Source organism: Hemicordylus capensis, chromosome 3 (genome assembly GCF_027244095.1).
Source record: "Hemicordylus capensis ecotype Gifberg chromosome 3, rHemCap1.1.pri, whole genome shotgun sequence".
NCBI lineage: Eukaryota > Metazoa > Chordata > Lepidosauria > Squamata > Cordylidae > Hemicordylus > Hemicordylus capensis.
The window spans coordinates 294,173,617-294,317,795 of NC_069659.1; the positions used below are offsets into that span (position 1 = coordinate 294,173,617).

The 144,179-nt window shown below is 43.3% G+C and overlaps 3 protein-coding genes and 2 long non-coding RNA genes across 6 annotated transcripts; 3 read left to right on the forward strand and 2 right to left on the reverse strand.

Moving 5' to 3' along the window:
- The first annotated feature begins 14,532 nt into the window (after window positions 1–14,532).
- Window positions 14,533–34,734, forward strand: PTTG1IP (PTTG1 interacting protein). Its single transcript, XM_053307189.1, has 7 exons — window positions 14,533–14,667; window positions 19,174–19,226; window positions 25,739–25,847; window positions 27,276–27,381; window positions 30,632–30,697; window positions 31,069–31,115; window positions 32,645–34,734. The coding sequence occupies exons 1-7, from the start codon at window positions 14,562–14,564 to the stop codon at window positions 32,689–32,691; spliced, it is 534 nt and encodes a 177-aa protein (XP_053163164.1). The 5' UTR covers window positions 14,533–14,561; the 3' UTR covers window positions 32,692–34,734.
- LOC128349902 (uncharacterized) lies at window positions 24,277–44,039 on the reverse strand. The gene is made up of 3 exons (XR_008319060.1): window positions 43,933–44,039; window positions 25,663–25,839; window positions 24,277–24,467 (listed from the first exon to the last, which is right to left on the reverse strand). It is a non-coding gene; the product is annotated as an uncharacterized LOC128349902 (long non-coding RNA).
- Window positions 44,040–44,065: 26 nt separating this feature from the next.
- On the forward strand, window positions 44,066–54,712 carry LOC128349901 (small ubiquitin-related modifier 3). The gene is made up of 4 exons (XM_053307191.1): window positions 44,066–44,237; window positions 47,359–47,487; window positions 48,356–48,427; window positions 52,840–54,712. Exons 1-4 carry the CDS (start codon window positions 44,217–44,219, stop codon window positions 52,900–52,902), a joined length of 285 nt encoding a protein of 94 aa, XP_053163166.1. The 5' UTR covers window positions 44,066–44,216; the 3' UTR covers window positions 52,903–54,712.
- Window positions 54,713–57,251: 2,539 nt separating this feature from the next.
- Window positions 57,252–97,492, forward strand: UBE2G2 (ubiquitin conjugating enzyme E2 G2). 2 transcript variants are annotated; one of them, XM_053311058.1, is made up of 6 exons: window positions 57,252–57,412; window positions 67,750–67,785; window positions 67,875–67,920; window positions 89,709–89,827; window positions 93,819–93,959; window positions 95,303–97,492. In XM_053311058.1, exons 1-6 carry the CDS (start codon window positions 57,370–57,372, stop codon window positions 95,413–95,415), a joined length of 498 nt encoding a protein of 165 aa, XP_053167033.1. In that variant the 5' UTR covers window positions 57,252–57,369; the 3' UTR covers window positions 95,416–97,492. The 2 variants fall into 2 exon arrangements, with proteins under 2 accessions (XP_053167033.1, XP_053167034.1); XM_053311059.1 differs by lacking the exons at window positions 57,252–57,412; window positions 67,750–67,785; window positions 67,875–67,920 and adding an exon at window positions 72,370–72,388.
- Window positions 97,493–135,224: 37,732 nt separating this feature from the next.
- LOC128350933 (uncharacterized) lies at window positions 135,225–140,975 on the reverse strand. Its single transcript, XR_008319516.1, has 3 exons — window positions 140,873–140,975; window positions 137,038–137,223; window positions 135,225–136,170 (listed from the first exon to the last, which is right to left on the reverse strand). It is a non-coding gene; the product is annotated as an uncharacterized LOC128350933 (long non-coding RNA).
- Between the last annotated feature and the right edge of the window lie 3,204 nt (window positions 140,976–144,179).

Consider the following 144,179-nt stretch of genomic DNA (forward strand, 5'->3'; position numbering starts at 1 on the left):
CCAGTTGTTGAGGTGGAGGAGACTGTGGAGTTGGAAGAGCAGGTAGAGGGCGGTGAGGACCGTGCGGCTGGCAGCGATGCAGCCAGGTTCTCCCTCCCTCTGGGGCCCCTTCCCCCTATCCTTTCGCCGCTCAGTGGGGCCCCCCCTCGTGAAGCCCGACACTCTGGTGGGGAGCGGTCTGGCGAGGTGGTGGAGGAGAGGCCTGCCTCTCCGATGCCAGTTGAGCCGGGCCCTTCCTCCGCTGTGGAGGGCGGAAGGGGCGGGTTGGGTGGCAGCAATGGGCAGGCAGCGGCGGCCGCCCCCCCCCCCCTAGGACTGCAGCCACCCTGCGAGAAACGGCCTAGGACGGCGCCCAGGGCGCAGGAGGCCAAGGGCAGTGGTGCATGGGTGCATTTTGAGGTCCCTCAAGATGACCCATTCCACGCCCGCTGTGTCCACTGCAGGATGCTTGTCAGCCGTGGAAGGGACCCTGCGCACCTGGGTACGACGCCTATGTGGAGACACCTAGAGCGTCACCACCCAGGTCTCAGGGGACAGGCTGGCAGCGCTAGTGCGCCTTGTGCATCTGCCACTAGGGCGGGCAGCGGCAGTGTGCCAGCCAGCAGGCAGGCTACACTGCCCGTCCAGCGGTGGACGCAGTCCTCGGGCAGCCAGCGTATTGTTCGCGTGGACCATCATCACCTCACCCGCCTCATAGGGGAGATGATTTCCACCGATGACCAGCCGTTTCAGGTGGTCGAGAACAACGGCTTCCGCCGGATTCTCCAATACCTGGCTCCCGAATACGTCATCCCCTCAAGGACGACGTTCAGCCGGAACGTGGTCCCCTCCCTGTACCGCCGGTGCAGGGAGCTCGTGTCGGCCGAGCTGCGTGCAGCTCCGGCCGGGACAAGCGTGCATTTCACGACTGACCTCTGGACCAGTGTCAGTGGGATGCACGCTTCTTTCCTGGCCCTCACTGCCCACTGGTGGGGACCGGAGAGTGAGGGGACCTCCGCGGGCGATGCTTCCGGGTCCGGCGCGGCTCCCGCTGCACTACGGCACAGGTGGGCCGTCCTGCACGTGGAGACGATGGACACGAGGCACACCGCGGAGGAGGTGGCGGCCGTACTCGACCGCCAGATAGAGGAGTGGATTGGTGGGTGTCCACACCTCTCCCGCGGCTTCATTGTCACCGACAATGGAGCCAACGTTACCGCCGCTGTCGAGACAGTCATGGACTGTGTGAACATACGGTGTATGGCACACACGCTCCATCTGACCGTCAGGGACGCCCTTGGCCCTGCTGTTGCTGCCACGGCCATGCTTGTGGATAAGTCCCGCAAGCTGGCCGCCCACTTCCACCGCAGCGAGAAGTCCAGGAGACTGCTTCGCCAGAAGCAGGATGACCTTGGCCTTCCTCGCCATCTCATCCCTACGGATGTGGAGACGCGGTGGAACTCCACCTTCCTCCTGTTCCAGCGCCTGTTGGAGCAGGAGAGAGCCCTTGTCGCCCTGGCGAGGGACGAGTCCTTGGATGTCTGCGACTTCTCGAACGCAGAGTGGAAGCAGATGTCCGAGGCGGTGTCGGCACTCGAGCCCTTCCAGCTTGCCACGAAGGGCTTGTGTGGCGACACCACTCCCTTGAGCCAGGCGCTGCCCACAGCTGTTGGTCTCGAGAAGCTGATGGGTGGACTCCATATCTCTCTGACCACGCCAGAGGGTCGTGCTCTGGCTGGGAGGCTGAGGTCTGGGGTTGACAAGCGGCTCATTGATGTGCTGGGAGACAGGGAGGAGTATGTCCTCGCTTGTCTCTGTCACCCAGCCCTCAAGGGCAATGCCGTGAGTGCCGACGACTTGCCCAGGTGGAAGGGCATCCTGGTCGAGAAGGTTAGGGAGGAGGAGGCCGCTAGGGCCCGCAGAGACCAGGGTGTTGGTAGTGGTGCGGGGGCAGCCCTCGTGGCCCAACCCGCACCCAGCAGCAGCATGGGCGGCCAGCCAGCGTCAGCTTCCCCTTCCCCTCCCTCTTCCCAGTCCAGCAGCGCGGCATCCCAGGCGGCGCCATCGCAGCAGCCATTTGCTACCGACTCGAGATCCGCCCAGTGGTTTCAGCGGTTCTGCTATGGCGCCATGCCTGGTATGCGGGAGGCTCGACCTGCCAGGCCCCCCTCCAGTGCTGAGCAATGCGTTGCGCAGTACTTGGAGGAGCCTGTGGAGGGAGACGGCGTGGACTGCGCACAGTTCTGGGCGAGCCGCCGCCAAGTCTGGCCGGACCTGGCGGTGGTGGCTGTGCGCCTCCTCTCCTGCCCCCCAACCAGTGTCCAGAGCGAGCGGGTGTTTTCACGTGCCGGGGACGTGGTGACACCCTCTCGCTCCCGCTTGGACCCTGGTCTGGTGGAGCAGCTGGTCTTCCTTAAGGTGAACCTCCCCCTGTTGGACTACCCCAAGCTGCAGTTTGAGACGGGCGAGTGATTACCTTGGGTTGCCCCATGGTTGGTCACCTGCCTGGCTCGACCTCTGTGCTTATCCCTGCCCTTCCACCTCTAGCTGAGCTGATGTGACAGATGCTGAGCCATGCCAGCCAGTCGCAGCGTGTAGTGTGCCCACACAGAGATGCAGTTGTAGTAGTAGTTGTAGTGCTGCGACTGGCCAGATGTTTACAATGCCCACACCCACCTAAAAAGAAACCCAATGCTGACCAGCACAGGCCCTTTATCTATCCACCTGTCAGCATTTGGGGACCTGGCGTGGGCACGGCACACCCCCCCAAAGTAGCACAGCCCACGGAGTACTAGACTTAGCGGCAGCGGCGGGTATACGTTCTAAAATGCAGTGTAGATATGTAAATACTGTATGTAAATAAACATGTAAATAATTTTTTCTTTAAAAACCCCATGTCAAAATCAAGCCTCAAAATTATGCAAAAGAAAGAAAAAAAGGTGACAGAGGGAGAACAAAATGATGAATGCCAAATGAATTGATTTTATTGAAAATGTTGCCAGAAATCATGTGTGGGGGGCTTGGTTTACATGGAGAAAATGACTGGGTGATTTTTTCAAATGAAACGAATGAATTATTATCATCTTATGTTCATCTTGATTGTGGTCACTGTTGATGTTGGCTGATGGCAAAAAACCCAAAACCATCAGAATAGCAATGAACTGGCTGCCAACACAACATATTGATTGATAACTGTGCAGGGGGGGAATTGGGTCTGTGTGTGTGTGTGTGTGGTGCAGGCTCAGTCTGTCTCTTCCTGTTGTGTGTCTGTCTGTCTGTCTGTCTGTCTGTCTGTGTGAATGGATGCCTAGCACTGTCTCTGTGTGTGGATGCTTTCTGTGTGTAGTGTGTGTCAGTCTACATTTTTTTTCCTCCCCCCCAACTCCCTCCCCCCCATGCCTCCCTCCATCCTTCCCCTCTCATCCTCTCCCCTTCCTCTTCACCACCTTCCATCCTCCCTCCCTTCCAGCCCACCACCGCCTCACCTGCCCCCAACCCCGGTCTGGCAGATGATGAGAGTCTGGTCTCTCCCACCGAAGCACACACGTGAGCACGTGTGTGCACAAATATGTGGCTGACCAACTCTGAGCCGGACCCTCCCCCCTTCAATCCCCTCTACATCCCTCTCCCCCTCCCCTTTCCTCCCCCCTGCCTCCCTGCCTCCCTCCCTGCCTCCCTCCCCCCTCCTAGCTAGCAGCGCACACATACACACACAAAACACCTGTGGTGGCAATCACCACCAGCACACATGCACTCACACTGGTGCCACCACCTCTGCCTTGGGCCTCTGTGTCCTTGAGCAGATATGTGGTGGTGGACCAGAGAAGCATTTCTTTCCAGCAAGGCAAAAGGCCTCACTGCACACACACACACACACACACACACACACACACACACACACACGAAGAGGTGAAAAGACGAGAAGAGGCAACTTCTAGAACCAGCAGCAGCAGGTGAGTGTCGTGTAATTGTGTTGCTTCCCAAGGCCACTGCCCATGCTCAATGCTCAGTCTGCTGAAACTAAAGAACTAGCTACAATCATCCTTCCTCACACGCAGCTCAGCTGCACAGCACACTGACTAACTAGACACTACAGCTGGTGGTAGAAAAAACAGAAGTCTAGATTCTAGAAGATGTCCTGGTGGATTTTAAACTTTCAAATCTGTGCTAGGATTGCCTTTCCTCCTCCTCCTCCTCCTGCCTGTAATTGTGCCCTCTACCCTTGCAGTTGCGCCGTCGTGATGGGTTGGTGATGTTCGTGCGCCGTCTACTTAGCTCTCTCCTCCTCATGTTGGCTGGGCTTGCCAGGCACTGGCTGGCAGCAGCTGTTGGCTGTGTGCTAGGCTCAGGCTGTGGCGCGCGTGACTGGACTGGGAATGTTATTGTAGCGGCAACACTGGTTGTGGTGGTAGCAGTAGTAGCTGTTGTTGTTGCTGGGCTGGTGGCTGCTGGCCTGTGCTGACTCTGCGCACTTGGTCTGGTCTGGTCTGGTCATTGGGATGCAGATGTAGGGTGTGTGTGCATCATCCATGCGGAGCATCAGAGCAGAGCAGAGCAGGTTGGCTGGCTTCTGTCTGTCGGGCCTAGTCAGTGGCAGGCACTGAGTGAGGCAGTGGTTTCTTTGGGCATCACGTCACCCATCATGCAGAGCGGCAGGTCTGCTGCTCTGCTGCTCCGCCTCCTGCTTCTTCTCTGTGTGTGCTGCTCTTGTGCTTAGTGTGCTGCTCCGCTGCTGCTGCTGTGCTGGCAGGCAGCACAGCAGTGGCCTTTTTGTTAGATCAGAGAGTGGGTGTTGTCTCTCTGAGTGTCCTCCTCTTACTTGCTTGGATAGGAGTGGTGGTAGTAGGTAGGCATTAAGATGGACTGACTAGGTGTTACGTGTTAGGGCGCCCAGAGAGAGGGGCCAAAAAGATGGGGTGGCAATTGTTGGGTTGCTCCTAGTATTATTGGTGAATTTCTGAAGAAAAAATTTTTTTCCATTGGCTAGAATGGGGGTTCGGGGCTGCCCCAGACCCGCCTCTGTGGGGTGGCAGCACCGCCAAAGTGGGTCCAGGGCCATGGCAAAAATGCCCTCAGTCCCTCCCAGCAATCCCCGTAGAGATAGGAGTGATGGTTCTGTTGTTTTTCTGAGGTGTTCTGAGTGAGTGTGGATTCTGTGATAGCAAATGAGAGTGGATTCATGGTGTCTCATTGGAAATCTCATAAGCTATCATAGAATCTACACTCAGAATACCTCAGAAAAACAACAGAACCATCACTCCTATCTCTACGGGGATTGCTGGGAGGGACTTAGGGCATTTTTGCCATGGCCCCGGACCCACTTTGGGGGTGCTGCCACCCCACAGAGGTGGGTCTGGGGCAGCCCCAAACCCCCATTCTAGCCAATGGAAAAAAATTTTTTCTTCAGAAATTCACCAATAATACTAGGAGCCACCAATTGCCTTGGGATTTTTGGGGTGGAGGACACCCATGGGTGGCTACCACCCACCCCAGCTTTTTTGCCCCTAAGGGCTCCACATTGTGAGTTATGGGCAAAAATTTATTTTTTGAAAAAAATTTGTAAAAAATCAGAGGAAGGTCCAATCGACTTGAAATTTGGGTGGCAGGTAGAACACAATGTCCCCTTCAAAACCAGCCACTTTTTGTGATCCGGACCGGCGGGGTGGTCTGGCAAAACCAAAACCGAACCACCCCGGTCCGGTCCGGACCCGGTTCGGACCCGAACCGAACCGGGAGAACCGGTTTTATGCACATCCCTAGCTGTAGGAACACATAGGGACAACTCAACGGCAAAGATTGTGATGATGTCATCCATCCCAATTATTTATTGTATGTTTTTAACTTTTGTACACCGCCTTGGGGTTGTTTTTAATGAAAGGCGGTATAGAAATTCAACAATAAATAACTAAATTGAAGATTGTGGATGCTTAAACCTTTGAGGTACAAGTGTGCTAACCTGAGGACTGTCTAACTGATTTGAACCAAATTTGGAACAGCTGTAGTGAGTGACACACAGAGCACCAGGGGCATAACTATAATAGGGCAAGGGGAGACAGTTGTCTGGGGGCCCATTGCCTTGGGCCCCACCTGAGGCAAGTCACATGACTGACTCTCCCAGCTGCACACCCACCTGGGCTTCCTTCAGTTGTATTCATCCTCTGAAATTGATGTGTGTTAAGACCTGGAGCTACCAGAACAGCATGTCTTTCTCTATACCATTAAATGACTTGCATCGTCCACAATTTACAAAACCTTTTAAAAAATAATTTAGGATAATGTTATATTGTTTTGTTATGGCACATAGGTGTGTGTGTGTGTGTGTGTGTGTGTGTGTGTAATATATGTATGCTTTTTGTTACCACTATTCAGTCTCATTTAAGATTTCTTTACTTCATGAGCTTCGCTTCGTGGGGGGGGGGACTATTTTAAAATCTTATCTCCTGGCCCACTCCAACCTTGCTACTCTCCTGAGGGACACCTCAATGGTGCAGTTTGTAATGATGACATCCATCCTGATGCAAGATGGTGGACCCATGTACATTTGAGGCACATTTGATCTAACTTGTGGACCTTGATTTGCACCAGATTTATTCCAGATGTAGAGACAGTGAAAGGAAAGTAGGTGGACTAGTTCTTACTAGAACAACTTGTTAGTGTTTCCTATTGATGCTTATGGGGAAATTATCTGATGAGGTCCATGTTCAGTTCTTGCATTCACAGCTGTTGCACCACTACTGATTGCTACTCAATTCTTTAAAGTCAGCTCCAGGGGTGTAGCTATAATTGAGTGGGGGGCACAGCAGCTCCATACCTCCCTATCTTCTTCATTATCTTCCTCACTCCAAGGGGCTGCCAGAGAGAGGAGTGAACACAGGCCTCCTCTCCTCTAGCTACAGTACCTGACCAGCTCCCTTCCTGACTCCTTTTATCTGCTATTTGTTTTGGGTTTTGTTTGTTTTTGCTTTCAACTCAATTGTTGTTGTTTTTTTAAATTGTCGTAAGCTGCCTTGGGCATTCCAGTTTGGCAGAGGTACATTCTATGTATGCTTGTGCATTAAAATATTTATATTCTGCTTTTCTGTATCAAAATTAGACAATACCTTCTGCATTCTATCTTAAGCCGATTACAAACTCCAGGTTGGAGCTTTTCATCACACCTTGTAACATCTTTTTCTCTTCCCTTCTCTTTTCTTTGTTTAACATCCACCCTGAAGAAGAGTTGTAGTGAACTTATAAGTTTTACTTGCTATTTCTTGACATTTCTAGAAATAGTGAGCACATTGTAAGGATCTAGGTCCTAATACTGTAAAATGCTGTCACTGCTGTAAGGAAACGCCCCCCGCCCCGCGCCACACACACACACACACACACACACACACACACACACACACACACACTGGATCAATAGGGTTGTGTGCAAGTTTTTCACACCCAGCTTTTAGTTTGCATCTTCTCCAGAATGGAAGTATGAGTTCACATATCGGCCAAATTTACCTCAAAGTCCCTGTGAGCTATCAGGGGACACTTCACTCACAATTCAGGTTTTTCACCGTGCTTTAGAGTGTAGCACAATTTATATCTGGGTTAAAAAATCCACTTTTTGCATCATTTGGGGGGGGGGCAACCTCGACCTCTCCGTAAAGCCTCACAGAAAACCCACAGTAAAGCCTGCTGTCTGGGAAAGCTCCTACTGTTTTTACAACACAGTAGTTCAACTAAAGCCAACCAAGCATGGGTTTTCAAGTAGCTAAAGCTGGCCAGCATGGACTTTCAAGCAGAAAACAGCTGCTTAGACAGCACTGGTAGGATCGAGTGGTGTGCTGCCTGCACAAGCAAGTGGAATGAAAAATATATTTCTTCCCTTCACTTTTCAGGACCAAAATGAATATCACACATGAGTGGGAATGCATTTTTTTGGTCATTGTTATAATTGTCATTTGTCATCTGGCTTGCATGTGCACAGTGGAGTTAATTATACATCTAGAGTGCTCCACTTAAAACAGATGTGCAGGAGAGAGTGCATCATTTCTCATGCAGTAATTTATTACATAGGGATGCATGACCTATTCCTTAGGCATTTGTAAGAAGATTGTGATGGGGGTCTGGATCTTGAAGGAGAGTGTCAGCAGTAATGTGGATAAAGGTGATCCAGTTGACATAGTATTCTTTTATTTTATTTTTACATTTATATCCCCCTCTTCCTCCAAGAAGCCTAGAGTGATATACATGGTTATGTTTATCCTCACAACAACCCTGTGAGGTAGGTTAGGCTGAGAGAGAAGTGACTGCCCCCAGAATCATCCAGTGAGTTTCATGGCTGAGTGAGGATTTGAACTCGGGTCTCTCTGGTCCTAGTCCAACACTCTAACCACTACACCAAACTGGCTTCCAAAACACTTCTGACAAAGTTCCCCACTGAAGGCTCTTGAGTAACCTTAGCAGTCATGGGATAAGGGGACAGGTTCATGTGTGGGCTGGTAACTGGTTGAAGGACAGGAAAGAGAGGGTAGGAATATATGGACAGTCTTCACAATGGAGGGAAGTAAGAAGTGGGGAAGTAAGAAGTGGGCAACAAAGTGGCAAATGCGGTTCAGTGTAAGCAAGTATAATGTATATTGGGGCAAAAAAAACCCCAACTTCACATATACACTGATGGAGTCTGATCTGTCAGTGACTGACCAGAAAAGAGATCATGGCGTTGTGGTGGACATTAGAGATGTGCACGGAACCGCGGAGCTGCGGTCCGGCACTGGGGTGGGGGTTCCTTTACGGTCAGGGAGAGGGTGTACTTACCCCTCCTGCCACTTTTCCCTCACCGGTGCACCTTTTTTTGTTAGCATTTGGTGTGGCAGGATACCTCCCTGCCGCCCCTTCCCCCTCTCGGCTGCAAAAGGCTTCCTGAAGGGAGGCATCCTGCCGCCCCAAATGCTAACAAAAAAGGCGCGCCGGTGGGGGGGAAAGCGGCGGGAGGGTTAAGTACACCCTCCCCCGCCCTTAAAGGAAATCCCCCTGTGCACCGTTTGAACTGCGAACCGCCCCATGCTCAAACTGGTCTGGAGGCCTGTAGAATGGCCTCCGGACCAGTCCGTGCACATCACTAGTGGACATCTCGTTGAAAGTGTCGACTCAATGCGTGGCAACTGTGAAAAAGGCAAATTCTGTGCTAGGGATCATTAGGAAAGGGGAATGCTAATATTATAATACCCTTATATAAATCTATGGTGTGGCCACATTTGGAGTAGTGCGTACGGTCCTGGTCACTGTATATTAAGGGCACTGTAGAACTGGAAATGGTACAGAAGAGGGCAATCAAGATGATCAGGGGCCTGGAACACCTTCCTTATGAGGCAAGGCCAGGGGTGTAGCTATAGTTAAGTGGAAGGATTCAAAGAACCTGGGGGGCCCAGCTTCTGAGGGCCCTCCAGCTCCATCCCTCCTTATTTTCTTCATTATCTCCCCTACCCCTTAGCTACACCCCTGAGCAAGGCATCTGGGGCTTTTTCATTTGAGAAAGAGGCAACTATGGGGAGATGTGATAGAAGTGTATAAAATTATGCATGGAGTAGAGATAGTGGAGAGAGATAAATTTTGCTCCCTCTCAAGTCTCAACACTAGAACTATGTCTCATCCCATGAAACTGAAGTCCAGGAAATTTAAGACCAAGAAAAGGAAGTACTTTTTCACACAGTGCATAATTAATCTATGGAATTCTCTGCCACGGGATGTGGTGATGGCCACTAGCTTGGATGGCTTTAAAAGGGGCTTATACACATTCATGGAGGACAGTGGCTACTAGTTGGGTGGCTGTGGGCTGGTGGCAACCCTACTAGCTGCTAGCCACACTTCCCACCTCAAAGAGCCCTTCCTTGCCTTAAGACTTCATCTCTTAGCTGGTCACTGCCCATATTAAGAACATAAGAACAGCCCTGCTGGATCAGGCCCAAGGCCCATCTAGTCCAGCATCCTGTTTCACACAGTGGCCCACCAGATGCCACTGGAAGCCTACAGCAGGAGTTGAGGGCATGCCCTCTCTCCTGATGTTACTCCCCTGCAACTGGTACTCAGAGGCATCCTGCCTCTGAGGCTGGAGGTGGCCTTTAGCCCTCCGACTAGTAGCCATTGATAGACCTCTCCTACATGAAGTTATCCTTGCCCCTCTTAAAGCCATCCAGGTTGTTGGCTGTCACCACATCTTGTGGCAGAGAATTCCACAAGTTGATAATGCATTGTGTGAAAAAGTACTTCCACTTGCTGGTCCTAAATTTCCCGGCAATCAATTTCATGGGATGACCCCTGGTTCTAGTGTTATGTGAGAGGGAGGATTTCTCTCTATCCAGTTTCTCCACAACATGCATGATTTTATAGACCCCTATCATGTCTCCCCGCAGTCATCTTTTTTTCTAAATTAAATAGCCCTAGGTGTTGTAGTCTTGCCTCATAAGAAACGTGCTCTAAGCCCCTGATCATCTTGGTTGCCCTCTTCTGCACCTTTTCCAGTTCTACAATGTCCTTTTTTAGATGTGGTGACCAGAATAGTTCACAGTACACCAGGTGTGGCCGCAACATAGTTTTGTATGAACGCATTATAATATTAGCAGTTTTATTTTCAATCCACTTCCTAATGATCCCTAGCATGGAAGTGGCCTTTTTCACAGCTGCCGCACATTGAGTTGACACTTTCAACGAGCTATCCACCATGACCCCAAAATCCCTCTCTTGATCAGTCATCCCTTTTTGAAAATTGGTGTTACATTGGCTACTTTCCTGTCCTCCGGTACAGAGCCTGATTGCAGGAATAAGTTATATTTAGCAAGAAGGTAGGCAATTCCACATTTGAGTTCTTTGACTCTTGGATGGATGCTGTCTGGCCCTGGCAATTTGCTAGTTTTCACTTTTTCCAGACAGTTTAGAACAGGCACCCGCAAACTGCGGCCCTCTAGATGTTGCTGAACTACAACTCCCAGCATCCCTAGACACAATTTTTTGTGGCTGGGTATGCTGGGAGTTGTAGTTCAGCAACATCTGGAGGGCTGCAGTTTGGGGATGCCTGGTTTAGAACATCATCTCTTGTCACTGCTATCTGACTCAGTTCTCTAGCCTCCATCCCTGAAAAGCCTGTTTCAGGAACAGGTATATGCTCAGTATCCTGCTGTGAAGACAGACGCAAAGAACTCATTTAGCTTCTCTGCAACCTCCATATCCTCCTTAATAATCCCTTTCACTACCTCATTAACCAATAGTCGTAATGCCTCCCTGGCAGGTTTTCTGCATCTGATGTATTTAAAGAAGTTTTTGTTATTCCCCTTGATGCTTTTAGCTAAATGTTCCTCAAACTCTCTTTTTGCCTCTCTTGACAATCCTTGGATTTCTTTTGCCAGAGTTTGTGTTCCTTTCTATTCTCCTCATTTGGGCAGGCCTTCCAATTTCGGAAGGAAGTCTTCTTCCTTTTTATGGCTTCCTTGACAGTACCTGTTAGCCATGCTGGCATCCTCCTGGACTTAGTGGTATCTTTCCTCCTTTTGGGTATACAATTTTACTGAGCTTCTAGTATTGTGATTTTGAGTGAACTCCATGCACTCTGGAGCGAAGTGACTCTCCTGATTTTCCCTTTCAGCTTTCTTTTCACCATATTCCTCATTTTGGAGAAGTTTCCTCTTCTGAAATTCAAAATGTCTGTGTTAGACTTCCTTGTTGATTCTCACCCCGCATGTAAGCTGAATTTGATGGCACTATGGTCACTGTTCCCTAAAGGGTTACTGACATCACGCACCAGGTCCTGGGTGCCACTCAGGATTAAGTCCAAGATCGCCTTCTCTCTGGTTGGTTCCAAGACCAACTGTTCTAGGGCACAGTCATTCAGCATATCTAGAAATTTGACCTCTTTGTCATGACCTGACTGTGAATTTACCCAGTTTATGTGTGGGTAATTGAAGTCACCCATTATTACTGCCCTGCCTCTCCTTGACGCCTCCCTGACTTCCTCCTGCAACTCCCAGTCACTGTCAGCGTTTTGATCCGGAGGGTGATAGTAGTGGTGTGCACGGAACCGCCACACTGCGGTCCGGCACTGGGGGGGGTAGCTTTAAGAGCGGCGGGAGGGTTTACTTACCCCTCCCGCCGCTTTCCCGCTCTGGCGCCATAATATTCAGAGTAATTGGGGTGGCAGGATACCTCCCTGCCACCCCTTCGCCACTGCTGCTCTGCAAACTTCCCAGTAGTCCTTTGCTTCACATCTCTGACGTGCGCGTGCGTGCAGAGGACGCGCGCGTGCAAAGGACGCGTTGCAGCGCGTGCAAACTTCCCAGTAGTCCTTTGCTTCACGTCTCTGACGTGCGCGCGCGTGCAAAGGACTACTGGGAAGTTTGCAGAGCAGCAGCGGGGAAGGGGTGGCAGGGAGGTATCCTGCCGCCCCAATTACTCTGAACATTATGGCGCCAGAGCGGGAAAGCGGCGGGAGGGGTAAGTAAACCCTCCCGCCGCTCTTAAAGCTACCCCCACCCCCAAACCGAACCACCAAGGTCCGGACTGGTCCGGAGGCCTTTACAATGGCCTCCGGACCAGTCCGGGCCCATCCCTAGGCAATAGCACATCCCCAGTACCACATTTCTTTTCAGGCCCTGTATTGTCACCCACAGGGTCTCTGTGGAGGACTCCGGTCCACCTAGGTTTTCTAGCTTGTTAGATTCTATCCCTTACAGTGCTACTCCACCTCCAAGGTGCCCCTCCCTGTCCTTTCTTTAGAGTTTATATCCAGGGATAACAGTGTCCCACTGGTCCTCATTGTTCCACCATGTTTCTATTATGCCCATTATACAGGGGCGTAACTATAATAGGGCAAGGGGAGACAGTTGTCTGGGGGCCCACTGCCTTGGGCCCCCCTCTCCGAGGCAAGTCATATGACTGACTCCCCCAGCCGCACACCCGCCCAGGCTTCCTTCAGTTGTATTCATCCTCCAAAATTGATGTGAGTGTTAATTTTACTATGCTTTTCGTGACCACTATTCAGCCTCATTTAAGATTTCTTTACTTCATGAGCTGAGCTTCAGTGGGGGGTCCCATTTTAAAATCTTGTCTCTAGGCCCACTCCAACCTTGCTACGCCCCTGCCATTATATCTATTTGTGTGTTAGCAACCAAGCACTCCAGCTCACCCAGCTTGGCTTGGAGGCTTCTGGCATTGGCATATAAGCACTTATATGCTGAATCTCTTCCCTGGTGTCTGCTATCTTTCTTTGGACTCTTTGACCAGCTGGCACAGCCTTCTATCTGCTCTTTATAGATAGGCTCTTAGGCAGAGGTTCTGCTCTGTCCTGTTTTATCTGAATCCTCTGCACCCTCACACTTTAAGGGATGGCATTTGCCGAACCGGATACTGCCCAGCTCCCGTCAGCTATTCCCCAGGTGTCATTTTAAAAGCTGCTCTGCAACCTTTTTGATTGTAAGCGCCAGCAGTCTGGTTCCATCTTGGTTCAAGTGCAGCCTGTCCCTTTTGTGCAGGCCTTGCTTGCCCCAAAATGTGTCCCAGTGCCTAACAAATCTAAGCCCCTCCTCCCGGCACCAACGTCTCATCCACGCATTGAAACCCCTCAGCTCTGCCTGTTTCACTGTACTTGCCATTGGAACAGGTAGCAGTTTTGATAATGCTATCTTGGGGGTCCTGGACCGCTACCTAAATTTGGCTTACAGGACCTCCCGACTACATTTTCCCACATCGTTGGTGCCGACGTGCACCCTGACAGTATGAGATAATGCCATTCAACATCTTCCTATATCACTGCTGCCCAATATACGTGTCATATCAGTGGCGATTTGAACCAGCAACTTTTTGCTTGTTAGGTAAGTCATTTCCCCCTGGCCATTAGGTGGTTCATGCTGCCCATATTATTCAACCGCAAAAAGTCCTATCATTCTTTAATCCAGTTTCTCTCCATATTTTCTCCAACCCAAAGGCCACTCTAAGAGGGCCTTCAGAAATAAGGTCTGTAGTTCCAAGACCCACAAAATCATTGCAGAAACAGATCTTAAGCGATGTCCTCCGTGTGATCTTACCCTACCGTTTCCTTAACAATAAAGCCTTCTTGTGTCCCATTGGAATTTGAATGCTTATGTGACTAAACCTTGTGGAATCACACGATCACATTGACTGGGTCAAAGAATTACTTCAGTCATAGACGACTGCTAGAGGAAGTAGCACAAAGGCTGCATTAATGATTTTAATTGCAGGAGTTCCCTTCCCTTCCTCCTCAAAAAAACAAGTGGCGAAAAGGCACCCGGAGTGTGTTGACGTAGGGGGCGCCAGAGGGCAGCGGTGGCCAGGAGAAGCAATTGGCGCGACGGAAAGTCCTTCGTTTACAAACACTCACCCAGTGGTGGTGGTTGCCTTTGCCGCCGCCTCTTTGCGAGAGTGCTCGCCTCCTGCTGGGCCGTTTCTCGCGAGCGCCCTTTGAGCCCGCCCAGTGCGTGCTCTCGTCAGTAGTACATAGTGCGCGGGCGGAGGGCGTTTCCTGTTGTGGGGACTGGAGGCGGCCGCGGAGCTGAGGAAAGGCGGTGGTGGTCTCGCTGTCAGTCAGTGTCCGCTCAGCCATGGGTCCCGCTCGAGTGCTCTGGCGGCTCGGCTCTCTGCTGCTGTTCCTCCTGGCTTTAGACAATGCCCTGGGAGCTCCCACGTCCACGCCTGGGGAGCAAGGAGGTAAGGCTCCCTCTGGGCTGGGGGCGCGGACCTGGCGGCGGCGGCCATGGGACGCTTTGGGAGGAGTGCCTACTGTGGGACCTGGTTCTTGGCTCCATTATTGCTTCTCTTCCGTCCCGTCTCTCGCCTCCCCACGCCCTGGTTGCACTGGTAGTCCTTGTTCAGATCTCGAGGGCTGGCCTTAATGTTCCTTCTCCGGCTTGGAAAAGTGGCCCTAGTTGGGAAAAGGACTAGCGAGAGCCACCCTCGCTAAAGCAGGATTGCCCATCCTCTTCGATGGACTTGATTTTATTTTACATTTTATGTCCCTCTCCGAGGAGCCCAGAGCGGTGTACTACATACTCGAGTTTCTCCTCACAACAACCCTGTGAAGTAGGCTAGGCTGAGAGAGAAGTGACTGGCCCAGAGTCACCCAGCTAGTATCATGGCTGAATGGGGATTTGAACTCGGGTCTCCCCGGTCCTTGTCCAGTGCAACAGCCACTACTACATCCCTCCTCTCCAAGGAACTGGCGTCAATCCCTAGGAGGCCAGAGAAAGCAATCCTGGAGACTAACTGTTTTGATGTTGTAAAAGCTGTTGGGGATACAAAACCTCTCCAAGGCAAAAAGCTTCAGCAAGCGCTGGCAACCTGACGCAGTTGTGTCACGAGCTTGGTGCTTCAGTCGCACAAACCAGTCGTAGTTTGCAGGACTTTAAATATTTGTGTAATCGGAATCACTGTGACTTCCTGTGTGCACCCCCCACCCCTTTTCAGGGTTGATAAAATCAAGTAATCGGGTCAGTAACTGACGAAAAGGTGTCCCTGATCAATCGGACAGCAGGTTCTCCTTTGAAAGGCATTGCTTTTATGATAAAATATTTATCAAAAGTACAGATTGCAAGCACCATCTGAAGAGACATTTCCCTTTTTCTCTCTTCAAAAGGAATATCTCTTTTGAATATAATGTACATTGTCATAGAAGCTGTAAGCTGAAAACAAAGTGTGTTTCTCGCTTCTGGTTTTTACCGAAATGTAAGCTTTTTAAAAAAAATTGTTTAATAAGACAATACATAAACTGAATAGTAAAACTGATACATAATGACATTCATTAACCATCCTTCCAGATATGTAAATAATTAGATGGAGAATGACTAAAATTATCTTGATTTGTGAACAGAATAAAATCTGACCATATCATGAAAAAATCATTAGAATTAGTTTGACCTGCTCGAAGACGAATAATATGGGTCAATTTTTCAGATATGGCAATATGCTACATAGACTGATACCAAGATGTCAGAGACACGGTTTTATACTTCCAGTATTGTGCAATGGATAATCTAGCCGCAGTTAACATAAAAACTATAAGATCCTTAGACAATAATGCCATACCTAAATGTAAGCTGAATTGATAGGTTCATTGATAAATGTGGAGGATCAATCAATACAGTTTTTTTTAAAACTGAGGATAGCGTTAAACAAAAAGCCCTAATGGGTGTAATAGCTTGAGAAAGTGCTGAGATTTGTCCCTGAGAACAGGGATTTGTGTCCCTGTTAACCTGAATTCCTTAAGTTGAAATTATAAAATTGGCTTTATATGGCTAAGGAGACTAGGTTCCTTCATCTCTGAGGGGTTGGACATGTGTTTAGTGAGCAAATATTTATGCGATTGTATAAAGCAACAAAGGTCTCCTAATACAAAAGGTGTATTTTCAAGGTCATGTGATGCAAATTAGTTGCTCCTTGGGCACTCTTTCTATCCTTAAATAGCTCTGCTGCTATTTAACTTCTATATTAACTTTCTTGTCTCCCATTTAGATAATCTAGAGACTATCATCCACCATAATTAGCAAACTTCTTGCTATACTTCTGTATGCAGATGGTGCTGTCATTTTCTCACAAACTCCAATAGGTCTAAAGAAGAGCTTTGCACTCTCTTGCTACCTATTGTGAAGAACAACTTTTAGAAATTAATTATAACAAAACAAAGATCCTGGTGTTTGTGAAGAGACCAAAGATTCGGAACTGGTCACTAAATGGGCACAGATTAGAACAAGTTAAGTATTTCAAATACCTTGGCATAATATTCCAGTTTTCAGGCCGAGCGGGTGTACACAGAGAATATGCAAGGCAGAATGCACACAAGAGTACATACACAAGCAGTTCAATCTTTCCATTGCTCCAGAGGTGCCCAATTTATCCCTGCCACAATGAAACTCTTTTTGGCTAAAGTACGAACACAGCTCCTGTATGGAGATCAATTTGGCATGTACTCTTAACTTCTCTAAGGTAGAAGCCATGCAATCTAAGTTCCTGAGGAACACTTTTCAGGTACCCTGGTGCGTGCCCAGTGCTGTCCTTCGTCTGGAAGCAGGATTGCTTAAAGTACAGGCCAGAGCAAAGAATAATATCTTCAAATTCTGGCTGAAGCTGGTTTTCCACCCTGCAGGTTTAACTCCACTTTGCTAAAGGATATCTATCACTCCAGGTGGAAAAGAGAGCTGGAGGAAGGGCTGCATCATTATGGTTTCTCTCCTTTTGCATTGATAACCCTGGAGTATGAAAATGCGAGGGTCAAACTCAGACAAAGGCTGTATTATATGGAGCGTCAAATTGATCAGGGCTTTATTCCTGTTGGTATCCATTTGGGCAACCAAGTTCTGAGTTTCAACCCTACCAGATACCTAAACCAGATAACCGTGCCAACATATTGCAGAGCTCTGACATAGGCACGATACAATGCCTTGCAATCAGCAGTCCTGGAAGGGAGATTCATTAAGAATAATTGTTAATTGATCTTTATGCTTAACTATGTGCTTAACTACTGTACCACAAACCTGTAGGGTTTTTTTTGTTGGGCTTCTGTTTGTAAATTGTGCTGGTCCATGATCATAATGAAGGAATTGAATGGAATGGAAAATCCTTAAATAGATGTACTGTTGGTGGGTTTAAAGAGTGCTAATGATTGAAGTAGGAATTCCATTCTATGGAGAGACTGCAAATCTGGATTTGGTTGCTGTAGTTGAGTCTGAACTAATGAATGTGTGGGCATAGGTGTGATCTCAGGATAACTTGGCTGTTATTAGGCTATGGAAATTCATGATAATGACATGGACAGCAATAGTGATGTGAATCCTTTTATTTATTGATAGACATTGCAGTTCATTTATTCATATGAACTTCACTCTTGTCAGTGGGGTCAGGGTACTTCATTGCTGTATTCACTTCAGTCATCTGCAGTAACTGGTTCAGCTAAACTGAACATAAGCATGTTCCTTCTTCCTTTGACCCCAGTATGTCCTGGGTTGGCATTTCTGACTAAAGGGTCTGTCTTCTCTGTCATGGCAAGACACTGCAAGCATTGAAGCTAATATAATACATTGACTGCCCAATTTTGAATTACTTACTTGTATGAAGCTGAACTAAGTCTTAAATCTTATGTAATATGCTTAGAATTGTGTAATACTTGTTTGGAACTTGGGTCAGTAAAGTTGATATCTAAATTTGAATTCATTAATCACCTGCAGGATTGTAAACTTAAATTGAAACTTGTGATCTTATCTACATGCAGGGCAGGGAGCTAACACAGCATAGCAGGTGCTCAGTATTACGCAAGTAAAGTCTGTTGATAATGGTACAGGAAGCCGTGTTCCCTCTAAGGCGTGTGCTCATGTTATTTGATGTCCTCCCAGTTAACTTTAGATCTCGCTCTCGTTTAATGAGGAAGGTCACTCTGAATGCATGTATGCACACACTGCCTTGATACTGCCACCCAGAACAAAACTCATTCCACACACAGATGAGAAAAATTAGAGGGAACACTGACAGAAAGATGACCCTAGTTTTAGTTGCTTCCTCCTGAGGGTAGTTGTCATATCTTAGTCATATTTTCCAGTGTATTAAAAATGGTGGTTGCAGACTATGAGAACAGATTTAGGGCATTTGTTAATCCTGTAGTGTACAGTTGTGGTTTTGATGTACAAATTAATCCAAAAGCTCCTTTCAGACATGTGGCTTAGTGCTCCACACATTCAGTGAATTTGAGGGTGGTGTTGCAGTGGCAGGCTCTGCTCTGGAAAGGCAGAGTTCCTGATTGTACAGAGAGCTGCAGGTATATACATAGGTATATACATAGGCACACTAGTTATATGATGGAAAGTTCATATGGGGAGGGTGGACCCAGCCAGGTATATGTTCCAGAACATTTACATAAGGCTAAGTATTCTAATGGTGCAGCGGGGAAGTAAGTTGCCCAGGGAACAAACGATTGCTGGTTCGAATCCCCGCTGATATGTTTCCCAGACTGTGGAAAATGCCTGTATTGGGCAGCAGCAATATAGGAAGATGCTGAAAGGCACCTCATACTGCGCGGGAGATGGCAATGGTAAACCCCTCCTGTATCCTACCAAAGAAAACCACATGGCTCTGTGGTCGCCAGGAGTCTACACCGACCCGATGGCACAATTCTACTGTACTGATAATTATAAACTAACATTCTTTTTTCTCTCTGCCCTCTCACAATAGGCTGTCAACAATACACAAATAAAACTTGTGAGGAATGCCTGAAAAATGTCACAGTAAGTAGCATATAATTGCTAAATAACATATTCTCTAAATTAGAATGCTGTATAAGCCTACTCCTTGCTGTGATCTTAAAAGGTCAGCCCAACCTAGAACTGTAATCTGTACCTTGGGGTCCTATATAAGCCTGCTGCTTGCTCTGATCTTAAAAGGTCAGCCCAACAATTAGAATTGTTCAAATATTCGAAGGTGCTCCCATGGGCCTAGCAAGCGTAGACATGCACATTCCGTGCAATACAAGGAACTGTGAAATACTCTCTGCATGTGCAAAGAGAACACCTGTATAGGATTGTTCTTAATGTTGCCTTGAATTGAGAAGGTTCTGCCAGTGTAAAATTTTAGCATGTGTAGTAAAGTCGTGTGTGTGTGTGTACGCACACAGGAAGCTCTTGGATTAGAGCTAGCTGGAAATGACATCCCTTTCAGTGAACTTCCTTTTGTCTATGTGTGGCATTAGGGGTGATAGTATGGCAGGCACATACCCTATTTTTATTTTTATGAGGAATAGCTTGTATCATTCTGTAGCATCATTTCAAGGGGGGACTATAATTACATGACAAATATTGAGGGGAGTTGAAGAAACTTTCTGGGATCTTGATGTGACCTTGTAGCATCTTATTGCCGAAACTCTCTGAATAGGAAAACAGAATTCTTACAGTTTAGAAGGCTCTAAAGAGGTGGTCACAGGTTGCTTTTCACTGTTGGATTACTTGATGGTAGCTTTCATAGCAGTTTTAAGTCAAAGGATTGTCCTGTGATTTCTCCAGCCTCTTTCTAGATCACTTGTACTAATTTCAAACACATGATCACAGGATATTGGGTTAATAAATATACATTCCTTATTGTATTTATATACACTAGGCTCTTGGTGCTGCCATGCTTAGGCATTCCCACCAACGATGAGAGACAAAGTAAAATGGTAGAAAACTGAAGCAAGCAAGCACAAAAAGCAACAGGATTCTTTCAAGTGGTGGGAAAGAAGAATTGGATGCATGGCATGGGATGGGGAAGCTTACCTGCCACTGTGTATATGGTATGGAGAACTGATTGTCAAGGAGGGGAAAGCAGCTCGTTGGAAAACAGATGTGTTGGGGTGGTGTCAGTGGGGGGAAAGGTGTGTGGGGGTGGTGATAGCGAAAAGGAAAGTAACTCATGGAATGGATTGTGCATGTGAGCAGCTTGAAGGAAGGAGTGCTTGAAATGAAAGCTTATCAAAAAGGAATGGTCTACTTGTGTGAAGTTCATGGGATAGGGAATAAATCAAACTAGAAAGTACAATGAAAAACTACTTGTCAATGGGATTTAGCAGGTGGGGGTTGCTTTCGGTTTGTAACTGGTGTAATCTTACTGCAGATATTTTCATGTATTTTGAAGACTTCTTAAAACTAACAAGATAGCTATTATCTAAAACTTTGTGTGTTCTTGTTAGGAGGGGGAGGTTTTATATGGAAAACAAGGAGATGTTTGATTTTCTTAAGCCATATGTTGTACAGTTTTTTGTTGATGACAAAACCACCCCTGACTGACTATGGGGCTTGTAACTGGCGAATCTTAGAGTGAGCAGTTCGTTACAGAATAAATTTGTCCAAAGCTTCGGTCTTGGAAATGACTGACAAGAGTTGGAGTCAAATACAATCAGGTTTATTGAGGGTTTTTAGGGGTAAAGAAAGGAAATCTTGATTAATAAGCAATATAATATTAACACTAACTAGGCTAATAATATCAATAATAATACTAAACTGAAGCTCATGAAGAGGCATTTTAGCTTGAGATCTGAATTAAGTCCTCTCAAGGCTGACCAGAGAAACGGTCTTAGAGAACAGCTTTAGACTTTAAAAAGGGGCCAGGAGGAAGCAGAAAAGTTTAGAGCAGATGTCTTGTTAGAATACCTGGATCCTCTCCGATAGTGTGTCGGACACTTGCTGCTTTGCCGGTGCTGAGGGACCTCTCTCTCTCTTCCTCCAGGGACAAGCACGAGAGTTGGATGCAAAAGCAGGAACCTGGGTGACATGTGGGTCAATGAGTCTAAATGAGGCCTAATCTCAGGGGGCCAGTCTCTCGAGGCAGCCAAGCTGCTGCACAGACTGGGCCTGGAGACAGCACCAATCTGGAGGCAAAAAGCAGGACGGGCATGAGGGCCAAGGCACAGCAGAATAGTATAGCTGGTGCCCAGACACATGCACATGAAGTGGGTGAATTCAGAGAAGACACACACAGCTTGATTGTGTCCCTGATACAAATGGGCAACCTCTTGCCCTGGGGCTAAATGCTGACCACACCTTTCTGCTGAAAAGGGTGACATCCGTGATGAACAAAAATACATTTTGTTCTTTTCAGTCCTTGGTGGGTGTGCTCTAAGGCACAATGGAATGAAAAAGGTTTGAGAACCCTGTATGGGATAGACTAAGTGGGTGTGTTGGAGCTTTTTTTCATGGGTCAGGAAGATCTGGATTGGTGATTGGAATGTTTCTGACTTAAGAGCGCTCCTCCTGAGCCAATAATTAATGCTTCTGTTCAAGAGATGAGCCTGTTACACCTTGTCTGTTCCTACCTGAGAAGTTGATAAGCTCAAAGGCTAATGATTCCCCAATATATAGGGGAGTTCTTGGCTATTCCTGTTAGAAGAATAGCTCTTAATTAACTCGTGTCTACTTCGGCATCCTCATCTGTGCTGGGATCAGAGGGGAGAGCACGAGGAATAGTCTTTCAATCACAGGTTAGGCTCGACCTGTCCTCATGCTGCCTGCTAAGCAACATACCCTTGTGAATTAACTCATGTAAGCCAATGGTGAGCCCACGATTCTGAGAGTTCAGAGAGATCAAAATGGAAATTACAAGCCTGTAGTTCCAAATAATGTATAGGGGTGCTGCTGGGAGTCCCTGAATAGGCTATACTCTTAACATTTTCTAAAAGCTTATTTAATACCTATCTCATTTATTTGATTTATATACCACCCTTCCTAAAGTGGCTCAGGGTGGTTTACACTAAATATCTTGTAGGTATAGTATAAGAATAACAGAATGTAAAGAAACAGCAACCCTTCATTAGCAGGGAATTTGCTATTTCTGCAACTGCTGACATGGTATCTACTATGATGTGTGAATCAATTCAGAGCATCCTACTTTGTAGTGAAACCATCGGCAGATTGCTGATATTTTTTGGAATCTGCAGCTTTTTGAAAACTGAAAGGTGTGACTGGGTTCAAGTGGAAGTAGCAAACAGCAGTGCCAAGGATGCCCATTTTGCAGTTCATGCTTTATGGAGCAAAAGACAAGTTCGCAGACCAGCCTCACATTTTTAAAAAAAGATACATGTAAAATAGAAGCCTCACAGGCACCTTTATGTCTGAAAATTGCAGTGGGTGAACTATATAGATCTCGGCACTAATGGAGATATTGTGTCAGGCCAATACAAAGAAGGTCAAGCTCTGATAAGGAGAACAGTCCCTCACGTAATTGACACTGCATGATGCATTGAGACAGGCCTGGAGAAAATTGAACCTTTTGCTATACATCATTCTTCAAGTAGCTATATAGCTTGTTGGCTCTGAAAGCTAAACTTGTGAAGACCATATATTTGTTGAATGAAGAAATGGGAGATTTAAAATACAGTGATTGCTATGAATCAAGGGAGATACTAAGAGGTCTTGTTTACATGCTGAGAAATGGAGCTACATCAATTTCTGATCAATGAAACACATACCAGTACTCCTTCATTAACTGATGAAGGCTTTCTAGTGAAGTGTGTGTGTATGTGTGTGGGATGACTTTATTTAAATCTAAACTTGCAATTTTGAAATCCCTATTTCCTCAATGAGTATACATGCTAACTGGTTACCATATCATAGCATAGCTACACAATCTAGAAATCAAACACTTCTGATCATGTAGCCCCTTGAATGCATAACTGTATCTGCTTGGAGAACAAGGCTACTTTTTGGTGCTTTCCATACACTTGCAAGGATACTAAGTAAGATCGCTTACTTGGAGAAAAATGTTTGTTCCAGGATCCAATCCCATACACGTTTACTTGGAAGTAAGTGTCCAGAACCTTGCATAATCAGGAACTTGTAGTTATTGGGCAACATAATGCTTCTCTATGAAATGATGAAGAATAAATGCCCATGCTGTTTGGTTAGTCATAAATGCTCAGAATTTGAGAACTGGATATACTGCAAAATTCATGGACCTGAAAGTTATAAAATACTTTAGCAGTATAGGATTGCACACAGGACCTCTTCTTGGTGAGGTATAGGATGCCATCTCCTGAATTCCAGTGTCGAACTTAGTGGGCTTCCTATTAGGACCAACAATAATAAGTAACAATAACCTTTTGTCACTTCATTGTGCTTGGCTTCATAGGATACCTTTTTAACATATAAAAGCAGCCTTTTATTTGATGCTTGAGGAGTGAATTGGTTTTAAGGGATATGTAAACTTAGCCCTTAGTGTTTGGGATTTAATTTTAAATTTAGTTTTTTAAAAGGTACTATGATACCTTAAAGTAGGCATTCCCAACCTTTCAGCCCCAACTGTTGCTCCCATTATCCTAAGCCAGAATGACAGATGCCATTTTGGCTGAGGATACGAGTTGTAGTCCAACAGCTGGGGAATGCCTCCCTTAAACTATATTTAAATATGGAACTTCTTTAAGACTCTCTCAGTTCTGCTTGTCTCAGTGCTGAAACCGGAATAAACTCAACATTTCTCTACAGGAAGCAGATATGCCACGTTCTTGCACCAAGTGACAGTTAATAATTTTGTGTTTTAAAATAGTGGCAATACGAATCCCCCCCCCCTTAAATTAGCAGTGCAGGTCCCTGTGCTGATCTGGAAATGCATTCAGAATTTACTGTCTCTGAAGTCATTTTCAGAATATTTTCTTGATATGAACATTGTCATGACTAGAAAACTTTTCAGTAAAAAAATACTAAAAGGCATTTTTAGTACCACTAAAGAATTCACCAATGTCTTCTCATCTTCTCTGAAACTTAAATTTCAGTGTTTTTGCTTTAACTTGAGATCAGCATAGAAGAATTAAGTATGTTTCAGAAAGCAGTGAGCATTTAATACTTTGCTACTTGTCTTTGAGAGACTGGATACAACCACCGAGAACCCAAAACAAATGTTGAAGTTGGTGATGATTTTCAGCATGCAGAATCATCTTGAAAAGCTGTGTAGGATTTTTTTCTTCTAGCTGATGGTGATGTATTGCTTGGAGTCTTTCCATTAAAAACCTATTAAGTTGAGAGAGTGTTGGTGGGGGAAAGAGGAGCGGAGCTTGAGCACGGTCAAGAACCTGAGTGAGGTTAACTTTTCCTATGGGTTAGGGATATTTGAGATTAAAAACAAATGAGTGACTATAAAATCTGCCAAACTGTACTACTTTTAACTTCACTGGGGTTTGTGCAGGGATGCTGTGCAAGTCAATCTTATTGTGTAGCAAAATATTGCTTTACAATATTATAGAAAATCTAAGATCCACAAAATACAATATGACATTGTATAAAACTTCCCTATTTTGATCACCTCCATCGTCTAGCAATTCATTGCTCAGGATCAGAGGTACACCTATGTAATTTTGGAGCCTGGACTTAAAGGCCTTTGGAGGCCCCCCTCCCCAGCAAATTAAGCATCATCATGCTCGGCCAGGTGACCACACCGCCCAGGACAGACTAAAGAGGATTTGGAGGCCCAGGACTTTGGCCCCAAAGTCCAGGGGTAAGAGCACCTTTGCTCAGGATTTGAAAACAAATCTTGGCTGCACCCACAGCAAAGAAGACTCATTTGAGAGTAGCGAGCTTGTCATTGTATCTGAGCAAGTAAGTCTAACCATGCAGTTGCACTAAGAAGCTCTGAATGTTAATGATACTAATGTAGCCAAACTGATACAAGATGGATACAACCGTCTTAAACTAGCACAGAAGCACTATTGGTATTGGCTCATTTCTATTTCCTTGGCCTTCTCTGTAACTTTTAGAAGTATAAAAGACATCAAGCAGAAACCTGTCTTTCCAAAGATGCTGTTCTAAATATGAATACGAGTGCTTTAACTCAAAGTCCCTTTGAGTTAATTAGGGAAATCTTCTTAGAAGCCAAGGAAGTTTTATATTAAGGCATTTTGAACAAATTACTGAAGTACTTGATGAAAAACTTAGCTAAAAATAAGCAAGTTTAAGTATGGCTGGGGAACTCAGCTCCTCTGCAGGCAGGTGGGATTTGGGAACACAAACTGCTGCATCTCCTGCTTCAGTGGTATGGCTCAGCTAATGAAGCTTTCATATGTTGGGAGCTTGTTGACCCTTTAGCAAAGGCTGACACACTGAGTACTCCTACCACAATTCTTGACAATGGCTTCAAATCAAATAGATTGTTATCAGTATTGCCTCTACACAATATAGGCATTTAGTGTGTGCTTTTTGCTCAGTTTACCTTTATGCCTTTTAGCTGGGAGGTGTGTGTTTCTTTGCAGTAGCTTGCAGTACTTATCTCCTCTTCTTCCTTCTAGTGCTTATGGTGCAGCAGCAGCAAGAAATGCATGGAATATCCAGTTCGGAATATCCTCCCTCCTAGGTCTCTCTGCGAGTTGAGTTCTGCACGCTGGGGTGTCTGTTGGGGTGAGTGACAAGTATTATGTTGTACTCTCCTCCTGGGAAGCCACCTAATGGCGCAACGGGGAAATAACTTGACTAGCAAGCCAGAGGTTGCCAGTTCGAATCATCACTGGTATGTTTCCCAGACTATGGGAAACACCTATATCGGGCAGCAGCAATATAGGAAGATGCTGAAAGGCATCACTTCATACTGCTTGGGAGATGGCAATGGTAAGCCCCTCCTGTATTCTACCAAAGACAACCACAGGGCTCTGTGGTTGCCAGAAGTCAACACTGACTCAACAGCACACTTTACTTTGCTCTCTTCCTAAACATTTCCTGGCTCTCTTACTGGATGCATTAAATGCATCTTTCCCTTAAGCTTATATAATCCCTCAAGCTTATATAATGTATAGAAGGGTAATGAATCTGTGTCAGTATCTTGTAGTTTCTTCTCAATTCATAAACTAGGATGGCTTAATCACTACAAGATGGTGGCAAGCAGTGTTTCCTCTAATTTTTTTCCCCATCTGTGTGCAGAATTAGTTTTGTTCTTGGCATCATTATCAAGGCAGTGCGTGTACACATGCCTTCAGAGTGGGGCTTTCCTGATTCAACCTGAGCAGGGTCTAAAATTAACTGAGCGGACATCAAAAAATGTGTGAGCGCATGCATGTGTGCATGCCTTAGAGGGAACACCGGTGGCAAGTAAAGAGTTCCTCTCCTTTCTATAAGCAATAAACTCTTATGTGGTGATTGTCGTACATGAAGAAAATGGGAATTTTAATAGTAAATCAGACCTCTGCAAAAGGTCTGACTTACTATTTTTTAACAAAACCTACAAAGAACACAATAAAAGCTGTTCCAACAAGATCCTGTGGGCCATACAGAAATGCTCAGAAGATTTTGCTAGATTCCAAAGTTACAGCACTCTTTCAACAGTAGCTAGTCAGGCTGGTGGTGGTACAAGTTTCCTTTCAATAGTGCTGATGGCCAGCCCTGGCTGTCCCTAGCTTCTGTTAATGAGAGGGTATGTGGCTTCTAAACATTGAGGTTCTGCATATGGCTTTTGAGGTTAATAGCCATTGATTGTAAATGTGTAGAGAATGAATCTGCTATTCTTAAGGCTACTTTTACTAGGCCCATCACTAAGACAGTGACACATGCCTCAAGAGCTACTGGCTGACTTGAATGAAGCAGAGTTCTAACTCTGTATGGTGCAACTTGATAAACTTGCAGAATGTCTCCTGTAAAGATTCTGGTGTTTTGGTGTATTCTACATTGTTGCTGGTAGCCGAAGGCCTGCACAACTCAAAAGTAAAAAAATATAGATACTCTTGAAATAAATGCCTTGAAATGATGTTTGGACTGCAAATCTTTGAAAGGTATGGATATGTGGGTTTCAGTTTTTTGTGAAGGACTCATCTACTATGTGTGCTTCTCTTTTTTCAGTGAATTTTGAAGCTCTAATTATTACCATGTCTGTGGTGGGAGGAAGTATCCTTATTGCTTTGTGTATTTGCTGCTATTGCTGTTGCAGGAAGAAAAAGAGCAGAAAGCAAGTATCCAAACAAGTTTGTGTTATACCCAATTTTGTTGATCTTGTCAAGTTATGACATGCATAACTCTGTTGTTCAAGAGTCCCTAACTGAGCTGATGGACCTGCTTGCAGGGTTGGCATTGGAGGAGTCCAGATCGTTGGTGTTGGGGGACTTCAATGTTCACTAGGGGACTGGGTTATAAGGAGTGTCTCAGTAATGCATTGTGACCATGACAACTATGGTCTCTGCACCGACACATGTTGCTGGTCACACGCTCCACTTAGTATTTTCTCTGATCAGGGTGGTGTTCCATGGGTAGAGATTCCTGTTTCCCCATTGACATGAACAGACCACCATCTCGTTAAGGTAGAATTTGCAACCACAACCCACCTCTGTATGGATGAAGGACACATTAGGTTGGTCTGTCCAAGCAGCCTTGGAAGGGTTTCAACTTAGCTTTGCCAATTTATTCTGCTGATGCTCTGGTGCAAACTTGGAATAACAAGCTCACTAGGGCAGTAGACACAATCACTCCTAAGCATCCTCTCCGACTTGCTTCAAAACTAGCCCTGTGGTATTTGGAAGAATTACAGGAGCTAAAGTGGTGAGGCAGACTACTAGAGTGCAAATGGAGAGAAACTACTCAAAACTGACAGGTTACAACATAGAGCACATCTGAAGATCTGTTCTGGCAATACGCATGGCAAAGAAACATTTCTTTTCTGCTCGCATTGCATCCACAAGTTCATGTCCAGTGGAGTTGTCTAGAGTTTTGAGATGGCTAATAGGAGCCCCTCTCCTTTGAATCCATATTTAGAAGCATCGGTTACCCAATGTGATGCTTTCTAACTCTTTCACAGACTAAATTTCTCATATTTGGGCTGAACTGGATTCTACAATTAGGGCAGAGCTTGTTATGGAGGTATCCAGCAATTCCTCTTATACAGTTGAACTGGATCACTATCGGTTTGACTCCTGAGGATGTGGATAAGCTGATTTTGGACTGTGCAGCCTATCACCTGCTCTCTTGATGGTTGCCCAACTTCTTATTTTATCTAACAATAAGATTGTCAGAGAGGGTCTGGTAAACATCGTAAATGCTGCTCTGAGGGAGGGTAGGATGCCTCCTTGTCTTAAGGAGGCTACCATTAGACCATACTTGAAAAAGAGCATACCATTAGACCATACTTGAAAAAGACCATACACTGGACCCCCAAGAGTTAGGCAAATATAGGCCATTCTCTAATCTCCCATGGTTGGGCAAGGTGATTGAGAGGGTGATGGCCACTTGGCTCCAGACAGTCCTGGAGGAAATAGATTATCTAGACCAGGGCTGCTCAATTTCAGCCCTCCCGCAGATGTTGGCCTGCAACTCTCATAATCCTGGCCACTGTGGCTGGGAATTATGGGAGTTTTAGTCCAAAAACAGCTGGGGGGAGGGGATCAAAGTTCAGCAGGCCTGATTTAGATTCATTTCAAACCGGCTTTTCAGCAGGCTATGGGGTTGAGATTGCTTGGTCAGCCTGATGGATGATCTCCAATTAGGTATTGACAGTGTGACTCTGCTGGTCCTTTTGGAGCTCTCAGTGGCTTTCATAACCATCAACCATGGTATCCTTCTGAGTCGCCTGAGGGAGGTGGGATTAGGTGGCATTGTTATACAGTGGTTTTGTTCTTACCTCTCAGGTAGATTCTAGATGGTGTCACTTGAAGACTGTTGCTCTGCATAGCGGGAGTTAATGTGTGGAGTTCAACAAGGCTCCATACTGCCTCCAGTGCTCTTTAACATCTACATGAAACTGCTGGAAGAGATCATCAGATTTGATGCAGGGTGTTATCCATATGTCTTTAACACCCGAATCAATTTCTCCCTATCAACTTCATCAGGAAATAGCATAACATCCAGAAATGCTTATTTGGAGGTAGTAATGGGCTGGATGAGGGTTAGTAAACTGGAGTTGAATCCAAATAAGACTGAGGTACTGATTGGGGGGGGGGGGCACAAGACCCGAGAGATGGTTTAGATCTGCCTGTTCTTGATGCGGTTACACTCCCCCTGAAAGATCAGGTACAAAGCTTGGGAGTGCGCCTTGATTCAAAACTTTCTAGTTGCTCAGGCTGAGGCAGTTTGCCAGGAGCACTTTTTATCAGCTTCAGCTGATACATTGGCTGCACCCACTTCTGGAGGCAAATGACCTTAAAATGGTAGTATATATGCTAGTGACCTCCAGGCTTGACAACTGAAATACACTCTACATGGGGCTGCCTTTGTACATAGTTTGGAAACTACAAGTGGTACAGAATGCAGCAGTCAGGTTGGTCTCTGGGACAGCATGAAGGGACCATATAACCAATTCTGTAAGAATTGCATTGGCTGCTGATATGTTTCTGAGGGAAAATACAAAGTGCTGGTCATTACCTATAAAGCCCTGAATGGTCCAGGGTATTAGACTTTTTTGTTAGGAAATCTGCCACCTATTCAGTAGGAATGTGCCCAAATAATTTCAGCACATCTTTGAGGAGGTGCCGAAATGATTTGGCTCCCTGTAGTCAAAATGTTTCAGTGCAGGGTTCCTTTAAAAGGAGGCAGGTAGGTCATACCTGCCCCTCCTGGAACCCTCCATCTCTCCATCACAGTACAATTCTCAGAAAAGCATCCCTGTGAAAGTGGCCCGATTAACACCATTTGCATGCAAGAGATGCTGGGGGAAGCATCCTGTCACCGTGGCGGGGCGGTTTAAACGAGTCAGTGGCACGGGCTGCCACTTTCATGGGGATGCTTTTTTGAGAACAGCAGCACAGGGTGACAGAGGCTTCCAGGAGGTGCATGTATGGCCTGCCTTATCTTAAGGGAACCCCTCACCACCCTTGGGATGATACTGAAGCAAATCGGTGCACATCCCTACTATTAAGATCATCTGGGGAGGTTCGGTTATGGTTGCCCTTGGCTCTTTTGGAGGCAAATCAGGGCCGGGCCTTCTCTGTGGCTGCCCCAGAGCTTGGGAATGCACTCCTTGTCAAGAGCTTTTCCATCTCTTTGCTTTTTGCTCTTAAAAAGACCCTTAAGACACACTTGTTTCCCAGGCTTTGATTAAAATTAACTTTAAACTGTTTTTTATCCTGTGAAATTATTTTAATTGTTTCACTCTGTGAATTGTTTTTATTCTGTGAAAGGATGTTTAATTGTGTGTTGTTTATATTGTAATTTGGATTAAGAACACTTCCTAGATATGTGTATAACTATTTATCCTAATTTTATTTGGGCAGGCCAGATAAGGAAGATGAAAAAGCTGCAAGACAGAGGGAGGAAAGAAGAGTAAAGCAGGAAGAGAGGTGAGTTGCTGTCAACTTGTGGGTGCCAGACAGGCCTGCTCTCCCAGTCCTTAAGAGGCCAGTTAGGACCATGTTTCCCAAAAATCTCTGGAACAGCAGGCAGACAGCATTTCAGTCGTCCTTTATGCATTATCTCTTCATTGTGATTTTGAGTGCTGCTGCTGGTTTTTGTTTAATGGATTTTAATGGATGAAACCATTGTAAGCTGCCTTGAAGGTCCTGGTGAAGTGAAAGACACAATGTCATCTGAAGTCAAGTAGTTGAAAGTGAAATTGTTAGTAGCATTAATTTTCCTTCTACATAGAAATGTATGCAGTGACTTTTTTTGTATGGGTTCAAACATCATTTGACATACTTCATATTTCTTGCAGGAGAGCAGAGATGAAGTCTAGGCATGATGAAATCCGAAAAAAATACGGTAACTTATCAGCTACTGATTGAATGTATAAACAACTTGATCTTATTTTGCTGAATACCAGCTTATTACAGAGAACAGGAGTTGCCATATTACCTACTCTTGTCTCTTAGTCTTCAGCTAAAGTTGGGGAGGGGGAGCTTCCTCGAACACTATTTCTGAAGTATTGTCTTCTAATTCAATTTGTAGGTAAGCTCTCATCAAAGGGCTATTGCTGGAATGCGTTGTCTTGTTTCTTACTCCTCTGCACTTTGATACCCAGCACTAAAGTACATAAGCCCTCAATTGATCTTCTAAAAAATGCATATACTTACTATGGAGACCTGCGGGGGAAAGCAGTTTTAATAAATGGAGCTGATTCCATAAGTGGATTAAGTCTGTAATGGTTAGCTCTCGAACTGGTTTAAAATTTTCCAGTAAAAATTCTGAATACTGTCCCTAATAGTGCACATCTTTAATTACACCATTGAAATCTTGGCCTTGGCAATTCTCTGTGATTATCTTCATTATGTTCAAAGTGGTAAATGAGTGCTTAGTGTTTTGGGAAACCAACATTCAAAAGGCACTCTATTCTACATCTTGCAGTGAGGGTACTCCAGCTCATAGGATCCATGTTCTCCAAACGTCCTCTAACTGGAATTTTGCTTCAACAAGAACTTGGTGCTAGCTTGCCAGTGGTTGGAGAGAGGCACCTTTTAATGTGTTGATTCTCTTTATTTAGCGAAGGAGAGTAATTGGCCCTATCTACCCTCAGCACAGTACCTCTAGTGACTGTTGCTGGTGTCTTATCTTAGGTTTCTTTTAGAATTTGAGCCCTTTGGAGACAGGGATCCATCTTATCTATATATATAAATTTCTCTTGGGTGTGCCTTGGAATGTGCGTCCCAGCACCCAGCTAATTGGCTGGGCGGCGGACGTGCCTGATTGGCTGAGGCGCACCGGTTGCCACCGCAGAGGCAAGTGGTGGCGGCGAGCATGGCCCAGACACGGAGGCAAGGCCCAGGAGGGGGGAAAGAAAGTGGGGGGGGGGCAGAAGTGGCAGTGGGGAGGAGAGGCGGCTGGGCCCGGAATCGGAGACTGGGGCAGAAGTAACCGCCAGCCTCAAAGAGCGCACAGATGCTCTGTGCAGGGTCAGCTAGTTTGTTTATTATTTCTCTGTGTAAACCGCCCTAAGCCATTTTTTGAAGGGCAGTATAGAAATCGAATGAATAAATTTCACATGCTGCTATAACATCTTTTAAAAATCTGCCCCAAGGCACCTTATGTGAAAGATGTTGCCTTGTGACCCAGTATCGCATGCTGTAGAATAACTGCTTGCATAGCAAAGCCATTAAGAAATGTAGATTAATCTTTCCTGGAGACTTCGTTAAGAGTACTGATTAGGGGGAGAAAAAACTGCTTCAGTGTTTTGGTTTAATATTGTTAACCTCTTTCCAATTCTCCTTTCTACTTTGTGGGTATTTGGGGTGAGGGGTTCAAATATCTTTTTTTGATCTCTGTATTCTGACCTGTGTGTGTGTCTTCATTTCTAGGTTTGTTTAAAGAAGAGAACCCGTATGCCAAATTTGAAAACAACTAAGATTTCTTTTGGAATGCCAAAATAAGTTTGGGCAATGCTGTCTGTAGAATGTGCAGTACAGCTGTTAAGAGATCATGTATTTATTTTAGATGCCTTACTTAAATGGAGGAAAGTCCTCATACAAAGACAAAGCTAACTGTAACTGCAGTGAGCTGTTAACAAACAATGAGATGAATGAATAAGCCAAACATACCTCGGAAAATCTGGATAGCCTTGCAGGTTTCTGTTCTGCAGGCATAACTATGCTAATACAGTATCTCGCCTGTATTATATACCCTTGTTAGCCAAGTCTTGAACAAACTCCTTCATGGGGAGAAATGATGGGCATGCTTACAGTCCTTTCTGTGATCACAAAATTTAGCTGTTGATCTAAGAGTAGGAGTGGGCTATGTGTGTAGGGTAGGGATGTGCACGGAACTGTTGGCAATGGGTTCGGCGGGGGGGTTTACCTTTAAGGAGCAGAGAGGGTGCTCTTCCCCGCCCCCCACCGCACCGTGTGTGTGTGTGCACACATGTGGCATGTGCACTTGCACTGGGCACTTCTGTTCCAATGTGCACCAGGGCAGCAAGAAGATACACTGCCTCCCTGTAGGACCGTTTTTAAGCACGGCGCTGGTAGGCGAGGGGAGGGGGAGTAAGAGCACTCTCCCTGCTCCTTAAAGGTACCCCCCCATCAAACCGGCCGAACCACCGTTCCTTCAAACCAATTCGGAGATCCGTAACAGAGTCTTCAAACTGGTTCGTGCATGTCCCTAGTGTAGGGTTCTAGTTGACTATCTGGTAATATTAGCTAGATAGGTCAAAAGGAACATGAGCCTTAATTGTGCCACTAAAGTGCCTAAATTATTTTGTTTGCAGCACAGATCTTTTTAAATTGGGATTGTGAGGGTTTGCACTTTTATAGATTAATACTCTTCTCAAATTTGAATTGTGCTAAATATCTCTCCTTGCTCTGTTCTTGTGCCTTTTTAATAGCTTTGTAACTGCAGAAGTAGTGAGAATGCTATGTTGGCAGTAGTATATGGATTTTATATCTGTGCTCATTAAATTGCCTGTATCTAGAGTTTTAAAGGCTTAGTTATATTTAAGTACTCTGAAAGCCCAGTTGAACTACTTCTTGCTTTAACAAGCACTGCTTCTAATAAGATATTACCAAGTCCCAATTATATCTGAAGCAATGTATAATCTCGGAAAGAATGTACCTAGTAACCAATGACTCTGAAGAATGAAAAGGTGGTTTTCTGAAGTAAAGAACCACAATGAAGCCTTGAGGTAAACCTCTGGTGCCCAGAGTAAGGCCAGTCTCACTTGATGCAATAGCCTGTCTTTCAGGCTGTTCTACATCTGAATCTATGTACTGGCATCTGAAATGATTTTTAAAACAAGGCAGATCAAACCATACATAAGGAACAGTTTGGCTAATGTTTGTCAACCCAAAGAGTGGATTGAAAAAGCCACCCCGAAGAAATAAGGAGGGGAATGTTCTCAAAAAACATCTGAAAAGAAACATTGTTTTCTAAGATACTTACTAAACACAGCATCTGCCTGGGAAGCAAACTAAATGTGTGAAACACTAGGTCATCTGCATGGAATGTAAAGGTGAGAAATGTGACATGGTGATTACACTATTGGTTTCCTATTCATAACACTTTCTTTTCTACTTTCCCCTATAGTTTAAAAGCATTGGATAGCAGATAGTTTACATGTGACACATGCCCATGTAACTTTTCAGAAAAAATCTGGTGCAATTAATTTGATTAGACTTTAGAATGTTATCTTAACATCTGTACAGGTGTCAAAAGTGACACAAAATGCATGCAACTCATTTAAGCTAATAGTGTATATACTCCTCTGCTGAGAGCTCACTGTGATCTTGTATAAAGCTCTGCCAAGCTCTCAAGATTCCTGCCTAAATTGTGTAGTACTGGTAATACATTCCACAAATATCAGATGTTGTATCATGAGAAGCTTTCATACGGTGTTCTGTTGTATTGTTGAAATTGAACGAATTCTTAGCTAAAAAAATAAACAGATTTAAGAAATCTTGTCTTGTCAATATTCTTTGAGAACATAAAATCAGAAATTTGATTTAAGACTCGGAAAGTCATTTGCGTGACTAGCTTGTAGCCTTGCGCTCAAGTAATTCTTGAATGCAACTAGAGACATGCATAGGATTGCACTGTTACATAAGTAAATGAATAACACATACTTTGAGAAGAATACGATTTAAGTTAATGATAAAATGAGGGATCTATAGTATATCATTTTCATGTTCATCTGCTGTAGCCTGTTTCTTGTAGCTTAAGTAAGGATTTCTTAACGTTGGGCCCCCAAATGTTGTTGGACTCAAATTCCCATCATCCTCAGGCACAAAGGCTATGTCTGGGGATGATGGGAGTTGTAGCCCAACAACATCTGGGGGCCCAACGTTAAGAAACCCTGGCTTAAGTTATTTTCTACAAGTAGAGTGTAGAAAGCCCACTTACGTGGTGCAGAACAGGGAAATACTTGATTAACTAGGAGAAGGTTGCTGGTTTGAATCCCCACTGGTATGTTTCCCAGACTATGGGAAACACCTATATCGGGCAGCAGCGATATAGGAAGATGCTGAAAGGCATCTCATACTGCACAGGAGATGGCAATGGTAAATCCACTCCAGTATTCTGCCAAAGAAAACCACATGGCTTTGTGGGTGCCAGGAGTCGAACTTGACTTGATGGCACACTTTACCTCTACTCTAGAGTGTAGAAGCCAGCAGGGGCGTATCTAGGGTGGGGCAGGCAGGGCACGTGCCCCGGGCACCCCTTAAAGGGGGCGCCATTTCTTAAAATTAAAATTTTTTTTTAAATGGCCACCAAAAGCAAAATGGCCACTGGACATTCTCAAATGGCCTCTGTGAGGCCCTAGACTATGCCAGGCCTTGCAGAGGCCATTTGAGCAAGCATGGCGGCCATTTTGTTTTCAGCGGCCATTAAAAAAAAATTATTTAAAAAAATAACCGCTGCACATGCTCAAATGGTGCCTGTGGGGCCCTAGAGGCCAGTGGGAGGAGGGGGGAACTTTGCAGACCCCCCCCCCACAGCAGACCCCCCAAAGGGGCTACTGGTAATTTTTTTTAAAATATATAATATAGGTCACTGTACACATATTCAAATTGGCACTATGTACAGAGAGTCAGGGCATGTAAATACTGCGCTGAACTTTATGAGCTAAGATTGTATTCATTTGCTCTTACTTTCCTTCTTGTGATAAGTGAGTTAAATATGATGTCTTAATAATATGGCTATTAATGGTGAGTTTGTCTTTGAATCAGTGTGAAATCCTTAGTATTAAGGCCCACTGGGAGTTTCTTGCTCTTTCTCTCATTTGAACTGTCTTTCTGAAATACTAGAATATATTCCAAGCAGTGACACAGTTTACTCTGCATATCGTTTAATTATTTTCAGCGTATCTGGGAAAAGTCAAATTCTCGATTTATTTTTAAAACTTATGTAATCGTGATGCTACAATGTATAGCAGAGAATTAGACAGGCACTTCTATTTAGTTTTTCCAAGTATACCTCCGCATAATACTTAGGTATTTCATGAGCCCCAGCATACTGTAATTTGTAGTTTTCCAGCATTTTTTGGTCTGGCTATGTCCACTGCTAAATAGTTTTTGAAATATTAAAAGACTAACGAGTTTGACTTGTATTTTTGAGCTGATATTATGGTAAAGTTATCTGAAAGATGGGTGTCAGATGTTTGGACAGGGAGCACAATTTCAGTGCTTGCCCTAGGTGCTATTTTCCTTAGATATGCCTCTGGAAGCCAGCAAAGTGCAGTGGGTGAGGAAATATATAGATTATACTCTGAGTTACTTGAGTGAGCCATTACAATCAGTAGTGGAAAGCAATTATTGCCATGTTAAAGTGGAAATGTTCAGCATTCATACTCTTAAGGGGGCCATTTGTTTCTCCAGAAAATGATTCAGAGGCCCAAAGTGATCTCGCAATTCCTTCACGGGTCCATGAGCTCTATATTAGGGATGTGCACGGAACTGGCGGGGGCTGGCTCAAAGGTGGAGGGGGATATCTTTAAGGCCGGGGGAGGGTGCTTTCCTCCCACCTGCTGCTGCACTTTAAAAGGGTCCAGCAGGGTGGCAGCATACCTCCCTGCCACCCCATTCCCTTGAAGGACCGGAAGTGACAGGAAGTACCCCGCATGCGTGCGCATGTAGTCAGGAGGTATGCTGCCACCCTGCCGGCCCCTTCTAAAGTGCAGTGCCAGTAGGGGAAATGTGGGCAGGAGGCCCACACAGCAGGAGGCCTAAGAATACCCTCCCCTGTGCTTAAAGGTATCCCCCCACCTTCGAACCAACTGAACCACCAGTCGTTCGAACCTGTTTGGAGTCCTATAAAAGGGCCTCCAAACAGGTTCGTACACATCCCTACTCTATATTGGGTAATGGCTTCATTGTTATTGAGTGTGGGTACACAAGCATGCCTAAGCAACATGCATGAACCCCAAGGCTAAATTATAGGATATCTCTTCCACATTTTGAAAAGTTTCCTTTTCTTGATGGGTGAAATGGCTAGCAAACTTAAACTCTGCTCAAAATTTGGTAGGTTTCCAGATAACACAGCTTGAAGGAATATGGATACACAAACTGATCCATTAAAGAGTACCAAAAGTGCATTGTATACAAGGTAGGTCAGCAGCAGGGTTCCCTCTAACAGAATCCCAGATGTTAACTACAACTCCAATCATCCCGAACCAAAAGCCACTGCAGCTGGGGATTCTGGGAGTTGTAGTCAACATCTGGGAATCCCTCTTCGAGGGAACAGTGGTCAGCAGCATTATCCAGGAGTGGCAGGGAAGAGATTTTCTAGTTCATTGTTCATTCCCTTAGACCACATCTGTAGAACAGAAAGCCTGGGGCCCAGATCCAGCCCATGCGAACATCTTTCTTGCTGGTCTCAAGGTAGGCATATCCTGCAGCAAGAGCCATGGAGAGCCTTTTGTTTGTCCTGTTGGTGAGCAGCAACTTCTCAATGCAGTTGGTCATTCAAGAGCAGATGGATCAATGAGCAAGTGAGACAGTGGCAGCAGCGATGGAGTGGGCTGGCTGGGACAGTGGCAGCATGCCTAGGATTGAAGCTTGAAAGCAATAGCAATTTAGGGAAAAGACTTGGCATTCGTTTGGGATTGGCATGCCCTCACATGTCCCATTAACTGAGCAGAGACAGTGCCCATTTCTGGCTACGACTACTACCGCTGGTTAAAATTGTGGTCCTCTTGATGGGGGGGGGGGTGGATCCACAAGTAACTAGTAATTGCTTTCATTACTACTAATATAGTAATGCACTGAAAACTTAAGGGCCCTGCACACCAAATCACTGGGGCATTTGAGTTGTGCACTCCTGCCTTAGACAGTTTTGTTACTGGTGTTAAATCCATAAGGAAAAAGAGCCCCTGTAAAAGGATTGTAGGCTACGGCTAACCATGATCTTTAGTTTGCTTCTTGTTTGTGCCTCAATTAAGTCAATAGTCCCTTATCCTCTGACCCATTCACTGCCATCTGAAAAATATTATCTATATAAAACTTGTACACTACTCTGCACAATGAGATTCTTGCCTGCGACTGCATTAGCCTAAACAAATTTCGCCTCAGAAGGTGAAAAGACTACCTGAAATGCTTGTTTCTTCTATTTACATGTAGGTGGGCCAAAGGGTAGGGTTCCCATAGCTGACCTCAAAGCTTGTGCTAGTGCATGTAAAAGAAGGTGGTGCTTACTATTTAGGACTTTAAAGGGGGAAACCAACATTTTAAAGAGAGCCTGCAAGCAAGTTGATAGCAAATGTAATTGGTGTAATCAACTCTGATAGTCTTGCCCTCACCACTGCTCTGGTGGCCATATTCTGCACCAGATGATGCTTCTTTTCTGCCTAAAGGCAGCCCCATACAGCTTTGTATGTCACCCTGTCTGAATACAGATCTCTCTTCAGATAGGTTTGCAGTTGGCACCAGTCAGAGCCAATAAAAAAGGATTATTGGCTACAACAGTCATCTAAGCATCTGGGCACAATGCTGGATCTACTAGCACCCCCAAACTTGATGTTTCATGAGGGGACTGCAACCCCATTCACGACAAGTTGAACACCTTTGTCCCAACCAACAGCACCTCCATCTTGCCAAGAGAAAGCTTTTCGTTTCCCCTTATTTATACCTGAACTGACATGAAGCACTGATTCAGAGTTTCTACCATCTGTCCAGGATTTATTGTTGGAAAAGAGGTAAAGCTGTGTTTAATCTACATATTCTAGCAGCTTGGCCCACATCTCCAGATGACCTTGCCCAGCAGTTTCATACATGTATTAGAGCATGGAGACAAGAGAGATCCCTGTATAAGCTAATGGCTGTGAGATGGAACAGTAGTTGCACAAAGTTGTCCATAATGGCCACCCAGTGATTCACAGTGTGGTTGAATCCATGGCAAGATGAGAATCTGATTTGTCTTGGGGTATAAATCCCCTAGGCATGGGTTCACATAATCACACTAATGACAATAACCCACATTAAACCTAGATTTGAATGATTGTGTGAACCAGGCCAATCTATATCAATGTTTTAACAGCTGAGGTGTAGCCTGCTTTATAGCACAATCTTACTGATGTTTACTTGGAAGTAAATCCTGCTGTGTTTAATCAGAGCCTTAGGAAAGTGTGTGCAGGATTACAGCCTTAATAACCTGAACTCTTCGATCAGTTTTGCTTAAACTACTCACTAGAATTTCATTAGAGTTGCACACGTTATTTATTAATTTTATTTAATACATTTCTATACTGCCCGAAACACAAGTTCTCTGGGCAGTTTTCAAAACAATTTAAAAAGCCAATAAAAGATTAAAACATTTCAACAATTAAAATTAAAAAGTTAAAACTATTAAAACAATTACAACACAATTAAAACAATATCTAATTTAAAAGCCTGGGTGAACAAATGCATCTTGACTGCCCTTTTAAAAGTTGTAAGAGATGGGGAGGCTCTTATTTCAGCAGGAAGTGTGTTCCAAAGCCTCGGGGCAGCAATGGAGAAGGCCTGTCCCCAAGTAGCCACCAGACGAGCCGGTGGCAACTGCAGACAAATCTCTCCAGATGATCTCAATGTGCAGTATGGTTCAGAGAAGATGACATTCTCTTAAATACCCAGGGCCCAAGCTGTTTAGGGCTTTATAGGTTATAACCAAAACCTTGCACTCTGCCTGGAAACTTACCAGCAGCCAGTGTAAATGTTTTAAGATAGGAGTGATATGGTCTCTCTGAGATGACCCAGAGACCAATCTGGCTGCCGCATTCTGGACTAACTGGTTTCCGGACTATGTACAAAGGCAGCCCCACATAGAGCGCATTGCTGTAGTCAAGTCTGGAGGTGACCAGCAGATGTACTACTGTTCTGAGGTCATTTATCTCAAGAAATGGACGCAGCTGATGTATCAGCTGAAGCTGATAAAAAGCACCTCTGGCCACTGCCTCAACTTGGGACACCAGGGACAGTTTTGTGTCCAGAAGCACCCCCAGACTGCGTACCTGTTCCTTCTGGGGAAGAGTGACCCCATCCAGAACAGGCAAATCAAAATAATCTCTCGAGTTCTGACCGCGCACAATAAGTACCTTCGTCTTATCTGGATTCAGTCTCAGCTTGTTATCCACCACTGCCTCCAGGCAGGCATTTAGGGAGGTTATGCCTTCTCCCGATGATGTTGACATGGAGAAATAGATTTGGGTGTCATCAGCATACTGATAGCACCCTGCATCAAATCTCCTGATGATCTCTCCCAGCGGTTTCATGTAGATGTTAAACAACATTGCAGACAATACAGAGCCCTGAGGGACACCATACCATATCTGCCTGAAAGGAAAGAGTGGAACCACTACAAACCCACTCAGATGCTCCAGAAGGATACTATGGCTGATAGTATCGGAAGCCGCCAAGAGGTCTAAAAGGACCAACAGAGTCACACTTCCTCTGTCAATTCCCAATTGTAGATCATCCATGAGGCCGACCAAGGAAGTCTCCACCCCATAGCCTACCTGAGAGCCAGTCTGAAACGGGTCTAGATAATCAAAATTAGCATTAGGCTTTTAAGGTGAAGACTTTTCTGATTCTTGACTGTATTGCCTCCTTTCTCCCCCTTGATTGCCTGCTTGCCAACTTGAAAGTTGACATAGAGAAAATACCATCTGGTCTCTTCCCTTTAAACCTCCACTTTCATGTTTCTCCTTAGTCTTATAACACATGAGAACTTGCAGTCAGGACCTAAGTGGTTCCTTTGATCACATTTGACTGCAAGATGCCACGTGTCAGAACTGAACAAACCCTTATTGAAGTTATCATGAAATTTCCTTTAAACTATAAACAAGGCTTCAGTGTTCATATAGCACAAGTTCAAGTTCTCTGTGAAGATAGTTTTGTGTGACCAATTCAGCCCTTAGAGCGGGTCTTGGAATAAAGAAACTGCTTGAAGGTTTGTTGGCCATAACTTGCTTCATCTGGGACCCAGACTAGGCATCCACAGATCAGTTCCCATTAAGACACTATTGGGCCTAGTTCTAGTTGACAGAACTCTCCTTTAGATTACACTTCCCCCCTCTCTGACATAAAAGTTTTCCCCTGAAGTCTTTGATCTCTGAATTGTGACAGAAGCATGTCACAAGTGCTATGTAATCATTTATTAACACATTTCAAAGGATTGCGAGTTTTGTCTGATTGGGATCCTGATGTCAACATGTGCAACCTTGACACTTACATGCTGTGGCTGGGACAGGGCAATTGCTAATTGGGAGTGTCAGTCCTTCCTTGGATTTTAGGGTAGGTTGTGAAGGTAATAGGCCTGTGTGAAACCAGAGGTATGTCCTGATCATGCTTCCTTTAGCTCCCGAAAACTTGCTCTGCCCATGGGAAGTGTATTGTTTTCAGTTACCACTGCATTTCTAAGCATACTTGTCTGGAAGTGAGTCTCTAGCTGCAAATACTATCCATAGGTAAATGAAATAAAACTACAGTATTTTTTTAAAATTCCAATTGCTTATCTGCATTAAAGACAATTGTGTACAGAGATGCACATATCAGGTGATATATATAGACGATACATTAAATAAACAAATACATAAACTAAGGGTCACTTGGCTGTAGTATATTTGTTGTAAGCAACTTGGGATAGGCACAGGAATACAAGTTGGTTACACATATTCAGTTTGTATCAGGACTCTGTGTTTGTATAGATGTGCATTAACATATATATTTATATACATGTTTAGAAATAGTTCTGCTATTTTAAATAAAAATAATTTTGCTATAATAAAACCAGCACTTCAACAGAAATTTAAAACATACATCTCCAGAGTTGGACTACATGTTCCCTTCCTGACAAGAGTTTTGTACTATAAAGCAAAGCCTTTAGTCATCTTCGTTCCCAATATATGTTTGGGAACCTTTACAAGACACACACACCCCACTGTCCCTGCAGCAACACACCTGTTCTTGAACTTGTGAATATGCTTGTCACTATCATAGCTATTTTAAATTCAAATCTACATCTTCACAAGGCATGCTATGAGACCATTTAGACTGGCATAGCATTTATGAATATGGTAGTATGAAACAGAAGATCACAAATTTGAAACTGAAACACAGGAAGCTGCCTTGTACTGAGTCAGACCATTGGTCCATCTCGTTAAGCGTTGTCTACACTGACTGGCAGCAACTCTCCAAGATTTCAGATGGGAGTTTACCCCAGCCCTACCTAATGGCGCAGTGGAGAAATGACTTGATTAGCAAGACAGAGGTTGTCAGTTCAAATCCCCACTGGTATGTTTCCCAGACTATGGGAAATCCCCACTGGTATGTTTCCCAGACTATGGGAAACACCTATGTCGGGCAGCAGCGATATAGGAAGATGCTGAAAAGCATCCTCTCATACTGTGTGGGAGATGGCAATGATAAACCCCTCCTGTATTCTACCAAAGACAACCACAGGGCTCTGTGGTCACCAGGAGTTGACATTGACTCGACACCACACTTTACCTTACCTGGAAATGCCAGGGATTGAACCTGGGACCTTTGGCATACAAGCAACTGCTCTACCACTGAGCTGCAGTCCCAGTTTATATTCAGTGTATATTCTAGTTATCATAGTCTTTTCATTTGCTTTATGGATGTGCAATATGGAAAAACTGGCCTGGTCAGTTTTAAGAGTACTTAAGAAAACATTCCTACTTCTCCAGTAGAAACATTCCTACTTCTCCAGTAGAAACAATCACTGTGAATTGATATGCCTTTACACAGATACATGATCCTCATTGTTAAAGAAAAGAGAGGAGGAGAGGAGCATTTTTTGTGAGTGTGTGGTTTAGGGTACAGCCTAAGTCCAGCATCAAGATTATGAAATTAAAACCTGCCGCCATTCAGTTTAAGTTTTGGACAGTTGTACAAGTCCCTGTTTCACGTGGATGGGGACTTAGAAAGATTGCCTTGAAGCGCCAAGTGGGATAATGCACATGTATATGGTGTGTGGAAAGGAGGGGAGAAGGCCAGTTTGTCAGTTTCAGCTCCTTTGGGAGTCTGCATTTTATAGGCTGAGAGTGCTGGTCCTACTGTCAGAGGAGCAGAGACTTGTATCACATCTGCCATTGCTGATGGCTGGTGTCACAACAGTGGTGCAGCACATCACTCCAAATACAGGTTTCTCTTCTTGTTAAGGCAATCATTTATGCCCCCATAAGCCCCAAACAATATGTTGCAATTTGAGTGCCACGATGTGATATCACTAAAACAGAAATATGTCCTTGAGCACTTTTACAAGTTCAATAAAGAGTTTTTTGTCACTGTAGCGTAAAACCCATCTGATAAAATGGACTCTAGCCTAAACTTATGCTACAATAAATGTGTCTTTCGGGCACCGCAAGACTTGTCTTTGCTGTAGCAGCCTAACATGGCTATCCCTTGCCAAAGACGTTGAGAACTGGGTGATGCATCACATTTGTGGGACTCTTAGGGAGGGAGTGCGATGTCACTTTTTATTTCATCAGGGCCTTTTAATTTGTTCAATGTATTGCTTCATAAACGCAATTCTTCACATATGAAGATGTGGCTGAACTGCCCCACCCATTTCTCCAAGGTTTTTTAGGTGCGTTTTTTTAACAATCTGACTCGGCCCCTTCCTCCCGCGCAGGGAGCAAGCTCCGCCCCCCACCTTGTACCTTCCACACAGCCACAGCCGCCTTCTCACTTTAGCCGGTGATGACGCACGTTCGGCGCCATCTCCACCTCCTCCACCCTAACGAAGCGCGCTCCCGAGGAGGAGCACGTGATTCCTCCAGGGCCAACCGGGAGCCGAAGATTGTGGGGCGCGAAGCGCGTGCTCGCGGGCAGTTGTGCGGCGGGCGGGAGAGGAGAGAGAGCGAGTGAGGGAAGGAAGGAAGACACGGGCTCCCAGCGCGTGCGGACTCGCCCCCTTAGAGAGGTCCCTGCCTAACGCGTCGCCATGTCCGAGGAAAAGCCTAAGGTAAAAGGGGAAAGCAGACCCACCCGCCCCACTCTCTCTCTTCCGTCTTGGGGACAGGCCCGGCAGGACCGCGCAGGCGGGCCGGCCCTGTTACGAACTCCTCGGAAGGTGTGCTCCCGAGTTCCTCCCGTCTCGGTGTCGTCGGGATTGGTCTCCTCCAGGGAGAGAACCAGCGAGCTCAGGCCCGCGACTTGACGTTCCCCCGCCCCAGTTGTGAGCGACACCCGGACCCGCCTCCCCCGGAAGGAGGACAACTCGCGAGGGGGCGGCCCGACCGTGCTCTCTTTGGCTTCCACGCCCGCCCCGGCCGCGCCCGCCCCGCTGCGCCCTGCCAACTCCAGTTCTCTTTTTATTTTGGTCAAGGGAGAGGTGGTGATGGCGCGACCACCACGCGGCTGCTGCCCGCGATCCCTCCGGCCGAGGCCCGCCCGCGACTCTGCCTCCCTCGTTTTCTCTTCCCGCTTCGGTTGCAGTACTGCGCGCGCGCGCAGTAAACAGCTGGAAATAGGCGCAGATAAGTCCAGATCATTGGCTTAGCACCCGCGCGGTTCTGCCGAGGATCGCAACCCACGTGCTTGCACAGTGAGGCAGTTGGCATTAAGGCTGCAATCCAAGCATGTTGACTCGGAAATAAGGCCCACTGAACTCAGTGGGATTTCTGAGAAAGCAGGCATAGGATCTGGCTCCAAGTGTTCTGAACAAAGAACCTCGTTCTTTGTTGTGGAACTTAAGATGTCCCCAGTGAAAAAGTTCAAAGCTGGCAGGCTCTTTTCTAAGGCCAGTTGTCTCTTTCCCCAGCTAGTTTGCTGCCTTTTCTGGTGTCTACCACCCCATGATCCTAACTTTACCAGTTTCAGCTATAATGTGATACCAGACACGTATATTGCATATAAGCTTTCTAGAGCAGTTCTCAGAGGGCTGCAAGGCACATGCCTTCTTTCTGCCACAAGAAGCTGAATGGTAAAAGTTAAGATCGTGGGGTGATAAATTTTGTCAGTTTACTAGCTCTAAAAATCGCTCCAGGTTTGCTGCATGAGATGGGGCTTTCAGTTTATATCATCATTATACACTAAACTCTAAGATGAGTTAATCTCAAGTATTCCTGCTCACCCCTTTTCTTTTAAGTCCTCCTTCACTGTTGTGTTAGTGGTGGCATCTCCTGCTGCTTTGTGGAAAAGGAGGAGAAATTGACAAGAGATGTATCAAGTTTATCTCATTTTAGCATTGAACTCAAGTGGGACTGGTTAGAGTTCTAATTCCAGAAATCCTGGAGCGGAGAGGGCATTTTTGAATAGGTAATGGGCTGTGTGGTAACCAGAGGTCGACACCGACTTGACGGCACACTTTACGGTTAACTAGTGGACCCAGGCCCAGAGCATCTGCGCCTCTAGTTGGGCCCAGCCGTCCTCCACTCCCATGCCACTGACGTCACCCCGGGGGGCCAGGGCCAGGCCGTCCCACCAGCTCGCTGTGGTCCTCTTGCCCTCCTCAAGGCGGAGCCTCCGCCTTGCCATCCTCCTCGGGGTGGCGGGGCTTTGCCCGCTGCCCTTCCTCCTCTCGCCACCTGTTGTCCTCTCGCCCTTCTCAGGGCGGCGCCTCTGCCTCGCCATCCTTCGTGGCGGGGCTTCACCTGCCACCTGTCCTCCTCCCACCTCCCGTCCTCCTCTCGCCCGCCACCCCAGTCGGATCCTGGCACATGCTCCTCTCTCCCACCCTTTCATGTGTCGCTCCTTCTGGGCCCGCCATTGGTTGCGGCTGCAGCCGCGGCAGAGCTTGCCACATCTCCTCTAAAGGAATTAATTATATAGATAGATGGTGGAAGGACTGCCAGATAATGAAGAGAGTCAGTGTTATACACCATCAGGAGGTGCATCACAAATTGCCCTCTAGACCACCAGTGACAATGGCTCTCCATCTATTCATACTGAAAGGATTGCACTGCAGTTGCAATGGAAGCTCCAAAATTGTTAAAAACCAAACAAAGCAAAAACTAGCAATTACATCTAGAAAAAATGGGGATATCAGTGACTTCTCCAGTGTTGGAGAGAAACATTGGCTAGGTTCAGAGTTCACACTAAAACATGCGGCAAAGCTGCCTTTATCCATGATATGATGAGAAGATATATTGCCTGGAAAGACCCTTATCTACTTCATTACTAATTTGGCCTTGAAGGCAGATGTTAATTTTTTGGGATTGCAGAAAAGTTGCTCCTATGGGTTCCTACTTAATTTCATAGGCATGAACTCTCCGTATATGAAACTGAAAAAAATAATAGGAGGGAGGAGAAAGGGATCACTTTATTCTTTTAACCAGTAGTTTTAATGTTTGGTTACCATCAGAACTGTGTAGTTGAATCTTTACGTAGCAGACCATTCAGGTAGCAAAAATTCCCAGCTATAAGTAGCTGTTCTTGTTATCTTCTATGAAATCTGAGCCATTTAATGAATAGTATAGCTTTATTGAGCATCTGTCACCTTTGGTTTGAAAAGTAATATTATAGGTATTTAATATAAACAACTCATTGTATACTTAGGAGCATTTCTTATGTGCAATTAAACTTACCTTGACAATAGCTTTCTGTAAGTGCTACTTGTATGAATTACTACTAAACTGAAAATGAGACAATAGTAGAAAAGGGGGTATAGATTTCAAGGCACCTTACAGCTCCAAATGATCTGTTGGTTTCATTATTTCTTACCTTTCTGCTCAGAGATGCACTCAAGGTGGCTTACATTCAGAGAAAGTTACAGTACATAAATATAAGCTGACAACAAGTACACACCCAAATAAAAACAAATTCCAGTGAGGCAACTTTAAAAGATCTAGAAAGCCAGTTTAAATAATATAGTTTTCACTGCTTTTTTTATTTGGGACCATGATACTTTAAGGTCTGTCTCCTCCCATATGAACCTTCCCATTAACTTGCTTGCGCTGCTAATTCACCAGTTTGCCATTTGGACTAAGGGTTTGGCATGAAGAGTGACAGTCTCTGTTGTGAGATTTGTAGGGTATTATCTTCTAGATGTTAAGCACATATCTGAAAAATCCTCACGTTTCTGCTGAGTTATCTCAATGACTCTTGCCAGAAGATACTGATATATACTAATATTTGTTTTGCAGGAAGGAGTAAAAACAGAGAATGATCATATCAATTTAAAAGTAGCTGGTCAAGATGGATCGGTGGTCCAGTTTAAAATAAAACGGCACACACCGCTAAATAAACTAATGAAGGCTTATTGTGAGAGACAGGTAAATGAGCTAACGTGTGTAAATAAATATTGTTTAATGTTGAATACATACAGATGCCCCCCAAGTGTTTATAAAGAGATTAGCTACAGAGATAAATTACGATATTGAAATGTGGTATGTTTTCCTGAGGATTATCAATGTATTAGTGCTGCCAAATCTAATAGACTGGAGTGTGGAAGCATTTGAATATTCTATATAAACTTGGATGCACTTCCTTCTAGAGCTAGGTTAAACTCATTTCAGCTTCTCAATTGCATTTATTGTGTGGTCCCAGCACTTTAATTCAGAAGAATTTCAATTAATGTAATTAAACCTGATTCTTCCCTATCTATTGTTTATAGCATAATAGGGGCATTGACACAGGAGCCAGGGAAATGCTGTGTTATGGGGCATATCTGAACCTACTTTATAGAGTTAAGCAGACATGTAAAACTGTATTCTTTAATGGGGACAGTATGATGTGAGCAAACCTGAGATGAGTTAAGCTTACTCTCTGCTACAGTGAAGGCTGCAAGGGAAGAGGAAAATGAATATGAAATGTTTTCTGTTTTTCGGTCAGGATGCTAATTCCTATATGGATGGGATCTTGCTGATTTGTACAAGGGCCCACTGTATATAGGTCCAAGAAAATATATTGCCCTATTTCATTTTCCCAAAGGCCCTACTTAGATTAATAGATTAGAGTGTGTAGAAATGTTACGAGGCCAGCACCACCCTGAGCTGAAATTGGCTTATAAAATGTGTGTACTATCAGTCAATTGACTTTGGAATATTGATGTCTACAAGCAATATCCACTTTGACTTAAATAAAATGTCTTTCATGTGGATTCAATAAGGAAAGATTCATATATCAACTTTCATCTTGCAGGGTTTGTCAATGAGACAGATTAGATTCAGATTTGATGGGCAACCAATTAATGAAACAGACACACCTGCACAGGTAAGAGAGAAAGTGCTGTGATACTGGTGGGGCTGAGCCCAAAGACATTGAATTACTGCCCACATCTTGGGAATTCTCAGAATTGGCAGAAATGAGAATTGTGTTGATTTCTAGAACCTAATTTTGCCATGATGGAGCTGAATCATTATTAATAATACTGTGGGCCTTTCTACCTAGGGAAACAGCTTAACTTCAAGGTGGGAGCTATGAAGATGAGCGAGGGTGAAATAACTTCAGTGGAGAATAATCACTTTGTTGCCATATACATAGATAAATGCCAGTGCCAATAGTGAGGGAATGGCAGTGATGACATTCTCTTTCCTTTATGGTTTGTACATAAATATTTAAGGAGAGAAATATTAACAATTGTGCTTGCAGAGTGTTAAGATTACCACTTCTGGTATGCCACCAATGATGATCAGGAATACAGCTAATAGACACCCTTTTATAGCAAGGGTAGGCAAACTTGGCTCTCCAGATGTTGTTGAACTACAGCTCCCATAATTCCCAGCCACAATAAATTGAACAATACCTGGAAAGCCAAGGTTGCCTGTCCTTGTTGTACAGGATCATTCATTCATTCAATTAATTTTTATACCGCCCTTGTAAAATGGCTCAGGACAGTTACAATTAAAACAAATTTCCAGATGTGATGGAATTCATTGATAGTGGTAATAGGTTATATGTGTAGCAAACCTTTTATCATTGGTTGAAAGTGATCATCATTTCTCATGGAAACTCTCTCCACATACATAAGTTTAGTGGTAATTGTTAGTGTGCTATGGCATATACTCCCCACAGGAGTGGGGACATGCCACCACATAAGCTCTCAGTTACTGCCAAGAAAGGATGTGTAGATGAGACCTTGTGAAGGGCAAGGGGTTATCAGTTAAGACTGCAGACTGGGACAGTGAGAATTTGGGCCGGAATGCAACTTTGAGATGAATTCCAAATCATTGTCCTGTAAGAAAGATGTGAGAGCTGAGCACCCTCTGAGCCTGAGTTATTGAAAGTTTCTCCATGGGAATGTGTTCCAAAACTGATAAAATGAAATGTAACAACCATGATCACTATTAGTCTTAAAGCCTGTTTTAAAATGGGCATTACCATTTGGGGTATGAAACTGGGTGCATCTGTTTGTTTAGTAAATATTCGGTAATCCAAAAACCTTCGGTTTAAGATGAGAGTTAAGATGTTTTCCATTTTCACTCAGGCTCTAAAAGAATGGAAATTGCAAGTTAAGTGCCCATCTTAACTTCTGCACCATATAAGCTAAAAAGACTTTGTACAGCCTGGTATATGATTATGGCTTTAGAAATGAGGCTCTATGGACCCACCCTTTGCCTTGATCGGAGATGTATTTAGCAAAAACCCATCAGATGCATCTCTAGAGAAACTGCACCTGTTAAATGTCTGGTGATACTCTTTGGGGCTATTCACACAATCGTAGAAAAATTGTAGATTTTTTACAATTGTGAGAACCACTGGGCTCGGCTGCGAGCTCGGTGGTTCTTGAGCGGGTAACCCGCTCAAGAAGCCCGCCCCTTAAACCGGGTTTGTGGAGCGAGCACTTCGCAAACCTGTTTTCCGCGTTGCGGTTACTCACGAGTAAACCCCCTGTGGGAGGCTGAAAAGCAGGTTCCTGGCTCGGCTTCCTGCCCTCGCGCAGGGCATACTGGTGCTTCTGGGGGCCACGCAGCCCCCGAACTCCCCAGCCCCAACTGGCTCGGTCACAGAGCCAGAAATCGTGTGGGCGGCCAATCTGGCTGCCCAGGGCTCCCGCCCTGATCGTCTGCGGGGATCCCTGCTTAGCTTCACAGACCAGTTCTCACTGATCTTGAGACCCGGCTCTTTATTTAGCAGGGGGAGAGTAACTGGCCTTAACCACCCCCAGCACAGTACCTCCAGTGACTGTTGCTTGTGTAGGCTATTGCGGACAGGGTTCCATCTTATTTGTTATTTCTCTGTGTAGACTACCCTGAGCCATTTTTGGAAGGGCAGTATAGAAATAAAATAAATAAAATAAAATAACGCTCTTGGCTAACTTTCCCTTCATTATTTTCCCTGTTATGGGGATTTTGAACAGTAATTACTCAAATAAAATTACTCAAAAATCACCAGAGTTAGGTTTTTCAAACCAGCAAAAGGCACCAGCCCAGTACGGACCTGAATTTTGGGGGAATGCTAAAAAAATTCCGAACATTTAAAGATTTACGTTATCTGTGGTGAAAAAAACATTGCCCACACTTTGAACCCTCTTTTTATGAGTTAAAAACTTAAGCTGTTGGGTTTGCACCAGGTTTGGAGGAGTGGTGTCTCTTATCCCCTAGTTGATGTGTGCACAATTTTAGAGGGATTGGGTGGATATTTTTGACTTTATAAGCAATAAAATCTTCAGGGCTTATAATAGTGGAATGTTGAAAACACTCCTCATCTTAACTATACTGGCAGTATAACTTTTGAGACTCATTAATTGTGTTAGAAAGAAATTAAATTAAACCCAAAACAGTTGGTTGATTGGAAAAATTTATTCAACCCAGCAACAAATTAATTTAACAAGCTGTTAGATTTCCTCTTGTTCATAGTTTGGGGGGTCTACAGATTTCAGTTTGGCTTATTAGCCAAGCTCTTGTTTTGTGATTACCACCAGCCTGCCTTACCACCACTCCTTTTCCTGCTCCAAATCCTCCATCGAAGAAAGAAGGAGTAGTCTCTCTCACTTCCTGTTGGGCTTTTGCAGGAGATTCCTATTACTATGCATATTTATATACTGCTTTTCACCCAAAGTTTTCAAAGCAGTTTATACAGAAAGAAACATAAAATGGGTTTTTTTGGCCCCAAAGGGCTCACAATCTTAAAAACAAGAATATAAGCTAGACACCAGCAACAGCCACTGGAGGGGTGCTGTGCTGGGGTTAGATAGGGCTAGTTGCTCTCACCTTGCTAAATATAAGAGAATCGCCTCTTGAAAAGGGTGCCTCTTTGCTCAGCAGGGTGAAGGAAAGATGTGCTCTTGGTGTTTTTTTGTAAACACTTTGGCTGACTTCCAGAGTAAATTACTCATGAGTAATTCCATTGAAATTAATGGGACAAGTTAGTCATGAAACTTCCTGAGTAATTTACTCTGGATGTCACCCCTTTTCTAGAGAGATACTGGGTGGTTACTATCCCATGTGTTGGGTTTTTCCATGAAGGAGAGCAACTATTCCTCCTTTCCTTCTCCAGGTTTCTGTGGAGGAAATGAGGTGTGATTTCTCTTTCATGAGCTTGAGGTTTTGTGGAAAGTGCCAGCAGTGCCTTTCAGGAGAACTTGGATGAGGAGAAGAAGTGGTTTCTCGCTTCCTTTCCTGCAAAAATTCAGTGCCAGGAAGTGAAACCACCTGATGTCTCTTTCAGACAGGGCTTTTGCAGAAAGTTCCAGCAGTGCCTCTCTGCTGCTGCTGCTTCCTTCCATGAAAGCCAAGCAGGAAGGAATAGAAATACATTCCTCAAGGGACAACTTGTGGGAGGAGAGGTGGCTTCTTTCTCCTGCAAGCAGGGCTTTTGCTAGAAAAATGCAGAAGTGCTCGTAACTAGTGAACAAGCAGCTGAATGTATACAGCCCTTTTTATAGTGTATTCCAGGTAACTTAGAGCATCCCCTTTATTGGGATATGATTCTGTGGATTTGGAATAGCTTTGTTTATAAAAGTTTGCCTAATGTGCTCTCCAAGATGCACGTTAATTGTGCTAGTGTTGAACAACATGTATTGAAAGTGTGTGACTGTCATATTTGCTAAGCAAGCCGGAGCAGTTGGGAAAGGAAACAAGAGGCCCAGGTCTTAAAGAATAAGCCTGCTCCATTGAGAAGGCTTGGAGTTAATAACTACTAGAAAATGATTTACTGAATAGATGGTTCCTATTGATCTTAAGCTGTGGTAAGGAACATGGTTTTATTTTTGAGGATATATTAGCACTTTATAGGTAGCAGGTATGCAAGTGAAGAGCTACAGGGGAGCAGTCAATTATAGATAGTGATCTGTATCCTAAGGAATTTAGTCATGCTTAAGCACCATTGACATCAATGAGAAATCTGTGTTATGTTAAGTTAAATTCCATTAATTTCAATGAAATTTTGGAATCCTAACTTTCTTAGGATACAATCTAATGAACTGAATGATGTAGTTTGAAAACCCAGCCTGGTGAAGGCTGTGGATTTCTCTTTAACAGTTTGCAACTTAACCTGAGTGTGTGAGAAATGACTGATAAGGTTCTGAAGCATTTGGATTTTGGAAGGACAGTGCGGTAATGAGGAAAATCGGAGTGACAAGTAAATATTACTTCAAAGAAGAACTTCTGAACAAGACAGGTTAAGAAATTGTAAGGAAAAGTGTCATAAACTCTAAACTACTCACCACCTTTTTTTCTCAACAGTTGGAGATGGAAGATGAAGATACCATTGATGTGTTTCAACAGCAGACGGGTGGCATGTGCTAAATATCCTGTCCTTTTGGGAAGAGGAATGTAAAATGTCACCTCACTTTATCATCTGTCCTTGGATTTGCTATTAAATAGTAAACAAATGAACATGCCAATCATACAGGAATCTTCTCATGTTCTGAGGACACTTACCTAAATTTTTCCTGTCCCTGATATACTGCGTGTGCAAGTCGAAGCTGTATCTGTGGAAAATAACTGCATCATAAAATGGATCCCGTTAAAATTAAATTTCCAAATAAGTAAAATATTGGCTGTTGTCTGCTGTCATCTTGTTCCTATAAATTTGTGGCCTAAATACCAACCTACTGTAAGGGAAAAAAGATACTTTATCCTGGCTTCTGTTTTTGTTTTATTGCTTAATTATGGTAATGTAAATAATGAAATATTTTTCCTTGCAATAGTAAGTTTCTTCTCAGTTAGGTGGCTTGGGAAAGAAGAAGGTTTTACTGTTAAATGCAGTTATTACTTCAAAACTGTTAATGGGATATACAGAAAGGACAGTACTTGCAGATACAATGCTGAGTATAGTGGCAGTTTAAGGTAATGCAAATGTACATGTGCTTTTTCATAATAAAATAGCATAGAATCAAACAATTTTTTAAAGTAATGGAATGTCTTGAGTTTGTCAGCAGCTGTAGCACTTGCATTTGTTAACGATCACATCTGCTTCTTAACTCACATGTCCAGGGCTGTGCACCAGTATATTTAATACAATGTTTAAAGAATGGACCAGAATCACCTAGGAAGATCTGCTGTTCAACTATTAACTTTAATGGGACTTGTGCAGGAGAAATTATTAGCAGATAGTTCCCAATAAGAATACTGCTTTGCATTATCAGTTTATTAGGCAATAAATAAAAGTGTGTATATTATTTCCATTACCCCTCTTAAAAGCTGAACTTGTACTCATTTCTTTTTCTAGTAGTTTGAAATACATAGACTGGGATTCAAAGGGTCAGCTGCAGTGTTATGCATACTCACCAGGGTTTTCCATCTCTGCTTCCTATAGCAACTCTTTGTTTCTTCCACAAAGCTGCTCCTGAGGGGTTTGGGAACCCTCAGAAACAATTTGCATTGTGGTGCAGGGGGAACAGCTGAAGGTGGGGATATTTGTGATACCTTAACTTTTACATGCACACAGAAATGCTTTCTGCTCACACATGAGGCTCTTTGGATCCTAGCTGTGAATTCAGAGTTCTTTTTAATATGTTCTGTTAAATAAGTTAGGGTTTAGTTTAGTTTTTTAAAAAAAATAAAAAGGAGATTAATTACATTTGTAGGTCTGGTTCAATGTGGAGGCATTTCATGGTTGAACACAACTTCTGAATAATACAACTTGATTTTCTTGGACTTTTGCTGTACTCTTTCCTCAAAAATTTAAATGCATTTTGTGGAGACATCCAGCTTATGATGCTTTTTGGATATGCTTCAAATGAAAATGGTGAAGTCATTCTGTTTGACTTTCAGTAGGCTATCCATTGCTGCTTACAAAGGTCACTTTCTGCCATTTAGGTCTATCTTTCCATGTCAAGATCATCTGCTTGCTGGATATCTTGCTGAAAGAGTCTCTTTTCTTGTATATGGGCTAAGAAGGGATATTCTCTTAAAACTGTCATTGTTTATTCACCAATTTGTACAATATTTGTTGTCCTTTACTACTGTATACAGTCAATATAGTTTGATACTCTGTCTCTTGGCTTATGCTTAATGGTGCATTTCACATGACTGTACTCGAAACTATAACACTGAAATGCTGACAACTTACTCATATGTTTATCTTTATTAAAATTCTTTTATTGAGAGTGAACCTACTATTCAAGGTATAAATGTCTGTTCAGGATAAAAACAGATTTTCCATAAATAGACTCTAGAGGCTTTTCTTCATTTGTGAACTGTCTATTACGTGCTTATTCATTAGAAGTTCCTTCTCTTTGCCCTAAGTATCTTGGGTACGCTTATGTTCTTAAGAAGGAAATTTATGCTATGAAGTCCTGCATGTTAAGGTCATGTTTGTATTCAGTGTTGGAGGTGTAATTAAAGGTACTTATGCATGTTTGGCTGCTATGAGAAGCAGAACCAGTTCCAGAATAACATTGTGCAAGATGTGTGAAAAGATGGCACAAACATTGTTTCCAAAAGTAGGTATACTCTGACCTTACCTCCAGTGGCTCTGTTTAAGTTCAATATGTGCACTTCTATAAACTATATACTAACCAAATGATGAATCCTTAGATAATATAGATAACCCCCGCCAACTTGGCAAAGAGGCACCTTTTAATGTGGTGATTCTCTTCATTTAGCAGGGGGAGAGTAACTGGCCCTATTCACCCCCAGCACAGGACCTCCAGTGACTGTTGCTGGTGTCTGTCTTGTGTTCTTTTAGATTGTGAACTCTTTGGGGACAGAGATCCATCTTATTTATTTATTTATTATTTCTCTGTGTAAACTGCCTTGAGCCATTTTTGGAAGTGCTCCAAAATTGGATAGAAATCGAATTAATAATAATAATATCCCAGGACTTGGAATCCCTTCTGCAAAGAACAGTGCACTTGGTGTCCTGGATATGGTATTGCAAAATGCTCCTCTGTCCTAGTAGGTTGTCAGAGCTGGGTTTTGCAGTTCGGGCTCTAGGGGATAGGTGGTGTTTTGCTCTCCTGTGCTGCTACGTCCTTGTGCTTTAAGGCCATATTCGTTTCGGATTGTAGAAATATGGAGAGATGCCATCAGTTGCAGTAGAAGCCTCATTACTGGCTTTTTTTCTGTGCTGCCTTTCTAGAGCAATTATAGGCACAAGTCAGTAACTGAAAGTGATAAAAGCGCTTTCCTGAGAATGCACAACTGTGCACAAATTCTATAACTTGAAATCAAGAAGCTGGTTTTAAATGTGCCTGTGCTGCCTGATTGTTGGTCACAGGTATTTCTCAACTTTTTTTAAAAATTGCAATTTGGTACTATAGTTACCAATTGATTTCCGGGGGTGGGGGGAATACTTCAGAAAAGAATATTTTGTTAATAGTTTTATCTTGCCAAGTGCCCCTAAGAGACACAATGGTGACTCAGTCTAGATACGATGGTTTGTCGTAATCCAGGTTAATTTAGAATCGTCAGTGATAAGATAATAGTCTTGCTGGAGTTTGTTATTAATTAAATCTTCAAGTGCTGCTTGTGCCTTAATAAAAGATAGGAGTTACTAGCAGCACCATAGTCACTTCTTGAAGGTGGAGAGGTGAAGGAGATAAAGGAATCTACTAATTTGCAGTTAAAAGTGGGTCCTTGAGTTGGTGAGTAAAGGATGCTGGCTGAAAGTGCTACATGAATGGTGACTACCCCGCCTTATGATATGGGCACTAGCTAAAAGGCCTCTGTGACATGCTTGGGGCACTTCCATAGGTGAGCTAGGAGTGGGGGAGATACCTTTTTATGGTCGCACAAAGAATGCACGCAAAGAAGCACAACTGGCATAGGAAGGAAGCAAAGTTAATCGAGGACCAGATTCTGATTACAAAGTACAGCTCGATGCACAAAGAGCACCTCTTCTGGGCTCATAAAGCTGCTGTAGAAGATGGCTTTAAGAGGGGTTTGGATAACTTCATGGCGGAGAAGTCTATCATCCGCTACTAGTTGGAGGGCTATAGGCCACCTCCAGCCGCAAAGGCAGGATGCCTCTGAGTATCAGTTTCAGGGGAGTAACACTAGGAGAGAGGGCATGCCCTCAACTGCCTGTGGCTTCCAGTGGCATCTGGTGGACCACTATGTGATACAGGATGCCGGACTAGATTGGCCTTGGGCCTGATCCAGCAGGGCTGTTCTTATGCTGTTGGAACAAGGGAATTAAAATATTTTGCCACAACAGAGACTCTTCAATACGATTTGAACATTCCAAATAGTTCAAAATGTTTTAGAAAATGAATTACATTGTTCAAAAAACCTTTTCAAACATCTTAAATATTTTTAAAATGTAAGTTCATTTTTTAAAAAAAGGTTTGTGAACAATTTTTAATTTTGTTTACAGTAGAGATTTTTTTTAAAAACACAGTAAAAGTAGAAAGAAAAATGCCTGTTTATGCAACTTCTTGTTCCAGGGTAAGAGTCTCTTCAAGGTATGGGCAACTAAGTAGTGACAAACAGGGCGACTAAGCAAACTCAGAAGAGAAACTGATAGGGTAGGGAATAATGATTCTAGTGTATCAGGAAAGGAGAAGGAAGTAGAAAATTTGAAGTAGGGGGGAAATGACAACCTAGCCGATCAGAAGTACAAAAAAGGAGGCGTCGCCAAATATGAGAGAGTGCGACTACACTGGGCCCACCAGTTTACGCATGCGTAAAGTAATGCTTTTGCCTGCCTCTCTATGGTAGTGGCCGACCCGGAAGAGGCTCCTCAGGGGGAGACTGCACACAGTAGCAGTGCTGATAGCTGCGGAGGGGGACGGCTGGGTCAGGCGTTCGCTTTTGGCTGCCTGAGCCATGGCAGGCACGGCGCTCAAGCGGCTCATGGCGGAATATAAACGTGAGTGACGACGTCGAGCGGGGGACTGCAGAAACGGCGCTCGTCTTAGGGGCTCCGCAGCTGCGCGGGAGGGTGGAGCGAATGTGGTGGCTTTAGCCGTCTTCGGTTTTCCTTTGGGGACGTGGCCATTCGTGGAGCCATAGTCGGGTGGGCAGGGGCGGGCGGCTTGCCTTGGGTCCCCCGAGCCATCGCTGCCCCGGCCTTGGTTGGGGGCGGAGAAATTGTTCGGAGCTTCCCTGTACGTGTTGCCAAGGCCGGGTCGTAGGGGGCGGGGAAGAGAAGGCAGCCCGGACTTGGAGTGGCATCTGGGAGCGGCTTCTGCACCGCTCTCGGATTAGACCCCGCGATCCAGCCCCGCGCGCGCAGGATACGCTGCCAGTCAAGTCCCCTCAGGACCGCGGAGGCCAGTTCAGGCACCCAGCAGAGCCAAGTGGTGACGCTTCTCCTTGATGCTTAGCAGTCTGTCACGAGACTGCAGGAGTGGATGTATTTATTAGGTTTATGTGAGCCCATTCTGCATAAACGAATTCATGGCGGCTTACAACAAAATTATTATTATTTTTTAAGAGTAAAACAGGTTTCTGAAATCATAGAAGTGCAGGACAAGACTGTCATTCAAACAAAGCAAGCACAAAGGGCTAGAAGGCCTGCTGATTTTTTAAAAAAAGTCTTAAACTTTCTTTTACAAGTAAACAGGGAGGGGGCAAGTCTAAGATCAAAGGGCAGGGAGTTCCAGAGCTTTTTGCTTTTGATTTGATGATGCACCTGTACATCAAGGACTTCTTCATGTGGAAAGCTACATGCAGTTTGCTCCTTGACATACGGTTGTTCCCACCACTCCATGTACAGAACTGCTTTGTTTTGTTTCCCATAGGGAAAAGTGTTGGATATGCAATCTTCACTACTTTATTATGGAGAAGTCAAATATATAAACTGTCTCTGAACAGAGAGTTTTTTTTTTTTGCATTAAATTTTTATTGATTTTAACGATATCTTAAACATATTACATTCAATTAAACAAAAATTGACTTCCAGCTCACCAATCCGCGCGAATCACTAACTATACAATTAACCCTTGCCATAATAATTCAAAACATATAACCTATATCTTACCAAACTCGATGTTAGTCTACTCAACCTGCTAATATTACTAAACTTCAAACCCTGTTGAAAAATCGATATTAGGAAAATGGTTCTTTAGGTACAGTAAGAATGATTTCCAATCTTCTTTAAAACCTTCCAAATTTTGATCTCTTATCAGTACTGTAAGTTTTGCCATCTCCGCATATTCCAAAAATTTTATAAGCCAATCTTCTTTTGTGGGCAGTTCATTGTCCTTCCGTTTCTGTGCATATACTATTCTGGCCGCCGTGGTTGCATACATCAAGAATGTTAAATTGCTTGTGGAAAACTCTCCTTGCGTTATTCCCAACAGGAAGGATTCTGGGCTCTTAGAAAATGTCATTAATTATTTTTTTTAACTCATTATATATCATGTCCCAAAAGGCCTTTGCCTTCCTACAAGACCACCACATATGAAAAAAAGTTCCTTCACAATGTCCACATTTCCAACATTTGTTTGAAACATTTTTATACATTATCGCCAATTTTTTAGGCGTCAAATACCACCTATACATCATCTTATAATATTTTCTATTAAAGTGTAACATGCAGTGAACTTTAAATCAGTTTTCCATAATTTTTCCCAAGCTGCCATATCTATATTATGACCCACATCTTGAGCCCATTTTATCATAGTTGTTTTAACCACTTCATCTCTTGTCTCTTCCAAAAGCAACAGCCTATACATCTTAGACACTAGTTTTTCATCATTTTCACATAGCTCCTTCTCAAATCTCGACATTTGATCCTCAAATCCAAGTTTGAAATCCTTCTTAAAAACTTCATTTAACTGATGGTACTGAAACCAATTACCAACCAGATTTTGTACTTCAATTAGATTTTGTAACTTACAGCCCTTTTCTTGAAAACACAACAAATCCCTATAGGTACCCCATTGTGATTGCATATTTATCTCTTTACGTACTAAAGCTTCAATCAGGGATAACCATAACGAGTTTTAGGTTCCAGCCATTTTTTATATTTTACCCACACTCTCATTAGACTCCTTACATAGTGATTCAAAAAATCTTTATGTATTTTACTTTTGTCGTACCACAAATATGAATGCCATCCGAACCTTCTATCAAATCCTTCCAAATCAAGTATTCTAGGATTTCTTAATGTTATCCATTCTTTTAACCACATCAAACAGAAAGCATCAAAATACAACCTTAAGTCTGGCAGGGTAAGACCACCTCGTTCTTTAGCATCTGTTAAATTTTTAAAGTTAATTCTTGATCTTTTACCCTGCCAAACAAATTTAGTTATGTCCTTTTGCCATTGCTTAAAACAGGTTAACGTATTAATTATAGGAATAGTCTGAAAAAGAAACAGGATTTTAGGTAAAACATTCATTTTCACAACTGAAATTCTTCCCATTAAAGATAAGTTCATTCTAGACCATCTTTGCAGGTCAATTTTTACTGTATTCCATATTTTAGTATAGTTATTTGAAAACAACAAAGAATTATTATTTGTCAACCCAGACGCCCAAATATTTGATTTTTTTCTCCACTTTCAGTTCACTTATTTCAAAAAGTCTGTCCTTAGATCTCTGATCCATATTTTTTGTCAAGACCTTTGTTTTAATCTTATTTATATAAAACCCAGCTAGTTGACCAAATTGTTGTATTTTTTCCAAGAGTCTTCCGATCTTCTCTAATGGATTTTCTAAAAAACCCACTACATCATCTGCAAAGGCTCTTAGTTTATACTCTTGTTTCCCAATTTTTGGGCCTTGTAATTGAACATCTTCTCTAATATTTCTACAGAGCACTTCCAATACTAATATAAAAAGTAATGGGGAAAGTGGACATCCTTGTCTAGTTCCTTCCTGTATTTTGCAATTGTCTGATAATTCCCCATTTACAATAATTTTAGCATATTGCTCCGAATAAATTGTCTTAATAGCCCTAATGAAATTATTACCAACTCCCATTGCATCAAATAATCTCCACATGAACTGCCAGGAGACATTGTCAAAAGCTTTCTCTGCGTCCAGAAAAATCATGGCTATCTGTTTATCATTGTGTTTTTCGTAATACTCCAATACGTTCAAAACTATTCTCACATTATCTCTTAATTTCCGTTTTGGCAAAAAGCCTGCTTGATCTTCATGAATAAAAAGTCTTAGTATAGTCTTCATTCTCCTTGCCAAAATGGCGGCAAAAAGTTTATAGTCATTGTTTAAGAGTGAGATTGGCCTGTAATTCTTGATTTGCGTTAAATCTTGGTCCAGTTTTGGAATTACTGCAATATTGGCATATTTCCAAGACTCCGGCATAATCCCTCTTTGCAAAATATCATTCATCGTCCATTGCAAAGGCTGTAGTATTTGATCCTTAAATGATTTGTAGTATGAAGCTGATAGGCCATCAGGTCCTGGTGCCTTATTAGCCTTACTTTGATTTATTACTTCCGTTATTTCCATTATTGATATCGGTGCATTCATAGTTTCTATATATGTTCCTTAGAAAGTTTTGGAATATTTTGTGTCTTAAGAAATTGGTCGATTTTTGTATCTTCTACTTTATTTCCTTTGTATAATTCAGAATAGTATCTAAAGAATTCTCTTTTTATTTCCCTTTCATCATAAGAAAGCCCATTTTTTGTTAGTATCTTGGATATATACTTATTCTTTTTCTCAGTTCTAATTTTCCAAGCCAACAATTTGCCTGGTTTGTTTGCAAATTCAAATGACTTTGGTTTTGCATATTTTAAGTTCCGTTCAACTTGATTTAATATTAACATAGAAAGTTGTTGCTGAAGCATTTTAATGGCTTGAGTAATCTTCTTTTTATCCTTGGCCTATAGTAGTTCTCTTTCTTTTTTGGAAATCTCCCATCAATAATGCCTCTTTTTTCAATCCCCTTTGTTTTTTAAAATATGCATTTTGTTGTATAAAGAAACCTCTCATAACCGCTTTTCCCAAACTATTTTGTTGTCCAATCCTTGGTTTAAATTCAATTCAATAATCCTTTAACTTCCTTTTAGCTTTCTTCACAACCTCTGGTTTTTTCAGCAAGTATTCATTCAGTCTCCAACGAAAGGAAACCGTTCCTTTCTTCTTCCATGTAAAACAAATTGCAAGGTTCTGGGCAAGATGTCCATTCTTTTTATACATGGTGTAATAGATTTAGATGTCCAGACCATATCTATCCTTGAATGAGATTTATATCTTTCAGAGAAGTAAGTATATTCCTTTGCATTAGAATTTTTGATTCTCCACAAGTCATAAAGATCTATATGATCAGCCAAATCAAAAAATGCTTTAGGAAGCTAGCCTTGTAGGTTCCTTTCAGGCAGGGATTCTCAAACTTGGGTCCTCAGGTGTTATTGGACTTCAACTCCCATAATCCCCAGCCTCAGTGGCCTTTGGTTGGGTATTATGGAAGTCCAACAACACCTAAGGACCCAAGTTTGAGAATCCCTGCTTTCAGGTATATCAGATTTTCTATCCAAGGCTGTAGAAACAACTCCATTAAAGTCTCTCAGTATAATCAAGTTAACATTCGATAACTCAGCCATCTTCTGTTCTAAATAATTATAGAATTCTACTTTCTTTTCATTGGGTGCATAAATTCCAATTATCACCGTTTTGATTCCAGAAACTAAAATTTCCAGAGCTAGCAACCTGCCTTCTTCATCTTTAAAAATCAACTTGGGTTCAAATTGTTGTTTGACATAGAACACTACCCCTCTTTTTTTTCTTTTCTTATCAGAAGAAACAAATTCTTGTCCTAGGGCCTTATTAACCAAACATTTTCTATCTTGTTTTCTAATATGTGTCTCTTGTAAGCATATAATATCCAAATTTTGTTTCTTAAGAAAATGAAAAACTTTAGTCCTTTTTTTTTGTATTTAACCCATTAATGTTCCAAGAAGCTATCTTGTAATCCATTTTGACTAATTAGAGTTCTGTGTTGAAGGCCCTGGGTGGCCAGAAGTTAAAGTTTTTTTATATATCCGCCAGAATTCTTGCGCTTTGAGGAGCTCTGTAAATCTATTCCTCTTTACCTTGTAAAAAAAAGGAGACCCCTTCAGGTACTTCCCATCTAAAACGTATTCCATTAGCATTCAAAGTATCTGTCAAAAATTTGTAATCCTTACGTTTTCTTAAAATCCTGGTTGGTATTTCTTTCAGAACTTTTACCTGTTGGGTTTCAATAGTAAGGGCTTTGACAAAATGTGCTTGGAGTATTTGCTCTGTAATTAATTTGGAATTGAATTGAACCAGGCACTCCCTAGGTAATTTATTTCTTGTGGCAAACTCAGAATTCAAGCGAAAAGCTGCCTCAATCTGTAAACCCATCTCTTCACCTGAAATTCCCAAAAGTGATGCAAGCTCCTTCCCAAGCACTTTTTAAATATCTTGACCAGTTTTTTCTGGGATTCCTCTAAACCTTAAAAAACGCTCCTTTTTCCTCAATTCTAGCAATGCCATTTGATCTAATAGTTTTTCTCTGTCATCTCTTAATGATCCCATGTCTTGCTGCAAGCTATCCACCCTTGTTTTGAATTCTTTGTTATCTTGTGCCAATTTTTTGACTGTTTCCTCGATGTTTGATGTTCTGTCATTAAGTGTTTGTATATCTTGACTAACTTGTTGAAGAGTGCCCGTATTAGCTTCTAGTAACTGTTTCATAGCAAATAGTGTCTCATTTAACTCTGAAGACATTTTTCCTTCACCCAAGCCTGAGTTTGGAGCAGAAAGTCTCCTAGCTTGTGAGTGGGTCTGTGTTTGACTCTGCTGTTTTAACTTTTGCATTTTTTTCCAGCAGCCTCACAGCAGGGTTCAACGTCCTTGCTCTTCAAAAAAGAAAATAAAATAAAAAATAGAAGCCTGGAATTATTTTTCCAAATACACTCAGCTCCACACCGCAACTCTTGTATCTTATCACTGACAATTAAATTTTCCCACGGTGCAATAAACCGCATTCTTCCTCTAATTGGTGGACTTCATGATAGACATATTCAGCAGCAAACAGCAAATCACTTATCCCATAAATTAAACTCTCTCAAAAAGTACTGAAAGAGAATAATAGTAGTTCCCTCTAGATTGCTTTTTTAAAAAGTTTTAAAGCTTTTGGTCATAAGTTCAGAGTAAAGCAGAATAAGTTTTCATCCTTGGTTTATAATTAGCAAACTTACGGCATCTTCACAGCATCGGCTTGAAGTCTGTCCAATCCTTGCAGCAAAAGCAGGTGGAATTCCAGCAATTTATCACTAATCGCGCGGAGACGTGAGCTTCTTGAACTTTAAACATTAATTATAATCCAAACCAGCAGAAGTTAGATGCCAGACCGGCTTCAGTCCAATGGATTTCCGATGGAGGAGTGTAGCTTGATGAGTCCCAGCCCCCACCGCTCAACTCAAATCAAAGCTGCATTCTACAGCACAGTCCTGAGATAAGGAGCAGGCTCCGGGGGAATTCTGTGGTCAATCTTGATTCAAACCCTTTAATCCAGGGTGGTGGTGGGGTTTATGAAGGCTCAAAACCCCCTTAAAGTACTCCTTCTCGGTCTCCCCTGTTGGAAAGCATGCAGCCACGTTAGCAGTCCAACCGGAAGTCGTCTCTAAACAGAGAGTCTTACTATGGAAACCAGGCAGCATCCAGATTGTCTCATTGAAATTAGTGGGAAATTAGTCATGACTAACTTGTGTCATTGTCTTCAGTGGTGCTTATTTATGGCTAACTAGTCTGAATGATGTACAATGTATAGTGTGTGGGGGGTGGGTGGGTTCTGAATTGGGTGAAGCTAAAAACAAGGCAGCCTTTAATACAAGTCAAACAGCAAGTCCACAGTAGAACCTAGTCCTGATCCTGACAAGCTCTCAACAGGGCTGCTAGCTGTGGCTACCGGGGGGTGGGGTGGGGGGGAGGAAGGAAAAGTTGTGCCGTCGAGTCTGTGTTGACTCCTGGCGACTACATGTGGTTTTCTTGGTAGAATACAGGAGGGGTTTACAATTGCCTTCTGTGCAGCATGAGATGATGCCTTTCAGCACCTTCCTATATTTCTGCTGCCCAATATAGGAGTTTACCATATTCTTGGAAACACACCAGCAGGGATTCGAACCAACAGCCTCCTGTTCTGTAGGCAGGTTGCTGCTGAAGTCAGAAACATATTGGTGTTTCCAGGGGCTGTTGGGGTGCCACTAGTAAAGTCTTTGTGTAAGCACATTTAAACACACGCTTTGTTAATGTTCTTGATGTGCTGTGTAAACAGTAATTACTTATCTGTAATCTTTATATATGTTTCTCTAAGGCATACCTGTTGCTAATCCCATGCGTGGCAGCTTTCATGAGAGCTTGCAAGCAGCTGCCTGGATAGCGACAGGGACGGGAGAGAAAGTGGTGGTGGTGGCTGGCCGGCGGGCGGGCGGGCGGGCGGGCAGGCAAAGAAAACAGCAGGGGTGGGCGGGGGAAGAAGAAGGCCAGTGAGCAAAGGTGGCAGCAAAAAAGTGGTGGCGGGCAGGCCAAAAAGCAGTGGTGGTGGGTGGGGGGAGAAAGTGGCGGCAGGTGATCTAGAGGCGCAGATGCTCTGTGCCCAGCCCAGCTAGTTTACTTTATTTCATTATGCCTTATACAGAGTTGGCCCATTGGTTCATCTAGCTCAATATTATGTACTCTTGAATGGTGGTTCTGTCACTGAGATCTCTTAACTGAAAGTGCCAGGATTTGAAGCTGAGACTTTACCACTGAACTATAGTTCAAGGTTGCTGGGTTTTTTAAAAAGTGATTAGACATGGTCCATTAGCTCAGTGGTAGAGCATCTGCTTTGCATGCAGAAGGTCCCTGGTTCCCTAGCATTTGCAGGTAGGGCTGGAAAAGACTTCTGCCTGTAACCTCGGAGAGCCACTGCCGGTCAGTGTCAATAATACTGAGCTAGATGGACCAATGGTTTGACTCCGTATAAGGCAGCTTCCTATAAAAAATTAATCTTTATTACTGTCCCAGACCAGCACAAGAATAAAAAACATACAAGGGCATGGAAAAAACATCAAAGACAAAAAATACCTCACAATAGCCAGTTACTCCCCTACAATAAAATTGTGTTATATATTTAAACTATAAAATATATTAAAAGGTAAAAGTGGGATAGTTAAAAAATAAGGGAAAGCAATTAATAATAAAACTAATAAAACAACTAACTAATATAGACAGTTTGATACAATATATATAAAAATTGGTCTGTAGGGGAATACAACTCTTAACGGAATGTCTAATAAAATGAAGGTACATATATAACTATAAGTTAAAAGCAACTAAGATAGTAAAAATGTTTAAAAAGACATGTTAGAATAAATTGGTCAGTAGTTAAAATCATGGGTTATGGACTGGTGGTCAGGGTCCGACGTATCTTGCATACTGCTGCAAAGGACCTAGCAACATTGTACATGAAGGTTCGCTTTTCATCCGAGAGCAGCATCTTACTGTAGGCTTGACTGGAGCGGCCAAGGTAGTTGTGAAGTAGAGGAAGTATGAGCTTTTCCCAGCTCAAAAAATGATCCATTATAAAACGGACAGTTCAAGAATATGTGTTCAGTGCTTTCCATCTCTCCAGAAGCACAGGGGCAAAGCATTTCTGTAAATGGGATCTTCCTGTATTTACCTTCCAAAACAGTGGATGGAAGGGCACGACAGCGAGCGAGGGTGAACGCCCTTCTGTGGCTTGGTATTTCCAGCTGGGTCAGATATGTATGGTGGGGATACCGTGAACCTAGAGCTGTCCGAGGCCTGATAGCCAGGAACCATACTTAGATCCACCTGGCGTTCCATATCCAGGACCCTCTGATGGCTGTTTTCACTTTGTCACTGCCCGCTTCCATGAGGATTGGAAATTGTCCTGCCGTGTTAATGGGGCCAGGCACTGTGGGCAAAGAGCTAGTTTGAGCCAGTGATTGAGAACAGTCATCCAAACTTTAGCCTCAACTTTTATCATGCCAGTTTCCAGACACAGAGTGGCATTGGAGATACAGCTAGGCACCTGTAAGGCCACTCTTAGGAATTTAGATTGGACACGCTCCAATATACTAAAGTTAGGGGGGGACCTGGGTGGGCACCATTGAGTAGTTGTGCCAGCGGCTTGGTTTCATATAGTCTGAGTGCTGCGGGTACATAAGGACCCCTTCTAGTTCAAAGGAACCTCAAGAGGGCAGCGGTGCTCTTCTGTGCCACTAGGGCAACGTGTTCACAGTGGGCCTTTCCTGCACCAGAGGTTTGGAGGACCACCCCCAGATATGTAAAACAGGTGACCTGTTCAGTTCTGTGGCCATCGATACTCCAACAGCGAATCTTTGATCTTCTGGCGAAGGCCATGATCTTAGTTTTTTGGTAATTTATTTCAAGTTGTATTCCTATAAACAATACTTTGCTGGATATGAATCTTCTCCACTAGAGAGAGCAATAACTCTTCTTTTCACTGTTGTTCATTCCTATTCTTTTCTCTGCTTCACCTCATAGTTGGTTTTGTGGCAAATAACCAGGGGTTTAGAAATAGGTTAGTGCAAGCCCTTGTGGTAGAAAAAAAGGAAGCCTAGTAACTTTCACTTGTTAAAACAGGATAGTTATCTTTTGCATCATCTTCTGCATGGTCCCCACTGCACATTAATGTCATCGAGAGAGGTCCATCTCCATGTGCCACCAGCTCGACTGGCGGTGGCACAGAAACAGGCCTTTTCTGTAGTCACTCTTGGGCTGTGGAATGTGCTCCCTATAGACATTCATAGTTTAACATCTGTGTATAGCCAGGCTTTTAGTCATGGATGTTTTAAATTATTTTATCAATTTGTTTTGTGTTTCATTTTTCATTTTGTGAACTGCCTAGAGCCTTTGGAGTCAGGTGGTATATAAATTAAATAATAAATCTACCCTACATTCTTCTGCCCCATGCTCCTTCCTCATTGCATTTAGGCCTACCTGTTTTGTGAACCTCAATACAATACAGAATAATAACTTTTAAAAACTACAATATTGATAACTAGACTATTTTCTTAATGGGTTAATAGGGATTCCCAGAATTCTCACATAGCTATGCTTCACAGAACTTGCATGAATGCATATTGCTTGCTCTTGTTGGACTGACCATTTTTGCTAGTCAGAAATTGCAATGGCAGTGGAGAGTGGAGACTCTCTTGGCAAACTGTTGAATGTCTTGCTTTTATGTTAAAGTATAAAATGCATACTTAAAATATGTATTAATTCTTAATTTTAGAATTGACTCTGAATCCACCAGAAGGAATAGTTGCTGGTAAGGAGCTTTATTTATTCTTTCGTAATTGCATATTTTGAATTCAGGAAGTATTTTAAATAAAATAATGCTTTTTGTCTTTTAAATAGGACCTATGAATGAAGAGAATTTCTTTGAATGGGAAGCTTTGATAATGTAAGTTCATCAATTATTTTGCATTTAAATCGAATTTAAATAAAGAAGGCTTTGTGCTGGTGGGTATTGCAGACATAGAAACTGTGACTAATCCTGTAATAAGGAATGCCAAGTTTAGGGATTCCCCTGGAATGGTTCAGGGTGCATATCTTGAACCACCCAAACAAGCACTCTATAGTATGCTTGAAAAATATAGAAATTCCACAAGTTGAAAATGGGTCCAGTAATGAGTTCAATAATAACTAGTTTCTATATACTTATTTCTTGTCGACGGGCCATGCTTAGCTACGTGGTAGGAAGGAGGTGATTGGCTGAGTTTGCAAGCAGAAGCACCTGATTGGGCAGTGGAAATTCCATATGCAGATAGGGAGAAGGAGCCTGTGAGAGCAGAAGCACCATGGTGATTGGGCAGTGGGGATTCCCTATGCAGATAAGGAGGAGGGGCCTGTGATGGTTAAGGTCAGTTGGAATGCAGTTGTTACTGGTCGGAAGATGTTCTAGATATAAAAGGATAGCAGGCAGGGGTCTGCAAAAAGACAGGTCCTGAGGGAGGAAAGAGCCCCTTCAAGAGAAGGAGGATGCTGTTGTGTAAATGAACAAAATCTGTTAACTCAGGAAGGGAGGAATAAAAAACATGAAGGGAGGGGGAAGAAAGAGTGGAGAAGAGCGAGTGGAGGAGAGAGAAAGAGAAAAAGAAGGGAGGGGGAAGAGAGACAGAAGGAAGGGCAAGGGATGGGCCTGAGCCTGTCAGCAGCCTGAGGGGAAGGAATGAGTGGCCATGGTAGCACTGGCAGCAAGGAAGGGTCCAGTCAACCACTGCTGCTGTTTGGGGCTACTGAGGCCATTGTAAGAGGGAGGCAGTCAGGCAAGGGAATTCCTGAGGGGAACGAGCGGCCATGGTGGTGGCAGCAGTGAAGAATGGCCCAGTCAACCACTGCTGCTGCTCCTGAAGCGAGGAGCAGGAGCGGGGCTCGGGTGAGGAGGTCTCTGGGGATAGGGGGTTGCAGCTTGGCCAATAGGCAGCAGCAATGCTGCAGCCACGACCAATAAGGGTGAGAGAGATGGAAGCAACAGGATGGAGGAGGAGCAGGAGTGCAGCCCAGGTGAGGGTGGGGAGATCTCTGACGTGAGGGGAGCAATCAAGTACTAACACGCAGATGCTCTAGAGTGTGCAAGAGTTCCAGCATTGAAGCGGAGAGAAATAATGGCGGTAGCCAGAATGCAGAGGTGGAGGGCTGGCAGGCAAAATTCCTCCGGCCAGAAGAGGTGGGTGGACGGTGGGCAAAGCCCTACCAGCCGGGAGGAGAAGGTGGGAGGCGGTGATGGGATGGCCTGGCCCTGGCCCACCTAATGGGGAGAAATGTGGGGGGGAGCAAGCGAGTGAGGTGCGGAGGCGAGAGCGAGCTGCGGGGAATGTCACAGGCTCAGTACACAACTGCACAGATGCTCTGTGCGGGGTCAGCTAGTTCTTGTCTAAAATGGAATGAAAGGCAACGTTTGCTATCCAAATAGGCCTTTCTTGCCTTACTCTTAAATATATATGTTGGTTGGTGCCAGTAGGAACTTGCAAGCTGCTTTTTAATGAGCATAGAGGCATCCAGGCATATTATTGTGGGTATGAAGATGCCAGCATATCTTTTTAGGAGGAATTTAGATACCGCAGAAGAATGAATGGTGTTAGTGTTTTAAATTTTATCTGGTAAACTAATCGCCCCAGTCCCTACTGTAATAAGCTTAAGTTCATGTAACTGAAGGAAATGTGTCTTCTTCCCCCAATCACCTCTGCCTCCCTTCCACTGTTGTGTTCCTTGTGCCTCAGGCAGAGACCTGTCCATTCATTCTTCATAAACCATCTAGAGCCTTCAGAGTCAGGCGGCATATAAATTTAAATAAATAAATAATATGTACATGGATAGCACTGTATAAATAATGAGTGGCATACACAGTTTTAAAATTACTCTGGAGTAAGGAGTCTTTGCTCCAAATTAAGACTTTTTGTTTCAGAGTAAGGAAAAGTCTGTAAAAATGACAGCCAGACAGGATTAACAGAATCTCTCATACACTGCCCTCATCTGGCAATTTTCTAATGGTGATAAACCAGGCATTGAAATGCTGCAGTTACAGTCTACCTGAGGAAGCGTTTCTTCTGTTAAGTCAGACTGTGGAGGCTCTGCTTCACATTCTCAACGGTAGAGGACTTTGCCAGTTTACAAAGAGCTCACCATTTTTTGCTGTTGCCTTAGTCCTCTAAAATTCCCTGGCTAGTAAGGCATACAGGTAGCAGAACTGTATAACACATATCAGGATATATCGGATATGTGATTTTTGTGAAATCTTACTGGTTTAGAACAACTTATTTGGTTCTTAGTACATTTGAATTTACTAAGGGTGGGGGCAGAATCCTGCTGCAACTCTGTAGCTTGTTGTTCTTGGCCACAAAGTAGCACTTACTAACTTTCCTAGGATTAAAGAATGCCGGCAGTGGTTTGTCCCAAAGTCTTTTTAAGAAAGAATGTTTGGTTTTTCTTTCTAGTACTTTAGTTATAGTTCAGAGCCCTGGAATTTGTCTGAATTGGTAGCTTTGTTTTAGAATTGGGAGCTATGTATCTCTCACCAAGGAGTGTTTATTTATTTATTTTTACATTTTATATCCTGCTCTTCCTCCAAGGAGCCCAGAGCAGTCTACTACGTACTTATGTTTCTCCTCACAACAACCCTGTGAAGTAGGTTAGGCTGAGAGAGAAGTGGCTGGCCCAGAGTCACCTGGCAAGTATCATGGCTGAATGGGGATTTGAACCTGGGTCTCCTCGGTCCTTGTCCCGCTCTCTAACCACTACATTTATCTTTTTTGCACATCTTTCATTTAGATGTGGGAAGCTGGTCAGTTGACTAATCAAATACTGTTTGTCAACAATCTGTTGTCTTAACATGGGAAGAAGAAGAATGACAATATGGACAATACTTTAATATATTGTCTGCTGGCCATCTGTTGTAACTTCAGGGGTATGCAAACATGAACATGGCTGTTTACAAATACTAGCTGTAGTTTTGCTGGCACAAGTTGCAAGTAATGGATTGCCCCCATTTTCAGTTTTGTTCTTGTGGAGACCATCTTTTACAGCCTCTTTGGTAGTGTGCTCTGTAAATGTTCTGAAAGGATTGTGGCTTTGGAAAAGTCTTGAAGGTATAGTATGTGTTAGGGCCCTTCCAAACAGCAATAAATTGGGCATGTTCATACTGCCATCTTACTGACTGAACACATACTCTGTTAGGCTTCTGTACTCCTTCTGGTTGGAATGTTAGTTCCTGGCCACATGCTGATCAGAGATCTTATGCAGTTTTTCATAGTGCCACTTGCTGGCCAGTGTTTGCATTCTGAGAGCAACCATCTCAGTTGCCACAAAAGTAATATTGAAAAGGGATAGGTTCTTCTCAGACCAGCAAGTGCTGGTCTAGGGATGTGCACAAAACCGGTTTTCACGGTTCGGTTTGAATCCAAACCAGATTCAGACTGGACCAGTTTGACTCGGGGTGAGGCTGGTGTGAGTTGAGGGAGCCGCTGCTGCCGCTACTGGCAACAGCGTGACTTGTAAGTACTTCTCCTTCCCCCACCCATACTAAGGGAAGCCCCCTCCCCCTCTCCTTTACTGGTGAAAGGGAATCCTCACTGGATTCCCCTTTGCCGGTAGGGCTTCGAGCTGGTCCACACTGGCTGGTTCAGTTTTGACTTGAACTGGGTCCAGTTTGGTTGTGGGTTGAGCCTTCAAACCGAGCCAGCTCGACCTCAAGCTGGCTCGCACAACCATATGCTGGTCAGCACGTGGTACTGTGAAAATAGCATGAGGTTTCTAATAAGCTTGTAGTTAGAGAGCAAAGTCCCAATAGGAAAGAGTGCTATTACTCTCAGTAAGACAGCACTTTGAACTTGCGCAGAAGTTTTCAACACTGCACAGTTGTTTGCTGTCTGGAAGGACTCTTGGAAAAAGAACAGAAAGCTACTGATTGAATTAATTAGAGATACTGGAAGAAATGTAAAATAAAGATAGCCAAAACTATTGATCTGGAAGTTTTCTTTCTTAATTAGAAAGATGGGTGCTGAAGTAAAATAGTAACTGTTAAAGCTGAATGAAGTTCTGTTGTTATTATGTGACACCAGGAGATAAACTGGAGAAAGGCATACTGTGTTCTTGTTCTAGGTGTCCAGCTAGTCTTTGACAAATGTTTGCAACACAAATGACAAGAAAAAGTCTGCTAAAGGCTTTGGACTGTAATAAATGAATGCTCTAAAAGAGTGTAGCCAGGTGGGCAACTGAGCAACTTTTGAACTAACTAAATATTAAACCAACCCTGTAGTACTCATTTTCAACCAGGCTGGTGCTGTAAAGATGAAGTTTCATTGGCTGCATCTGATCCTGAATACATTTGCTTGGAACAAGTTCCATGGATTTCAGTGGAACTCTTTTCCCAAGTAAGTGTTTAGGATTGCTGTATTATCTCCAGTAATTTTCCCACTTCTACAAAATATTGCTTGTTTTCCAGTGCATGAAAACAAGTATTCTAATCTAATGCATACGCTCTAAAGCAGATTCATGCACACCTTTGATGTGTTTTGTCACATCACAGTGCAAATTAATGAATTCTGCTGCAAGTTACATTATTTGTAGAAGGAGAGGGTAAGACCATGCAGTATAATAGTAAATGGTTCCAGAACCTGAAAATACTTTCACTTCTCTGTGGCCTATGTACTGTGTTGTGCAAATTTATTAACTTCTTATGTGTGGGCTAACACTTTTTTTTTTCTGTATCTTGTCAGAATACACTGACTTATGAACTGCAAAATTGATGGAGTTTGAAAACTCACAGTGCTCATTAACAGAACAATTTAACCCACTAAAATGATACAAAAATGTTCATTGTTAGAACTTGGATAGCCTACAGGCTGCTCTTAAAAATAACAAGAACAAATTTAAGCCAATATTTCAAAAAGCTGTCTAAAAAGTAATTGCACTTTAGTTTAGGTGTACACTTTTTAAAATGTATGTGTTTACTTCAGTTTGGAATTCCCCTTTGTACATTGATGAGATGAGAGGGGGCTTGGTTGCAGCTGCTTTTATGAAAACAGAAGAAGCAGTTCATAAATGTGCTTAAAAACAATGATTATAGCATTAACTGACCTCCCCTAAATGTATGTTCTTTTAGCAGATGTTTGTATGAAGATTCTCTACCCTTTTATTTTCTGTAATTGTATGTTACTGATATAATGTGAACTAATCCAGTGCTTTTGCTTGTGCTCTAACATGCATATAAAATCATGGCTGCATAATTCTGACAAAATATTTTTCTGTTGTCTTGTACCACAGGAACATACAGGTGAAACTCAAAAAATTAGAATATTGTGCAAAAGTTCATTAATTTCAGTAATGCAAATTAAAAGGTGAAACTGATATATGAGATAGACACATTACATGCAAAGCGAGATAAGTCAAGCCTTAATTTGTTATAATTGTGATGATCATGGCGTACAGCTCATGAGAACCCCAAATCCACAATCCCAGAAAATTAGAATATTACATGAAACCAATAAAACAAGGATTGTAAATAGAACACTATCGGACCTCTGAAAAGTATAAGCATGCATATGTATTCAGTACTTGGTTTGGGTCCCTTTTGCAGCAATTACTGCCTCAATGCAGCGTGGCATGGATGCTATTAGCCTGTGGCACTGCTGAGGTGTTATGGAAGACCAGGATGCTTCAATAGCGGCCTTCAGCTCTTCTGCATTGTTTGGTCTCATGTCTCTCATCCTTCTCTTGGCAATGCCCCATAGATTCTCTATGGGGTTCAGGTCAGGCGAGTTTGCTGGCCAATCAAGCACAGTAATCCCATGGTCATTGAACCAGGTTTTGGTACTTTTGGCAGTGTGGGCAGGTGCCAAGTCCTGCTGGAAAATGAAGTCAGCATCCCCATACAGCTCGTCTGCGGAAGGAAGCATGAAGTGCTCCAAAATCTCCTGATAGACGGCTGCGTTGACCCTGGACTTAATGAAGCACAGTGGACCAACACCAGCAGATGACATGGCTCCCCAAATCAACACAGACTGTGGAAACTTCACACTGGACTTCAAGCATCTTGCATTGTGTGCCTCTCCATTCTTCCTCCAGACTCTGGGTCCTTGGTTTCCAAATGAGATGCAAAAGTTGCTCTCATCAGAAAAGAGGACTTTGGACCACTGAGCAACAGACCAGTTCTTTTTTTCTTGAGCCCAGGTAAGACGCTTCTGACGTTGTTTGTTGTTCAGGAGCGGCTTGACGAGAGGAATATGACATTTGAAGCCCATGTCCAGGATCCATCTGTGTGTGGTGGCTCTTGATGCACTAACTCCAGCCTCAGTCCACTCCTTGTGAAAGTCTCCAACACTTTTGAATGGCCTTTTCCTGACAATCCTCTCCAGGCTGCGGTCATCCCTGCTGCTTGTGCACCTTTTTCTTCCACACTTTCCCCTTCCACATAACTTTCTATTAATGTGCTTTGATACAGCACTTTGGGAACATCCAACTTCTTTTGCAATTACCTTTTGAGGCTTTCCCTCCTTATGGAGGGTGTCAATGATGGTTTTCTGCACAACTGTCAAGTCAGCAGTCTTTCCCATGATTGTGATTCCTAATGAACCAGACTGAGAGACCATTTAAAGGCTCAGGAACCCTTTGCAGGTGTTATGGATTGATTAGCTGATTGGAGTGGGACACCTGGAGCCTAGACTGTTGAACCTTTTCACAATATTCTAATTTTCTGGGATTGTGGATTTGGGGTTCTCATGATCATCACAATTATAACAAATTAAGGCTTGACTTATCTCGCTTTGCATGTAATGTGTCTATCTCATATATCAGTTTCACCTTTTAATTTGCATTACTGAAATTAATGAACTTTTGCACGATATTCTAATTTTTTGAGTTTCACCTGTAGACATCTCAAATATTTGAAGTTTTCTCATCTGTTCTTGTATTCTGAGTACTGTATTCAGGGCTTTATATTTCAGAGTTGCATCTGGTTGACATGTACTGAGAATTGAAGGCGTGACAGATGTTCTGGAGTTTTTTAAAAAAGACAGTCTCTAATCAAGTGAGCACTTGCTCAATTTCACTATCTGAAGTTTATGTAGAAAAAGAAATGGAACCCCAAGTGCTAAGTTCTTGTCTCCTAGAAACCGTAGTGGTGAAACTACTTAAGCCTCTTTTTAACTTTAATGAAAACTGAGCAAAAAGCTTAGTGGGAATATGGTATTGTTTAGATTAGAAATATCCTTTCTGTATAAATTATAACTGAGTCACAAATGTCTGCCGTGATACGAAAGCAGACATCTGATGGGGTGTGTGACTAATATTTGTTCCGGGGTTCTTGCTTTATTTCTTATCCCACTGGTATTCAAATAGAAATCATTCAACCCACGCATGGGATACTTTGGAGATTCTCTAGCAGTTTTATTCATTTTTTGTATATCAAGAAACACAGCTTGTGGCACTGGGCCCAGTGCTTTCATGGGTAGCTAGGAACACTCTGCTAAAGAGACGTACAAGCTGCAGACACTCCAAACCTTCTGTGGTGCTTTAGATAGAAGATTCTTTTGTATATAAATGTTTCTCATAAAGTTACAAACTTCTGAATCTCTTGAGGATCACTTTGATTGACTCTGTGCACTATATTGCAGACACGGTGGGGCAGGGGATAGGGTGTTAGGTTTTCGGTTCTGCCATCTCTTATTATGAACGAATGCAGCTTTACAATGTTTGCATATTCCTCTTTGTTCTTATAATGCTGTGCAAGGAAATGAGGCCTAAGAAAATTTATCCTGTACTTGTTTGCAATGTGAGAAGCTCTTTTTTAACTCCAAAAAACCCAGAAAGAAATCTGGATCTAGAAATGTTAGGTTCCTCCAAAATGAAAGATGAATATGATCTTTCTGGATCAAAGGGGAACTGTTCCAAGCAAATATTCTGTCATTCTGGCACAGGCCACAGCCAGTTGGTTGCAGAATATAGTATGGGTGTGACTACTTTAAAACAAAATACACTATGCCAATAATGTGTTCACCATAAGAGGAGACATAAACATACATCCTGATTTTCTATGGGAATGATTTCATTTCTCTCAGTTACAGTAATGGAGACAATTTCTAATTGAAGAATGCTAGTTTGGAATATTATGTTGCTAGCTTTGTTCTACTTAATATGGAACCAGGGCATGCTGGAAAATCGCTGTACATGGGCAGTTAAGAACTTGCTACTGGCACCTAGTAATCTGAAATGTGTTTTTTTCAGTCCCATGCATGGTGTTATTGTTGAAATATTACAGTATTTCTCCAGCTTTGGAGGCAAAACAAAAGAACTGCAAAATTGAACTATAAAGCTGTGGTTGCTCTATGAAACAACTGATTCTTAAAATTCTTCAGAATTCTTGGTAATGTGGTATGTTTCATGTGTGCATGCTAAGGGTCCTCTGCTTTATTTATTTTATTTATTTATTTTTATTTATTGTTGCATTTATATACCGCCTTTCGTTAAAAGACAACCCCAAGGTGGTTTACAAAGGTTAAAACATATAATAAAACACAATAAAAATATTAAGCTAAAAATATATATAAAAACAGACCAAATTTAAAATCTATAAAATATTAGCATAAAGCAATACAACAGGTAAAAACACACAGAAGCAGCAGTAAAAATGATTATGTAAAAGCCTGGATAAAAAGCCAAGTTTTAACAAGCTTTCTAAAAGCCGTGATGGAGTCCGAGGAGCGAATGGCCACTGGGAGAGCATTCCAAAGTTTGGGGGCAGCAACAGAGAAGGCCCTGTCCCGAGTGCACGACAGCCGGGCTTCTCTCTTTGTCGGCACCCGGAGCAGGGCCCCCTCAGATGTCCTCGTCAAGTGGGCAGCAACCCTTGGGAGCAGGCGGTCCCTCAAATAACCCGGTCCCAAACCATTAAGGGCTTTAAAGGTCAAAACCAGCACCTTGAATTGGATCCGAAAACGAACCGGCAACCAGTGCAACTCTTTCAGAATCTGTGTGATGTGCTCCCTACGGGCAGCTCCGGATAAAACCCTAGCTGCCGCATTTTGCACTAGCTGCAGTTTCCGGATATTCTTCAAGGGCAGCCCCACGTAGAAGCGTCACAGTAATCCAGCCGCGACGTGACTAAGGCGTGGGTAACCGTGGCCAGATCTGCCTTCTCGAGAAAGGGACGCAGCTGGCGCACTAGCCGAAGCCGTGCAAAGACACCCCTGGCCACCGCCTCCAACTGAGCCTCCAAAAGCAGAGCCGGGTCCAGTAGTACCCCCAAGCTGCGTAATTTGACTTGCCAGGGCTTTCCTTTGCTTAATAACAACTGAGGTGTATGATTGCTTAACTTCTTGTGCGTCTGGAGCAATGAAGGCTTCTGTCCTGTTCACAATCGCCAACCTGGACAAACAGTTGCAGTCTCTATTGCCACATGCATGTTGTCTTAGGAGTTCACAGAGCAGCAGACCTTGTGCACTAAGGTGAACAATTGGGATGAATATGTTGCTGTGAAAGGGCGCTTTCCAAATGAAGCACTGAGGAAACATCCGTTTAACTTGAGGAGCAGAGATCCTTGCCATTAATCCAGAATCATGTAGAAACTTGTAAATAGATATAATCCAATTTCATGTAAGAATTTAGTATGCTACCTTTAGCAAAAAAGCATTGTTCTTGTGGCCAAACAATTTGAGGTCAATAAACTGAGAGTTTATTGTAGTTTAAAGTAAAGGCTTTTTAAAATAAAGGCAATTTAAAATAAAGGCTGTTGATCTCAAAACTCTAAACATAGCACCTGTCAAAATTTGCCTGTTAACGTTGCTTGGGAGTGTCCTATTGAAGTGTTAAATCTGTCTTTTTGCTCTTGTATGACCTCTACTTAAGATTTTATAAAATGCTTTGAGGTCCTTGTATAATAGGTGGAGTGCCTACAATATGAAACTATATAGCTTAAAGCTGTTGGTATATTATTTAATGAGATGTCACATTAAGGCCTACACTTCATAATATTCTGTTTTTAGAGTAATAAAGAGTTTCACTTCATCCTTTGGCTATAAAACATTTCTCTACCTCTTTTTGGCCTCAGTTCACTCCCTTCTACTATTTAAACACATTGCTGCAGTGTTAAATTTCTTTATTTATATACTGCCCCAAACCCACGTCTTTGGGTATATACTTATATACTGCCCCAAACCCACGTCTCTGTTTAGCACCAATAGCTCATCAAATATCATACGGACTACAGAGTGTGTGTATGGTATGGGGGCTAGAGAGTGCTGGATTTTGAAAGTAAGAAACCCAGGATCAAATCCCTGGTCAGCCATGGAGCTCAGTAGGTGGTCCTAGGCAAGTCCCTCTATTTTATCTTTCAGAATTGTCAAGGCAAAATGAGAACCCCATGCTAGTAACTCTAAGCTCTTTGGAGGAAAGATGGTGATTTGAATATGACAAATAGATCCTTCCCAAAGAGTTTATAGACTGTTTTGGGTGGAAGAAGTAAATGGCGGTTGAGAAATAGATAGCAGTGGAGGTAGTGCAAGCAAACATTGCCTCAAGCAAGACTTTGCTGAGGTGGATCTTGAAGGAAAAGGTGAAAATGTGCCCCCGCCCCCAGCCTTATTTTATTACATTTGTATTGTACCTTGTATTATAGAACTCATGGCAGTTTCTTTGGAGTTGTCAGGTACTCTCTCATCTAAACATTGGCCAGCCTTAGATATGCTTATCTTCCGCGTGGCTGTACTATGTGCCCTCGGACCATGCCCTTGGAGGGAATAATTGCTATAGGCTCAAGCAGCAGTATAGCAGAAGGCACAGAAGTGGGACTGGGGAAAGAGAAACTTGTGCTTAAAGGAAATAAAATGTAAGAACAAAGTTTCAGAGAATATTAAACAAAGTGTGAAACTACAGTATGATAGAGTGCTGCTGCTCAGACTTTGGAGAGAGGTGCTGCAATCCCCATCATATAGTCCATTTTACTGATTTCTCTATTGCAGCACTGCTACTTGCCAGAAATTCTGATAACCTGCAGAAGTTAAGAAACTAAGCACAACGAACACCATTCTTGGGGAAGGATTACATAAAGTCTTGAAGGGAAAAATGTATTTTTTAGCACAAAACTTATACATTTAGAACTTTGACTTCCATAAAGTCAAAATGTATTTTTAGCACAAAACTTATACATTTAGAACTCTGACTTCCATAAAGTCATAGCTTTATGCTGGAACAGTTTCAGTTTGTGACTAGATGATGTAGATAAGCTACTTGGAATGGACAAGGGTCAAGAGAACTACCACCTGTTCTCTTGACCCTTTTCTGACATGGCTTGTACTATGCTTCTCCAGGGGAGGGCAGGATGCTTTCATATCTTAAGGAGGTAATCATTAGACCTCTTCTGAAGAGGCCTGCATTGGATCCCTCAGAGTTAAGCTAGATGAGCCTTGTCTCCAACCTTCCATGGTTGGGTAAGGTAATTGAGAGGGTGGTGGCCTCCCAGCTCCAGACAGTCTTGGAGGAAACTGATTATCTAAACCCATTTCAAACTGGCTTCTGGGCTGGCTGTGGGGTGGAGACTGCCTTGGTCGGCCTGATGGATGATCTCCAACTGGGAATGGACAGAGGAAGTGTGACTCTGTTGGCCCTTTTGGACCTCTTGGCGGCTTTCAATGCTATCGACCATAGTATCCTTCTGGAGCGTCTGAGGGGGTTGGGAGGCACTGCTTTGCAGTGGTTCCACTCCTACCTCTCAGGCAGGCTCCAGATGGTGTCCCTTGGAGACTGCTGTTCTTCAAAATCTGAACTTTTGTATGGTGTCCATTAGGGCTCTGTATTATCTCCGATGTTGTTTAACATCTACATGAAACCGCTGGGAGAGATCATCAGGTGATTTGGTGCAGGGTGCTATCAGTATGCTGATGACACCCAAATCTATTTCTCCATGTCAGCATCATCAGGAGAGGGCATAACCTCCCTAAATGCCTGCCTGGAGTCGGTAATGGGCTGGATGAGGGATAACAAACTGAGACTGAATCCAGATAAGATGGAGGTATTCATTGTGTGGGGTCGGAACTCGAGAGACAATTTTGATCTGCCTGTTCTGGATGGGGTCACACTTCCCCAGAAGGAACAGGTACGCAGTCTAGGGGTGCTTCTGGATCCAAGTCTCTCCTTGGTGTCCCAGCTTGAGACAGTGGCCAGAAGTGCCTTCTATCAGCTTCGGCTGATATGCCAGCTACTTCCGTTTCTTGAGTTGGACGACCTCAAAACAGTGGTACATCTGCTGGTAACCTCCAGACTGGATTACTGCAATATGCTCTATGTGGGGCTGCCCTTGTACATAGTCCAGAAACTACAGTTGGTCCAGAATGTGGCAGCCAGGCTGGTCTCTGGGTCATCTTCTTGGAGACACCATATTACACCCGTATTGAAGGAGTTACACTGGCTGCCAATATGTTTCCGGGCAAAATACAAGGTGTTGGTCATAACCTATAAAGCCCTAAACAGCTTGAGCCCTGGGTTTTTAAGAGAACATCGTCTTCGTTATGAACCCCACCTCCCATTGAGATCATCAGGAGAGGTCCATCTGCATTTGCCACCGGCTTGTCTGGTGGCTACTCAGGGATGGGCCTTCTCCGTTGCTGCCCCGAGGCTTTGGAATGCGCTCCCTAGTGAAATAAGAGCCTCCCCATCTCTGACATCTTTTTAAAAGTCTCTAAAGACGAATTTCTTCACCCAGACTTTTAACTGATATTGTTTTGATTGCTTTACTGTTGTTTTTAGAATATTGTTTTAAAATTTTAAATTGTGTTTTAAATTTCTTGCTCTTAAATTTTTTGTTTTTGTTTTTAATGTTTTACTTTTAATCTTCTTGTAAACCGCCCAGAGACGTAAGTTTTGGGCGGTGTAAAAATATGATAGATAAATAAATAAATAATAGATTTGATTCTACCAATATTAGTGAAATTTCCAGTTAATCTGGATGAGTTTTATGTTTTCTTTTAGATGCTAGAGATCAGTCTGTGATTTATAAAGGAGCTAAATTTTGTTTTTTAGCTCCTAGGGATTGTATTGTAGCTTCTGCTTAGATAATATCAGTCGTAAATATATGTGTAAATGTGTTTTCGGGTTTTTTGCTGGTCATTGACCATAATAAAGACCTGACTGCAGCACTGTACTTGGAACAGTAGTACACATGCTGGTAATCTCTAGACTTGACTACTGCAATGCGCTCTATGTGGGGCTGCCTTTCTGTGTAGTCTGGAAACTGCAGTTGGTACAGAATACAGCAGCCAGATTGGTCTCTGGGTCATCTCGAAGATACCACATTACTCCTATATTAAAAGAACTATACTGGCTGCCAATAAGTCTCCAGGCAAAATACAAGCTGTTGGTTATAACCTATAAAGCCCTAAATAGTTTAGGCCCAGCGTATTTCAGATAATGTCGTCTTCACTATGAGCCCCATCACCCATTGAGATCATCCATAGAGGTTTGTCTGCAGTTGCTACCAGCTCATCTGGTGGCTACACAAGGATGGGCCTTCTCTGTTGCCACCCTAAGACTCTGGAATTCTCTCCCTGCTGAAATAAGAGCCTCCACAACTCTTAACAACTTTTAAAAAGTTTCTAATGACACATTTATTCAGCCAAGGTTTTTAACTAGACTTGTGATTTTAAATTGTTGTAACGTTTTAATTTCTGTTTTAATTTGTTTTATATTGTTGTAAACTGCCCAGACACACAAGTTTGGGGTAGTGTACAAATATAAATAAATAACAGAGGTTAGGATAGTTCTCTAAATGGAGGGAAGTAAGAAGTGACGTTCCCCAGGGATCTGTAGTGGGACCAGTGTTCCCTTTAAGGCGTGTGTGCATGTACACAAGTTTTCTGATGTCTGCTCAGTTAATTTTAGATCCCACTCAGGTTGAATCAGGAAGGCCCCACTCTGAATGCATGTGTGCACACACTGTCTTGATACTGCCACCCAGAACAAAACTCATGCCACACACACCTGAAAAAGATTAGAGAGACCACTGACTGAGACCCCTGCTTTTTAATTTATTCATAAATGATTTAGAAGTTAGGGTAAGCAGCAAAGTGGCCAAACTTGAAGATGAAACCAAACGATTTAGGGTAGGGAAATCCAAAATAGATTGTGAGGAGTTCGAAAAGGATCTCTCCAAACTGGGGGAGTGAGTGACAAAATGGCAAATGCAGTTCAGTGTTAACAAGCATAAAGTAGTGCATATTGGGGCAAAAAACTGCTACTTCACCTATACACTGAGCTGTTGGTGACCTGCTAGGAGAGAGATCTTGGGGTCGTGGTGGACAGCTTGTTGAACGTGTCAACTCAGTGTGTGGCAGCTGTGAAAAAGGCCAATTCGATGCTTGGAATCATGAAGAAGCGGGTTGAAAATAAAACTGCTAGTATCATAATGTCCTTATAGAAATCTATGGTGCAGCCACATTTGGAGTATTGCATACAGTTCTGGTCCACACACCTCAAAGAGGACATTATAGAACTAGAGAAGGTGGAGAAGAAGGCAACCAAGATCAGGTGCCTAGAACATTTCCTTACGAGGCAAGGCTACAACGCTTGGGGGTTTTTAGATTTAAAAAAAACCTGAGGGACAACAAGATAAGAGGTCTATAAAATTATGCATGGTATGGAGAGAGAAATTTCTCTCTCTCCATAATTACTAGAACCAGGGGTCATCCCATGAAACTGATTGCTAAGAAATTTAGGACCAACAAAAGGAAGTACTTTTTAACAGAATGCATAATTAACCTATGGAATTATCTCCCACAAGATGTGGTGACAGCCACCAGTCTGGGTGGCTTTAAGGAAGGCCTAGATAAATTCATGGAGGGTAAGTCTATCAATAGCTACTAGTCTGAGGGCCACCTCCAGCCTAAAAGGCAAGATGCTTCTAAATACCGGTTGCAGGTATTTAGACAGCATTCCCTCAGCTATCCTGGCGGACATGCAGGCAATACTTCCGGCCAAGAACAGGGGAAGGGGCGGCAGGGAGGTACGCTGCTGCCCCATGGATTTCCCTAAAAATGGAGCGCCGGTGGAGGGAAAGCAGTGGGAGGGGTGAGTGCACCCACCCTTAAAGAGGCACCCCTGCCGGCATTGAACCGCACCTTCGCGATTCCGTGCACACCACTATTTTGTTCTGGGTGGCAGTATCAAAGCAGTGTGTGCGCACATGCATTCAGAATGGAGCCTTCCTGATTCAACCTGAGCGGGTTCTAAAAATTAACTGAGCGGACATCAAAAAATGGGTGAGCGCACACACATGTGCACACCTTAGAGGAAAGACTGGTGTAGAGTTGAATTCCATATTTTTGGGGGCTCATTTATCTCATTTCTCCAGATGAAGAAACAATTGTGTCCTGCTATCTAAGGAAGCTCTATGCACACACTTGAAAGCCTTGCTGTTAAAAGATGTAGCTTGTGAGAAATTATGGCCAGTACTTCTCAAGAACATGCATGTTTACATAGCCATTTATAAGCGGAGTGTGCATTTTGTTTTACAACTCTTGAACTGAAGCATAGCTGGCCTGTACATATTAATTATACATGCTGAAGCATGCAGTGGCCTTTGGTACTTTAGTTATATGTTGAATTCTAGCATGTGTACTTTATGCAGGGCCACCAGAGGAGTCCTCGCCTTGGTTAGGCCTTGGTTTATACAGTGCCCTTTAAATGGCAGATCCTGACACCATTGTCCATGCAGTGTAACAATTTCTTCAAAGCAGCAAGATTGGTACCTGCCGGCTATATCTCTTGACGTGCAGGCACTAAAACCTGGAACATGCCTTGGAGACAGATTGAGTATAATTGAACAAACACACCCTGTTAATTAAGCAGAGTTGTGACCTTCCTAGTAATTTAATGTGCAAGCTTTGATTTTTCTTTTCTTCCTCACCCCCACCCTATTCCCTTCTTGTTTTAGGTTAGTGGAAATAGATGTGAGCAAGTTAACTCTTCCTGCTTGGGATTTCCTTCTTTTAAAAAGTGCTTGAATTTTTCTATAGGTGTGGATGTAACTATTTAGAATCTATATCGATATGTACCATGGCCTGTTCTATAGAGATGGTTACCACCCAACTCAGAAGCTAGCATATTGTAAAAAGGAGGGGAAAGCCGCTAGTATATTGTGAATTGGATATGTTGCTTATCATACAGAATTGGATGTAGGCTGATAGAGATCAAGGAATTGCAGTTCAGCTTGTTTGTTTATGATATTGGCTTAAACAAAAGTTTGAGTAGCAGTTGCAGGTGTAATGTAAAGAAGCTGCCCGCACAGAACAAAATAATTATTGTAGCTTAATAATGGACTTGAGCCTCTTGAGGAGAAAAGAAAGAAAGGGGTGCAGGAAACAGAAAATGAAAAGTGATCATGTATACATCAGGTATGTAGGTATACAAATAGGACAAATATTTATATACCACTTTTCAACAAAAGTTCCCAAAGCGGTTTACATAGATATAAATAAATAAAATGGCTCCCTGTCCCCAAAGGGCTCACAATCTAAAAAAAAGAAATATAAGATAAGACACCAGCAACAGCCACTGGAGGGATGCTATGCTAGGGATGGATAGGGCCAGTTGCTCTCTACCTGCTAAGAACTGCCACTTTAAAAAGGTGCTTCTTTGCTCAGTTAGCTGGTAGAAGGTACATGGAGAAAATTCTGAGGGCTGGTTGATGCTCATGCATGTGAAGTGGCTGCTTATTTTCCCCTGTGATTCCTCCATCATATGGGATCATGAAGAGAAACGTCAGTGTGAACCTGGCCATTCAAGAGTCCAGCCTGCAACAGCCATCCCAGAGTCCAACCTGCAACAGCCATTCCTGTGAACATGATGCGCTCTTGCGCTCCCTCGCGCTCTCTCTCTCTCTCTCTGTACCTGCCTCCGCCCCCAGCATTGAGGAAGGAGTATAAAAGACACAGGGAAAATAAAACCTTGGTTGCAGATGCCTGAATATAAGATTAGTTTGGGGGTAGAGCTGTTCCTTCTTTTATTAGTGGGCCAGGGAACAAGGTTTCTTGTTTGTGTGTTTGTTTTGTTTAAAATATTTATATCCCACCCCTTCAGTACACCACTGCTCAAGGCAGCTCACACCATTAATAAAATAGATACAATGTAAAATAAAAGATTAATACAGTTAAACAAGTTAAAAAGTAAGTCAATTTCGACTCCTGGCTCCCAGGCTAAAACCACATTTAACATTATATATACAGTATTTTTAAAAGTTTCAAATTAAAATAAAAGTTATTAATAAAAACCTAAAAACTGAGAACCATAAAAACTAAAATGAGCAAATATAAACAACAGATAAAACATTTAAAAGCCTCTTTTAAAAGATGTGTGTTTAATTGCTTTTTAAAAAAACTGAGGGAAGGAGCATGGTGAAGCTCTTCAGGGAGGGTGTTCCAAAGCTTGAGGGGCCACCACTGAAAAGGCCCTGTCTCTAGTCCCCACAAACTGGATCTCTGTTAGTGGTAGGGCCATGAGCAGGGCCTGAGATGCTGAGCAGAAGGCCCTGGCAGGTTCTTATGGGCGAATGCAGTCTGACAGTTACCCTGGCCCCAAGCTGTATAGAGCTTTAAAGGTCATGAACAGAACCTTGAATCTAGCCTAGAAGCGGGCTGGTAACCAGTGAAGCTGCTGCAGGAAGGGTGTGGCATTCATGAAGCGATATGCACCCATGAGCATCTTTGCAGCAGTGTTCTGGACCAGATGAAGGTTCTGAACCAGCTTCAAGAGCAGCCCCACATAGAGCACATTGCAGCAGTCCAATCTGGATGTTACCAAAGTATGAGTGACTGAAGTCAGGTCCAAAGTGTCAAGTAGGGTCTCAGCTGGTGTACCAGCCATAGCTGGTAAAAAGCACCTCTGCACACTGCCACCACCTGTGCCTCCAAGGACAGTGTCGGGTCCAGAAACACCCGCAAGCTGTGGACTTTGTCTTTCAGAGGGAGTGTGACCCTGTCCAAGATCACTACTCAGATGATCAGTTTTACCAACCTAGAGCACTTCCGTCTTATTTGGATTAATTGTCAGCTTGTTTGCCCCCATCCAGTCCAGAACAGCCTTCAAACCCCAATCTTTCCTTTTGCATGGAAAGTGGAGTGAATTATTGCTTAGCAGTTGTTTTTAGTGATGCTTGTTCCTTTGGAGTTAATTCACCTCACCTAAACTTGGGAAGTCACCTAATGGCGCAGCGGGGAAATGACTTGATTAGCAAGCCAGAGGTTGCTGGTTTGAATCCCCACCGGTGTGTTTCCCAGACTATGGGAAATACCTATATCGGGCAGCAGCAATATAAGAAGATGCTGAAAGGCATCATCTCGTACTGTGCTGGAGGAGGCAGTGGTAAACTCCTCCTGTATTCTACCACAGACAACCACAGGGCTCTGTGGTCGCCAGGAGTCGACACCGACTCAATGGCTCACTTTACCTTTACCTTACACTTGGAAAAAACACTTTATTAATCTGGTATTAGGGGAGGGGTTGATCAGCTTCAGTAGGTGCTATATATCTCAGGCTGCACTCAGGGCTTCTGGGATGAAGAAGAATCTATGGGTTGGTTTGGATGAGCGCTGCCTGAATTGATGTAAAAATTAAACATTCTGGATACAGCCAGGATACAGCCTTGCCTGACTCCCCTGAGTGTTGGTATCTCCTTGGTGGGATGTCCCTGTGCACTAAAGTGTACCCTTAAGCAAGAATTTTCATGCAGTTTAAAGATCAAAAGAAGTAAACGACGGTCAACTGTTGACATCGAGGCTTGCGCCAAAGTTTCTTTCTGGAAAAGCAGATCGAAAGTTAAAAGAAATGCTACATATAAGGCAGAATTGGGCTTGGAAGTACATTTTTCTACTAGATGTTGTAATATTAAGGTAGGATCCATACCTGAGTGGTTTGCCTGGAAACCAGTTTCCTCATCAGCAAGAATATTTTCAGAGTTCACCCAGTCCACTAATCGCTCATATAAGTGCTTAGCATACATCTTACTCACTATACTTAGGAGACTAATACGTTGATAATTTTCAGGTAATTTTCCTTGTAAGGCAGAAAGCAGAGGTGAAAGAGAAACATAGTAGTCTTATATTAACAAAGCTATCCAGCAGTTAGTGAGACTGATCAGCTTAAGTATGCATAACCCCTTTTATAAAACCTTTTAATAAAATATAGACTTTTGGTGCCATTTCAGGAGGACAGATACCCTTCTCCCTCCTTGGTTTTCTTACCAGCCTAATGAAGGGTTCTTGGAAGCTAGCTATACAAAATATTGTGTCATTTTGGTTAATCCTAATTGGTGTTAGAATGTGACTGTTGCATTTTTCCCTTTATCATTATTTAGTACATTTATATACCACCCCATACAAAAAAGTCCCTGGGCAGTTCACAATATAAAACCATTAAAACATTAACATAATTAAAACAATTTAAAATACAATAAAAACTCTAAAATCAAAGCTTTAAAACTGTAAACTAAAAGCCTGTCTAAGCAGATATGTTTTTAGTTCCTTCTTAAAAACATTTAGAGAAAGGGAACTCTGGGGCAACTATAGAAAAGGCCTGGTTTTGTGTCAACATCAACCGAGCCTGTGGCAACTGTAACCCAGATGATCTTAACAGGCAGTGGGGTTGATGAAGAAGGCACTCTCTTAAATACCTTGGACCAGGGGTGTAGCTAGGGGAGAGGGGGCCCGTGTTCATCCCTCTCTCTGGCGGCCCCTCAGAGTGAGGGAGACAATGGAGAAAATAGGGAGGGAGGGAGCTGGAGGGCCTTCAGGAGCTGGGGGCCCGTGTTCTTTGAACCCTTTCGCTTAATTATAGCTACGCCCCTGCCTTGGACCCAAGTCTTTTAAGGCTTTAGAGGTAATAACCAGCACTTTGTATTTCACCCAGAAACTTACTGGCAGCCAGTGCAGTTCTTTTAAAATGGGCATAATATGATCTCTTCGGGAAGCCCTGGAGACTAACCTGGCTGCTGCATTCTGTATTAACTGCAGTTTCTGAACTATATACAAAGGCAGCCCAACATAGAGCACATTGCAGTAGTCAAGTCTTGATGTTACCAGCATATGCACCACTATTTTAAGGTCGTTTATCTCCAGAAATGGACGTAGCTGGCGAATTAGCCAAAGCTGATAGAAAGCACTCCTGGCCACTGCCTCTACCTGAGAAATCAGGGAGAAGTTTGGGTCCAGAAGTACTACTAGACAATGTACCTGCTCTTTCTGGGGGGGTGTAACCCCATTCAGAACAGGCAAATCTTAACCACTTCCTAAGTCTAGACCTCCCACAATGAGTACCTCCATCTTGTTTGGATTCAGCCTCAGTTTGTTCTCCCTCATCCAGTCCATTACCGCCTCCAGGCAGGCATTTAGGGAAGTTAGGCCATTTCCTGATGAAGTTGACATGGAGAAATAGATTTGTGTGCCATCAGCATACTGATAATATCCTGCACCAAATCCCCTGATGATCTCTTCCAGTGGGGAGATGGAATATCTCCCAGCAGAGTGATGATCTCTCCCAGGGGCTAATATAGAATTGGGTCGGAGAGGGTGCTTAGGAGCTATCATGTCTGTTGCCCTAGTGAATTCATTATTCCAAGTCTGAACCAGGGCATCAACAGAATCGTTAGCAGAACTAATCTTAAAACCTTCTAATGCTTCTTGGAATCCTATGGGATCCAATAGCCTTTTTGGGCAGATCATCCTAATAGTTCCTTCACCCCTGTGGAGTAGTGGTGCGCACGGACCGGTCTGGGGCCATAGAAAAGGCCTCTGGACCGGTCCGGAATTCCGGCAGTTCCGCAGGGCGGGGGAGTGTGTCTTATGGGGGGGCGGTAGTACTTACCCCTCCCCCCCGCCGCTCTTCCCCCTCCGGCGCTGGAGTTTCCAAAAACGTTCTTGGGGTGGCAGAGTTCCTCCCTGCCGTCCCTGCCCCCGTCATTGTTTGTAAAGGGTTAAGGTAGAAAGAGCTGGCTGCGCACATGCACCCTTCATGGCGCGCACGCTCTTCTTCGCCGCTGGTGTGCGCGCCATACACACAATGCACACACGTGCCAGCGGCGGAGAAGAGCGCGCGCACGCTGCGAAGGGCGCATGCATGCCGCCAGCTCTTTCTGCCTTAACCCTTTACAGACAACGATGGGGGCAGGGGCGTCAGGGAGGAACTCTGCCGCCCAAGAACGTTTTTGGAAACTCCAGCGCCGGAGGGGGAAGAGAGGCCGGGGGGGGGAAGTACTACCGCCCCCCCTTAAAGACACACTCCCCCCAGTGCCGGACCACGCTTCTGTGGTTCCGTGTACATCCCTACTGTGGAGGAGGCTTGAGTCCAACCTTAACCAGATGGTGGTCCCTCCATAACAATGGGAAATCACAGGAGTCCCCACCCACGGAACACCTTCCTGATCAGAGCAGAAAACCAAATCGAAAGTGTGACCATCAATGTTCATTGGTCCCGAGACTACCTGGGATAGGCCCATAGTTGTCATGGCCACTACAAACTCCTGAGCTGATCCTGACAAATTGGTTCCAAAGTGAACAATAAAGTCCCATAGAACTACCAGTCTGGGAGCAACACCAGCTCTGCAACCAAATCGGCCAGCTCAGTTAGGGACTCACTTGGGCAGCAGGGCAAACGGTATACCAGCATGGACCAGTGCATCTATCTACAACTTTTATTAATTCTTAATTTTATTTCTAGGGGCCCAGAAGACACTTGCTTTGAGTATGGAGTTTTCCCCGCTATTCTGAGTTTTCCGCTTGATTATCCTTTAAGCCCTCCAAAGATGCGGTTCACATGTGAGATGTTTCATCCAAACAGTAAGTTCTACAAGCGCCATTGTTTTTTCCAAGTTCAATTTTATATCCACATCAGCTATGGACCATACAGAAATGCAAAGTGTAGTACATTAAAAAGTAGCCGTATATTTCAGTTAGTTCATTTCCCCCACCCCGCATTTGTGAATATCTGGATAAAGAGTCTTATGATGTCCAGGCCATTCATTCCTAACTTTAGGCATGGAAGGTTAAGGGAACTCCCTGTTATTTTAATAGCTTCAGTAGTAGGTCCAGACAATGGCTATCTTTGAATGTATTTATTCTTCTTGAGCATTATTATATGGTTAGGTTGCATACTTTAGAAAACTTACTGACTTAATTATTCCTTTATATTTGTTTAGCCTGTCTGTCTTCAAGCTTCTACAAATTGTGGGTACATGTAAGAATGATTTCCTGACCCATTTTAAAGCATTTGTGTTATTTTCATTAGTTATTTCTCAGGAACTGATATCCTTCTGAAATAAGGCAAAGTACAAACCTTGTGTTTATGGCATTTGGCTACAGAGCCTGCATGGCACCAGTTTTACAATGGGAAACTCCTTGTGTGGTGATTAGTGTAACAACTACAAAACAAATCTTGGTTATAAAATAAAGATGTTCATGATGCCAGTTATTTTCTCTCAGCAGCTTTCTGTAAATTTTCAACACTTAACCAGGCTTAGAAGCATGTACTGTTTATTTCAGTGGACTTTCAAGTAAGCAAGCCCAGAGGTGAACTAGATGTGATGGGATAGCTGCCCCTGGATCTGCACCACTCACAAATAAAATGGAGGGGAAGGGGCCTGTCCTGTACATAAAAAAGAACTTGTGGAAGAGTGAAGTGAAACACACACACACACTCCTTACTTTAACTTTCTGAACTTTGCTACTTTTAAGTGGTGTTCTCCTAGCCAACTCTGATACTGGAAGTGAAGTGGACTGGAAAAGGATTTGAGAAGGGGTTGGAAATCTTGCCCCATGCTCCTTTCCATGTAAAGGATAGATATCCCGCCCATCACACTTTATATATGAATGGTGCAGATACATGAATAAATACATGTAACTGGTCCATCCCATCTAGTTTGGCATTCAGCATGTGGTTCTAAGGCTGCCTCTGATTCCATTCTTAGAACTAGATCCCCCCCCCCCCTTTTGAATCAACCTGGAGTCATTCTACATGGAGCTACTCTGTACTGCTAGTTGGAGCAACAAAGGAAACCTTGCAAACCTTTTCATTATGACTAGGTGCCAAGACCTATGCTTTGCTAGATGTACTCTGCTAGAGTACTTTGGTTTCACATCAGGGGTGTAGCTATAGTTGAGTGGATAGGTTCAAAGAATCTGGGGGCCCCAGCTCCTGAGGGCTCCCCAGCTCTTCCCCTCCCTATTTTCTTCATTATCTCCCTCACTCCCAGGAGTCACCAGGGAGAGGGGCGAACATGGGCCCCCTCTCCCTTAGCTATGCCCCTGTTTCACATGCCCTATGCAGATTGATAGTGCTGAAGGAACTACTCCTGATAAAACGGGATATGTGACTGAGGTCTTGTTGAAATAGAGAAGCAGTGCTGCTTCTGATATTGTCCCACAATTTCAATTCATCAAGGGAATTAGCTTACCAATAAACCTGTCTAATTTATTTATTGGGGGGGGGTCCCCGCTTTGTATCACTGATTAAAATAAGTAGTTGGCCTCTGTATAATTTCAGTTGTCTTAAAACAAAAACACAGTGAATGAAGCCCTGTGTTCTGAATCTCCTTTTCGAGGATGTGAAAACTTTTTTTCCTTCTGAAAGTGTCCTTAGCAGATGGATATGTATTTTGAAGCAACTTGAGAAGGAAAGAATAGTAGTCAGGATTGGTGTGTGGCTAACACTCTCTTTTCATGTAGTAAGGTAGTGCATTGTACCGTGACTTTGCAAGCACATTTCATCTTTCTTCTGTTCACCTTTCTCCTCTATGGAAGCAATAGTGATCTATCAATGTGTTACCTTCCTTTCCCTTAGCTATGGATACACCAGCAACCAATCCCTACCCTAGGGCTGTAAAGAGGGCATAAACACGAGAACCCATATATAATTCTTAACATGTTGCAAACTTGTACAGATGTTAGCTGAAGGGGAAAACTTTAAAAATGCCTGGCAGCTTTCACCAGCCCATTTAAATGTGCTGTATTTGGGTGGAGGATAGCTGGACAGATGTTGAATTAGCCCTGAGAAGTGGAAGGAGACAAAAGATTGAGAGCCAAACCTTCCCCTCAACCATTAAGTTAGAGCAACATTACCAGTTTCTGTTTGGTCTATTTATTCATCCTCATCCAAAAAAGGTAATGGCACCAAACATTAATGCAAGGCAGACAGTTAAAGGCACATAGAAATATTTCTTGAATCACAATACTATTCAAGACCCATCATGATTCAGGCTATAGAGCTCTTCTTCAGTGGAAAAAATGATTAAAATGCTGTTTCATAATCCATATTTCAAAATATGGTGAGGATATTCATTATAAAAATCCTGTGTCCTGCACTGACACAAGCATCTAAAAACACTTGCTGTCAAAAAGAGTATAAAATGCCTAAACGACTAACAATGGAGACAGAAAGCACATGGAAGCAAACACATTATACTAGAAAGAGTCTGTAATCTCCTGGAAGTTGATAATTGCTGCTGCTGCTGCTGCTGCTGCTTCTTCTTCTTCTTCTTCTTCTTCTTCTTCTTCTTCTTAGTAAGACATATGTGCCTTTAGAATTTGCTTTTAGAGTCCCTTGTATATAAAGTATACTTGAAACTAGAGGTGCCACAGTTTAAAATGTTGTGTTCACTGCAGTCTATTCCTATTACTTGTAGTTTGTATTGGGCTGGAAGTACTTTTTCACACAGTGCATAATCTGCCATAGGCTGTGGTGACAGCCAGCTGCCTAGATGGCTTTAAGAAGGGGTTTGGATAAATTCATGGAGGAGAGCTCTATCAATGGCTACTAGTCTGAGGGCTATAGGCCACCTCTAGCCTCAGAGGCAGGATCCCTCTGAATACCAGTTGCTGGGGAGTAACAGCAGGAGAGAGGGCATGCCCTCAACTCTTGCCTGTGGGCTTTCCAGTGGCACCTGATGGGCCACTGTGTTAAACAGGATGCTAGACTAGATGGACCTTGGGCCTGATCCAGCAGGGCTGTTCTTAAGTGTTTACTGCTTAAGTGTTTACTGACACAGAAATTAAGGCAGGTGCATTAACTTACAATTTCCATGCTCTCTGGTGCATGAGATAATTTCCAAGTCCTCTCTTAAACTGAACTTAAAAGATATCCTAACGTTTGTTGCCAGATGTTCTGGATTTTCAGACTAGGACTACTACTGCTTTTAAACATATCCAAAATATAAGAAACTGGCTTGTACAAAGTAATATGGTCCAAACCAAGTGACTGTATGAGCACTAATTATATTGACAGAAACTTCATCTCTTTGTGGAAACTACAAGTATTGCAGTCATACAGGAAAAGTGATATAGTTCATCAATCTCAGTTAATGGAAAACCTTTTTTTTTTAAAGAACAATTGTGTATCTTTTAGTTATTTTATGTTGTATGTTTATCCATGGTAACAGTCTAAAGTTTTAATTTTGTTTGACATATGGTTGTAAATAAAATGATTGACTGATTGTTAGGTCTAATGTGGGTTACCAGTACTGGCATGATTGTGTGAACCCATGCCAAAATAGGAATCTCAGATCCATCTTGGGCTATTGTCTTGGCACAATTTCACCAACTAAGTTTACACAGTTGCGTCAGTGTTGGTAACCCACATTAAACCTAGGTTTGAACAATTGTGTGAACCAGGTCGACATACCCTTGTGTCATTGGCTAGAGGGACTTCATATGTATGGTAAGGAGCTTGGCTCTTTTGTAAATATTTTCATTATGTTCTTTTAAAATCTTTTCTTAAATCACTGTTATGTGGAGGAGGCCAGTGAGGTCGATATTTCACTTCTCTTTTTCTCTTCAGTCTATCCAGATGGAAGAGTTTGCATCTCTATTCTTCATGCTCCTGGGGATGATCCCATGGGTTATGAGAGCAGCGCAGAACGATGGAGCCCAGTTCAGAGTGTGGAGAAGATCCTCTTGTCAGTAGTTAGCATGTTGGCAGGTATGAAACTATTTGTCAAAAGCTCAGCTAGGAAAACTGCTTTAACAGTAGCAAGTTACTGGTCTACGCTAATATTTTGTAGGTACAGTTTGTGTTTGTAAACATAACTGTTTTACCTTAGATTGTTGGGCCCCATGGAGAAGAAAGATATCTTTATCTTAATGCTGTTTCGTAAGCTGCTAAAATACATAGAGTTTCAGGGCTGACCTTGGAAATTGTTTAGCTAACGTTTTAGCTAAGATTTTATTGTATGTAGTTTTCTATTCCTTGAGACAGTGTGGTGTTAAGACAACTTCATGATTTGCTAAATAAAGGAGCATCCTTAATCTCTCCTACTATAGCAAAGGTCAATTGACTGTGCAAGGCAAGGTGATAAGCAACATGTTGCTCAGGCACAAGATTGAACAATGCTGCTTGCTCTAGCATTGAAATACACATCATTTGAACTCTTAATACAGTAAGCCTCTGAGGGCATGAAAGGTGTGTGCTTATGTATGCAAACTCTGGTTCAGAGAAGTGTCATTGTTAAGTATTTTATTTAAAACATTTGTATTCTACCTTTCTATTAGCCAGTCCCTATGGTGGCTGTTAATAAGTAAAAACTAATTATCACCACCAAATACCAATGCGAAAACAGACTTAAAGATCTAGTTTAAAGAGCAACAAAGTAGATACAGTAGCTTAGATGCATTAACATCTATGTATTTGGCTAAATTGTTCAGAGAGGGCCAGCTTTGTCCCCTGACCAGTAACCCTGGAGCTATTATTGATCCTTGCACGGACAGTTCTTCATGGCTGCTGGTGCCTCAAACCTTGCTGCTCCAGTTCCTTCATTCTGTGTTTGTGCCTATGAGTATACAAATATTTAAAAGCTAATCCATCCAAACAAATACTGCAAGCCTGTGATCTGCCTTTGTTTATACCCCTTCTTTCGACTGAATGGTTCCCAAAGTGGTTTAAAATTGTCATAACTTTAAAAAGTCATAGTTAAAACCCACACATATACATGCCTCTCAGCAGCTCTTAGCCTCTGGCTTCTGCAGTCTTCAGGCAACTGACAATCGGAGAGTGCACTACCAGAAGGAGGTCTGGGGTGCTAATGGGGGAAGGGAAAACCAGAGGGTCAGTCAGAGGCTTAATATGCCTGGTATAGACTGTCTGTTACAGAATGGGATCACAAATCCTCCCTTCATGCAGTTGCTTGAACTTTTGGGAACCTTTGCCATCTGTGTGTTCCTCTTCTAGTGGTTGTAGCTCTTGTGTCCTAGAATATCCCTGTACTTGGCCAAGTTCCATAGCTACCATTTTCTGTTGATCTAACCTTTCTTTGTTTCCCATTTCAGAGCCAAATGATGAAAGTGGAGCCAATGTCGATGCCTCTAAAATGTGGCGGGAAGACAGAGAGCAATTTAACAAAATAGCCAAGCAAATTGTTCAGAAGTCACTTGGGCTTTAGAAAAAGAAAGAAAACTGAAACAATTGACAATCATAGTGTTTGAACTCTTCTCAGATGGATAGATGACTATATTATTTTGTTGGTACCAAAAGACAAATCTTGCAAAATTGTTCACTAAGTTTCTTAATCCCCTCCCTTTTTTCTCATTGAAAAAGAAACTCTTTCCCTTGGCCTAAGACATGTAAGTAAATGGGATACAAACAAATTTAGACATAGAAAAAAATGTTACATTGCGCTGTAGATATTTGTATATCTCTTCAGTTGTATTCATAGTGTGTTCCTACCATCTTTCAATGCAGATCTTAATGGAGTACTGTGCATGTACTTGATGTGGGTTTGAGCAGGTGTGTAGATTTACAACTGTTAGTAGGGGGAATAACCCGTTTAAACACTTTTGGAACCAATTTGCTGGAAATGGAGAACCACCCTATTAAGGATCTTCCTTACATAATTTCATGTAACGAGATAAATAGAGAACTTGTGGCATCTAAAATGTTGCAGAAAAATGGCATCCTTGAGGTTAAATGAGAATATAGTTAAGCTGTTGGACAAGGCTGTTTTATGAGTAAGTCTCTAATGGAGGTTAACCAGGCAAAAAATGGAAAGTAATAGTAGCTTTTACAGCTATAGTATTTGGCCATCCTAAATGATGTCCCTTGGCTGCTTTTGAAAGCCTTCAAGCATGATCAAGTTCTTGTTGAGATGTTTGTTGAACTTGTTACAGTTCAAATAGGCTTAATGTTATAGGAGTAGCCCTCATTCCTAAAATGTATGGGTTGCTTGTAACAGTCACCTTTACTCAGAATGGATGCTGGGGGAAATTATATACTGATATACAACTGGTCAGATAGTTTTCTTGAAGAAATTACTCTTCAGCTAGTTATTCTTCGATGTTGTTCTGACAGTACTCATACCTAATGTAAAGAGACTGTTTTGAATCTGGCATTGCCCAGACTATACTCCTAATGACAATGGGAGTAATGGGACATACAGTATGTCTTTCTTTGAAATCCAATATGAATATTGCCTTGGATTAGCAGGAGCTGGTACCTCATAGTTTCAATAACTTTTGTATTCTGGGTATTTGTTGAAGAGGGTAGAGAGCTTTTATCTTGGTGAGATATTCTTGAAAAAGAAATCTGTATTCAAACCATGGGAATGAAATGTGCTCTTTTTCTTGCTTTCTGGGCATACATTTAGCAGTAAAGCAGGCTCTGTGTATTTTGTGGTCAGATAGTTATGTAGCAGTTAACATCTGTCACTCATAATGGAGCTTGTTTCTACTTCTGGTACTGTTTTATGATGCCAACTTTCAGGAAATACCATAAAATATATTGTGTAGGCTTGGATTTGGATTAATCTTGCACTGTGTACGTTTGAATCAGAATCCCAGATCTACAGGGATAATTATGAAGGCTTAGGCTGATAAATTGTCTTGTCACTACAATATCTTGTAGATCTGAATTCATGGGGTTTATTTCTTATATGGAACATCACTTGGTATCATCTTTATTTCCCATGGAATTCCATACATTGAACTGCTTAAGTGAGCAACTAAAACTAATTCAGATGCTAGTGGTATGATTTCCAGTGAAAAGAGCTTTCATGATCTGCCTATTCACAGAGGAAGCTGAATTCAGGCATTCCTTCAGGCTCTTGAATCTCTGACCTCATATGAGTGGATTTTGGTGGCAGGAATGCTATTGGAATTGCATCTGAATTGGACCCACATCTTTCTGCACTATGTAGTTTTGAGAAAGAGGTGTAACTATGAGTGCAGGTGGAGGGGAAGTAGTAGCATTTTACCAAAATGGCTTCCACAGGTGTTGCTTTTCTCTACACAGAGTAGGTATGTGTTAAATTTAAAGGACACAGCGTCATTTGAAGAATACAATATATTGGCAGCATTTTGAAAGGCGGGTGCTCTAAACATTGTTGCTTCATGGTGACTTAATGAAGGCACATGGAAAATTATCCAGCTCTAATACAGTATTCATATATATTTAAAAACATTTTTTTATGATGGGCATGACTCTCTAATGAAAATAAAAGCATATTTTTGTTTTTGAAAATACAAGATTAATTGTCTTCACTTTGGGAAAATGTGCATGGACTAAATAAGGTAGATTAAATGCCAGGCTGAGAAGTGTGGGTTCTTCAGAGCCCAGAGAAAGAGGCAGGATAGGAAATGAACAAAATTAAACATGTGTTCACTAAAGACGCAGTGTCAGTGACTATGCTGTTTCAGTTGACATTTGGGAGAGGAGTGTGTTAATGCTTAGGGGGTTATTTTAACAATCTCCCTTGTATGTAATATTTAGATGATGATTTTGGCTGGCTATATCATGATACAAACAAAGTGGGAGATGGTTTTGTTTTAATTTCCCGTTTCTGCAATATATGTATTGCTTGCAAAAATTCTTGCTGTGGTTTACATCGCAAGAGGAATTGGAACATGGTTTCATATCCCAAAAGTGCTCGATCTTTTTTTTTTAAAAAGACACATGGGAGACACCAGAAAACAGCTAGTGGGAAAGATACTATTCTGGGATGAATAGACACAGTTGTTCTCTTGCTAAATATGAGAACCATCATTTTAAAAGGTGCTTCTTTGCCCAGCTTCACACATAACTCTACATAGGAATGGTTCACATACCTGCCAAAAATGGTCACTCCATGGTAGAAAAACATGAATGTTTGTATAATATGCATCATGCATTCAATCATTCATTCTACTCCTTGCACCTCTTGAAGGGAAAGGAGCACACAAACCATGCCTGCATATGGCCCGCAACACAACAGCACATGGTTTCACATTGTTGAAAGGGCCCATGCTGGCAACTGTATGAACTGACTTCCAGAAGCTCTAGTATTACTTGCTTCTATTGCAAAGTGTGAAACAGCAGAATGTCATCTTCCCCTTCACCTCTTCTGTCCCCTTGTAAACACTTGAGAAACACTCAATAGATATCTCCATCTTACTCTGCGGGTTTTTCAGGGCCATCTGACTGACCAGCGTTGAAGACAAAATGCTGAATTAGATGGATCCTTGATCAGAACAATCTTAGGCCATCCTTAAGTTCCTACCAATTGGCCCCAGCTCTTCAATGTGAGTTTCAACTATGTGTGCACATAGTGGAAAAAGACAGGTAGCTACAGCATGCATTTCCTGTTGTAATGTGTAAAGTAAAATTGTACTGGAGATTGTTCTGCATGGAGGCAAAATGAGCACATTACTGTGTTCATCTTAGATTCTAGATGGACAAATTTGAATGGTCATTATGCAACTCCATGATATCTGTTAATCTGGGAACTTTTGGTATGTTTGGAGATGCATTGATCTTGGTGATTTCCCAACAAAGGTAAAGAAATGGCAACCACCGTACTACTCCTGGAAAGCTGCTCTTACTCCCACGTAGAACAATTTGAGATTGCTACCTTAGAAGACTTCCACCAAGCTGTGTTTTGTAAGACTCTTATACAGTACTAATGCCAGACCAAGGAGAAATCTTGTCCTTTATTCTTTTTGACAAGGATGCGTGTGTTAGTAGGCTCTGTATCCCTAGCCTCTAGCAATACTTCTAATCGTTGTAGTCTTCTTTCCTAGAATGAAATGATTACTGTATAACTTATTTGGCAAATGTCAGGAGTTCTTTTCTTTTTACAGGTGTTGCTGTGAAATGCATGCAAGTAACTTTTTAATCTATAGCTTCACCTTCTTTCTGTTCGGATGGTTTGCTTTAGGCTTTGTAGTTTTAACAGTTGAAAAGGATACAAACAAATGCCCCTCCGCTGGCAGAAAGGGCTGTGTCAGGACACACACAGGCAAATAAGACACACAAATTAATCACGCACCACCCCCACCCCCGCCACCCCCTTGCGCAATGGTTCTTTGAAAGAACTAACTGCTGTATTAAAGGTGCTGGAACCACATGAAACAGTTGGAGCTTGAGGGCAGGGCTGATCTCTGGATTCTTAGTGCCTTCTTGTGTTTGGCCCAGTTCTGACTTCACGATTATCAGCATGATGAGAGAAATATGCATGCCCTACAATCAAGTTGGCATACTAACTGTAAAGTTATAACATGCACTGCAATTGACACCTGTCTGTAAAAAATATTTTCCATTTTGCTTTCAAAGTCACAGGGAGGTAAGAACCACAGTAGTTGCATGCTTTGCTCATAAAAGCTGCAGCAGTTGTGCTGGAAGTTGTACTGCAGCAGCTGCTCTATCACACTGAATTAGGGAGAGCTGACTGTTAATCTTTTTATTGATTTCAAAGTTTCTGTCTAAGATCTAAAGAAGAAGAAATGCTTCACAATGACTTGTGGACAACTGTTCTACAATGAATTCAGGCTCCATACTGATGCTGTAACTTAACTGATTTATTTGCAGGGTTTATATACAGTTCTTGATGGGGCTTTTAACACAAGCCTGCAGTACAGCTCCTAATCTAACGACAGAGAGGAAAAGGAAATTCTAAGTGTGGGTTGTCTTTAAGAGGACAATGCATTTAATTCACTGCCTAAATACAGCACAGGATGTAGGAAAGGGAGGAACGCGAACCCATGCACACACTAAATCTACTCTGAAAGTCTAAGATAAAGATTAAGAACCACAATCTTTATTAGTATATCTTGAGAGTCCCAATTTGATATTAGAGTGATCTTAACATGCTACCTATACTAGAGGTGTACCCCTCATAAAAACAACAGAAGCATAATTGGACCTAATTACTTATAAAATATTGCATGATCAGGTAAATATGATTGTGAAGTGGCAAACCTTTTTTCCTTCCTTGCGTATAGATAGTGGACTTTTGCGTTTCAAAGGTGTAATAGTATTAAAAGGTTTACAGATTTTTAAAACAAATTTCGCATCGTCCCATAATGTAACCACCAACACACGGTGGTTCACACAACCATTAAAATCAGGATAGGAACATAGGAAGCTGCCATATACTGAATTAGACCATTGGTCTGTTTAGCTCAATATTGTCTTCACAGATTGGCAGCAGCTTTTCCAAAGTTGCAGGCAGGAATTTCTCTCAGCCCTATCTTGGAGATGCCAGGGAGGGAACTTGGAATCTAGATGCTCTTCCCAGAGCAGCTCCATCTCCTGAGGGGATTATCTTACAGTGCTCATACTTCTAGTCTCCCATTCATATGCAACCAGGGTGGACACTGCATAGCTAAGGGGACAAGTCATGCTTGCTACCATAAGACCAGCTCTCCTCTCTTAATAGAAGAGGATAATAAGATAGAAACTTGACTCCCCTGAACTGTGTGATCCTTGGAACCCACACAAATCCCTCCAGTCCAGATTGCTCAAAGCAGGGTAACCCAGCCTTTCTACCCTGCTTTTAACTGAGAGTGGAGGAGAGGATAGTCCTCCTACCTTGATTCTGTGGTTGTGAGAACTCACATGACTCTATGATCTAGTCACTGTGTGTGTCCTTCCCCAGCACAAGAACCATAGAGAGCTGTGGCTACCAGGGATTTGCACAAATTGTTTTGATTTGTGCCAAATTGAATCACCCCTGATTTGTTTTGTGTCCAAACCTGTCGCCTGAATCACCCAGATTCAATTTGGACCACTAATAAAGGTTCTAGGGGCACCAAATTTGGGCAGTGGGTAGGCCTCCATGGGTGCCACCTAAAGGTAAAGTGTGCCATCAAGTTGATTTCGACTCCTGGTACCCACAGAGCCCTGTGGTTTTCTTTGGTAGAATTACAGGAGGGGTTTACCATTGCCGGCAGTATGAGATGATGCCTTTCAGCATTTTCCTATATCGCTGCTGCCTGATATAGGTGTTTCCCATAGTCTGGGAAACATACCAGCGGGGATTCAAACTAGCAACTTTCTGCTTGTTAGTCAAGCATTTCCCTGCTGCTCCACTTAAGGTGATTTACCACCCAAATATCAAAGCAGTGGGGCACTTTGTTGATATTTAATGATTTTTTTAGCTTTTACTGATTTTGTATATTTCCACCATAGGAAATAATGGGGATTCAAAGTCACCCTATCCTAACCCTAACGTGGATCCCTAGCTTTAATTCATAATAATAATTTTTAAAAAGCTAAACTCTAGCCCTTGTAGAAGTGGAGTTATGGAGCAAAATGTGCAGTCACTATTTTTCAAGTGTTTGGATTCTTTGGTGTCTAATCAATCCCAATGATGTTTCATTGCACACCTTCATTTCTTCTGTTCATTTTGACTGTCATTGGACAGTGCCAACTGTCAGCTGCCATGTGTCAACTACACCTCCCCACACACATACATACTGGGGTACTCAGTTCATTTTTTAGGAATTTTTGACGTGTTTAGATTCTTTGGTGTCTTCATTACACACCTTCATTTCTTTTCATTTTGACCCCACTGCTTTGCAGGTGCGGGGTGGGGAATTAATGGCATCCCATGTGCCGTTACCCCCATGCCCCTCGAGCCACGAGATACTCAGTTTATATTTTAGGAATTGTTGAGGTGTTTAGTCTCTTTGGTGTGAGATTCATTCTCATTGCCTTGCAGTGGGAGGGGGGTGTAGTTGGCACATGGCAGTTGCCAGTTGGCACTGTCCAAAGACAGTAAAAATGAACAGAAGAAATGAAGGTGTGTAATGAATCCTCATAGGGATCAAATGAGGGGAAAATATACATGAAAGAATCCAAACACTTGAAAAATAGTAACCACACATTTTGCTCCATAACTCCACTTCTACAAAGGCTAGAGCTTAGATTTTGTTTTTATTTTAATGAAAGCTGGGAATCTGGGGAAATAGAAGGAATCTGGTGTGATTCGATTTGGACCTGAATCTAGCCAATGGACTATAGGGGCTATTTGTTCTCTCTCCAAATCACCCAAATCATCTAGATTTGGGTACAAATCGATTTGTTCTCTCTCCAAATCAGCTAGATTTGGGTACAAATCGATTTGTACCTGAATTGATTCACACATCCCTAGTGGCTACAGTGGCTGCCATTCACGGACATGTAAAGTACATTCTATGATCCTAGAGTGGCTTCAGCAGGGCTGTGTCTCTCTTCTGCTCCTTTGTGGCCAGAAGTCAGCTGCTGAAATTGTGAAGCTTTTCCATTCTACTGGTGCTGCAAAGCATGCTGGGAATGCACAGGCATTTTTGGAGGGTGTTCCATGGAGGGGTGGGGCTTACAGCTGCTGATTTCAGCAATGCCTTGCTCATCTGTTTCCTGGGTTTGCAGACCCAAATGGAGATGGGAAATAGGAACTCTTCTGCGCTCCAGCCCACCCCTAAATGGCCGTGTGAACAGCCCTTCTGTGAACTTGATCATTCATTAATGACTGCTAGAATTACTTGGGCTAAACCTAGGGTGTGGGGCTTGAAAACTAACTTCATCAATAGATTCATGAATTAGGAAAACCTAGCTTATTCTGGAAAGCAATATTGACATTAGGGGTATGCACAAAACCAGCTGGCCCAGTTTGGGTCCCGATTAGACCTGAACTGGACCAGGCCAGTTCTGTCGGGCACCCACTCAACCCCCCTCCCCCGTTTGGTCTTGGGGGTTTGTGATTTTTTTAGCCTACTTTCCAGTAGGCTTATGAGATCACCTGGCATTCTGTGTGTGTGTCCCCCCGCCCCCCATCAACTTTGCAACACCTGGACCAATATGAACCAAATTGGGTACAGTTGTAGGGACATCTCAACAGTGTAGTTTGTGATTATGTCATCCACCCCAATCCACGATGGCGGACGCGTAAACTTTTGAGGTGCAAGTATACTAACTTGAGGACTGTCTAACCAATGTGAACCAAATTTGATACAGTTGTAGTGAGTGACACACAGGGACACCTCAATGGTGTACTTTGTAATGATGTAATCCACCCTGACCCAAGATGGTAGATGCATGAACATTTGAGGTGCAAAAGATCTAACTTGTGGACCTTGATTTGCACTAAATTTAGTCCAGTTGTAGAGACAGTGAAAGGAAAGTAGGCTGATTAGTTCTTACTAGAACAACTTGTTTATTTTTTATTTATTTTTGCCCCTCTAGGGGCTTCTGAGGCCATTGGGTGTGTGTCTCCGGAGGTTCCTCTTCTCCCTGCTAGCCTCCATTATGTTGTAAGTTGCCCTGTTTGGGGGGTCTTCAGCCCGTTCCGGGCCTCACTCCTGTCGCACAACCAATTTGGAGGCCGCCGTGTGTGCCCAACAGGCCTCTGTGTGTCCTGGCTCATGACCTGGCTATCTCTGGGGACCCTCCCATGGACTCAGAAGTCCCCTGGAGGGAGTAAGTACAATTTTTTGGGGGGTAAAGATTGTGAACCCTTCCCCAAACGGCCGGGGTGTGTGTGTCTGGTCTGGTCCTGTAACAAACTGGAGTGTGTGGGTGGGGTTCAGTTCTAAACCAGACCATCGAACTGAACAGGTTTGATGTTGAACTTCTTTGCATCTCCCTAGTTGACATCTGCAGGAAAGGAAGCAATATGAGTTTTGATGATACAGTATATGGAAACTGTTATTTATTGGAAAAATCAAAACCTCAAAATGCCATGGAACAGCATGTTCTTCTAGGTTATATTGAACTGTAAAATCTAAAGCCATCAGCTAGTAAAAACTACTATCATCTGCTTAATGAACTGCACAAATGTCACTGATAAGCCTGTGTGTTAATATTTGTTATCCTGACATTTAAAGTATCTGATTTCATGAGGTGACAAGCTATCTGCCTACATTCTTTGGAATTTGGCTGTAGCTATGTTTTACAGCTGCTGAAGCCCAGAGCAAAGAGACAGTTAATGGGTTTGGGCCTCAGTTGCTTTTCCCACACTGCTCCAGCAATAGGATAGGAAGTAGTACCAGAAATCTGAAACAATGGATGTGCTACTCCTGTATCAGCATCATTTGATATTTCTTGCATGGATCAGATTTGCTTATGAAGTAGCCAGAGCTTCTACCAACTGGTTCTTTTTTTGCCCTCCAGTCAAAGTCTTTGATGTGAAACTGAAACCTATGAACTTGTAACTCATTATAATGCCACATCAATCAGTTTTAGCCATAGCAAAAATATTTGATGCAAAAATCAAGTAGTTTAAAAACATTCACAGGACACTCAAAAACAGAAACATTGGCACAGAATAATTCAGATTGTATCGGTTTGCCACATACTTTGATGGGTAGTGCACGGCCTCTCCTTCCCCTAAAGAGTGAACCCTGTCCTGACTGACAGGCAGTGACCTCTAGGGATCAGCCACTCCGCACACGGTGGGTGGGACCGAGAGGGCCTTGTGGCAGGAAGAGAAGGGTTTCTTTGATCTCAGTTAGAGCCAGGCTGTGTTAACAGGTTGGTGGCCAGGCAAATGGCTGCAACAAGGAGGACTGCAATCCTGGGAAGTTAGAACTGTAGCCTCTACCATGGATTTGATGAGTTCAGGAAGGAAGCCTGGGCTATGGCTTCGGGGAAAGGTTTAGCCAGGGAACAGTCTGTTAGCTCGCTTTAGACTTCTTATTTTCCTTTAGTGTGCCTTGTATGACCTTGTTTTGTTGTCTTATCTGTAATGTAATGAACTAATAAACACTAGCCTGCATCCAGGTATCTATCCAGGGCGCTGCAAAAGCCTCTGTGATCTGTAAAAGTGCTTTTAAAGGTTCCTATATCCCTGTTATTTGCAACTGGGGTGCTTTTTGAAGTATTCTTGCAACTACTGAATGTTTCTTTTATCTGTAACTAAAAACTGAGAGAGCCTCAGACAGAAGCAGTCTGCAATATTTTGAATAAAGTTTTTCTCTTTTTGTTCTTTGTATTTTATCTGCCTCGGGGTGAATTTTTAGCTCGGGAAAAGGGGTTTTACTCTGGTGCAACACATGTCTCAATTGTGATTGCTCAGTAACTCTACCAAGGTTTCTCACCATATGTATGCTGCACGTGGAAGGGTTTTTCAACTTTTCAATTGGTAAAGAGAAGGCGAGTTCCCTGGAATTTCTCCCACACCAGGTGGGGGATTAAAAACTCTGTTTAAAAAAGTGGGTGAGGTGGCCCGGTGCGGATTAAGCTTTTTGCCGCCATAGGTAAAAAGGCTTTTGCTGCCCTTTTATGATAAACAAAAAAGGTTTGCTTTTTAAAAATAAGGTAAAGGGAGGGGAACTTTCTCCTTGCCCACTGCACCCTTGCTGCATCTACTGCTGCCCGCAGAGAGGGGTGGCAAAATTTGAGGGGCAAAATTTGCTGCTCCTCAAATTTTGCCACCATAGGCAAATGCCTACTCTGCCTCCCTATTAATTCATTACTGGAGTGGCAGCGAAATTTGAGGAGAGGCAAAATTTGATCTAACTTCATCTTCCCATACTAGAGGTTCTTGCAAGTAGGGAATATCTTCTAGAGCCTCTTGGATGTTGATGTCTCTGCTGTACAGATTTTCAGTATACTCCTTCCATCTGTTTGATTTTCTCTGAATCAGTTACTGTCTGTCCTTTGGGATCCCTTAACATACCAGTTCGAGATTGGAACCTCCTTCTGAGTTCCGAGATCTTTTGGAAAACTTTCCTTGTTTTTCCATGTCTATTTTCATCTTAAAGGTCTTTACAGATGTCACTGTAGACTTCTTGTTCCTTGTCTCCAACAGCTTTCTGAAATTCCTTATTAATTTCCTTCCTGAGTTCTTTATCTTTCTTGACTTTGGCTTATCTCCTCTTCTTGGCAATCTCCACCATCGGTTCTGACATCCATTTTGCTTTCTTCTGTTTCTCGGTCTCTGGCAGTCTCTGTTAAATGCCTATGCTTATATAGGTAATCATGAGAGAACAAAATAGGGGGGCAGAGGACCTGAAGAAGGTGGATCACTTTGGTACCAAAAAGAATTTAGTCTCTGCTTGGATCAAGAAGTCTTGCAGAGACTTCTTGGAACAAAACCTGCCTAGCAAAAGGTAAGACCCGCCTCCACAGAATTCTTAATAAAGCCAGAGTTGCTGACACAGCAAAATAAGCATTAAAGGCTGTGGATGGGGCCATAGCTGGGTGGTAGAGCCATTTGCTTTGCATACAGAAGGTCCCAGGCTCAGTCCCTGCCATCTCCAGGTAGGGCATGAAAAATTCCTGCCTGAATCTTTGGAGAGCCACTGTCAGTCAATGCAGACAATACTGAGCCATATGGGCCAGTGGTCTGACGGTATAAGAGCGCTTCCTGTATTCCTAACTGGCAAAGACCCAAGTTAGTTATAGTTCATCCCATGAAATTGATTGCCAGGAAATCTAGGACCAACAAATGGAAGTACTTTTTCACACAATGAATAATCAACTTGTGGAATTCTCTGCCACAAGATGATGTGACAGCCAACAACCTGGAAGGCTTTAAGAGAGGTTTGAATAACTTCATGGAGAAGAGGTCTATCAACGACTACTAGTCGGAGGGCTATAGGCCACCTCCAGCCTCAAAAGGCAGGATGCCTCTGAGTACCAGTTGCAGAGGAGTAACAGCAGGAGAGGGGGCATGTCTTCAACTCCCGCCTATGGCTTCCAGTGGCATCTGGTGGGCCACTGTGTGAAACAGGATGCTGGACTAGATGGGCCTTAGGCCTGATCCAGCAGGGCTGTTCTTAGTTATGCAGGTTTGGCATAATAGAGCCCTTTTGTTCTGTGCTTCTGAATAGCTGCTCCTGCCACCCCCTCATCAAGTTTAGTCCTTCTGTGCACCTTGAAACCTAAAGTTCTCCTTGGGGACTTTGCAGAGAATGAAGAAGTCCTGTCCCCAGATACTTGTATTGAAAGTTCCTAGGAAGAGTCTTTGCTGTTGTGGGAATCTGGTGGCCCAGAGCCTACATGGCTGAGTATCCACTATGCACTCAAACCTTTTCCCCTAAGCTGAATCACTGGACTGTTGAGTTCCAATTTGGAATACTGGTTGAGTTACTGAGCTTAAATATCACTATCTTCAAGTGCCCCTTGCATGGGACTGTTACCAGAACTGCCCCAAGGTGCTGACTAGACACCTCAACTATGCTTTTGGCTTCAGTTGGGGAAATTAGCTTGGTTTGAGGGAGCAATTCAGTTCCAGTACCAATTTGAGCAATTTTTGGTGTACTGGGAAGACGAGGAAGCAGAAATACAGTTTAAAGGTTTTAATAAGGGTACAATGGGGGTACAGAAGGCTTAGTTAGGTAAGGCAATAAATCTTAGCTGATATTCTAGGCAAGAGTAGGGCTAGCAGCAATTTAGCTTGAAGTCCTAATTAGAAATCTGTTGGCTTGGCTAAGGTGCTTAGACCAGAGCCAGGCTTAAGGCTAGCCATGAAAAGTGCTTGAGAAGCAGGTAGGGAGGCAGAAAAGCAGCCAAGAGATTTAGAAGGGCAAGAGGTTACTTTAGCTATCCTTCCCAGGTATGTTGGTAGGAAGGCTTCCTCTTGGGGACCAGGCAGGAAAGTGAAAAAGTGGAGTAAGGAGTGGAGGGCTACAACTCACATGTATGAGTGTCCGTAGGATAGTAATCCAAGCAGATTCAGAGGCCATGTGCTTTGGCTAGAGGTATTTATTTTATTTAGCTTGCCCAACAAAGGTAGGGAAAAGCTATGTAAATGTGATGTACATGGTGAATACTTGGTTGACTACCTTAAGGCCGCCACCTAATGACACAGTTGGAAACGACTAGCAAGCCAGAGGTTGCCAGTTCAAATCCCCACTGGTATGTTTCTCCTATCCGTGAGTTGCCTTTGAAGTAGGGTCTGAATAGCCTGGTATTCCTTGTTGGCAAGGCATGGGCACATCCCATTTTTGGTCTGCCTTGGTAGTTTAGAGCTGAAGGCATGCTGCCAGCATAACCTGTGTCATTGACCTGCTTTGAGCCAAGAGTCTTTGGGCAAGGTCAATTAAGGTGGGTACTAGGATCATGAGCCCATGATCCATTGTAATTGAGATATTTGGATGGAGGGGTGCTCTCTGTGCTCCCGTGAAACATGGCTTGCTGACAACAGGGCTGTTGTGGGGAGACTTGCACTGGACTGCCCTGGATGTCCTTGGAGCACTCTTTGCATGGGCTTGCCACAGGACCATTACTATGCTTGACCACCTGAGAGCCCTTAGACTTCCAAGTGGAATTCCAAAGAAAATTTGAGGCTAGATCATGCTGTGGACCAAATCTTTTGCTTGACTGCCTGGGAAGCCCAGTGCTCCCCTTTGCTTGCTGTGGGCACATGTAGTGCCACAGACCTTGCTGCCAATCTGGCACCTTGCTGCTGTGATAGTAATCAAGGTTGCCAGCTGCCAGCATTTGCATTGCTCTCTGCTTTATCAAGTAGTGTTATTTCTTGTTTTAAAAACCCATCTGAGTGTGTTGCTCCTCTTGAGTACCCCAATGTTGGCATTACTAGGCCTGTGAATATTGCAGTCTGTTATTCACACTTATAAGTTCAGTTTTGAACTAAATTCCCCCAAGTCAGTCTAAGAGCATAGATATACACATTTCTAGTGGACACCTGTGTGAGCAAGTGTGGTAACAATATCATACAAATTTAATTTACATACATAGTGGTGTTTTGCCTGCAAGCACGCTGTAAAGTGTTGAGGCTTGCCTTCCAACTTAAATTCTCATTCAGTTACAGCAAGACAAGAACAATGAAACAGTTGCTAATGCCCCTTTGGTGTGGTTTAAAGTCTTCTGGTTACAACTCTGAATCAAGAGCAGCAATAATCATTTGGACATGGAGAGAGAGGAGGCTGAGGTGAGGGAGATCGTAATGTTAATCAAACCTGCCTTGGTATTTTGTGTATGTGTTTTTTAAAAAAGTATTGTACAAGATAAAAATGGGAAGAAAAGTGCACTCAGATGTGGGCGTAGGTGTACGTGCAAGGATGTATACTTTGCAGCCAACCCTCCCATATCCCACCACTTATGCAGGTAACCACATTTCTACAGGGTGTGTTATGGTCTGACTATACCTTTTTCTCATCACGCAAGTTTTTCTCCTTCCTTGATCAACTTAGAATTAAAGGTAGTAATGAAAGGACCCTGGTGTTTCCTGGATTGGCAGGCACTTCATGCAACAAAGTTACATGATGTGTAAGAGATCATCTGAACCATCCACAAAACTGCGCATAGAATCACCAATAATGATGGAATCAATTGTCTGGAAAGACTCTTGATGTCCCAGTAGAAAATCTTACAGTCTAGTGAGAGAGACTCGACCTAATGCCCAAGAAAATGAAATTGAAATGCCTATAGAGTCTGCTTCTCAGTTTGTTTGTTAGCCTACTTTTCAGTAGGCTTATGAGATCACCCGGCATTTTGTGTGTCCGTGTGTGTCCCCTCCATCAACTTCACAATGCCAGGACCAATATGAATCAAATTGAGTATAGTTGGAGGGACACATAGTGACAACTCAACGGCATAGTTTGTGATGATGGCATCCACCCCAATTCAAGATGGCAGACGTGTGAACACTTGAGTCACAAGTGGGCTAACCTGTGAACTGCCTAACCAATTTGAATCATATTTGCTATAGCTGTAGGGACACATAGGGATGCCCCACTGGTGTAGTTTGATGTATTCCACCCCAATTCAAGATGGTGGATGCATGAACATTTGAAGTGCAAGTGGGCTAACTTGTGGAACATCTAACCAATTTGGACCCAATTAGGTGAGTGACACACAGGGACATGTAAAAATGAACCAACAGATCCAATAAAGAAGTGCAACAAAATATATAAATATAAATTGTATTCAAGGTGAAACATACATGTATATAATATTATATATCATACAAGTGAATAAGACATAACATCCAATCAGCGATAGAAATATGAACATAGAAGAGTATAATGTTTACAAAGTGTGTAAACACAAGAACCTTCCAGTAATGTTTGCTGTTTCAATTGACTTTTTAAAGTGCTCATAAAAGTTCAAATTGTTGATAATAATGTCTTCCCTTTAACATCTGTGCTGAATAATAGATCCTTTTTTCATGGGAGTCCACAAATCATCTCCCACCATATATCAATTCTATAAAAACATGCCTATATTCACCAATATATATTAATACTATCATAGTGATTTACTTATTATATACTAAATACAAATTGTTTTATATATAAAGCTCAAAACTATAAAAATGTCCCTGATTGGTTAACACAATGCATATTTATAAATATTGTTAACTAGGGGAGTGACTGAATCAATTTTTTATTTTGATTTGTACCCAAATCAAAATACCTCCAATTTGTTTTGGGTCTGAATCTGACCGCCCAAATCACCCCTGATTCAATTTGTACCTGAATCAATTTAGATTTAAAAAAGGGCTCTGGGGTAGTGCCCAATGGGTGGAAGCTACCACCCAAATTTCAAAGAAATTGGACAAAGGGCTGATTTTTGGTGAATTTTTGAAGTTTACATGTTTAAGATTTTCCCCATTGGGTAATAATGGGGACTCCAGCAAACATATAGCTTCACGTCGGGGGTGGGGGATGAGTGGCCCAGTGTGGAGTGTGGTGAGTGGTAGTGCCCAATGGGGGCAAGAAAGCTACCAGAATTATTTCAAAGGAATTGGGCAAAGGGCTATTTTTTTTTAGGAATTGTTGAAGTTTGTGTCTTTAAGATTTCCCCCCATAAGGCATAATGGAGGTTTCAGTAGGCCCATAACTGCACTTGGGGGGCACTGGGGTGACCCAGAGCGAGTGGTGGTGTAGCACACATAGGGTGCCAACCACCCCCATGAGTTGCTAGCCCATGTGGTACTGGGTTTTGTTGTTTCCGAGGAGTTCTGAGTGTAGATTCTCTGGTAGCAGATGAATGGATTCATGGTTTGTCATTGAAAATCTCATATATGATTTTTGAGAATCAGGCAATGATACTCTCAAGGGGGTGAAAAAAGAATTCTTCTCAGGATTCAACAAAAAAAATAAAAAGCAATGCAGCAGAGATAAAATGTTTTAATCCATTCCCAGGCTGGTAGCCACACTAGCCAGCTGGGTTAGGCTGGAAAGGCAGAAGACAATAGGCATAGACATAGGGGCAATGGCATGGTGGCAAGCAAAGCAAAGTTCTTTCTCTCTCTCTCCTCCTATTATGAGGCAGAACAAGACAGAATGGTGGCTGGCAGGCTGCTGCCTCTTTATATCTGAATGAATGGCAAATGCGTGAATGAACTTTAAATCCCTCCCACTCACCCTTGCCCCTTCTTTGACCCTTCCGTGGTCAATGTGGGGTCAGTCAGAAGTGGCAAGACCCAAAGGTCTTTTTGCAAATTAGATCTCCTGTATTCAGGCCGACTTGGACTCCACTATTTTTACAGGGTATATGGAGGAGGTGTCCAGCAACCCTTCTTGCAGTATTAGATTAGATCAGTTTCAATCTGTGACTCCTGATGATGTGGACAAGCTGCTTGGGGTGGTGCGGCCTACCACCTGTTCTCTGGATCCTTGCCGGACTTGGCTGCTTCTCTCTAGCAGGGAGATTGTTGGAGATGGCCTAGTTAATATCATAAATGCATCACTGAGGGAGGGTAGAGGGCCCCCTTGTTTGAAGGAGGCATTGGTTAGACCACTCCTAAAGAAGCTTCTTTGGATCCCTTAGTGATGGACAGTTACAGGCCAATCTCCCTTGGTTGGACAAGGTGGTTGAGAGGATGGTGGCAGACCAGCTCCAGGGAGTCTTGGAGGAAACTGATTATCTAAACCCATTTCAAACTGACTTTAGAGCTGGCTGTAGGGTTGAGACAGCCTTGGTCAGCCTGAGGGATGACCTTTACCAGGGAATCAACAGAGGGAGTGTGACTCTGCTGGTTCTTCTGGATCTCTTGGCGGTGTTAGATACCATTGACCATGGTATCCTTCTGGATCACCTGGGGTAGCTGGGGATAGGGGGCACTGCTTTGCAGTGGTTTCGCTCCTATCTCTAGGGAATATCTACATGAAGCCACTGGGTGAGGTCATCAGGAGATTTGGTGCTGGGTGTTATCAGTATGCTGATGACACTCAAATCTACTTCTCCTTTTCATCTTCAGGAAATGGCACTCACTCCCTAAATCCCTGCCTACAGGCAGTAATGGGCTGGATGAGGGAGAACAAATTGAAGTTTAATCCAAACAAGACGGAGGTGCTCATTGTGGGGGCTCAGAATCTGAGGGGTGAGTTAGATCTTCCTGTGCTGGATGGGGTTACACTCCCCCAAAAGGAGCAGGTATGCAGCTTGGGAGTACTACTGGACCCAAGCCTCACCCTGGTATCTCAGGTGGAGGCCATGGCCAGGAGTCCTTTCTATCAGCTTCAGCTGATTCAACAGCTGCGCCCATTCCTTGAAGTGGATGACCTCAAAACAGTGGTGCATCAGCTGGTAACCTCCCGGCTCGGCTACTACAATGCGCTCTACATGGGGCTGCCTTTGTACGTTGTCTGGAAACTTCAGTTAGTTTAGAATGCAGCAGCCAGAATGGCCTCTGGGGCAACCCGGAGAGACCATCTTATGCCTGTTTTGAAACAGTTACACTGGCTGCCGATATGTTTCCGGGCAAAATACAAAGTGCTGGTTATTACCTTTAAATCCCTGAACGGCTTAGGTCTGAGTTATTTAAGAGAGTGCCTCCTTCTACATGATCCCCACCGCACGTTAAGGTCATCTGAGGAGGTCCGTCTCCAGTTGCCACTGGTTTGCCTGGTGGTGACGCGGAGGCAGGCCTTTTCTGTAGTTGCTCCTGGGCTGTGGAATGCACTCCCAGCAGAAATTCATAATTTGAGATCATTGCTGTCCTTCAGGAGAGCTCTTAAAACCTATCTGTTTTGCCTGGCCTTCCTGGGTTTTAAATGATTGTTTTAAATTGTTGCCCTGATTTCCAGGGTTTTTAGCTGTTTAATTGGTTTAATAGTGTTAATAGTTTGATTTTAATTGCTAACTTGTTTTAATTGTTTTTATTATGCTGTAAACCACCCTGAGCCATTTTGGGAGGGCAGTATACAAACAAACAAACAAACAGCCAGTCGGGAACAAGGAGTGAATAATTAGCCTATGCTTTCATTCACTGCTCTGGAGGCAGGAAATTCAAATAGACATCAAAGACAAAATGGAGACTGACTCAGAGATCGCCAGAAAATGGAGCTCCGAAACAAGAATCTTTCAGAGCCGAAACGGGTGATTTGTTTTGTTTACAAAACATTCGGAAGTTGCAAAGGGGTGATTTGTTTTGTTAACAAATCACCCAAAATGGCCCTTTTTGGGTACAAATAGTTTTGTACCCGATATGTTTCGCACATTCCTGTTAACAATATATCACATAAGTAGAACATTAATCATTGTTGACATCAAATAAAATACTGTGGTTAAATGAGAACAAGATGTTTACCCCTATAAATGTTACAGTTACATATTATAAGTCACTATATTCTGTTTTAACTAACATCTTCAGTCAAGTTTGTCCAAATATTCAAGCTTATAAATAAGTGACATATAGTAACTCACCAATATTAGGTTCTCATCTAATGTAAGCAGTATTCCCCCAGAGTTATCCAGATCTTGTCTCCTCAAAAGTTTCTAGCAGAATGAGTGACTTGTGTTCAACTACAGCTGTTTATACTGGCTGTTTTAAAATCTGTTGATTAAGCCCAAAATCTTTAAAGGAGTAAAACACTCTATATATTAAGAATTAAAAAAGCAGTCTTAAACAAGTATAATTAATTCTTTATAGGTATGGAGATAAAATCTAGATGTTCATTGAGGCACATAGGGCAAATGGTTTTTAAAGTAAAAATCCAAAAGGTCTCTCTTTCTTTGGTTTAATGTAGAACTCAACTCTTCCCCTTTTTTTGGTATTAACTATCACTCTTTCAATGGCAAAGAATCTCATTGTTTCTGGTGAGTGTTTGAATTTGATGAAATGAGCAGTAAGGGCGCCCTCCATGTTTTTAGTTCTAATTTTACTCATTTGTTCTGTAATTTGAGTTCTCAGAGGTCTACTAGTCTGAACTACATTAAAAAATATCACAGAGACAGACAATAGCATAAATTACTACGTGTCAATCCACAGTGTTAAAATCTTGAGTATGATTTTCTTGTCATTAGCTGGATTGATGAATTCTTTTGTTGGTAAGCATTCGTAAGAGCATGTGCAATGTCCACATCTCCAATGTACTCTTACATCTGTAGTGATAATTTGAGTCCTAGATAGATCTGAATGGACTAATTGATCTTTTAAACTGTATTTACGATTATATCCAACAGATGGAGATAAAGTGCATCCAGGTAGATCTTGTATCAAATGCCAATGTTTGAAAATGATTCGTCTAATGGCCCAAGCTTTGGAGCTAAATTCAAGAAATCAATACAGTCTTTTACGTTTGTCGTCATGATGTTTTTCAAAGAGTTGGGATCTGGAGACTTCATCTGATCGTTTCTTTTCTATCTCTATGACACGCTTAGGATAGCCTCTAGATGTTAATAAGGATGCATATGCAGGTCTTTGTTGGTGAAACACTTGAGAGGATGTGCAATTCCTTTTCAGTCTCACAAATTGACCAAATGGTATATTGTCTTTAATGTCTCTAGGGAGAAAAGTATCATAATGTAAAATGGAATTCCTATCTGTGGGTTTGTGATATCCTTTTGTTATGATTTTGCCTTACTGTTTAGATACCAATACATCCAAAAGGGATATCTGATGTGTGTCCATATGGCTGGAAAACTTAATATGTTCATTTATAGTATTAATCCAGTCAAAAATATTGAGACTGAACAATCTGGCTTAGAAATGATGAAAATATCATCAATGAAACGGCCGTAGTATAGAAAACGTTGAAGATATGGATTTGCACCTGCATTTAAAATATCTCTGTTTCTAGATGAGTCATGTATAAATGAGCAATACTGGGAGCTGCAGGGCTCCCCATAGCTACCCCTTTAACCTGAAAATAATATGTGTCATTGAAATGAAAGTATTTTTCTCCTAAACGTAATATTTATTTATTTAAAATATTTATATACTGCCCCAAACTTGCATCTTTATATCTAATAAATCTAATAGAAAATGCATCAGGGGTGTATTGTAACTTTGAATTAAGAACAATTTCTATCACTGAACTTGCTCCTTCATGGGGAGTGGAAGTATACAGAGAATTAACAGCCAAAGTGATAAATACGATGTCTTCCAAACATTGAATCTTCTCAATAATACTAACAAAATGTTTGGTATCTTTGCTATAAGATTGACTGGTCTCTACAAACAGTTGAAAAAAAAGAGTCTAAATATTGGGCTAATGGCTCTAATGTGGATCCAGTACCAGATACCATAGGTCTTCCTGGTGGTGGAAAACCTTCCTTATGTATTTTAGTTCTTTAATCAGAAATCTTCCAATCTGATCTGAAATATTACCTAATGAGATGGCTTCACGTACTACTAGTTTAATAATAAACAAGATTTCTTTAAAGGGATTATGTCCAATGATTCTGTAGTAACTATTGTCATTTAATTGACAATGTTGGAAAAGAAAGGTGCTGTCAAGTCGGTATCGACTCCTGGTGACCACAAAGCCATGTTTTGTTCTTGGTAGAATATAGGAGTGGTTTACCATTGCCTTCTCCCACGCAATATGAGATGATGCCTTTCAGCACCTTCCTATATCACTGCTGCATATCGCTGCTGCCTGATATAGGAGTTTCCCATATTCTGGGAAACACACTAGCGGGGATTCGAACCAACAGCCTCCTGCTCTCTAGGTACTTCCATCAAAAAGTCTTTTTTATCCAAGATGACAGTGACACCTCCTTTATCCACTGGTTTAATGATTATATCTGAATCACTTTTTAAAGATTGCAAAGCTATCCATATCAAGCAATATATTGTCAGTGTTGATAATTGTATAGATATAATATATCAATATTATTGTCTATCAATAATTGTGATAGACTCTATGTGGATGATGTATGTTCAGTGTCTCTTAAAATTACTTTTTCCAAAGGTACCTATATTAGGATTGTGTGAAACAGGTGTGAAAGTGGACTTAATTCTACATTTATCTCGTGTGGCTTCAGACACATTATCAAAAAATTATCTAAGTTTAAGTAGTCTAATAAATATAAAGAGATCTATCCTTGTTGAAAAAAGCATTATATCTAGGAGTAGGCACAAATTATCAGATCGGTTTATTTTTATGTATCACAGTCCAGATCCTTTACGCTAATTGTTTGGTGTAGTTTGTATTGATGTCATCCACCCCGATTCAAGATGGCGTATGCATAAACTTTTGAGGTGTAAGTGGGCTAACTTGTGAACTGACTAACTGATTTGAACCACATTTGGTACAGTTGTAGTGAGTGAAACACAGGGACACCTCAATGGTGTAGTTTGTGATGATATCATCCACCCCGATTCAAGATGATGGACACGTGAACATTTGAAGCACAAGAGGTCTAACTTGTGGGCCTCAGTTTGAACCAAATTTACTCCATTTGTAGGGATAGTGAAAGGACAGTAGGCAGATTAGTTCTTACAACCTGTTCCATATTTCTTTTATTAATTTTAGCATTTGTTAGTACTAAAAAACTTCATCGGCAAACATATTCAGAATTCTAAATAACTAAAATGAGGCCTAGTATTATAAAGTGCTCCTTAATTAATGCTAACTTCAGTATTTCTGAGGTAATTACTAAAATTTATATTGAGATATCTATTGCTCCTTCAGCTGAAAAGTTACATTATCAGAGTTGCAATTGACAGCCCAATGAAACTGGACTAATTCTGAACTAAAACTAATTCTAGAACGGAACAATTTATTTCACTGGGAATATTCCTGATTGTAGCCTAAGGCTGCTACCCTTGTGATAAGAATTATTCCTATAGCTTATTTTATGAAGACTCACAAAAATGGTGCTTTTAATGACTTCAGCCACATGGTGGTGCCTACAGCTTGTCTAAATGAAAAATAATCCCTGAAAATAAAAGGCAGAATCTAGTCCTAAAGAATTTAGGCCAACCCATTCCCAAAGAGCAGGGAATGCTGTGTGAACTCGTTGGTTTGTCCAGTGTTATAAGCCAGGCCTAGATTTTGTCCTTTCTTTTCAGAAATCTGCAGGAGACAAAAGCATGGATAACCATGAGGTCAGACTTTTCCAGGAACAGCTGCATCTGGCACAGCAGTTGAAGCTGGCAAAAAGCACTCCCCTCACTTTCTAATGTGCAACAGGTTTCCCCCCTCTTTTTTTCCTTTTAATTTTTTCCTCACTGCAATCCTGTCAGGTCAGTAGAGCTATTCCCTATTTTCATTTGTGGGACTGAAGCTGAGAGATAGTAAGTTGCCAACAGTTATTGAGTAGGAATTCCCTTCTTTATTTCTTTTGGTTTCTTTTGTTTTGTTAGAACTGTAGAGACCACAAATTCCTTCTGAATGAAGGTAACAGCAAGCAGGATACAAAGTGCACAATGAGGTGATAACTCCAGCCCGGTAGAAATAGACATGGCCCTCTCAAGCTATGTTAGCTGTTCAGGCAAGCTGTGTTGATGTTCATCCAGGTTGTTCATGGTAAGGTGTTTCTGGATGGGATTCCAACACATCAGAGCTTTTTTAGAATTTGGCATGCATAACCACCGCACCCAGGGGCAACCCTTCCATGAGGCAGGGTGAGGCATGGGTGTAGAAAAGAGCACAGAGGGCAGCAAGCACCTCCTCCCCAGCCCTTGGGCCTCTGCCCTGCACCACCCTTCCTTGACCTACTTTGGAATGCTGTCCATTTTCCCCTGTTCACCCACTGGACAGCACCTCTTATTTCCCCTCCTCCCCTTCACAACACAATTGTGATAGACTCTATGTGGATGATGTATGTTCAATGTCTCTTAAAATTACTTTTTCCAAAGGTACTATATTAGGACTAGTATTTTTAAGCCCGTTAAAATAACGGGCGCTAGTCCCTTTTTGTTGTTGTTGTTGTTTCCTTTATTCCTTCTCCCTCTCTCTTTCGCCCTCCTTTCCTTTTTTCTTTTGCTTTCTCTCTCTCTCTCTCTCTTTCACTCCTTCCTTTTCTCTCCCTCTTCCTCTGTTTCCTTTCCCTCCTTTCTTCTCTCTCCCTCTCTCTCCTTTCCTTCCTTTCTTCCACCTCTTCTCACTCCCATCTTTCTGTTTTATTTCTCTTTTCCTCTTTTCTTTCTTTAACGGGCTCGCTCTTTGGGGCTGGCTGCTCCTCCCTCCCCTCTGTCATTTTTTTGTCCTTCTCCCTCATTATTTTCTCCTTTTTCTTCCTTCTTCCTTCTCTCCTTCCTTCTCTCTTTCCTACTTTCCCTCCCTCCTCCTTGTTTCTTTTGTCCTTTTCCTTCCCTTCTCTCTCTTTTCTCTCCTTCTTTCTTTCCTTCTTTCCATCTTTCTATTGTCCTGTCTCCCTCCTCCGCCCTCTCTCTCTGTCTTTGCCTTCCTCCCTCAGTCCCTTGAACGTAATGTTGAGGAGGTATCTTTCTCCGCTTCCCTCCAACTTACTTTTTGGCAGACCATGCAGACCTGCCCATTGTACCATGCACTTTTTGAACTTAGGTCTGCTAAATAATTGCTTTAGCTTTTTAGAAATGCAGGACAGAATTAAAAAACAAAAACAAAACCAACACAACATAGCAAAAATAAACATGGGAGGGGGGCAGCACTACTTCTCTCCACAAAAGCCTCAGTTGAGAGGTGAGGGGATTGAGTTCTTTTGGACACTCCCTCCTCCCATCAGACTGAATTTGCTGCTGCTGGTTTGATCTGTCCTCAGTCTTATGGTATGGATTTGGGCTGGCGGGGTGGGGGGGGTTGTTTTTTGTCAGCAAGTTTTGTCAGCCGGGTCTTTCTAAGTTGAGGACTGCTTGCATATGGATACAGAGGTGAGGGACCAAAAGGTTATGGAACAGAAAGGGCAGCAGCTGTAGGTTTGTGACACTTGCATGCAGCATTCAAATGTATACATTTGATAAGGGCAGTGGCCTTATTATCCGTAACATCTTGGGGGGCAGCTGTGCAGGTTGCTGCGAGAGAAACAGGAAAGAGCCTTCCAGCATCACCTTTCTCGGCAGAACCTAAGGACACGTGCAGCAGCCACTTTGCTGCGCTGAAGCGAAGCAGGTCTCGGTCCCGACTCGGTGGGCAAAGGGTCATCTTTCAAAGTGGTTGTGAAGAAACACGTTTGTTTAGCAAGGGGGGAGCAACTGTCCCTCTTCAGCCCACCACAGCATCCCTTTCAGAGGCTGTTGTGTTGCTTCTTAAATTGTGCTTTTGGGACAGGAACCATTTTCGTTTTATTATGGCGTCTTGTTCTATTTTCCTGCATAAGCCACTTTGATAACTTTATTTGAAAAGCAGTATATACAGATCAACATATAAGGTCTGGTCAGTGCCAGGATGGGGCCCCATGTGTGCTGTCTTGAGTTCCGTCACACTCAAGTTGCTGTTTTGGCGGGCGGGGGGTGTAGTGCTTAATGCAAACTTTGTGTGTGTGTGTGTGTGTTCCTTGCAACCGGCCGGAGTCGCTGTCAATTATTACCCACCCGCCTCTGCCATCAATGCCCTCCCGGGTCCACGCTTCTTATTAGTTTTTGCGGCAGGGCTGGTCCCGCCGCTGCCGCATCTGCCCTCGCCGGTTTCTGCCGGGGGAGGGGATGGATTTTGGGCGGCTGAGCTGGCGGGGAACGCTTTTGTTTGCGGCACTGTGTGTGTGTTTTACATGTTTTCATACAGCTTTGTTCGTTTGGGGGGGGTGTGCTTGTGTGTTACTTTGTTCCCCGCCTCTACTTTCCCCGCATGGCCGGTCCTCTTAGTTGTCTCCGGGGGCGGGCCAGCTGCTGCTGTCTTTGCTCTTCCAGTGCCCGCCTGTGTCAGTTTCGCGGCCAGTCAAGCAACTGCCTCCCGTGGGTGGCCTGGATCCGCCACCGCCTCTGGCTCCCTGCGGCTGCTGCAGCCGCTTCTTCCCTCCCCGTGGCCGCCTATGTCCACTCCTGGTCCACTCTCCGTGGCCGCCTTTGTCCACTCCTGCCTGGTGCCTTTGGCCTCCCTGCGGCTCCCGCAGCCGCTTCTTCCCTCCCCGTGGCGGCAAAACAGCAAACATGGCTGCCTGGTGCCTTTGTCCATGTTTGACTTGGCCGTTCTGCGCATGCGCTCTGCGCATGCTCAGAATGGCCGAGGGAGGCACGGACACACGCTTGGTTGTCCACGGACGGACACCAAGCCTTTTATTAGAGAGGATTGTGTGAAACAGGTGTGAAAGTGGACAATTCTACATTTATCTCGTGTGGCTTCAGACACATTATCAAAAAATTATCTAAGTTTAAGTAGTCTAATAAATGGAATGCCACTGCCACCATTATCGGGCTTAGTGGCATCGTCTGAAAGTGCTTGCATGCCACTTGCCTTGGCAGTATGGCCTGAGAATGCTGAACACCCACCCACAGGTGTGGAGGCCTCATCTTGTTCTTCACCTCAAGCAGCAAAATGTTTTGGACGCTCCCTGTCTCTTCATGAACAGACATGCCTGGAAATCGGCACGAGGACTGCTTCACACGACACGTTACGCCATGGAGTAAGGTGGTTATGAGGTGGTTATGCAATTTCTTATGGGGTGGTTAACAAGACTATTATTCATTTATTTATTTATTATTAATGCTATACTTGCACTGAGAAGACACTCATCAGGGATCTTTGGCTAAACCTATACCTGGCAAGTGTGTCTGTAATATACATGTGACCACAAGCATGTGTGTGTTGCATTCATTTACACATATGCACATAAAATGTTTTGATGGGTACACTTTAAAGATGTAATGGGTGAAGCAACCCCAAGCAGAATGTTTTAACTGGCCTGACAGAGGACAAAAAAACAGAAGTACAAGGAGCAAAAACATGCTTCCTCCCCCGGCTCCCTCTCTTTCGGCATATTTTGGTGTTTTAGGACTGTAGATGGGTGTGAGCACATGTAAATACTTAAACTGCTTGTGTAATATGAACATGCTGACAAATGGCTGGGATCCAAAGAACCATAAAACTAGCTCAGTGAGCCTTAGGAGACTTCGTGTTCTGTTTGTTTTTTTTCTTTTTCTTTCTTTTTCTTTCTTTCTTTCACAGACCCTTCACTGCATGGCAACTGCTTTTGAAACTGATGGAAGCTTAAAAAGCAGCTTGATAGGAGGTCAGTAGTTCAAAGAGAGAAACCAAAACATTTCCTTGGCCTTCCACAAAGTCCTTGCAAGATTCTAAATATTTTCTTGCATCCTGGCCAAATGTCAGCATTCATGAAAGTGGGATTGTGCACCCTCAGATTCACATATTAATTGAGAGCCAAACCACACATCACATGAAAATATGTGTAATGATGTCCCGTTGGCCACTTCTGGGAGGCACAGTAGCTTTGGAAGAGATCAGTTTTCAGCAGGGAGAGGATGGGATGGAGATAGTTCTCCCCAGCAGCTTTTCCTGCATAGGGTCCCAGATGCATGTTTAAATTATAAACACATCTGGAACCCAACAGGGGAGAAGTCGGCATCCTCTCCTACTACTCTTTCTTCACTCCCAGTTCTCCTTTCCAAAACTGCTTTAAGACTGCTTTTAAACTGCTTTTAACCACCTTGCTGGATCAGTCCACAACCCATCTAGTCCAGCATCCTGTTTCCCACAGTGGCCCACCAGATGCTTCTGGCCGGGAAGCCCACAAGCATAAGGCATTCCCCCTGTCTTTCCTGCTGTTGCTCCCCTGCAACTGATACCCAGAGGCATCCTGCTTTGCCTAGAAGCAAAACCTCTGGGACTTTAGTCGGTGATCTGCCAGCAAATTCTTGGTTGAAAGACCGGCTGTTGCGCTGGCCAGTATGAGCAAGAAGTAAAAGAGCAAAGCAATCAAGATGCCCCCAAGCGTGTGTGAAGTTTGACATATTGCATAGTGAGGAGAACCAGACTAGCAATTACTGGTGCTTTGCAGCAGGATTACACTGGATGATTACTCCCACGTGCAGCCCAGCAGCAGCATGCTACTATGGAGCAATTAGAGGGGCCTGGTCTCAGCAGGGTGTGCTAAATGTTGGCCCATATTCCCTTGTGGAAACTGCAGCCCACTGGAGCTTGGCTGTTACTCACAAGAGAGTGGTAGAGATTCAGTCTCTTCATGATAACTCAGAATCTGCCCGCCCTGTGGCTGAGATCTGTAGTCCATTTCCTATGTAGGTCTACACTAGGGATGTGCACCCACCTGTTCGGGGGCCCTTTTACAGGCCTCTGAACAGGTTCGAACACCGGGCGGTTTGGAGAGTTAGAAGGTGGTGGGGATAACTTTAAGGGCGGAGGATGGTGCACTTACGCCCCCCACTGTGTTCCCCCCATCGGCACTTGCTGGAAAACCGGTCCGGCAGGGCAGCAGCGAACCTCCCTGTCACCCCATCTGCTCCTTGGACCAGAAGTGACAGGAAGTAGCACATGAGTGGACGGGGTGGCAGAGAGATATGCTGCCACCCTACTGGACCTGTTTTCCAGCGAGCACCGACAGGGGAAATGTGGTGTGTGGGGGGGGGGGAGGAGGTAAGTGCACCCTCTCCTGCCCTTAAAGTTACCCCCCACCTTCAAACCTACCCCTGCCAGTTCCATGCACATCCCTAGTCCACACCACACACACACACTCTATTTTTTAAGTGTCAGAACAACAACAAATATTTATATAACGCTTTTCAACAAAAGTTTCCAAAGCAGTTTACATAGAGAAATAACAAATAAATAAGATGGATCCCTGTCCCCAAAGGGCTCACAATCTAAAAAGCAACATATGCTAGACACCAGCAACAGTTACTGGAGGTACTGTGCTGGGGATGGATAGGGCCAGTTACTCTCCCCCTGCTAAATAAAGAGAATCACCACATTAAAAGGTGCCTCTTTGCCCATTTAGCAGGGGTAATTGGATTTCTACTTTCTGAAAAATGCATACATCACTTTTTGATATGATGTGAAAGCCTTGGCCACACAGGCATGCCCAAATCCAGCTCTTCTGAATAATGTGACTTTGGAAGACAACCCAGTTTTCCAAGCTGACGTTTCAGGGGAGAACCTGATGCTCACAAAGCAGTTTTCTCCCTTGTTAAAATCCCAGGGATAGCCCTTCAGGGCATTCAGAGCATTACAACCATCTGCCAGCTATAAACCTCTTTCAAGATTGCAGCCTAGTTAGTCAGAGGGAATAAGAGCTCATTGCCTTTTGTCTGCATTTTAAAAAAGGTGAGTTCAGAGGCCCACAAAGCCTGCATGTGACTCTTAAAATGCAGATCCCACTCTATGAGAGGCCATTAAGATTATGGGGTGTACCAATATATGATTATGGTTAATTATATGTTTAACTATGTCATTATAGGGTATGTATGCGCTTCCACTAGTATCATATGTGTAAACTGCTTGTGATGCACAAGAGGCTAGGACGCTCTTTTGTGAACTGCAGAAAGCTGAGTATTGAGTGGTGGCTAAACAGGTTCATATGAAGGGATGTTTCATTCAACTATTCTGAAGTGATAAGATGCAGGTTTAGTGAATGTAGTTTGATTTTTGTATGTGGGAATGTTCTAAAGTGGTTTTGTGATGGCTTTGGATTCTAAAGTTTAGAATCGGAACATTCCCAGATCTGAGTTTTAACCATGCACCACTGGCCAAATATTGGTCAGCTAGGATGGTCACATGTTCCCTCTTGATCCGGGCAGGCCTCTGTTTGAAGGGCAGTCTGGGATCTGATCAAGGATGGGCTCATGTCCAGGAAAGTCAGTTGTTAAGCCCACTGATTTCAAGGTGTATCATTTTTAAGTGAAGAATTGGTCCTGTAGTAGCAGCAGGATTCTAGTAGAAGGTGTTTGTAGCTCATAAGCATGCAAGTGAACACATGCGTTGGCTCGGGAAAAGTGGGAGACTCACACTACGAGGAAAACCATTTGAAGCTTGTGTTGGCTGCTTACATCCACAAAAGCAGAAGGTGGCAGCTTGGTGTGTGTGTGTGTGTGTAGGGAGACTGAAGAGAAACTGAATTTTTAAATTATATGTAAAATGGAAAACACTTTAGTGGACAGTAGACTATTGCTAATGCAGCAGGGTTTTTTTTTTTAAAAATCAATCAAAGAAACTTGGTTCTTTTTGCAAAGGAGGATCTATATATTTAATCCCCGTAGATGTGCCTCAGCTTCTGTGGGGATGCGTCCCGGCAACCTGGCTGATTGGCTGGGCAGCGGAGCGGAGGGATGCACCTGATTGGCTGAGGTGCGTCTGTGGTGGAGGACAGAGGAGGCGGCGGGCCTTGCCGGGCCATGGAGGCCAGGGCGGCGGTGGGTCTGGCCCGGCCGGGGAGACTGGCGGCGGCAGGCCCAGCCCGGCCGCGGAGGCCAGCGGCGGCAGGGGGTCCAGCCTGAACGCGGAGGCTGGCAGCGGCCCGGCCGGAGACTGGGGCGGGGGGGGAGAGAGGTAGCCGGCCCCAAAAAACACGCAGATGCTCTGTGCGGGGGTCGGCTTGTTTTAGAATAATACGTTTAGCATTTTGTTTGTTTGTTTCCATTTCTATACTGCCCTATCCATCCAAAGGCTCTGCACAGTGAAGAATTCTCCATCTTCATGAAACATGCCTTCATATGAACCTGTTTAGCTACCACTCAATCCTCAGCTTTCTGGGGTTCACAAAAGAATATTCTCACATCTTGTGCATCACACGCAGTTTACTAGCAGAAGTGCATACGTTTGCTAATGCAAAAATGTGTAATCTCTTTTTTTGGTGATGTGCAGCACCTGGCTACTCTATGGTCAGCCCACTTTCTGAAATGTGAGGGATCTGAGCATACAATGGAGCAAATAAACAGGTGCTTTAGGCACCTCAAGGAAGACTCAAACAGCATTCACACAACCCCCATTTCACCAATAGAAATGGTCAGGTGAATGGAACCGTCTGAATCTCGTTTTTCTTTCTTTCCTCAAATTGCACTACTAAGGACATGATCATAGAGTGAGGAGACATCCTGTGACAGCATTAGCTGGACACTTCAGCAGTTACAATGTTTTTTCTGGTTCTGTTCTATGTAGACTTGGTGATCTGAGCCACAATATTTGTACATGCCATCCATTACCTTGAGAAGCAAGAATTTCACTTATAGCACCACATATTTCTTTTGGTTTAGAGAGGGCAGTGGAGGCAGTAGCGGAGCTAGGCCAGCGGCAGCCCGTATCCAGACACCACAGCGGCCCCGCTCACCCCGCCCCCTACGTCTGACGTCAGACGTAGGTGGTGGTAGTCTGGCTCCTGAATGGGGCCACGCAGCCCCGTCCAGGAGTTAGATCCTGCCCAGCGCTGCCTTAAGGCAGGGAGAGCTTCTCCTGGCCATGCTGCCAATGAAGCACTGGCCATTTAACTCCCAAACGGGGCTGTGCAGCCCCATTTGGGAGTAAACCAGCCCCCCCCACATCTGACATCAGACGTGGGGGGCGTGTTGGAGGTGCGAGGCACAGACCCTGAAAGGTGGCGGCCCAGGTTCTTTGAACCCGATTGCCCAATGGTGGCTATGCCCCTGAGTGGAGGCTTGGGGTATCTTCTTGTTCCTTCTTGTTCCTCTTATATTGCCCATTTATGTTTCTGATTGCCTGGTTTGCATCTATAGCTAGACATGGCAGTATGACAAGTATGTGTATTAACCATACACAAGTGACAAATGGCCTTTAAACCCTGTCCCTGGGATCTACTGCCTATTCTTCTATGTACTCGAGACCAGGAGCCAAACTCATTTAATCCCAAATACATTCTGGGACTTGTTTGTACATCCTGTGAACAGCACTGGTTCTCCACTATCCTTGAGATCTCAGTGTGTCTGGTTATTAAGGTGCTTCCCTCTCTCTGCCCTTTGGCTGCCACATTGACTCTTCCTGCTGTGCTTGGAAAATGACAGCAGGAATCAAGGAACTGAGACTTGTAATTCTTGTGGGAGCATGTTATAGAATGTAGGGGTCCTCAAACTTGGTTCCCTAGATGTCAGACTGCTACTCCCATCATCCCCATACACAATGGCCAAGGACTGTGGACAATGGGAGCTGTGGTCCAGGAACATCTGGGGACCCAAATTTGAGAACCCCTGCCTTATGGGACATGTTTTGTGATTCTTGGCCATATTTAGAAGGCACAATACAGCTCTTAACTTTGCAGACTTCAGCTTTAGATATTTAATCTCATCAACTGCAAATGCATTCCTTTCTAGCATCCTCACTATGCATTATATTGACAATAATGTTCTGAGTTTGGCTATCATTTTTCTGTTGCCTTCAAGGAATTAACAGATCATCAGTGGTTAAAAGGAGCTAGATTGGGTGGTCCTTATTTTATTTTATTTATTTATTTAAAACATTTATATACTGCCCAAAATGCATCTCTGGGTAGTTTACAACAATATCCTGGATTGTAATGTAATGACAGTATTTATTTCCCTGAAGTCAATCTATGGACTGAAACAAAATTGTGGATATTTAAAACATTTGTTAAATTGTCATGCTGCTTTGTTGTAGCACAATGTCTTTCTTTTTAACATGTGTCAAATATCCAGTGATGTCATAATATCCAGTCTCAAATGTGCAATGTCATCATCACTGTGAAATATCAATGCTCAAATCCTGCCATCAAGTATGGTCTATAAATATTCAATATCAAGATTTGCAGTGGAAGTTGAGAAATGTGTAGGGCAAATTAATTTCTGTTCTATTTAGGGCTTCAAGTTCTCCATTGCGTTTCCTTTTTAATTCCCCCTTTCCTGCTGCCCCTCTCTCTGCAGCACCCGCCACCATTGCTTTACTCATCTCCTCACCAGCTCCTTCAGTCCTCGCTGTTTCTGTGCCTTCTAACTTTTGCTCATGCCACTGATCTTTTCCTCCCTCTTTCCCTGAACCTGCCCTGCAAAGGCTAAATAATAATAATAATAATAATAATAATAATAATAATAATAATAATAATTCGATTTCTATACCGCCCTTCCAAAAATGGCTCAGGGCGGTTTACAAAGAGAAATAACAAACAAATAAGATGGGACCCTGTCCCCAAAGGGCTCACATTCTAAAAAGAAACATAAGACACACACCAGCAACAGTCACTGGAAGTACTGTGCTGGGGGTGGATAGGGCCAGTTACTCTCCCCCTGCTAAATAAAGAGAATCGCCACGGTAAAAGGTGCCTCTTTGCCCAGTTACATGGGCTCTCAAACAGGGACTCCCACATCTGCCTGCTTCTACTTCTAGTTTTCTTCTGGTTCTGGCATGTGAATTTTCCTACTTGCACTCAGGAGGGCATGGGGTAAGCTAGAAAAGCAGTGCTGCTCTGTTTCAAGTTGTGTGCATGGCTGTCTCTGGAGCCCTTCCAGAGTGCAGGGGGAGCACTCCAAACTCGAATGGCTCTTGCGCAGCAGTGCAGGTTCAGGGGAATGGGGGAGCTGCACAAGGGCTTCTGCCACATCTCCACAGGCAACAGAGGGCTGAGCTGAAATACAGAGGCTACAGAACATGTTGGTCCCAGGTCCTCTCTTCTGTGATTGTTACTTTTGGATTCCTTGCAATACCATGTATGCACCTGATTCATTAACTACAGATTAGATAACATTTTAGAAGTTCCTTGGGCATACAACTGTACCACATTGTTTAATGGATTCAGCCGTATATGTTGCTAGAACATCCTAAGCAATTTATATAATACCATTCACTTTTAATTCTATTTCGTTTTTGATTCTTTGTAGAATTGTACAGAATAGGATATCGTTCACAAGATATTTGCTTTTCTGATTTAGCAGCTAATCATAATAATTCTACTTAGTGCTTCTCTATTTTGCTGTGGTGATCTCTTCACGAAGGAAGACCATTTCCACACCCAGAGGCGTAACTAGGGAAAACGGCGCACGGGGCAAGCATTGAAATGGCACCCCCTGCGCCCCCAACATACTACATTATACTTAGGTTTTTCCTCACAAGCGCCCACCGCCGCCGCCAAGCCAGGCCACTGACTGGCCGCCAGGTGCCAGCAAAGCAATGGGGGGGTGCGGGCAGCGTGGAAGGGACCGCTCGTGGGGGAGGGGGCGCCGACGCGCTCCCTTGACTGCTGCAGCGCTGCTGCACTGAGCAGGAAACATTTGTATTAACAAAAAAATTTTAAAAAATTTAAAAATATTTTTTGTCATGGCGGCGCCCCCCATGTGACCAAAAAAGATGGCGCCCAGGGCACGTGCCCCCCCCTGCCCCCCCTATAGTTACACCTCTGTCCACACCCCTCTGTTTATTCCAGAGGGACAATTCCCACATTATGTTTTTAAAAGTACACGTAAGGGCCAAACTGCATGTCATTGTGTTTCCATCTTTCTTTGTTAAATATAACAGGCACTATGTGGATAAATTAACCTTGATTCCTCCTTGTATATCTATTATCTAAAAACAAAGTATCCTTTCTTCCCTTTAGAACAATTGTTTTTAATATGCAGATTGAATTGGCCTGTTGGTGAATTGACTAAAACTAATTGACTAAGATTTCTTTAATTGTGAGACAGGCCTAATTTAATACACACACACACCCCAAAATTTTTATTTTCTGTCTTTCAAATTAAAATCCAGGCAGTCTACAATTTACCCTCAAACTTGTATTAATGACTTGACTCCAGGGATTCCTGTATAAAATGGATTATCTGGACCTATTTCAATCTGGCTCCAGGTTCTGGTTTCAGAACTGAAACTGCTAGTGGTTGGCTGGACAGGGGGAGGATTTCTTTGTTGAATCTACTGAACTTCTCAGTGGCTTTCAACACCTTTGACCATGGTATCCCTCCAGAACACCTTGTGGAGATGGTGTTGGGAGGTATTAACATGCAGAGGCAATGCTCATTCTTTCAGGGTGGGTTCCAGAAGGTGGTGCTGGGGAATTCCTACTCAGCTCCTTGGACATTGGTTTATGGTGTCCCACGGGGTTTAGTCTTCTTCTCTATGCTATTTAACACCTACATAAAACTGAAGAATTAAGCATCCCAGTTTCAGAAAGGCTTTTCTTGAATGGGAGCTGGGGGACTGAAACCTTAATGGGAAACTAGTGGGTAGCTCTTTCCACTTCTCTGAAGTTGAGTCAGTATTTAGAAGGAACAGTCGAAACTGGAATCAGCTGTGGAATTATGCCAAAAGTGAATTCGCCCCCTAAACATGACTGTGTGCTATTTCCCCTGCATTTGTTAAACTAGCAATTAATACTTGGGAACACCCTGTAAGTATCCTATATATGGGAGAAATATGGCAGTAATCCTTGGTAAAAACCCAAAGAGAGCTAGAAGGTAAATGCCCATAATTGTTGTGTTGATGGATATGACATTGTAACAATTTGGAAGTCGAGAGACCTGGTGTTTAGACACGCATGATATGAAGTATCAACAATGTTTTTTTTAAACAGGCTATTTACTTGTCAAGACATAGTTTATTGCTGGTGACAGGAGTTTTTTCAAATTGTCTTATAGAAACAATGGCAGGTCCCAGCCAACATCTCCCAGGAAGGGACGGTGTTAGTTACATTTGGCAAAAGCCCAGTGTCAGGTTCCTTTGGGCATTAGGACCAACAAGTCAATGGCAATTGCCAAATTCTATGTCAAGAGATTTAATAGAACCTCCCTTGACAGAAGCAGCAAAAGAGAGAGAAAAATACTGGGGTCAAGAGGAGGGCTTCTATACTGAAAAGGGAACAGGTCTCCTGTATCTTTAAGAGATGAACAGAAAAGAGAGTTGCAGCTTTTCTTTCTCCTGTGTGACAATGTGCACGTGCTGAAATTCCCTCTTCTGTGCATCTCTTAAAGGTAGAGGAGACCTGTCCTCTTTCTCATAGGGCAGCCCTAGTCAAATTACAGTGGAAAAGGCACTTCAGTGTGCCAGATTCCATATCCATGATATTGTAGCTGGCTCGTGCTGACCTGGCAAACGGCAACAGCCCCTACATCTTAGAGCTCTGGCTAATTAATTAATTACATAATAGGGTTTCCTTTTTACAAGCAAGTTATAGCAGGACAACCAACAAATTGTATGGCATGTATAACTGAGACCTGGTTGCGGGAGGCGAGAGGTCCAGTATGGGCTCAGCTTCTCCCTCCAGGTTATTCTGTCATGCCCAACTGACTCCCTAACTGAACTGACGGAGCTGGTGTTGGAGTTACCCAGACTTTTGATCCTGCGGGACTTCAACGTTCACTTTGGGGCTGCCTTGTCTGGTGTGGCTCAGGAGTCCATAGTGGCCATGACAACTATGGGCCTATCCCAATTATAGTATCTGAACCAACTCATGTTGCTAGCCACACACTCGATTTGGTCTTCTGTTCGGATCAGGGGGTTGTTCCGTGGGGTGGGGGATCCGGTGTTTTCCCCATTGTCATGGACGGACCACTACCTGGTTAAGTTTGGTTTCACAGCCACAACCCAGCCCTGCAGAGGTAATGGATCTATTAGGATGGTCCATCTGAAAAGGCTGCTGGACCCAGTAGGATTCCAAAAAGCCTTGGAGGGTTTTTGACGTTGGTGCGACTAGTGATTCTGTCAATGCCCTGGTGGGAACCTGGAACAGGGAACTCACCATGGCAGTAGAAATTATTGCTCCCAAGCATCCCTTCCAACCTACTTAAAAAATGGCCCCTTGGAATACTGAGGAGTTGCAGGGGCTGAAGCGGTTGGGTAGATGACTAGAATGCAAGTGGAGGAGAACTCAGTTTGAATTTGACAGGATGAGGCATGTGACCCATTTGAAGGCTTATGTGGTAGCGGTGCGTGCAGCGAAAAAAATATTTTGGTCTGCGCGCATTGCGTCTGCAGGTCTATGCTGGCCTTGGGCTGAAATAAACCAATACATACATACATTGCGTCTGCAGGTCCACATCAGGCAGAACTATCCCGGGTTGTGAGGAGTTTAATCTCTGCTCCTTCTGTTTTAAATCAGTCCCTGGGGTCATTCTGCTGTGACACTTTTAATGGGTTCTTGTGGACAAAATCTCCTGTATTCAGGCCATCTTGGACTCCACTATTTCTGCAAGGTCTGAAGGAGGTGTCCAGCAATCCCTCTTGCAATATTAGGTTGGATTAGTTTCAATCTATGATTCCTGAGGATGTAGACAAGCCGCTTGGGATGGTGCGGCCTACCACCTGTTCTCTGGATCCTTGCCTGACTTCGCTGCTTCTGTCTAGCAGGAAGATTGTTGGAGGTGGCCTAGTTAACATCATAAATGGATCACTGAGGGAGGGTAGGGTGCCTCCTTGTCTGAAGGAGGCAATGGTTAGGCCACTTCTTAAGAAGTCTTCCCTGGACCCCTTAGCAATGGATAGTTACAGGCCAATCTCCAATCTCCCTTGATTGGGCAGGGTGATTGAGAGGGTGGTGGCCGACCAGCTCCAGGTGGTTTTGGAGGGAACTGATTATCTAGACTCATTTCAAACTGGCCTTAGAACTGGCTATGGGGTTGAGACAGCCTTGGTCAGTCTGATGGATGACCTTTACTGGGGAATCAACAGAGGGAGTGTGACTCTGCTGCTTCTTTTGGATCTCTCGGTGGTGTTCAGTACCATCGATCATGGTATCCTTCTGGATTGCCTGGGGGAGTTGGAGATAGGGGGCACTGCTTTACAGTGGTTCCGCTCCTATCACTCAGGTAGATTCCAGAAGGTGGAGCTTAGTGACAATTGTTCTTCAAAACAGGAGCTGTTATATGGCGTCCTGCAGGGCTCCATTCTGTAACTAATGCTTTTTGATATGAAACTGCTGGATGAGGTCATCAGGAGATTTGGTGCTGGGTGCTATCAGTATGCGGGTGACACTAAAATCTACTTCTCTTTTTCATCTTCATCATCAGGAAATGGCACTCATCCTCTAAATGCCTGCCTACAGGCAGTAATGGGCTGGATAAGAGGTAACAAATTGAAGCTGAATCCAAGCAAGATCAAGGTGCACATTGTAGGGGCTCAGAATTTAAGGGATGAGTTAGAGCTTCCTGTGCTGGATGGGGTTACACTCCCCCCGAAGGAGCAGGTGCACAGCTTGGGAGTACTCCTAGAACCAGGCCTCACCTTGGTATCTCAGGTGGAGGCCATGGCCAGGAGTGCTTTCTGTCAGCTTCGGCTGATTTGTTCCCATTCCTTGAAGAGGATGACCTCAAAACAGTGGTGCATCAGCTGGTAACCTCCAGGCTTGACAATTGCAATGTGCTCTATGTGGGGCTGCCTTTGTATGTAATTCGAAAACTTCAGTTAGTTCAGAATGCGGCAGCCAGATTGGTCTCTGGGGCAATCTGGAGAGACCATATTATGCCTGATTTGGAACAGTTACACTAGCTGCCAATATGTTTCCAAGCAAAATACAAAGTGCTGGTTATTACCTTTAAAGCCCTAAATGGCTTAGGTCCGTTTTATTTTAGAGAGTGCCTTCTTCTACATGATCCTCCCTGCACGTTAAGGTCATCCGTGGAGGTCCAGCTCCAGTTACCACCTGTTCATTTAGTGGTGACTCAGAGGCGGGCCTTCTCTATAGCTGCCCCAGGGCTGTAGAATGCACTCCCGGCAGAAATTCGTAATCTAAATTCATTGTTGGCCTTCAGGAGAGCTCTTAAAATCTATTTGTTTGGCCTGGCCTTCCAGGGTTTTTAATTTGTTGTAAATTGTTTTTAACTGCTGTAAGTGTTCGGCCTGGTTTTCTAGGGTTTTTAACTATTTAAATGTTTTTACTGTAAATTAGTTTTATGCTGTTTTTATAGTGTTGATTTTAACTGTTAATTGATTTGAATTGTTTTATTTTGATGTAAACCACCCTGAGCCTTTTTTGGAAGGACGGTATATAAATCGAATAAATAAATAATAAATAAATTACCATTTGCTACCCGGTATAGCTTTCAATAAAGTATATGCCTGGCCAACCTAAAGATGGATCCGAAGCAGATAGAAACATAGGAAGCTGCCTTATACAGTCAGATCATTGATCAGTCTAGCTCAGTACAGTCTATATTGACTGCAGAGGAGTCAAACAGGAATCTTTCTAAGCTCTACCAAGAGGTGATAAGGACTTCTACATGTAAAGAAGTGGCTTTACCTCTGAGTTATGACCCCTCCTTGTTGCCTCTCTCCCTTTCCACATTTGATATGAAACAAATGTTTAATTTATTGCTATAAAAATAAACACACATTCTAATATTCCTTTTTTTCAAAACACACGGGGAAATGATTTCTAATTCTTTGAAGACTTATAAAAAGCATAGATTATTTTAAAGGCTACATTTTGTAGCAAACATACATAAAATGTCATTATTCCTATAATATTATAAAACAGTTTTATTAAAGGTAAGGTTTATTGCGATGTACTGAAATGATGATATTCAAACATCAAATTCTAATTGAATCAGGATTGTTTGGTTCATTTTTCAATTGGTATGACATGTATGATGGTTTCTGAATGAATCATGATGGTTTCATTTCCATAGCCCTTTCATTACCCATTTGAAACTTATTCAGGGAGACTTATCTTCCCTGACAGCAACAGAACTCCTCTTGACAGCTGCCTTCCAGCACTATAATTTTGTTTTCCCTGAAAACCCTGGATATTGATAATTCCAGGATATTTTGGAGACGAAATAGCAGCCTCCAGGGGACTTGCCATTTTGTATCAATCACCATTTTTTCGCACAATGCTCAGGATCGATGCAATGCTCAGAGCATTGTGGGGAAACAAAATGGTCGTGGCAGGAGGCAGGCACTGAGAGAAGCTCTGTTACTGCAATAGTGAAATAGAGAGGCAATGCAAGTAAATTGGAATAATGATAACAGATGAAATTAATTATGAAAGGAATGCAAGTACAATGAATGAATGAATGAATGAATGAATGAATGATAACATGAATGGAATAACAAAACAATGGCTGATATCCTAACAGTGTGCATGTGCTTCAGAACAAAACCATATGCACAGTGCTAGCTTCCTTACTTCTGAAGCACAGGTATTCCTGACCAAGAGTGCAGCAATTGTTGTCCTTTCCCCCTTGGTCTGGAAATACTCTTTGACCTGCAGAAGTAAGCTCCTGAAGGCTGCACAATCCTCAGGGACCTGTTTCCATTGCCAAAACAAAAACAAAAACAAAAACAACACTTCCAGAGCAAGGGGAGAGGGGAGAGAATTGATGTACTCTTGTGCAATAGCACCCATGCTTCAGAAGCAAGGAAACTAGCATTGCACATATGCTTTTTCAGAAGTATGTGTATATTGTTAGGATGTGAGCCAAAGTCTTTCTTGCACACTCCTGTTAATTTTGTTATCTGAATTTGGTAACTCTTGCAAAAAAGAATTACTATTCTTTTTACTATTACATTTCTATTACTATTACATTTCAAAGTGTACAAACTATGGAGAAACAGGATTTTGTGTATGTGTGTGAGTGAGAGATCTTATATTTTAGACAAAATATTGTTTCCTTTCCCATCTTAAAAATCATGTAGTCTTGTAAACAATGGGGTACCATCCAGAGTGATGCTTGTGCAGTAGCATGAGTTTAAGCCATTTCTCCCACCCACTCTTCCTCCCTGTAGCTCCTTGAACCCCCCAAAAGCAGTTCCTGTACAGTAATGGTATGGGAAGTGGAGTTGCTGGCCGCAAGGGAAGGGGGGAATCTGCAGAACTGGACAAAGATGTCTTCCATGAGCAGGGATTCCCTCTTCCCTTGCAGCCAAATGTGTCACATCTCACACCATTGATGAGACTTGCTTAAGGGTGTTGCGGGGAGGAGGAGGGGTCAGGGAAATGGCTTGTGCTTTCACTCTTGCACAGTGCTAGTAACATGAGGGTCCTGTTTCGCTATTGATAGGTTTTTTCTTTGGCACCTTCAAATATTTGCCATGTGCTACTCTGAAGATCAATCAATCAATCAATCAATCATCTTTATTATAGTCAAAGACCAGCATAAGACAGAACAGTAGAGCATGATTTATAATAATAGAAGCAAATTATGGAACCATAAAACTATACTACTTTAAAGTTACTACTCTAATATGATAAAACTGTATTACAATACTATAGAGCTGCTACCCTTAGAAAAGAGGGTAGCTGTCAGATTATTAAACAGCTGTATTTTTTAAAAAGAACATATAAAATGTGAAATATATAAAATGCAAAAAGGCTAAAATTGAGTATATAAAATAAGACATCTAAATAGGGGCACTAGAAAAGATTAAATAGTCAGTAGTTTAAAGCTATGCAGAGCTGATACAAGGGTATGAACTGGCAGTCAAGGCCTTTTCCTGTGTTAAGGACTTATGATGATTTAAGGACTTATGCTCCGTACTGCATACATCACAGAGCATGTTGCTTGCTTTTTTTAAATTAAAGGACTCGTGACCTGAACTGTGTGTACTTATCACATTTCCTTATCCAGAAAACATCTTGGACTCTGCCTGGATACCTATATATACCATTTATCAGTTTTTCATATTGTTGTTCTGTAGATTTTTTGGTTCTGTATGCTGCATTTCTATGTTGAATTCAGTTATTTAATTTCTGTGTCTTGAGTGACTACATATGGCCAGGCGGCTTTGTCAATTTCACTAAAACGATCTTTGTTACATATTTCACATCAGTCTATTCCATATCAGTTGATTGTCTTCAGTGTGTTGAGAGTTGGTTCATTTATTTTTTTGTTCACGGGTTTGTTTGTTTGCTCTTCTTTCTTGCCACACAGAACTTGCCAGTGCTATACGTGAAGGCTGGGTCTTCATCTGAAAGCACCAACTGGGTGTGGACATGACTTGGGAGACCAGGGTCCTTGTGAAGTAGAGGGAACATAAGCTTGGCCCGACTGTCTCTGTAAAAGGGGCAAAAGAGGAGTACATGTTCTGGGGTTTCAGCCTCCCCAGAGTCACAGGGACAAAGTCTCTCCACAAGTGGGATCTTTCTGTACTTGTCTTCCAATACAGTGGAGGGAAGGGCATGACAATGGGGGAGGGTAAAAGCCCTTCTGTGGCTTGGGATTTCCAGCAGTGACAGGTACACGGTGGAGGAGGCAGAATATCTGTGTCTTTCTGAGGACAGGAAGGTTGGAACACTGCCTAGGTCGGCCTGGTGCTTAGTGTCCATTATCCTCTGTTTGATGACTGTTTTCGCCTGGACATGGTCCATAGCAAGTAGGAGGGCAGGGGAGCCTAGGAGTGACAATTTAGTCCACATGGTCCATTTCCAGGAAGATTGAAAATTGACCTGTAGGGGCAGAGGGGCCAGGCCCTGAGGGTTGAGGGATAATTTAATCCAGAGGTTAATTAAGAATTGACCACCACACTCTGGCCTCAACCTTGATCATGCCCGTTTCCAAGCATAGGGGGGCATTTGAGGCACTTGGAAGGCCATTCTTAGAAATTTGGACTGAACTCTCTCCAAAGGGGCAAGATTGAAGGGGGCCCCCAATTGGGCACCATAGAGGAGTTGCACCAGCGTCATGACCTAAAATAATTTTAGCACTGTGGGCTAAATATTGGCCCCCTCTCGTCCATAGGAATTTTAGGATGGCAGTGGATCAAACTACAGGCTACTTTAAACATGAGATATGTTTTCTGTGTGTGCATGTATGCGTGTTAAACAGCATGTACAGCCCGCACCCCAATCCAGATCGGGACCATTGCAAACATGAGGAGGAAGATCTTTCCACAGCCCTGCTTCTAACTGCAACTGTACTTACCTCCTACAATGATGGAATCTGCAGAAGGGCTTGAGCAGATGAACAATATAGGTATGGGGAGAAGTGGGAGAAGAGGTGATCTCTGAGATATGTGGGCATCAGGCTGTGAAGGTCTCATCATGCATGATTAATAAGGAACTCTTGTCTCTAAGTCCTAGTCCAAGGATGCAGTTGGTATCTTTGAACCTGTCAGGAATGCCATTGTCTGCCAAAATGTCTATATAGCAGGTAAGTGATCATGAGCTCTGCTTTTATCTCAGAAATTAATAATCCTCCCCAAAAGTTGGCCATGTGGTCCCTTTTGATCGTATGTCTTAGAGGCAATCACATTTTGGACAACTGAATTTTCCAAGTGGTTCAGTCTAGCTCTTTTTTCACCAGGCTAAATATTCACACTGGCCTTTTCACAGGCCCATCACTTCATCCTTACCTTTCACATGTTGGGTACATGACCAACCTGGCAGGGAAGTGCTTTGATAAGGAGAAAGTGGCCAGCTCCCACTTTACAGCACTGACATGGGAATTTCTTATCATGTGACTACACCTTACACAAATGTCTATGATCCCAGCCATGGATTGAGGGCAACGTACAATGCTGGTGCAGAATGTAACCTCATCATCATCACAGCCTGCATGGTTTCCAACTTATTTCAAATGTTATTAGTGTGACCCAGCCATGCAGAAGCACCAGTCCTGGTGGACAGATAACACAGAAATTGATCCCTCAGTGGAGGGAACATTAAAATGTCCTAGGGTGTTTCCAGAGGGAGAAATACTATGTTTTAAAACAGATGTTTTTAGTGCTTATCTACTTAGGATCCAGATTTTCATTGTCAAATCTCTTTATTTCGGTTAGTGACCGATTTTCATTGTGGATTGGCAACAAATAGCCAGCAGATGGTGCTGTGAAATTGTGCAACAGCCAAGAACATCATCTGGATTCTGTGTAGATAAGTGCTAAAGAGTTCCATTTTAAAATGTAGTTTTTCTCCATCTGGAAACACCCTTGGTTATCCACAAGACATAAGCTTCCCTGCATTAGCAGTGCAGCATGGGAACCACACACACAAAGGAGCAGCTTTGCAGTGCCAACCATATCACAAAGATAACATATAAACTGACTTTTGTTTCCCATGGTGGCAGTGCCATGGATGCTATTGGAGCTGTCCTTTAGGACTGAGTAACCCATGATGCATATACAGAATGGCCCAATTTTCTGACATTTCTCCAGAGATCTTATATTTGTCAAGGTAAGTAGTTCCAGGCATATATATGTGTGTGTGTGTGTGTGTGTGTGTGTGTGTGTGTGTGTGTATGTATATATCCAGGCATATATACACACACACACACACACATACTGATGGCTTTCATTAGGATGGCAGTCACAACAGTATTTTAACACTTGTCACCATGGTTCTGCTGCTGGTTTTAATATAGTTGCTATGCCATTTCCTCAGTTACATTTTAAAAACTGCAAACCTATGCACACTTACTTGGGAGTAAGTCCCACTGAACTTGATGGAACTTTCTTCTGAGGAAACATGCATTGGTGTTACAAGGTTCGGAAATGGGATTCGCTGCACACACACACACACACACACACCCGCCACCCCTACAGAGGTGCCTAGCCTGGTGTGACTTGTGCCTGAAAAAGAGAGTCCCGGAAGGGACCAGTGTTTACCAGGGACCAGTGTTTACTACTGAAGCTAAGAGTAGCCTAGGGAGTCAGGTGAGGAAGGAAGCATGGCCACCACATCCTATCTCCATGACAGTCTGTACAGGGCTCCCTGGCACCCCAAAAGAGGCTTCCTGAATGACCACTCTTAAGCATCCCTGAGACTTCCAAACCAGGAAGCAGTGGTGATTGTCCCTTTCCAGCATGCACCTACATTCCTCACCTAGGCAGAGTCACTCAGTCAGCCTTCCTGGATCCTACTGAGCCTAAGAACCAACAGAGTAAAATCTCTAAAACCAGCATCTGACTTCCAAGGTATTCCCATCTTTCCATCTAGTTCCTTTCAATCCATTGTTCTATTGTTTTCCATTGAAGACCATTCCCATCTTCTATCTATCTATCTATCTATCTATCTATCTATCTATCTATCTATTTATTTATTTATTTCTCTTAGATGTGCCCATCGCTAATCCCATGTGTGGCAGCTCTTGCGAGAGTTTGCAAGCAGCTGCCGATAGCGATGGGGACGGGCGAGAGGAAGAATATGGCGGCAGTGGTGGCGACCAGTTCACTGGCTGGCTGAAGAGGACCGTGGGTGGGCCATGACCAGCGAGGGAGCGTGACTGGCAGTTGGATGGCCAGACGACAGGTGGGCAGCCAGAAAGCGGGGGCAGGCGGGTGGCCGGGTGGCAGAAAAGAAGAAGATGGGGGCGGGCAGGGAAGAGGAAGAAGGCAGCTGTGGACGGGGGGAGAAGAAGGCAGTGGGCTGGGCAGTTGGGTGGCAAAGTAGAGGCGCAGATGCTCTGCGCCCAGCTAGTTAATTTTAATCTATCAAGGTTGCAGCTCATGGGATTGCTGGCTATCATGCTTACGGCGCTGCCACATTAAGACACACGGCACCATAAGCATGGTCATCAGGCATGGGGGGTGAGTGACAGTGGGGGCAGGACTTCTTCCCTGCATTTTCCCCTCACAAGCAGTGTGCACGCTTATGATTTATAACTTCTGAAGAGGGCTTCGGTCTTCACTCAAACTCGTTGGGGTGTCTATCTCTCTCCCCAAACTTTTCCCGGTTCATCTAACTGACCTCTCCTTTTCTTTCTCTCTGAATTCTCCCTGAGATCCTTCCCCTCTCTGCTTCCCTGCTTGTGGCTAGTTTTGGTACTGACACCTCTCACTTACTTTCCTCGGTCTCTGATGGATCCTTTTTCTAACCTCCCAGGCTGAGCTGCCAATTACTGCTCCCTGTCCCCTTCAGTTGCAAACACCCATACAGGAACAATAAGAGCAGAGGGTAAAGTATTAAAGCCCAGACACAGGGGCGTAGCAAGGTTGGAGTGGGCCCAGAGACAAGATTTTAAAATGGGCCCCCCCCCACAAAGTCCAGGGCCTCCGCACACCCCAGGCCCCCAAGGATTTAAGTCTGATAGTCCAAAATAAGTATGCTGCCTGCAAATACATTTCACTGAATACACACACACACACGTCACAATATATAGTGATATACATTGAGTACTATACATTTGTATTACTTTTAATGCCTAGAACACACTAGAAAGATGAATAATTAAAATGGGCCCCTCGCTGCAGATTAGCAAAGGAGACTTTCAACCATGCAGGGTGAACCTATGTTTGTTTTCTCAGAATTCTGAACAAATTCAGTCAAGTTTGATTGCAGGAGGTTTTTCACAGGAGGCTTTTAAAGCCCTTTAAGACACATCTCCTCTGGAATGGAGGTGCTGCATTCACATGTTGGCCAGATTTACCCTGAAATCCCTGCAAGTTATTGGGGAGCAGTTCACACACAAGAAAAATAAAATAAAAGCACCACACATGCTTCACAGTTCTCACTCAGACCTTCTGGGTTGCAAAACAACTTGAACATAAGTGCATTTATAAATGAATGAATGAATGAATAAATAAAATTAATAAAATACTGTTCCAGAAGTTTTTGCAATTTTCTGCCATGAAACAAGCCACTTATAGGACTTTTTAGATAGTTTTTTTTAAGTCAGCAAATTTTCCAAGCTGTTTCAAAATAAATATTCAGAGACTTCTCGGTCCCTCCCCCCCACCCCCCCATATCCAAGCCCTATGGCAAGCAGATCCCTATATGGGGGGGGGCGGAAAGGTAACCACAAAAAGGAGTTCACACTCTACCTGGCAAATGCTGGTCTGGGTTAAGCAGGGCCGCAAGGGGTCTTCTGCTGCAGAGAACACTCTGGCTGCCTCCTCCTTCCTGGCTGGCTTGGGCCCTACTCGAGTTCAGGCTTCACTGCGGCCTACACAGAGGCCTCCGTGGAAGCCCCGCCCACCCACCGATCAGCTGAGAGGCGGGAGAAAAGGAGCTCTTTGCAGCTTGCCTGCTGCTTCGATTGCGGGCCAGCAGAACAAGCAGGAGAGACGGCGAAGAGGGCAAGTGGCTGAGAGGCTATGGGGCTGGGCAGGGGGCAATGGGGAGTCACATGAGGTGCCTCTGGGGTGCCCCTCCAGGCAGTGGGGCCCCCAGACAACTGTCTCCCCTTGCCCTATCATTGTTACGCGCCTGCCCAGACACATGAACATGTGTCTGTGTAACATAGGAGTGCCCTTGATGTGTGAGCACTGCAAGATATTCCCCTCAGGGGATGAAGCCGCTCTGGGAAGAGCAGAAGGTTTCAAGTTCCCTCCCTGGCTTCTCCAAGATAGGGCTGAGAGAGATTCCTGCCTGCAACCTTGGAGAAGCCGCTGCCAGTCTGTGAAGACAATACTGAACTAGATAGACCAATGGTCTGACTCAGTATATGGCAGCTTCCTATGTTCCTATGTGTCCTATTCTAGCCAACCCTCCACTTTATTTTAAATAAAAAATATTTTATTTGGACTTCTAAGCCTGTGGTTGTGACTTTCTTGTGCCTGTTTTATAGCCTAGCATGCAAGGTCCCAAAAGGGGTCCAAAGGCGCCGTCATAACATAGGATCATCCTGTAAATGTATTAAATATGTGTATGTGGCAGAGAGTCCGGGCACGTTGACAAAATTAAATCACTACAAGGTGGCAGTGTACAGACTATTCTTTAAAATGTGGCATGAAAGCAAGACAAAGCATTTGACTTTGGAACAGACTTCTGAGGGAGCCTGAATGAACGACTGAAAAGGGCCTTGACCAACAAGCATACGTAGGTGTTCTGTTCTTTTTGTTTTGTTTTGTATGTTTGTAATTTGAATTAAAAGCCCATATTGCATAGAATATACATTTAATTTAAAAATGGCTTTTCGCTCACAATTCGTACCTCAATAGCATTAAAAATGGACATCTTATTTTATTTTATTTATTGTTCAGTTTTTATACTGCCTTTCATAAGGCATTTCAAGGCCATTTACAAAAAATAAAAGACAATAAAACTCCATAAAAATCACATTTAAAACCTTAAAATCATTTAAACAGTAAAAACCATTGCCACCCACCCACACACACACTTAAAAAACAAACAGAAGCAGGAGAATCTGAGAGCCCTGGCAGTCCCTAAGGGGTAAAAGCCTGAACAAATACAAAGGTCTTTAGTTGTTTTTTAAAAGCAGCCACAGATGTCAAAGAGCAGACACGGACTGGGAGAGCATTCCAGAGTCTGGGGCAACAACAGAGAAGGCCCTGTCCCACATGCACAATATTTTACCCTCTCTCTCAGTGTTGGCACACAGAGCAAAGAAAATCCCTTCTGATGACCTTGTTGGGTGGGCAGACACCCTTGGGAGCAGGTGGATGTTTTATCGCTGCTTCTCTCACAAACACAAAGTAATCTTATATAGATTGAACTAAGAGATTATTCAGAAACAACTCCATTTTCTCCTTCTCCTTTTCCTCCCTTTCCCTTTCTGACTCCACCCCCCACACTCACTACAGGATGCCCACTGGGACAAACTTCTAAACAATAAAACATAAAAGATACTGGATAGAATACACCAGTGGTCCTTCAGGTATTTAGGTTTAAAGTGCTTGAAGCACTTTAAAGGTAATTGTCATACTCTGAGGTACACCAGGCTCCGACATTGTGCACATTCAGGAGAATGGTGAAGATGCACCTCTTTACCCGGGCTTTGACTAGAGATGTAGTGGTTCTTCCCCTCTCAGGCACTTTATTTTTTTTTTACTGTATTTTTGATTTTATGATTTATTTATTTATCATATTTTATACCACCTGATATGTAAATCTCTAGATGGTGTACAAATCCCAACATTAAAAAGCACAGGTTAAAATGCATAAAACACAATAAAAACAATATAAAACAAATTATTAAAAATTATTAAAATTCTAATTAAAAGCTTGTGAGAACAAGAAAACCTTGAGGGTCTTCCTGAAAACAAGCAGAGAAGGAGTTGCTCTTATTTCAGCAAGAAGCAAATCCCGGTCCTGAGTCGCCACCAGATGTGCTGGTGGCAACCATAACCAGACCTCTCCAAGCAATGATGTTGTATTTTAATTATGTTTTATATTGGTTTTATTGTAACCCACTCTGACCTTTGGGTTTAGGGTGGGCTAGAAATGTAAACAAACAAACAATTACTAGCCCCTTGAATTGGATCCAGAAACAATTTGGCATCCAGTGCAGCTCTTTCAAAATAGATGTAAAATGCTCCAAGTGAGCAGTTCCAGAGAGAACCCTAGAAGCTGCATTCTGCACCAACTGAGCTTTCCAAATACTCTTCAAGGGCTGTCCCACATAAAGCACATTGCAGTAATCTAGCTGCAACGTTACTAAGGCATGGGTAACCGTGGCCAGATCTGCCTTCTCGAGAAAGGGACACAGCTGGCGCACTAGCCAAAACCGTGCAAAGGGACCCCTGGCCACTGCCTCCACCTGAGCTTCCAAAAGCAGAGCCGGGTCCAGTAATACTCCCAAGCTGCGTACTTGCTCTTTCAAGGGGAGTGCAACTCTATCCAGAACCGGTACAATCTCCTCATCCCGATTGGCTCTCCTACTGAGCAACATTACCTCCATCTTGTCCGGATTCAATTTCAGTTTATTAGCCCACATCCAACCCATCAGGGCCTCCAGCCCCCAATTCAGGACATCCACCGTTTCCCTAGGATCAGGTGACAAGGAGAGATAGAGCTGAGTGTCATCTGCATATTGCTGACAACTCAGTCCAAGTCCCCGGATGACCTCTCCCAGCGGTTCATGTAGATGTTAAACAGCATGGGAGACAATATTGTGCCTTGCGGGACCCCATAGGCCAGAGGCCAAGAGGCCAAGAAGTCAAGGCCAGAGGCCAAGAAGTCAAGCAGAAGTTCCCCAGCACCACCTTCCAGAACCTCCCCCCGAAAAAGGACTGGAACCACTCGAAAGAACCACCCCCAGTCGTATACCTGAGAAGCGGTTCAGAAGGATATCATGGTTGATGGTATTGAATGCTGCTGAGAAGTCTAGCAGAATCAACAGGGACACACTCCCCCTGTCTTGTTCCCAGCACAGGCAGTTTCCACCAA

Excerpts from the sequence above, each read along its gene's own strand:
- PTTG1IP (XM_053307189.1), top strand. The coding sequence starts at position 14,562 with ATGGGTCCCGCTCGAGTGCTCTGGCGGCTCGGCTCTCTGCTGCTGTTC. Across the intron at positions 30,698-31,068 it reads AGAGTAAAGCAGGAAGAGAG|GAGAGCAGAGATGAAGTCTA; the intron begins GTGAGTTGCTGT and ends TATTTCTTGCAG. Across the intron at positions 31,116-32,644 it reads TGAAATCCGAAAAAAATACG|GTTTGTTTAAAGAAGAGAAC; the intron begins GTAACTTATCAG and ends CTTCATTTCTAG.
- LOC128349901 (XM_053307191.1), top strand. The coding sequence starts at position 44,217 with ATGTCCGAGGAAAAGCCTAAG. Across the intron at positions 47,488-48,355 it reads AGGCTTATTGTGAGAGACAG|GGTTTGTCAATGAGACAGAT; the intron begins GTAAATGAGCTA and ends TTCATCTTGCAG. Across the intron at positions 48,428-52,839 it reads AAACAGACACACCTGCACAG|TTGGAGATGGAAGATGAAGA; the intron begins GTAAGAGAGAAA and ends TTTTCTCAACAG.
- UBE2G2 (XM_053311058.1), top strand. The coding sequence starts at position 57,370 with ATGGCAGGCACGGCGCTCAAGCGGCTCATGGCGGAATATAAAC. Across the intron at positions 57,413-67,749 it reads GCTCATGGCGGAATATAAAC|AATTGACTCTGAATCCACCA; the intron begins GTGAGTGACGAC and ends TCTTAATTTTAG. Across the intron at positions 67,786-67,874 it reads ACCAGAAGGAATAGTTGCTG|GACCTATGAATGAAGAGAAT; the intron begins GTAAGGAGCTTT and ends TCTTTTAAATAG.